General features: G+C 41.8%; 1 protein-coding gene and 1 long non-coding RNA gene across 3 annotated transcripts; both read left to right on the top strand.

The window, feature by feature from the left end:
* The first annotated feature begins 8,545 nt into the window (after positions 1-8,545).
* LOC126336318 (fibronectin type 3 and ankyrin repeat domains protein 1-like) lies at positions 8,546-87,491 on the top strand. Of its 2 annotated transcripts, XM_049999880.1 has the most exons (5): positions 8,546-8,718; positions 9,167-9,263; positions 32,005-32,054; positions 65,604-66,083; positions 83,773-87,491. In XM_049999880.1, the coding sequence occupies exons 3-5, from the start codon at positions 32,023-32,025 to the stop codon at positions 83,834-83,836; spliced, it is 576 nt and encodes a 191-aa protein (XP_049855837.1). In that variant the 5' UTR covers positions 8,546-8,718; positions 9,167-9,263; positions 32,005-32,022; the 3' UTR covers positions 83,837-87,491. The 2 variants fall into 2 exon arrangements, with proteins under 2 accessions (XP_049855837.1, XP_049855836.1); XM_049999879.1 differs by lacking the exon at positions 9,167-9,263 and having other exon boundaries at positions 8,560-8,718.
* A 7,906-nt stretch (positions 87,492-95,397) lies between these two features.
* On the top strand, positions 95,398-103,565 carry LOC126336319 (uncharacterized). Its single transcript, XR_007564946.1, has 2 exons — positions 95,398-97,236; positions 103,440-103,565. It is a non-coding gene; the product is annotated as an uncharacterized LOC126336319 (long non-coding RNA).
* The last annotated feature ends 7,488 nt before the right edge of the window (positions 103,566-111,053 follow it).

Raw genomic sequence — 111,053 nt, forward strand, 5'->3', positions numbered from 1 at the left:
TCTGCTTTTCCACTGGCTGAAGGCTGCCCCACTAGAAATCTGTCATTCTTATGCTCTACAGACATGAATTGACTCTGCTTGAGCACTTTCCTGCGCTAAACTCACATATACTGCAAAACTTTTTTAATGAGAGATATGTTATAAGCATTCGGACACCCTCAGACCATGTATAACAAATATAAGTAATAGTTGGTTCATAAATCAATAAGCCAGCATTCTCATGCAAGGGTGCTCATGGTAAACTACAAGAGATTATCAGTAAATATTTTTTAAAGAATTATGTGTGAGTCCTGGACAGTAGTATCTTTTGGTTCTCTTTCCTGTTGTGGTGTCTGCCAATACATACGACTGACCACTTTTAAATTAGCGCAGTTTTCGATAGTACTTGCAATCAATATTTAAATAATGTTGCTGACAAGTAGTAAATAACTACACAAATGTGACAAGATATTAGGTACTGATGTTGTGTAAATGTGAAGAATACGATGTCCTGACAAACAATTCGATCATGAAAAGGTATAAAAACATATGTCAAGAAATAAAATAAATGCAGATACATAGGTTTCAGCGGACACAGCTATAGTGCAACGCTATCTTCTGAGATATGGAGTTGCTTAAAGCATTTAAAAATGTTAATTCAGAGGTTCACTGTGAAAATATTTAGTCACTGTAGATTATTAACTACTGTAATATTAAACATATTGAAATATTGTTGTGTCACTGGGTGTGCCTCATCTATCTGAGATCACTGAGGTATTCAGATCTGCTTTATTACTTTTTGTGAATTATTACAGACTCTCAAACAGCTCTACGAAGCTATCTTTCAGTTTGTCTGGCACGCCGCCATATCTTGGAGCATTGTGTCCTGCACAAATGCCTTTTGAGCAACAGCCATCAGAATTCCCCATACTGGGATTTATCCCTATTTCCGGTGATACTGCTAGCCTTTGTGCCTGGACTCACTCATAATTGTCACCTAGGCCTCCTAGAGTTCAGCCATATCACAAATTCATCTTACCTTGTAGCAATTCTAGGCAGCCACTTAGCTCGCTTACCTACTCCAAATGTTGCTCCATGACTGGATACTTTCCCTGCCATAACATACCTCATCTTTCACGACTTTAGCAACCTGAAGAAAAATACTTGAATTATAACGAAGCCTATATGTGTCAATGGCAGCTATTTCATTTCTTTCACACTCGTTTTCATAAGTTGGATAAACATTGTCCGAAATATCGTTGTCTATTTCTTTCTATTGAATTTGCACAAACGACAATAAAAATGGAAACATGCAGCTTTGAGTCTTCACCTTCAGATTACCATTCCACTTTTCTATGCTTTATGCCACGAGGAACAGATGTGAGACCACTCTCTCTGAACACAAGATTTTATATGCTAATTGAAGGTAATTTTGTAGCTTCAATCTTTGTTCCAAAACACACGAAGTTATAATTTCAAATTGCAATAGACGAATATCAACGGCTTTAGAAAATAAAAAGCTTGTTAGTAATATCGGTCTTTCATTCTTAGTTAGCTTGAATTGTAGATAGTGAGCCCTTATAACAACATTCTTAGACGTGTTACAGCCACTGTGCTGCATATTGATTTGCAAACCAAGTGTTATCGCTGTGATTCGAACATTCAGTCTGAGGCATAATCTGTATCATAAAGCAAGCACTCCTTAGCACATGGAGCATAGATGAATACAAAGTAAGGGTCAGATATCTCGGATTTACTGAATAGATGACCCACTTCATCTCTCTGACAGCATGCCCTGGCCTGGTTTCTATGCTGCTACTGCCAAATGCCATTTTGTCTACAATGGCCCTCTTTTTTTCCTGTTGAATGTACAGATGAAAAAGAATTTGAAAACAATTCTATTGTTCTCATGCATTGCATCTGTCATTTACTACAGCTTACACTTTTTCAAGCTACAGAGGAAACTGTGCAGAAATACTGCAGTTCTTATTTGTGAAACCTGTACATGTTTTTTGTGTTCTGCCCTCAGGCCACTTAGAATATAAATGCATATACAACAATTAATTGTGAAGAATGTCAACATGGTATAGGAAACATTCCAGAAAGTTGTAGTAATCGCTGGATTTTCATTAAATACTGTACAGAACTAACATTACATTTTGAAATAGTCTGCCAAAAGCCACATTGCTTTACTGCAGAAATTTTGTGCAACATATAGAAGGCTCTGGCCAATAAGATGTACATACACTAATATTCAGAATATTATTAAAAAAAATTTAAAAAACTTTTTGACTGACGCTACAGATCTCACCAGGGTGTTAGAAAATTTAATGTGGTCTATAAGCTGCAAAAGAATAAATTGCAGTGCTAAAATTGATGAGGTGACATTCAAAGATATACATGCCCAGTAAATGCAGTTTTTCACAATTGACATAAAACTTATTTCAGGAATACATGTGAATTAAAATAGCATATTGCAATGTCAACTCTTTTACTTTTGTGCCAGAAGGCAGTTCATACCCGTAAGTCAAGTCTACAATGAGAATATTCCTTTAAAAAGTACATTTAAATATGGAGACATTTTCATTTGCATGAACCATTTGGACTTGTTCAGCTTTGAATGATGTTCAAAAGCAAATGCCTTGTTTTTTTACAAAATAACTTACTTCTTACTGTATAATGTTTACTACACTCTTATCACATATCTGTAACAATTTAGTTTGTGATGTCATTGAATAAATTATAAATGGCAACTGTAACTTTGTCATTCAGAGTGTTACCATAAGTTCTAATTTCATTGTTATTTCACAATTATTTGAAATATTTCATGTCACCAAAACAGAATACAGTGGTGTAACAATGGAATGAGCTATTATTAGAATGTTTCTTTGCAGTAACTGGTACACTTAAACATATAAACCAGAAACAAACAACTTTCTGGAGAGGGCAAACACAGCTGAGAGACACTGTGAATAACAAAAACAACACTCTATACAAAATAACCATTCAAATTATCATAAAAATTATAATAAAAAATCAAAAATGAGAAGGTGTTTCCAAAAACTACATAACTGTATGAACATGCTTTATTTGTAACTACCAGTTTCAAATCAGTATAGACACATCTTCAGATTTATGGATAACTACCCAAAAGATGATCCATCATAGTTTCACAAGAGACTTGCACTTTTTATATCTTGCTGGGACTTGTACAATGCAGTTGCCTCCATATCAGTGAAAGTGTTCTCCCAAAGCTTCATACTTGCACATGAAAATTCGTTTCATTTCACTTATGTGATCTAAATTTCGTAAGCCTTTGCTGTAATTGTAAATTTGGAAATATAGTCATTATAAACCTCAAGATGTGTCTATAATGAATTGAAACCAATAGTTGAGAATAAAGCAGATTCATACAGCTGTGCGGCTTTTGGAAATACCTCATCATTCTTGACTTTTTAATTGTTACAGTTTTTATGATGATTTGAATGGTTATTGAGCGCTATTGTTATTCACAATTCAGAAACATTTTCTAAATACTCACAACTAGTTCCTCCATCACTGTCTGGGACAACATGGGTATGTTGTCAATGATGAATGTATACCAGCTTAAGTCTTCTCTGAAAATAGATTACAGTAAACTGTTAACATCTTTCTTCTGGTCATCTGACATTGGATGGCTAATAAGTACTTCAGTTTGTGCTTAAGAAAAGAGTTTCGTAATGCTCCATTGTCGTTTCACAAGAAACTTCCACTCTTGTATATATTGCTAGGACTTGTACAATGCAGTTGCCTCCATATCAGTGTAAGTAATCCCACAAAACTTCATACTTGCGCATTAAAATTCGTTTCATTTCACTTCTGTGATCTAAATTTCGTAAGCCTTTTCATATCTATCACTCTCAACTCTTCACCAGGTTTCTTCCTCCACCCATTGACTGATAGATCTCATATTCGTCTTTTGTTACAATTGTTTGCCTTTGCATGTCACAACCTCAACTGAGTCCCTCAAGGGCAACATTGATAATTGTATTGATCCATCCCCATATCTCGTCTAGATACTCAAAAATGAACTAAACCTCTTCAATGTGTACCACGGTGCAAAGAAAACTTGATGAGAAATATGTGTGAATATCACAGAAAAGCTGATCTGAGAGCTTCAAAATAGGATTCCAGATAATTTTGAAGTACTTTATCAAATATAATTGCTAATTATAAAAGAAAGATTGGAAACAGTGATCCTACCTGTTACTGGTTTGATGTAGCTGTATTTGAGTAAAATGCAGACAAAGTGGCGAAACATTAGTTACGTAAAATGAATAACTCAAACATCCACTTCTGGATTCTATCAAGAAGTTAGTCAATACTGTGACTCCTGAGACGAAAATCCTTCTATGGAGTTAAGTCTCATTCGCACTTTGAGTGTTAACTCTTCCACAGTCCAATGCAGAAGTTGACAGAATCTTTAGTCAGGTTAATTCAGTGAAAAATAAACTCAGAATCAGACTTAAAACGAATACACTCTCCACTATTCTAAATGTAAGGCACGGATTGAGATGCCATTGTAAGTGCTAATTTTCATACAAAGTCCCACAATAAATATTGAAGATTATTGGTACAAATGCCACATACGTTATGGAGACCAGAGAAATCTGCAGCACCAGCAAAGGAAATTAGGCAGAGGAGGATGATATTTATTTTTGGCAGGAGAGTGCTTTTTGGTAAAATTTTACACAAGGCAGCGGTGGTTTAGTTTGCTGATATCGGCAACGACTGGCCATGAAGTGAATAATTAATGCTGTTCTTGCTCTCTGATTGAGAGGTTCTTGTATGTACTATTATGCACTCGGTAAATTAATTATCTCCATAAAGAGAACTTTTCGTAACGAAACACTTGCGTTAAGCAGGATTCACACATGCAACTAATGTGGCGCTACGGCTTGTGGCTTTCTGTAGTGAAATCGACGGGCTACATTTCACAGGATGTCTCAAATTCACACACTGAAATCGAATGGAGTACAGAAGCAATTACTCCACGATAACTACAACATAATGCTCGTGTTTCTAAATACTGCCACCAAAGAGCAGTTATGGAAGGAAAGTGGCGCAACAGAGTACAGTCAAGTTGAACCGTTTATGGCGTTACAAAGTTCCTTCTCGTACGTTGCGCCACTAAAACTATGTTGTAATTGTAGTGTGGCACTAGCTATGACGACTCCTTTTTTGTGTGTTTGAACCCAGCTTTAATATGAGTGACACATAAGTCCCAGCATTAAACTATTGTTGCCAACGTCGGTGGACAAAGATATAAATTATAACTTAACCATTTTTTTTTGCTAGAGTGTTTTGTTATTTCATTGAATGATAGTTGGCGACAGTTGGCGATAGTTGGCGACAGTTGACACATTACTGTGACCAGTGCTGCCAATTTAGCGACTTTGTCGCTAGAAATGACGACTTTTGCCTTCATCTTAGCGACAAAAAGAACTTTTTAGCGAAAAAAAATATTTAGCGACTTATCTGACGACTTTTCGAGTACTGACTACTTTTGAAGTAAAAATAAAAACTATTTTGGGCCAGTATTTTCATTAACAAAACCAAGATTTTAACTATAGAATGGGCGCTACACTGACTTTGTTCTAGATTTAGTAAGTTAAATTAATTTCATAGCAGATCATGTAGCATTGTTCACCATTTAGTAAACCTGAATGTGGGAATTGCCTACAGAGTAAGGAAACCTTGACTATAGAACGATTCATTATTCATTACCCACTTGCCTGTTATCGTCGATAGCTTGTCGATCTATAATTCTTCAACTTTTGAACTCCCTTTATTTTTCGAATTGACAAAAAACATACGTAACATTAAGTATAATAAAATACATTTCTGTCCAACAACCTCTAATTTTTCGAAATGTTAACTCGCAGTCAAATTATTACGACATACACAGTGGTTACGCAAGAACAATTCGGTGGGGGTATCACAGACATTATTACATTTTAAACAATGAACAATAGGACTGATTTCAAGTTACCGAGTGAGTAGATTGTTTCATGACCTCTAGTTTGTCTGAGTTTTAATGTATTTTCAGTGATTATAAATTGGTGAAACTTATGTTGTGGTGGCTTACATAATGGATTTACCGCAGAAGAAGAAGCAGTACACTAAAAAATATCGGGATGCGTGGGAAGCAGATCCTGAATTCAACGGGTGGCTGAAACCAGTCACTGGAGACTTGTCCAAGGCAAGATGTCAAGCATATGCAACAGAGTTTTATGCTAAATGGTGTGATATTAGAAAACATTCGAAACTATTAAGCATAAACAAAAAATTGATTTAAAAAAACACAAACAACCTTACCTGTGAAAATTGTTCCGAAAACTACAGTTAGAATAGCAAGCAGAGCGAAGGCGCCCATTCTTTATTTATTGCTGAACATTGTTCTATTTTAGCTATAGATCATTTAGGAATACTGTGCAAGAAGGTCTTTTCTGGTGATGAGGGCGCTAAAAACATGCTATTACATCGTACAAAGTGCGCTAACATTATAACTGAAGTTGTGGCTACATATTTTACACAATCATTGGTTGAAGATATAGGTAACCAAAAATACAGTCCACTAATAGATGAATCCACAGATGTATCAATATCTAAAATGCAAGGTATCGTTATACGGTACTATAGTGTAAACAACCAAACCATTAGATCAGCATTTCTCGAACTCGCTGTAGTAGAAACTGCAGATGCAAGAAATCTGGCTGCTGTTCATGTGAATTCTTTGAAAGATCTCAAACTTCCAGTCGCTAATATGGTAGGAATTGGCACAGATAATGCTTCTGCAGTGGCTGGAATAAACAATGGGCGTTTCGAGCAACTCAAGAGAGAATATGGTTTAAAGCATTTGGTATTGATCCGTTGCATTTGTCACTTTCTTCAGCTTGCAGCTTCGCACGCCTCAGTGAATACCATACCTAGTAACATAGAGTTTCCTGTACGGGAAACCTACAATTGGTTATCCATTTCACCCAAAAGACAAGAGGAACATAAAAAGGTTTATGAGACAATAAACTGTGGAAAACAGACACTAAAAAATTTGAAGGTCTATAAAACACGTTGGCTTTCAATTGAACCAGCAATACGAAGAATTCTGGAGCAATGGTAAGAACTAAAGCTACATTTTTCACTTGCCATGATTCAAGACAATTGTTACACTGCCTATCTTTTGTACAAGATGTATTGTGACGACTCAAATCATCTTTACATGTTTTACCTTAAACATGCTTTAAAAGACGTACAAAAAATAATAAAAGCTTTTGAAGGAGAAGACAATGACCCCACTAAATTACTAGATACATTTATATTAATCATGCAGTCACTCGGACAAAACATAGTTTTTCCAACTGTTGATTTGTTGACAACACCAGTTCCAAGCGAATGTATGTACGCAAATTCGAGCCTGGGCTTTATGTTTGAACATAAATTGTCTGAGTCAAGTTTGTCTGAAGAAAGTAAAGTTTGAAGGAGAGATGCATTCAGTTTAGTCTGAAACTCATAAAAGAAATTCAACAAAGACTGCCAAGTAACGCTACGATCCTGAAAAAATGTCAGTGCTGAATGTTGAAGAAACACTAAAAGTGAATAAAAGTAATGCTGTAGCGGATGTAGCCAAAGAATTGGGTTTTAGTGGCGATTTCATGGACGGTATGCTGCAAGAATGGCATAATATCAACTTCATTACGTGAAATAACACTACTAACATTGTTCGATTTTGGAGTGAGGTTTTGCAGTATAAAAATGGCGAAGGAGTGAATCTTGTTTCTTTGATTTCACAGCTAGCAATGACTGGTCTATGCCTACTGCATTCAAATGCAGAAGTGGAAAGAATAATCAGTTCTATGAACATTATAAAAACTAAACAACGTAACAGATTATCGTTAAAGACAATTAATGCTTTGTCCATATTGAGAGATCAGCTGAAGAAACAAACTAAAGATTGTGCATCTTTTGACATACCGTCAGATGTATTGGAACTTATTGGAACGAACAAAAGTTCAGCTTTTGCGACATAACCAGTAGAACTGCAACATCATCTTTTGAGCGACGTTCAACCCTCTACATCAACTACAGTTCTGTCAGAGCATGAAACAGAGGAGTTATTCGATCTTCTGAGTGACGACGATGAATAGCTCATATACCGGTATTTAAATATTTTGAAACCTAATTTGAGCTCTTACTTTCTTTTGTTACAAATATAGTTGTATATTTCTAGTATATTTGACTACTGTGATTGAAACAACAATTTATGTATTGTGTCAATCATGATAACATGTTTTATTAAACGTTTGCGTATTTTATATGTCTGTTGTTGCAAGCGATGCGTCATTTAATTAAGGCAATATAGCAATTACGTATGAGACAATTTTTATTAATATTTTATTACCTCCCCCCCCCCCACTGGCTTATTGCACCATTCACAGCACGAAATTTTCAGTACACCCCTAGTAAAATCAGTTTTAGCGACTTTTGATATTGAATCTAGAGACTCGAGTTTTTTAGAGTTGGCAACACTGACTGTGACAACTTTTGTTGTCGTAAACATTTTGACGGTTACTTGTTATTGTAATTCAGTCTTTGGCTGACGAAGTAACTATTGGAATAGTGGCGTTGTATTTGCATTTGATTGTGTATAATATTTTAGTACATGTATTGCTTCTAGTGACTTTAGCCTGGAGCACAAAAAGTGTGAGTGACAATGTTTCTTGGATGGAAATAATCCTTGTATGTAAATTTTAGGTTAATAACTTGGCAGTAGGGAATCCATACGAATTTTTATGTCGGTGCAGTCGCATAATCTAAAGATATTGAAGATACCATGCGAATTTTTCCCACTATAGCAAATAAGTTTTCCTATAAAGGTGCCAGGTTCACTAATTCGACTGTTACTCGCTATTCACATTCACATATTTATCTGTTTGTTTACGTCTTTTGGAGAAGTGAAAATTATTCAGAAGTGATCCAGTAGTAGAGTACCTTTATCTCCTTATTTTCGTTAATATTTGTCAAAGGATGGAAAGAATCTTTTTCGATGGAACCCTTTTTGTGTGGTGTAAAGACAGTGAACATCGTTTTCTCACAATTTTCTCTGATTTCAGAAGAAATATGTTACGATTATGTTTTGTCGTGATTACAGATATGGTACTATAGAAGCAGGGTGTGGTGCTTGAATTCGTGAAAATTGACACTGCTGCGATGAACAGCAAATTAAGTTCAAGGTTTCTTTAAAGTTGGTAGGTTATGTTACCTATGACTTTCTTTAACTTAACCATCCTAGATCATCAAGACTCATAGTTTCACAGTTGAATGTTTATCTAAATAAGTGGATTATATTTTGAATCCAGAGCAATAAATTTCATAATAGGATAAATCCTTTAAGGTATTCCACAATAGTCCTAGTTCAAAAAATTTGTTCACTGGTTCAAAAATTCCTACAAAGTAGTTATAAAATAGACAGGAATTATTGAGTGCACAATTTATTTTTAAAGTACGGTGCGGATATTTGGACCTGAGAGGACCATAACGGAAAATTAATTTGTATGTAGTGTATTCTTTGTATTGCACTATTTCAATGTTACACTATTTAGTCTTTGTGTTTGGCACTGCGTGGTGAAAAATAGAAGTTGTAAAAAAATAGAACACAAATAATACAGACATGGCAACTGTTTTGTCAGTATTAAATCACCAATAACACAACTACGACATTGGTGAAATAATGAGGAAAGGAGATTACAGAAGTGTCCGATCCCACCCATCTGCTTTGACCCATGATGTCACTAATATGGCGGAAACGACCATTCTCAATGTCTCCAATATGGCACCTATGACGTCATTACATAAACACGACAATACATGAAAATACATATAAAACCAACAGACCCAATTCCCTCTAAAATATAATCAATAAACGCATACAGATACATACCAAGCTCCCACACCACACAAACAAAAAATTTCCGGTGCTACACACTAGGTCAGTCACCACACACACACACACACACACACACACACACACACACACACACTCTCTCTCTCTCTCTCTCTCTCTCTCTCTCTCTCTCTCTCTCTCTCTCTCTAAGCACCAACACCCAAATGAACCCAATACACCACATAACACGTGGACCATACACACACCACCAACCGCAACAAGACATCTACAAACACAACACACTCATAAACTAAATTCCGCATGGTCATGGTGTCATACACCCCAACATTCTTACATCATTGGTCAAAGTCGACGGGTGGGATCGGATGCCTCCGTTGATTCGAGGGAAGTGTAGGCTGTTCTTCTACTGATACATAGCGTAATTTTGTTATATTGTACTTTATTTTCATGACAGTTAAGTTGTCGCAACTCCTATCCCCCACATTATTCTTAGCTGAAGAGCAGTGAGTACATAAAATAAACAAAAATTCTCACCTGAGATTTACCCATTATTTAATTCAGTTTTCTTTTTTAAAATTCATCTTGTAGTTTTAGTTTTTATAACAATACGTACCGTAAACATATCATGAATGTAAATGTTGGCCTACAGCACAGGTCTTTTTTTGTGCATTCACATTCATTGCCTTCACTGACTCACAACCAAACTGTCACATTTCATTCTCAATTGGAACTCCAGGTGCCTTATACCTCAGTCTGTCACCATAGAATAAATTTCAGATGAAAGAAGGTAGTACACAGTACTATCACACTTAAGCTCTTTATTGTGCGTCCTTAATAATATTTTTGTGCAAGATACAAAAAGATATTGGCCAAACGAGTAAGGAATAAGTTGACAATTACAAGAGTTTTGTTGCTCTTGTAAGTAAGTGTTTTGCAGCTGAATAACATGAAACAGTATGTTGGGTGATTATGATCAAAGATAAACTTTCAAACTGCTGTAGAAATTACACCACTAGTCAGAATGACGTCAAATTGCAACGGAATATTATCGGAGAAGTGAGAAAACATATGGCAGAAAAATAAATAGCTTCAAAATGTAGTAATAGATGGCCCTGTAAGTATCATAATTTAATAGTGGTTGACTACAAATGAAAAATGAATCATTCAACAATGCATAAGGTGTACGTTTGAAGCTAAACAAGCTGTATACTCATTGTGCTTGGGTGTACAGGTGTGATACTGTTAGTTACACAAGCCCATCCACCATGGCAAGGTCATATCACATTGGATGGTAAAAATCACTTTTTAATTATCCTGAAACCAAAAAGTGTCAATCAAAATCAAATTGAACTATTAATTTCTATGTGAGTGGTGCAAAACATGTTCAATATGCTGTTCACTGTTTTCTTCAACACGTTGAAATTGAGAAACAGCATGTTCTGCAACTGATCCAAGTGTTTCCGAGGTCACATTCAGAATGTGTTGCGAAATGCATGCCTTCAATGCAGCTAAGTTTGCAATTGGACCACTGAACCCAATATCTTTTAGATCGCCCTGCGGCCAGAAGTCACACGGTTTAAGATCAGGCTGTAGGGAAATGACAGCTGATAATTCTAGAATTTACGAAATGGCACATCTGCGTAACTGGATTTGCAATGTGTGGAGGTGTGCTCCCCCCCCCCCCCCCACCCCCCCCCCCCTCCCTTGCATAAAAATGATCCCATCCATGCTGTTGGAGAGTTGGACTGATGTGGTTGCGCAAAAGACACTCAAAGCGCTTAACAGTGATGGTATAGGTAACAGGACCAGAAGCACCAATCTCTTAAAAAAAAAATGTGGCCCTATGATAAATGATGGCGCAAACCCACACTTTTCAGGATGAAGTACTACTGGTTGATTTGCATGTGGAATTTCCATTACCCATATTCGACAGTTCTGTGTATTTACATATCCTGTCAGATGGAAATGGGCCTCGCCTGTCCACAAAATCATCCACGGTCAGTCATTGTCCACTTCCATGAGCATGAAATTCTAAAGCAAGGGTCTCTCTTGCTGGTAGGTCAACAAGGAAGCAACTCATGTACATGTGTAATTTTGAATGGATAGCACCGAAGGATGTTATGTCAGATTTTATGCACCGTTCTCACGGGTGTGTCCAATGTTTGCGGAATTCTCCGTGCACTACACGTTTGCACAGCACCACTCGTCTCCTCCTGCATTGCTGGGGCCACAGCTTCTGCTGACGTCGAATCAATTCATTTCCTCCCTCTACCAGGTTACACAGTGAAAGAACATGTCGTTTCAAATTTCCGAATCATTTTGTCCATACCCACGGCAGTCATCATACCAACACCTTTTTCCAAACCCTTTAGTGTCCGGAACTACTGCAGAGTGATGTGTGCACAGTCATCATTCTTGTAATACAGCTTTACAAGCAGAGCGCAATCCTGCATTGAGATAGTCATGGCGAATGCCGCAGGCGCAAAAGGAGAAAAAGTTGTGTACCTGGCATGTTTATACCAACTTCAATGTGTCGTACACATGACAGGTGTTTTCATTTACATATTATGATACATACAGTGACATCTATTGATCAATTTTCACACTATTTTTTTTCTTCTGTCATACATTTTCCACCTTCTCCGATAATATTTTGTTAGAGTTTGACGTCATTCTGACCAGTGGTGTTAGTTCTACAGTGGCTGGAAAGTTTAACTTTAATTATAATCACCCTGTATATTTAAGGTGAAAATGGTTTCCAGTGATATAGGTTTCCTTCCTATATTCAGCTGGTTCCAAAGTTCATCTGTGGTGGCTGGCATTCAGCCACAGTGCTTCACCCATCATTTCATCATATCCCTCACATTTTCAATTGGCAACATGTCTGGTGATCTGGCAGGCCAGAGCAAGAGGCTTACATTGTGTGACATCAAGAAGGCATGTTTTGTGCAACAATATGTGGTCGTGCGTTGTCTTGCTGAAAACTGGCATCTGGGGTGTTTTACAGAAACAATTTGGCTACGGGTTGCAGGATGTCATTCACGTAAGTCACACCAGTCACACCAACTGTGACTTCGGTTGTACCCGATAGTGACCCACACCATATGGACTTGACTTCGCTCCGTATATCCTGCGCAAGTGCAGGCACTGTTATGCTCTTCCCTATCTGGCGGGAACCAAAATGCGGCCATTGTTTTCAAACAAACAGAACCTGGATTCATCTGAAAACGCTATCTGCTGCTATTCCTCTCCCCAGTGATGTCATTCCATACATCATTGCCATCTAGGATGTTGCTGCACATTCGTCAAAAGTTGGCGAAGAAGTGTACGACGCCAATATAACCCATGCCTTAATCAATGGCGACAGACTGTCACCTCTGATAGTATGCGATGTGTTCCACTGTTACATCAGAGCCAAGGATGACGCGGATCTATCCTGCAGTGCTATTCGGATGAGGTTTTGATCTTCCCGGGTAGTAGTCTGGGTGATGCGACCTGACCCACCTTGTCATGTTCTACGGATTTCTTTGAATGATTCTGCACACACCTGTTCACTACCAAAACATTTCACCCCACACAAACAGCAATTTCTCAGGTGGTTGCATCACATTCTCTCATGCCAGTAATGCACCCTCTTTCAAAACCTCTTATTGAAGGTACAGTTCATGCATACATTTGCGAGGCAACCTGCACATTTGTTCAAGTCACACTGATCTATTATGTGTGGTTTATAGCAACAACAAGAGCGGCAGGCACATTTTACCTATAGGTGATATGCCACCAGTATATTGATGTTGACGTTGTACCCACAGGCGATGTGGTTCAAATGCTAACCATTTCTGCAGAATGTACTGATGTAAAAGTTCTGTGAATATGACCACCCTGTGTATATTCGTTCAGGGTGTTTTATTTTTTTCTGGACATGAATGTGCATCTGTGCGTCTATATATACACACACACACACACACACACACACACACACACACACACACACACACACACACACACACACACACACACACACCTGCGGATCCGGGAGTAGGCCTGAGGTATTCCTGCCTGTCGTAAGAGGCGACTGAAAGGAGTCTCGCACTTTTCGGCCCTGTGAGTTAAGGTCCCATTCTATGGTTTGACCTGCCAGTTTCAAAATTCTACAGTAGTTTGAGCCATATGGGGAAGGACGCCTTACATGGTGCATCAGTTATCCATAATGCCCTTAGATTCGATCTCGTGTATCTCTTGTCATGGCTTTGCATCTGCACCTGCAATTCAACTATTTGGGCGAGGACATTTTCTGGGGTATTTCATCTTCTTCCGTTGTCTCCTGTCCTCTTTCGCTCTCATGACAGTAGTGGATTTCTCTGTGCCCAATATCCAGCACAGTAGCCAATTCGCTGTGGTGGGGCCATCATGTACCCATTTGGTGGTGCCCCCTGACAACACAGGGATCTCGCACTGCTGATGCCTGAGCTGTAAACTCCCCATGTATGCCAAGGACTAGGTGTCTGTCTGCCTGGGACATCAGGACTCCCGGCAGCGGCCATCATGTCAGTTGGCCTTTGCTGTGGTTGGGTGGGAGAGCCCCTGATCAGAGTGGGTGGCATCTAGGCAGATGACCCACAATGAAGAGGACTAAGTCATCTCTTGCTGGTGACCATGCGGCACCAGCAGTCTCTAAGATGGGCAAGATCAAATACAATGCCGACATGTATGAACCTAAATCGTTTCCCTCCCTCACTACACCATGGGAGGAATGTAGGGCTACAGAATGGAGAGCCATATTCATGTTGGTTTTTAGTCTGTAGCAGCACTGATGGGGACTCCTTTCTACCTACGAAGACTCAATTTTTCGTTGAACACTTTGAGGATAAGTTTGGAGAAGTGGCAGCGCTATCCTAGATGCAAAACAGCGCAGTCTTGATTCAGACAGCACCTGGCTGAGCTACGGCAACTCCTAAGCTTTACACCTTCTTTCTGCATTGTCCTTCAGGAAACCTCGTTCTCGGAAATGCGGACCTCTGCCCTCCACAGCTAGAGGGGATATTACAAGAACCATAGTGACTATAATAGAGTGCCAGGTGGAGTTTGTGTCTGTGCCCTGAACTCAATATGCAGTGAACCTGTGCCCCTTCAAAACCCTCTTGAAGCTGTGGCTGTCAGGATAAGGACGACACAGGAAATAACTGTCCGTGATGTGTATCTTCCTCCAGATGGTGCAGTACCCCTGAATGCATTGGCTGGACTGATTGATCAACTCCCTAAACCTTTCATACTTTACACTCATAACCCCTTGTGGGGTGGCAATGTGCGTACTGGCTGAGGCAGAGATGTCGAAAATTTACTATCACGACTCGGCCTCTGCCTCTTAAATACAGGTGCCCTCACATGGTTCAGTGTGGTACATGGCACGTATTTTGCCACTGATCTCTCGGTTTGCAGTCCTGGCCTTCTCCCATTCATCCACTGGAGAGCACATGACGATCTGTATGGTAATGACCACTTCCCAATCTTCCTGTCACTGCCATGGTGTCAGGCCCTTAGACGCCTGCCCAGATGGGCTTTAAACAAGGCAGACCTCTGCTGTCACTGTTGAATTTCCCATACATGGTAACATTGATGTGGTGGTTGATCAGGTAACTGCAACAATCGTTTCTGTGGCAGAAAACATGATCCCTTGTACTTTAGGGTGCCCCTGGTGAAAGACAGTCCCTTGGTGGTCACCAGAAGTCGCTGAGGTAATTATAGAGCATCGGTGAGCTCTACAGCAGCATAAGCGGCACCCTTCCCTGGAGCACCTCATAGCCTTTAAACAGCTCCATGCCCGCATTCGCCAGCTTGTCAAATGACGGAAACAGGAGATACATTTTGACCATTGTGTGCCATACATCACCTTACCAAGTCTGGGCAAAGATCAAACGAGTTTTTGGGTACCAGACTCCAACAGGTGTTCCTGATGTTAACATAAATAGTGTGTTATCTACCGACACAAACGGATTGCTGAGCACTATGTTCATGAGTCTGCGTCAGAGAATTACCCCACAGTCTTTTCCACTCTCAAACAGTGGTTGGAAGGGAAAGTCCTCTCTTTCAGTACACACCCCAGTGAATCCTTTAACGCCCCATTTATAGAATGGGAGCTCCTCAGTGCCGTTGCACATTTCCGTCACACAGCTCCTGGGCCAGATCAGATCCAGAGCCATATGATAAAACATCTCTCATCTGACTACAAGTAACATCTCCTCATGCTCTTCAACCAGATCTTGTGTGATAGCGTCTTTCCATCCCACTGGTGGGAGAGCACCATCATACCAGTACTCAGACCTTGAAAGAACCTACTTTATGTGGATAGCTATCGGCCCATCAGATTCATCAACGTACTGCTGGAACGTATGGTGTGTCAGCAGGTGGGTTGGATCCTGGAATCACATGGCCTTGTGGCTATGTGCCAGGACAGTTTCCGCCTGTGTCGCTCTACCATTGATAATCTTGTGCCCTCGAGTCTACCATCAGAACAGTATTTTCCAAATGCCAACACCGTGTTGCCATCTTTTTTGCCTTAGGAAAAGTTTATGATACTACCTGGTGACATCAAATCCTTGCCACCATATATGAGTGAGGTGTCCAAGTCCCGCTCACAATTTTTATCCAGAATTTTCTGTTGCTTCATATTTTCGTGACCAAGTTGGTGCCTCCCATAGTTGCCCCATATCCAGGAAAATGCGGTCCCACAGGGCTCTGTATTGAGTGTATCTCTATTTTTGGTGGCCATTAATGGTCTAGCAGCAGCTGTCGGGCCCTCCGTCTCCTCTTCTTTGTATGCAGATGACTTCTGCATTTTGTACTGCTCCACCGGTACTGATATTGCTGAGCGGCGCCTACAGGGAGTCATCCAGAAGGCGCAGTCATGGGCTCTAGCCCACAGCTTCCAGTTTTCAGCCACAGAGTCGTGTGTTATGCACTTCTGTCTGCGTCATACCATTCATCCGGAACCAGAACTTTCTTACTGATGATCCCCTCATTGTAGTGGAGACATATTGATTTTTAAAACTGGTTTCAATGCCCGATTGACTTGGCTTCTTCACCTTTGTCAGCTTAAGTGGAAGTGCTGGCAGCATCTCAATGCCCTCCACTGCCTGAGCAACACCAACTGGGGTACAAATCACTCTACGCTGCTGCAGCTCTACAGAGCCCTTGTTCAATCGTACGTTGACTATGGGAGTCTGGTATATGGTTTGGTGGCACCCTCAGTGTTGCGTTTACTTGACCCTGTCCACTACTGTGGCATTCGACTAGCGATGGGAGACACCTGGCAGACACCGGATTCCCTCCATTGCAGGTCAGGTGTGCACAAGCTATCAATGAGTGCTACACTTGTCATCCTTTCGTAGCAACCATCCAAGAATCCATCTATGCCCTGGATTGGTCCAGTCGTTCAGTGGTGTTTGTGTGGATACCAGGACACTTCGGAATCCCAGGCAACAAACTTGCTGACAGGCTGGCCAAACAGGCTACACAGATACCACTTATGGAGATCGGCATTCCAATAACTGACCTGTGTTCGTTTTTACGGCGTCCGGTTTTTCAAGTTTGGGAGACTGAATGGCATAGTCTCAGTATGCGCAACAAACTCCATGCCATTAAGGAGACTATGAATGTTTGGCAGTCCTCCATGCGGGACTCTCGCAGGGACTCTGTGGTTCTCTGCCGGCTCCACATTGGCCACACTTGGCCTACCCACGGCTACCTCCTACGCTGTGAAGACACATCTCAGTGCTGATGCAGCGCCTGGCTGACACTGACCCATATTCTGGTACACTGTCCCACTTTGACTGCCCTGTGACAGAATCTTCGGTTACCAGACTCATTGCCGCTAATTTTATCTGACAGCACCTCATCGGCTGATTTAGTTCTATGTTTTATTCGTAAGGGTGCTTTATCATTTGATTTAAGTTTTAGCACATGTCCTTTGTCCCTCTGTGTCCTCCACACTAGTGCTTTCAGGGTGGAGGTTTTAATGTGTTGCAGAGTGGCGGACTTCTCCTTTTTATTCTCATGGTCAGCCAGCCGTGGTAATCTGTTTTGTCGTTTTAATCTCTTTTACCTGTCTCTTGTATTTCTGTGGTTTTCTTCTCCCCTTTTGTCCATTTAAGTGTTTGTTGCCCTTCCGTCGTTATTGTGGGGTTTCCTTTCTCTCCATTTTGTATTGTCAGTCTCGCTAGTTTTATTCTCACCATTGTGGCAATGTTTTATTCGGAACAAGGGACCAATGAACAAGCAGTGTGGTCCCTTCCCCCTCTATTTTAAACCAACCAGCCAAACACACACACACACACACACACACACACACACACACACACACACACAGGGCTCGCCACTCTTTGGGGGTTTATGCTTGCCTACCATGGGGCCTCAGCCTTTGCAGTGTTTTTTTCCCTTCCGTGCTGCATGTCTATTCTCTTGCTATTCTTTTTCCCCTCCCTTGAGGAACATGTCTGGGATGTTATTGGGAATGTTCTGCACTCTGTTGCCGACGTAAGAACAGTTTCACATTTGTTTTTCACTCCATTTTCCATTCTTTGTTTCCCTTCTCCTCTCGTTCCAGCAGTTACGCTTTTGAGGTTCCTCTCTTTCTTCTTCCTGCCTCTGCACTCCTGAAGGCCGACCCACGCATCTGACACGTAACAGGTGACTGGGAAACGCCCAATTCCCAACCCTGGGTTGGCAGGTGGGGTTCCCACATAACCTCTGGTACACGCCAGGCCCAGGGAAGTGTGATTGCCTGAGCTGTAACCTTCCCAAATTGCCAATTGGTCCCTCTATTAGGTGTCTGGAAGGAAGGTGTGACGTGGGGTGTCAACCATCACCTAAGGCAGGTGTGCCCCCTTGTGAAGGGGAGCCCCAGTTGGAAGGAGTACACCATCAAAGATGCTGGCATTCATGGGAGATTTCCTCGTGATGAGTCAATCATCTTCCCACTATGTGTCTACAAAACGTAAACGTAATGTGGATAATGATTCAAAGACCTTCTCTGCTGCACCACAGATCCTGTTGGCCTCAAGTACTGAAGACGGTCAGTCCTTCGCCATGGTACATCCGTTCATTATTCAGAAAGGTGTTGATACCATCGCTGGCCCTTTGAAATCCTGCTCTCGTTTACAGAATGGCACTTTGCTTTTGGAGATGGCTTCTGATGCTCAAGCACAACAGCTACCTGCTGCCTCACTTCTCCACAGCTACCCTGTACATGTCGAGGCATGTAGTAGAACTTGGTGGTGTAATTTACACAGGCTGCTTGACGGTCTAACCAAGGCTGAATTACAGTCTTACCTCTCTGATCAGGGTGTCATTGCTGTTCGTTGTGTCGATTCCTCCTTGGTGCCCATTCGCACTCTTTTCCTCACCTTTGACAGGGTGGTGCTGCCGTCCAAGATTAAAGCAGGCTACGAAATCATCACAGTCTGGCCGTACATTCTGAATATGATGCGCTGTTACCAGTGTCATCGGTTCAATCGCACTAGGATGTTGTGACAACACCCAGCCAAATGTGCAACCTGTGACAGGGATGCACACGAGGGTGAATGTCTGCCTCCTTCTCCCCGCTGCATCAACTACAATGGCAGCCATGCCGCCTCCTCCCGGGATTGTCCTCTGTATCTAGATGAGCGGGCTGTTCAAGAGATTCGGGTAAAGGAAAAAGTGCCTTACCCAATATCTCGCAAGTTACTGGCTAGTTGCAAACCCTGTTTTCTCCTGTCTGGCACTTATACTTCAGTTCTTGCTACCCCTCGCTCCATGAAGGACATGGACATGCAGACATGCGACCTCAAATTTGGCTCTGAGGTGAAGTCACCCAGTGTCAAGGTCGCATCACCGTCCCCCCCTCCCCCGTCACACTGTGCAACAGACTGTCAAACTCTCACCTCAAGGGGCAAAGCTACCCACTACACAACTAGCAGGCAAGAAAGACCCAAAGGAGTACTCCTGAGAAGAGTTCCACCGTCCCTCCTCTAAGCAGAAGGGATCGAAGAAGTCTGCTAAAGACAAATGGTGTTCCCTTTCACCAACTCGAAGATCCTGCTCAACAGTGTCGCCACATGGTAACTTAGCCCGGCCAGCCTCTGTCTCACCGGTGCGCACCACCAACCATTTTTCGACATTGGACTCCACCGACTTACCACACAAGCCTGCCGATGCTTGTGTGGACCCCATGGAGCAGAATCCTCTTGCTTCTGTGCCATGTAGTAGCGAGTATGCACCGACTGTCCCTCGGCAGACACTGAGTCGACACCCTTACATCTCTTCCTCCTCATGACTGTCCTCCAATGGAACGTTCATGGGCTTCGGTCCCACAAAGAGGATTTACAGTTGTTTTTAGCATCGCAGTGTGCCCTTGTACTCCGCCTTCAGGAAACGAAATTGCACCCTCACGACCGCTGTGAGCTTTCACATTTCTTACCGATTCATTTTGACCTTCCCTCTGGGGTCGGCATTTCATCTCATGGGGGCGTTATGCTGCTCATACAGGATGACATTCATAGTCAATCCATCTCCCTGACTACCAATCTTCAAGCTGTTGCCATTCAGCTCTTCCTTCCCCACCTGACTTGCTCCCTCTGTACCAATTATGTACCTCCATCCCTTGATGTCACCAGGGCCAAATTCCTTCAGCTTATTGGAGAGCTACATCCACCATTTTTGCTACTCGGTGACTTTAATGCGCATCATCCCCTTTGGGGTTCTCCCAGGACCTGCCATAGAGGTGCCCTCTGGGCCGACATTCTTAACCAACTCAACCTCTTCTGCCTAACACTGATGCACCCACTTTCCTCTCTGACTCCTCGCACACCTATTCCCATTTGGACCTATCCTTTTGCACTGCCCTGCTTGCCCATTGTCTTGAGTGGTCCTTTCTTTTTGGCGCCTACTTGAGCGACCATTTCCCGTGTGCTCTCCGTCTGCTGACTCCTACTCCATCCCCATGCATGCCCAAATGGCAGCTTACTAAGGCCTATTGGCAGCTTTACTCCTCCCTGGTGATCTTCGCAGAACAAGATTTCCTCAGTGGTGGTGACCAGGTGGACTATCTCACAAACATTATCCTTACTGCTGCAGAACATTTCATTCCTCGCACTTCCTCTTTACCACTTCATGTCCTAGTCCCTTGGTGGACTGAGGCATGCTGTGATGCACTTTGTGCATGGAGACATGCTCTCCGCGTTTTTAACTGCCACCCTACACGGGAAAACTGCATTCATTATAAACAGATGCGTGCAAAGTGTCGTCAAGTTCTTTGGTATAGCAGAAGAGCTAGTTGGATTTCGTTAACTTGTTCTTTTAACAGTTCCACACCTTCCTCTGTTGTGTGGGCCAATCTCTGACGGCTCTCTGGAACCAAGATCCATTCCCCCATTTCTGGCCTGACAGTAGGTGCCAATGTCATTGTGGATCCTGTTGCTATCTCCAACACCTTGAGCCGCGATTTTGCGAAAGTTTCGAGCTCTTCCCCCTATCACTTAGCCTTTATTCATAGGAAATGAGTGGAGGAGGCTCAGGCGATAACCCTCTCTTCTCCGAATTGTGAGTGTTGCAATGCCGTCTTCACTATGAGGGAGATAGGTCATACTCTCAGTTCGTCCCGGTCCTCCGCCCCAGAGCAGACACTATCAGCATTCAAATGTTGCAGCACCTCTCCCTTGCAGGCAAGCACTTCCTGTTTAACACATACAACTGCATCTGGGCTGAGGGCGCATTTCCTGGATGCTGGCATGAAGCCACAGTCATACCCATACCTAAGACCGGTAAGGACAAAAACCTTCCTTCTTGCTACCTCCCCATCTCTCTTACCAGCTGCAGTTGCAAGGTGATGGAGCATATAATTCATGCCCAGCTGGTGTGATGTCTCGGATCTCGCCATTTACTCATGGATGCACAGTGTGGACTTCAAGTGTGGTGTTCTGCAGTTGACCATCTCGTTACGTTGTTCACCCATGTCATGAATAGTTTTCTGTGGAAATCCCAGACTGTGGCCGTGTTTTCCGATTTGGAGCACTGGTATCCTCCATACTCTTTACACGTGCGGCTTCTGTGGGCGGCTGCCATGTTCCCTTCAGGCATTGTTAAAAGACCAAGATTTCATGGTCCGTGTGGGTTCTGCCTTGTTGAACATTTTTATCTAGGAAAACAGTGCGCCTCAAGGTTCCGTCCTGAGCGTCGTCCTCTTTGCTATCGCCATTAATCCTATAATGGCCAGTCTCCTGCCGGGCGTCTCAGGCTTCATTTTTGTTGACAATTTTGCCATCTATTGCAGTTCTCCACAGACCTGTCTCACCGAGCGGTGTCTTCAGAGATGTCTTGATCATCTTTACTTCTGGAGCGTCTATAATGGTTTGCACTTTTCCTCTAACAAAACCATCTGTATGAGTTTCTGGGGGCACAAATGGTTTCTCCCACCATTTTTACATCTTGGGCCTGTTGCCCTTCCGTTCGTTGAATCTACGAAATTCTTGGGACTCATACTTGATAGGAAACACTCTTGGTGTTCCCATGTGTCTTACCTGGCAGCCTGCTGTACTCGGTTCCTCAGTGTCCTCAGTGTCCTATGTGTCCTCAATAGTACTTCCTCAGGTTCTGATCAAACCACCCTTCTTCCGGTACTTTGTGCGTTCGAAACTTGACTATCGGTACGTTTGCACGTCCATCCCTCTTACATTGTCTCAATACTATTCACCATTTTGGCATCCATTTGGCCACGGGCACGTTTTACACTAGCCTGGTTGAGAGTTTGTAAGCTGAAGCTGCTGAACTACCACTGTCCTATTGCCATTACTTTCTCCTCAGCAGGTATGCATGCTGTTTGCCTGCCACTTGTGGCCACTCATCCTAAGCCTTCTTCTTCAATGATTCCTTTGATCGCCGGTATGGGGCGTGCCCCTCTTCTGTTACCTCCTGGAGTCTGCTTTCGGTACTTGCTATGGTGGCTTAACTTCACACTACCTGCAACTTTCCTGGTGGGTGTGAACCCTTCACTACCTTGGCTTCATGAATCAGCCTGTGTTAATTTTGGCCTTCATTCGCTTCCTAAGGACACTACTCCAGCCTTGGTCTATCACCTTCAGTTTCATGACCTTTGCATGGAACTTCGCGATAGTGCCTTTGTATATGCTGATGGCTGTTGGACTGACTGTGGGGTCGGGTGTGCCTTCATGATTGGCACCCGTGTCTTTCAATAACAGCTTCCAGCAAACGGCCCGGTATTTACAGCCGAGTTTTTTGCCCTGTATCAGACCATGGAGTACATCCAACGACACAACCTTTTCAGTTGTGTTCTCTGCTCAGACACTCTGTGCCCTTCAAAGTCTATGTGCGCTGTCCACTGTCCATCCCTCAGTGTAGTGGGTCCAGGAAAACTGTCACTTGCTCACTCTTGGTGGAGCCAGTGTGATATTTCTGTGGGTTCCTGGCCAATGTCGGTCTGCAGGAAACCAAAAAGAAACCCCTCTCCCCCCCCCCCCCCTTCCTCCCCCCCCCCCCCCACACACACAATACCTAAATGTTTGTACATACTCTGCAAGAGCTACTCTATTGTGTACATGGTGACAGTACCGTGTACCACTACTGGTCATTTCCCTTACTGTCCACTCACAAATGGAGTGAGGGTGAAGAAAGAAGACTATGTATATCCCTCCGTGTGAACCTTAATTTCTCTCTTCTTTCTTACTGGTCTTTACATGAAATGTACGTTGGCGGCAGTAGAGCTCTTCTGCAGTCACACGCATGGGTATATTCAGGAGAACAACACAGAAGTGTAAAATGATGGCTATTGTTCTCTGCATACATAAATGATCTGACAGATAGGGTGAGCATCAATCTGCAACTGTTTGTTGATGAGGCTCTGGTATAGGGGAAAATTTCATCATTGAGTGACTGTTGAAGGATTCATGATGACATAGACAGCTTTTCATTTTGATGTGATGAATGATAGTCTGTACTAATTGTAGAAAAATGTAAGTTAGTGCAGGTGAGTTGGAAAACAGTGCTGTAATTTTTAATTACGGTATTAGTGACCAAAGTGGTGCTTGACAAAGGCACATCAATTAAATATTTAGACATAACATTGCAGAGCAATGTGAAATAAAATGAAACCATCTTATGGAAGGCAAACTATCAATTTCAGTTTATTGGGAGAGTTTTCGGAGAGTGTAGCTCATGTACAATGTAGACTGCATATAGAATACTTGTGCCACCAATTCATGAGTTCTTCTTGAGTGTTTGGGATCCCTAAAGGAAGACACTGAAGAAATTCAGATGCGTGCTGCTAGGTAAGTTACCATTAAATTTGATCAATACATGAGTGATACAGAGATGCTTCGTGAACTGAAATGGGAATCCTTGGGGGGGGAGTGCAACATTCTCTTCACGAAGAGCTACTGAGAAAATTTACAGAACAGACAGTTGGTTGTCATTGGTTGTAGTCAGCTAGGTGATAGTATACTACAGCCAGTCAGAATCTCTTAATCTTATAATGTAGGTTATTACAAATATTTTACTGTCCCATCCTCCCACTCCAAATATTTTATGATTTCTGAGGAGGTGTTTAGGATGGGACATGAGAACGCAGTTTAAATTGTTACAAGTGGCACAGAATACCACCTAACTTCTTTTACGAACAAGTAACATAAGTGGCTCCCCACATCCAACTCATGAAATGTGGTATTTGTTTCCTATCTTTTATCATGCAAGCTGTTACCAACAGCGGCAAATGGCAGAAGTGCTGCAGACACTGTAAGTGCGCTTTCACCCACAAAAGCACCAGAAGAACGCCATAGCTCCTAAATCAATAATTAATGAAATTTTATTTAGTATGTTTGTGATGTTTGTGCAAAGATGTCTCTAATTTGCTGTGAGGCTTTAGACTGTTAGTAGTCAGTTGAATATGACTTCAGTTTGACTTTAGGATTTGATATAGTATCTAGTGATCAAACTGCAAGAGCCAATCTATTGAAAGTCCTTTTACCAATAAGCAATATTCCTCTTGGACTAGAAACTAAGTGTATTCACTTCTGTGGCACTGACTTGGCATTTTAATTTGTATATACCTTCATGAATATAAAGCTCTCATAAATGTGTATAATCGACGGGAAAGAATTCCTATTTTTTTGATCACTATTTTACAAAGCCTCTTTTTTCTTACTTCTTGCGTTGTTCCTAAAATTCCTTATCTTTTTCATACAGAAAAGCATCATACTATATCTCCTATTGCCCCAAAATGAAATACAAAATTATAAAGCAGTGTCAACTAAGTCTAAGTAAATATTGACTAAGTCTAAACTGAAGAATTTCCTCATGGGTCACCCATGTTCATTGTGGAGTTCCCCAAAAAGTAAATAAATAAAAATAAAATAATAATTTTAAGTCATTCACTGTGTTATATCATTTATACCAGTATATACTCAGCAACTTGTCATCTGCATAGTATTCAAGTAAATTTTATTTCATATATTTTTAACTTTTATATTTAGTTCATGTACTGACCCATTCTATGACTTTGGAGATTTGCTACTCAATTTAGTCCTACAGAACTAGATAAGTCAAAATGAAAGCAATTTAAAGAAATGTGATAGCTACATAGAGAAAGAGAGAGAGAGATCCAGGCCAGAGTAGGGGATGGTAGTGGGGTGCAAGTTAAGAGAGTAAATGAATGAGGTATTTCAATAATTTATGTTTATTATACATTGCATGTCCCTAACTGTAAGCCCTCATTTGCCCCCCGTGGTTCAATATTTTCAAGTTAATGATGCACTAAAAATCCTGGTTTTAGTGTGGGGTGTCCATATATATACTTTCATACTTAAATTTATGACTGTATGATGTCATAGTGCTGATGAATAGTTGGCTTGAACTAAAGTGTAGGTCAGGGTCAGCAGTAGGGTAACACAGATAATTCTCATAGTTTGGCAGTGCAACAATTTCAGGTAGCCAAAGGGATGATATTTTCACTTAACCAATGAGAGGCGAAACAATGAATTATTTGTGTTGAAATAGAAACCACTCTCTTTTTTTGCTGTCACAAATATTTTTCCAAATATGTCGTGCATTATGACACACAATTGCACTGAAATAATAGTTGGTGACCTAATCGCTCAAGTGTGGAAGGAACAGACCTTTAGACCAACAGTGGGACTTCACAGCAAACATTTCATAAAAAAGTGATACTGGAACAATACTTACATTATTTGCAGCATCGAGAAATATCAGTGGTGGGCTCAACACTGTTCCCACATGAAGACATTCCCAAAGGAACATGGTCTTCGCCAGGTGGAAATACAATAAATCAAACTGACTATTTGCTGATAGATGCAAGGCACAAATCAGGTCTGTTGGATATGAGGATCCATAGAAGCCCAAATGTAGATTTAGATTTTTTTCTGGTTTGGACATGTGTGAGGGCAAGATCTCCAGTGCAGTACAAGGAACATGAGCCAGTATGCTTAAATATTGTATAGCAGCTTTGTGTGGGAAGAGGAGAAAATGCCCCAGTAATGGAAAGGAGGAGTAATATGGCTCAGGTTCAATAAGGGAGATCAAATAGTGTGTGGTAACTGTAGGTGGATCACATTACTTAACCCTGAAGTGCATGAATTTCACTGCAGTGGATAACTTTTAATGGTCAATTCTCTGGTGTTTTCAATCAGTCATGAGGCTGCAAATGCATGCAGGGCACAACACCACTAGGGAGTGCCCACTGCAGTGAACCGTGTGCATTTGCAGCCTCAGGACTGATGGAAAATGCCAAAGAAGTAACCATTAACAGCTGTCCACTGTAGTGGACACTATGTGCGACAGGTTAAAGTACTCTTGAATGTGCTATTCAACTGTCTCCTCCCAATAATTCAGTGAGAGACAGTGACATATCAATATGGAGTATGACAGAGCTCATAGTCACGTCCCCTGTAAGCAGTTTCATATAGATCGGAGAAGCAATCACTGTGGTACGATTTGTTTTGGACCCATCCACTATATTGCAATTTGGCAGTCTTTAATCCATGACATACCACCTTTTAGCGGTGTTTTGTTTTGACGGACAACGAATGTTAGGAAGAAAGATTCTGAGCTTTTCCGCTAATGTTTTAATCATATGTCACCTGAAGATGTGGCTTTAATCTTGTGGAACCGGTGGTGGTACAGTAATAAAGAACCAAAATACTGCTGAAGCAGTTATTAATACCCAAGATATCGGTATGAATTTCTCCCAGTGTGAATCACCTCTTTATAGACTTTAAAGCAGCATATGATAATATAGATAGAGAGCAAGTATAATGTGCTGTGGCTGAATCGGTAATCCCCTGAAAATTGGGAAAGTTGGTAAGAATGACAATGAACAAGACATTAAGTGGCATAAGAGACCTTGCTGCAAAGTAATTCCTCAGAATTTTTCATTTGAAAAATCCTATAGCTTGGTAAATCACACAAACATTATTAACATTTTACATCTTTATTCTTAATTCATCATACACGCTGTATGCGTAACATAAGGCACTGTATGCGTAACAGGTCGAGAAAATCCCAAGCAGTTCACCAGGAAGTCACGAGAGGGTGTTAGATGCATTCAGCGGCCGCCCATTTCCTCTGCAGGTGTGGGGGAAAATGGTAATAACTCTTTGAGAGAGTTGAGCAGTTCAAATATATGGGCTCAACAGTCACCTACTCAAACACCACTTCCTACGATATCAGACAGAGACTAATAAAAGCAAATAACATCTGTTTTTCCCTAACAAGACTCTAATCATCAAGGCTCCTGGTCTGCACCACCAAGTTATTCATCAATATAAGTCCTGTAAGATCAGAGATCACATATGGACACTAACAGCAAATGACATCAAAATGCTTGGATGTATTTGAAAGAAATACTCCTTGAAAAATCATCTGCCAAATCTTTGAAAAGGGCATCTGGAGGAAAACATGTAATCATGTGTTGTACGTCATTTGTAAAATCCCAGCTGTCAGAAAGATAGTGAAATCATTCTGATTGTGGTGGGCTGGGCATGTAGCATGGTGAGTGATGTGAAAGTAGCCAAAAAGGTATTACAAGAAAATACGGAAAGAAAGGCAGGATGTGGTCAGCTGAGAATCAGATGTAAAAATTGAGTCATTGAGGATTTCCAGAAAATGAGTTGTATAAATTAGAGAGTTCTAGCAATGGAACAAGATAGAGGGCATAACGTTTTTGTAGAGGCCAAGGCTGGAATTATTATTTTCCTTAATAATTTAGGACTCTTGCTGATCCATTCATCTCTGTACTGTCACACACTATACTTCACAACAACCAGATTTTCACACTCACATTTGTTGGCATCACCAACTCATAACTAAAATTTCACTATCAAATCTAACCTAGACCTTGTGATACAGTACTTTTCAATCTGTCACTACAACATACAATTTTAAAAATAACATTGAAGCAAAATAAATGGTGTACGTGTACTGATCTGTTTATGTGTACATATGCCACACACCACATCATCATAGTGTCACAAATTAAAGTAAGTGTATAGCATGGCAGGTTCAACTTCAGATGCCTTGTGAAAGTGTATACATGATACGAGAGCTGCCTTTTTCAGTTTTTAGGTGAAAGAAAACCATTTATTTGTATAAATTGCTGTATTGTTTCTCAAAACATGCACATTTAAGATTAATTCTCTTTTGCTGTCAGTTGAATCTTCCGATCCTCTGCTTAGTACTATTCCAGAAGAGGATGACAAGTTTAGTGTTGACAGTCTCTTTAGAAGATTTCATCCTTTTTCTAAGTATCATGCTAGTAAAATACATTGCTCAGTTCATCTTCCACACATTATTTTCTACGTAGTGGTTCCAATTTAAGTTGTCTGTGGTTGTGATTCTTAGGTATTTATTTGAAGTGGTAATATTTAAATTTTTGTGATTCAGTGTGTAACAGAAACTTAAACCATCTTTCTAGTACTCGTGTTGCACCTCACTTTTTATTGGGAGTGATCTGTCACTTTTGCATCATACAGATATCTTGTATAAATCATTTTGCAATTTGTTTTGTTTTATCCTCTGATGACTTTACTGGATGGTAAACAAAAGCACCATCTCCAAAGAGGGCTGCTCAGATCGTCTGCCAAATAATTTATATAAATTAATAACAGCAGAAGGCCTGAAAAAACATCCTTGGGGAATCCCTAGATATTAATTTGGTTTCACTAGATGACTTCCCATTACATATCACATTTCTGACAATAAATCTGTATCACAGTCAGAGGTGTAGATTAGGTTGAAAATTAACAGTTTGGTTATAAACTGGGGTAACCAACAAATGTGATAAAAAATTGCAGCTGTGGTGACAATGCTAAACTGTAGTGTAGCCTGAGGTCCAGGTTAGATTAAGAGGTGACAGTTTTTTTTGTGAGTTGGTGAAGGTAGTGAATGTAATACTTGTTTCTGCCATTGGCATTGTTTTAAAAATAATAAATGATAAAATATTTTCAACATTTTGTGGCCCTGTCAGCAACTGTATAAATATTAATTTTAAAAATCAACAGCCTTAGTTGCACAGATTACCTAGATTTACCTAGGTTTCAATCGGGATAACCCAACCTTCTTCAGAATAAAAATAACTATCATTTGTCCATAGTGGACATCGTCAAGCTAGAACTACAAATCTATAAATTATTGTCAGACTGTAAAAACTTATCTGAAACTGCCTCGGCCCCACTTTTCGACTGCGATGCAGCAGCCACGTGGCAGCACAAGTGTGAGTAAACTTATTTTACCAGTGTGGTTCCATGTGGCTTGTTATCAACATTTATATTCAGGCAATTCAGTTTTTGTTTTAATTTGGCCCTATGTTTCTTACTGTATAAAAACATCTGGCAGTGTCTCAGCTAAGGATTATACTTTCATTCATTGTTTAAAATTGAGTTACCAATTTGCACTGCTTGGGATCATTAAGTGCACAAAATATTCAGCTGAGCTAACTCAAACAGTCTATGACACCAGAATATTGAAACAAGATTATTATTATTATTATTATTATTATTACTATTATTGTACAGGGTGTTCCAGGCTTTCTGTGTCAAAATTATTCAGACACTCAAGATGAAGAGCCACTGTGTGGAAACGAATGTCTGAGATAGTACATGATCTTCAGTGAATGACAGTATGGGGCACACTAATCATAGACTGCGTGCATTTTGTAATGAGTGACTACCTGCCACATCACTGTTGGCGGTGGTACCTCGGGAAACAGTTCACAGTCTGTGACGCACCATCAGTGGAATTCACAACCAGTTGTCAAATGTGGGGCATTTGAAATGTAAAATTGTACACATCACAGAAAAAAATCTGAACCTTGTAACTACTGTATCACGGAATTGCAATATGTGTCATATTAATACCTGACTGGAACAATTTGTGGGAATATGAAGTGGAGTGATGATGTAGTGGTAGATAAAGCAGGTGACTGACTTAGGTCATCTGTGGGATAGTGAAAAGATGCTGTCAGTCCAGAGAGGAAATTGCTTACAAGTCTCTCCTATCGTATTGCTCGTATGTGTGGGACACATACCAAATATAAATAGGGCGAAACATTGAAGGGCAGCAAGTACAGTTTTGTTTGGTTTACAGGAGAGCATCATGGATCTGAACTGGCAGATGCTCCCATGGAAGGTTACTTGGAAAGTTTCAAGGACAAGTATTTTATTACTGCTATCTCCTACATATCACTCCATAATAATTGTAAGACAATATAGACTAATTACAGCCCAGTCAGTGGCATTTGAGCAGTCGTCTTCCCATGATCTATATGCAGTGGAATAGGAAGAAGTCCTAATAAGCAGTATATAAGGAAGTACCATCTGCCATACACTTCATGGTTGTTTGTGTTGTGGTTGGCAGGAGAGCCAACCGTATTAGTAAAAGAGGCCGAAATGCACGCGTTTAGCTCACGCAGGCTGGCATGAGGTCTGGAACATGACAAGGGAATTAGAATTGAGAAAAACGGACGTAGCAGGTGGAATACTTAACTTTAATCCATTAATGACGAACGTCGCTCTTTATGGTACATGATTCACTATGTCAATAGTACAGATAATGGTGCCTTGCTAGGTCATAGCAAATAACGTAGCTGAAGGCTATGCTAACTATCATCTCGGCAAATGAGAGCGTAGAAGTCAGTGAACCATCGCTAGCAAAGTAGGCTGTACAACTGGGGTGAGTGCTAGGAAGTCTCTCTAGACCTGCCGTGTGGCGGCGCTCGGTCTGCAATCACTGATAGTGGCGACACGTGAGTCCGACGTATACTATTAGACCGCGGCTGATTTAAAAGCTACCACCTAGCAAGTGTGGTGTCTGGCGGTGACACCACAGTTTGCTTAGTGTAAATGCAGATCACTGAAGCTTGCAGACATATGTAATGTGTGGTCCAACAGGATGTAGTATGTGGAGAGACAAATGAATGTAAAGTGAGAACTTTCCCAACGGGTGTTGACCCAATTGGAAGAAACATACTGTTGTACATAAAAACTTATGGGTAATGGGTTGTTCAAGCCACAGAGTGGAGGTTCTTACTGAATATTTGTCTGTACAGTAGAATTTAAGGAGCTGGAGTAGGATTGGGTGGGCAAAGATTCGTCAATAACAGTTTATCACCCTGAATGCTAGCAACGAACTTGAGCTTTTGCTGTAAGGGGTAAGTTGTTTATGTCAATAAAAAAAATAATATTCATTTAGCACCATTCATTTCTAATTTCAGAATTCTCGGTTTGCGTTACGCTGCAGCATAATATGCACAGTGGAACAGTAAATATTAGTTTTAAAGCAAATACACACACACACACACACACACACACACACACACACACACACACACACACACACACAGACACCTGTATTCTTAGACCTAATCTTCCATAATTTCAGCTGTCCAAATCATTACTGTGACTTTTGCTCAATTGTTGCAGATGTGATGTTACTGTTTACTTATGCTTGATTGTTTGGACAAAAAGATTTGAGTGTGTGCTTCCAACTTTTTATTCTTGAAGGAGATGTAAATTTTGATTGCATTTCAGGAGACCGAAAATCTGCTAATGGAACTGAAGAAGAACGCAAACAGCAAAAGGTAGGTTGACAGTTATCCTGAAGTGTCAGTTGCCATGGTAAGGCCTTTTTTTATCAGTTTCTGGCTGGCCAATAGTGGAAGTGGAATTCTTAGTACATCTGCAGCTATATATCCTGCTAACCCCTGTGAAGTACATGGCCTTCAGTACTTATCATTTAATCACCTTAATAGTTTCCTCATAGTCCCTTCTCATGTACAGAACACTCAATACTTAAGTGTGTGCTGTAAGTAGTTTAATCTCATCTTCACTGTCTCTATTGGAGCAACACACACCAATAAACCAAAGTCTGCCACCTGCTTTACCTACAACAGATTATTTCATTTCATATCCATACAGATGTTTATGCCCATGTATTTGTATGAATGAACTGATTAGAGTTGTACTAATGCAACTGTTATGAAATACATTAAATATATTGGCAGTTACAAATATGGACTACCATCAGATGTGCAATGGAATGATGACAATGGAAATTTGTGCCAGACTGGGACTCGAACTCGGATTTCCCACTTATTGTGAGTGGTCAACTCACCATTAGGCTATCTAAGCATAACTCATGGCGACATGCAAACCTCCATATGTCATGAACTGTGTCTACAACCTGAACTTGCTCATCCATTATGCATATTCCTGTACAGGAGAGACATTTTACTTGAAAGTCATTTGCTTTGTGTCAGCAGATAAATATGGTATTCCCATGAGCCTTGCTCGGACAGCGTAATGGTAAAGCAACCACTCGCAATAAGCGGGAAATCCAGATTTGAACCTCAATCTGGCACAAATTTTCACTTTCATCATTCTATTATACAGCTGATGGTAGTCTACATTCACAACTGCAAATATATTTCATGTATTTCACAATGGCTGTAGTAACTGCAGTGCCTGTTCCTTTGGGCATGGAGCTTTGCATAGTAATTTAGAATAATACAGACACTGCACCATTATATTTGTTGTGTCCTGCCCATTCATCTAATATAGGGTTCCTAGGAAACTTGCTTTCTCGGGTCACTAGACAAGAATTCAAGCAAATTGTATTAATAGATATTTATTACAGCAAGATAAATGACAGTACTTATCTTTGAGAAATTTACAATGGGATGTCGCAAGCAAAGGGTAACATGAAACATAAGCAATCTATTCAGTATATACAATTCATAATACAAGCAAAACAATATAGTTCCTAAGTCACTGCTGTAGCATTCGTAGAATGGCTCATCTTCAACTGAACCGTGGCCAGGCAGCATGGCACTTACGTCCTCTTCGTGTAGATGGTGTTGCTGTCTCGTTTTTGTACTATTGGTTGACATCTCACAGCCCTCTCTACTTTAATGTTCCTGGCTGATGTGCTGGTGCTTGACGTTATGCCAGAATAATATTTATCCACCGACACGAAGCAAATGATTTTCAAGTAAAATGTCTCCCCTGTACAGGAATATACATAATGTATGTATGAGTACAGGTTGTAGAAATATGGTTCACAACATATGGAGATTTGGCTGTGGCCATGAGTCGTGCTCAGATAGCCTAATGGTGCGCTGACTGCTCGTGATAAATTGGAAATCCGGGTTCGAGACCCATCCAGCACAAATTTTCATTGTCATCATTCCCATATACAGCTGATGGTAGTCAATATTTGCAACAGTGAATGCATATCATGGGTTCCAATTTTGGCTCATGGTACAGCCAACAGGTAAGTATAAAAGTACAAAAAGCTGTCCCAGCATTCAAATCTATCAGTTTCTTCATCGGGGAGGGGAAGGTTGAAAAGGAAGGGCAGGTCACTTGGATCTCTGGATGATAGTGACCCACCTTTAGGGACAAAAGCAGCTCCATACACCTTCATACATAACTCTATGGAAACTATTAGTAGTAGTAGTAGTAGTAGTAGTAGTAGTAGTAGTAGTAGTAGTAGAGCCCTAAAATGAGGTCATATTTCACTGATTTCCTTTCACCATGGCTGCCAAATCGTATGAGATTACTAGATTGTTACCCTGCCCCTTGGATTTCTACCCTTGTAATCTTTTCCCATTTTAAAACGCCCTGCGCATCTGCCTACTATCACTTATCCAGCCCCACCACTGGTGATTCCTACAGTATCAAACACAGTGCGACTTGTGAAATTATGCATGTTGTTTTCCAACTGCAGTGTGTTCACTGCATGGTATTTTACGAAGAAATGACAACCACAAAATTGACCTAGTTCACGGATAGATGCAGAAGAACTGCCTACCTTAGGGCACCCAGTACTCACATTGCCTGTTGGCTTTTGTCTCGTGACCTTCAGCTGGCCTCCAGCAATGGATGGTGAATCTGTGGCTCTTGCTAGCAAAACATCAGAAGAAAGTTTAAATGAACACTGGGTAATGATACCAAGAGGAAAGCCAATAGGCAGTACCTCAGTATGTCTCAAAGAGAGCATCACTTTAGTACCAAGTTGCTGAACGATCTCTACTGCATGACTCGAGGGACCTGTATTACTTTTGCAGCTGCTATGCTACACAGGCTATCTGGCTCCTCCCACCCAATACTACTTATAGTTTCCCTGAATTCCTTAAATGGAAACTTGCTCTCCAACAAATCCTCACACACTGATTTTTCCTGGACTTAATCCATAGTAGCATAAATCCCACTCTCTTTTAATTGTTATTGTATTTATAACATTATTCATTCATTTACTGAATTATTTTCTTTATTGCCAATACGTCTCTCTCTTTGTTTTTCTCCATCCCTCTAATTTCCATCATTGATCTTTTATTGCACTGCGCACTTTTCGCTATTACAGAGAAGAGTAGAGGGATAGGCTTTCAGGAGGTGCTGCTGTGTTATGCTTGAGAAATTAGTACAAACACAATGAGAGTAATATATTTTGATGATTAAGATTTTCCAAGTAACTGTGGTACTCGTGTGATAGGATATCTCCTTCCTTCCAAAGCCATTTTCAGCTTGTCTTGGTTGTCGCTGCCGGTAGTTCATGGGGTCTTGTCTGCACTTTACTTGTAGTATACTCCATTCTCTCAGATCTTGTTAAGCCCCTGTTAGATTTTTTGTGGGTCACTTTGGAAAGCAGTATTTTCATTTGAGCATTCTTGAGAGAGAGAGAGATAGATAGAGAGAGAGAGTGAGTGAGTGAGTGAGTGAGTGGGGGGGGGGGGGGGGGGGGCAGGGGGGTTTACATGTACTGTTCCACTTAATTGAGGGATACTCATTTCCCACAGCTGAGTGCTAAATTTAAAGTTTACTATTGTGGTAGCTCACATTTCACTGTGTTTTTGAGTGTCAATAAATGCCTCATTCTTCTTGTAAATATAACTTTTTTGGCGTCATAATGGTGGAAAGGAGGAGCTACTGTATCCCTCGTGTCTCACACTCGGTAGGAAAGCCATTGTCAAAAATATGGGACACAAACTTCTCCTTTGAGTAGACAAAGAAGTCTAGATGGTTCATGCACGGTACAAACTACATTTATCCCTGTTGGGTGTGGGTTAATTTCATTGGTACACCACCATCTGCAGGAAGCCTGTTCTTCAACCAGCTTCTTCCACCTTTCTCCATTGTCACCCCAACTTCATTTCACTTCATCTGAATCCATCTTTACATCATGTCTGTGCTGAAGCAGGCAAAGGCCCACAGTGCATACCTGTATACTATACTATCTCTGACACCCGCTATCCCCTTTCGTCTTTGTCCAGCAACAAGTGGGTTCCCCTCATCCTGAGTTCTGAATGGCTCATCTTTCATTTTTAAGGTTCACAAACCTATCCCTTCCTCCTTCCTGTGGAAGGAACTAACAGTTCTGAAAACTAGACTATTCTCTTATGTGTCTTATTGGCAGTACCAAGAATTTCGCCTCCTACTGAAGGCAATTGCCCAGCAACTTTTCTGTCTCCTTGTAATTTAAAACTATTTGGCAATGTTGCTTTTTGTCACAAATCTGATTTTGTTCACATTATCGTGATGTTTATCAGATTCATGGGTAATAATTGCATTTACTGGAAGCTTCCGTAAAACAGTGTTAAGAGAATGCCAACAAAGCTACTCTTTTCATAGCTAAATAACTTCTAGTTCAATGTAAATATGTGGAAATAAGAATTAGATTTCCTCTCTGCAGTGGAGTATGCGCTCATATGAAACTTATTGACTGATTACAACAGTGTGCCAGACCAAGACTTGAACTCAGAACATTCGTCGTTCGTGAGCAAGTGCTCTACCATGTGAGGTACCCAAGCACAACTCATAATTCATACTCACAGCTTTACTTGCACCATTACCTCAACTCCTACCTCCCACATTTCATAGGAGCTCTCTTGCGATACTTGCGAACTCCTGGGAAAAAAAAGGATCATCACCCAGACTGTGGCCAAGCCATGTCTCCGCAGTATTCGTTCTTCCAGGAGTGCTGGTCATGCAAGTTTTTTAGGAGAACTTCTGTGAACTTTGCAGAGTACGAGATGAGATATGGGTGGAGGTAAGGCTGCGAGGACTGGTCGTGAGTCACACTTGGGTAGCTCAGCTGATAGAGCACTTGCCCACGAAAGGCAAAGGTACTGAGTTCGAGTCTGGCACACAATTTTAATCTACCAAGAAGTTTCATGGGAAAATAATATGGCACAATGACTGGTGTCTGAAGTCAGTTAGCTGAGTATTTATTACTGCATTTTTATTGTTAATGGTTTTCTCATAAACCTTTTATTCCATAAATTGCAGTTGCTTACAGAAATAAGTAATTTGTTTTCTCAGAACCAGCAGCGATATTGTAGAACTTGACTAACACTTTTCACAGCATTCACGAAATATCAGTATAAATCCTTTTATTTAACGCTTTGTGTTCCAACCCCGGAATCGGGTCCCATGTGAAAAACTGACACATATTTGTGGATCCTCAACAGAATCACAGTTCTTTACAAACCACTCCATATGTGAATGACATTAAAACTCTTGTTAGATTCTGTTTTGCAATAAAAGAGAGTGATTCAGTGGGTGGGGTAAAATGGTTTTTATATTGTCCTATTAGCACCCCTTCGTTTTCAAACCAACATGTTGCTGACTGTATTTTGCTCTCCAAGAAAGCTCCCTTGCAAATTTATTAAAATGGGTAGTTATCATGTGAAGAGCACTATGCCTGCATTTGTGTTATCTTCGTGGCGCCGTCTTATGAATACAACGTCTGTTCAAAAAATTCTGGAACATTCGTTATTTCACACCAGTGGTGTGTTGAAGCGAAATGTGGTTGGCATTCCTGCAACATGCCTGTGTTTAATGTGTAACTGCGAGAAGTTTCCTTTGTGTATGTCTGTTAGCTATTGTTCATTGCTGTATTGAGCAGAACGTTCATACAGTTTGTGAATTTCAAAATGGCAGAGCTAGAATAGCAACACATCAGAATTAAATTTTGCATGAAACTAAAGAAAATCTTCAGAGAGAGACACCAAATGATTCAGGAAGCCTGTGGTAATGAGTGCTTAAGTCGTACTTAAATAAAAGAGTGAATGGTTGACACGGATTAAAAATGGCCAGGTGGAAGTTAAATGTGACTCTCATTCAGGATGCCCTCCAACATCTACCAACTACGCTCATGTCAGGAATGTCAGTGAAACTGTGCGTACCAATGGAAAATTAGCTGTCCGAGATACTGCAGAAAAATATAACATTTCAGTTGGTTCATGTCATGAAATCCTGACACAACGTCTTGGAATGCATCGTGTTGCCACCAAGTTCGGCCCCCGGCTCATGAGTCAAGACCAGAAACACCTTTGCCTCGCAATCTGTGAAGAACTTTCGGATCGTGCAAATGAGAACGAGATGTTCCTTAAGAGAATTATAACTGGTGATGAGATGTGTGTCTGTGTTTATGATATTGAGAGCAAGGTACAGTCTTCATAGTTCATCAGGAATGGTTCTCAAAGACCAAAAGAAGCTCAGCAGTCAGCTCAGGTAAAATATTACAGTCATGCTGAGTTTCCTCTGTCTTTGAAGTATTAGTTCATCATGAGTTCATGCCACAGGGACAAACTGTTAATTGATGGTACTATCACGATGTGTTGCGACACCTGTGAGAAAATGTGAGAAGGAAACAGCCTGAAATTTTTGCAAGACAATTCGTGGCTCTTGCTTTAGGATAATGCACCTGCACATTCATCCCTGTTGGTGTGTGATTGTTGCACAAAAAACAGAATCACTGTGCTGCCTCATCCTCTCTACTCTCCAGAGCTGGCCCTGCAGACTTTTTTATTTCCAAAGTTGAAAACCCCATTGAAAAGATGAAGATTTGCAATGACAGATGAGATAAAAGAATATTTGCAGATGGCACTTTGCTCAATCCAGCAATAGGCATATCAAAACTGCTTCTGGAAGTGGAAACAGCATTGGGAGGGGTGCATCAATTGTGGAGGAGAGTTTTTTTTAAAGGGACCGTGCACAATAAGTAAGAGGTTGTTTTTGTTGTTGTTTTTGTGGTCTTCAGTCATGAGACTGGTTTGATGCAGCTCTCCATGCGACTCTATCCTGTGCAAGCTTCTTCATCTCCCAGTACTTACTGCAACCTACACCCTTCTGAATCTGCTTAGTGTATTCATGTTTTGGTCTCCCTCTATGATTTTTACCCTCCACGCTGCCCTTCAGTGCTAAATTTGTGATCCCTTGATGCCTCAGAACATGTCCTACCAACCGGTCCCTTCTTCTTGTCAAGTTGTGGCACAAACTCCTCTCCAATTCTGTTCAATACCTCCTCATTAGTTATGTGATCTACCCATCTAATCTTCACCATTCTTCTGTAGCACCACATTTCGAAATCTTCTATTTTCTTCGTGTCCAAACTATTTATCGTCCATGTTTCACTTCCATACATGGCTACACTCCATACAAATACTTTCAGAAAGATACTCGTAGAAAAATTTGTGACCACAATTCCAGAATATTTGAACAGACCTCATATTTTAGTTTTGGCTAAAATGTCTGCATTTAGTAATTGTTACAACAGACAATGTGTGTTTGAAAAGTTCCATGAGTGGTTTCAGGAAATAAAAAAGTATGGAGTCCCCAGGTGGCTTCCTCTGTTGCAACCAAGCATACAGGCATGGACTACAGGTTGCTGAAAGCCCAGATTGTTTATGACCAACCTTTCCATTACCATCACGACATCAAGTGCACCAGCCTCACTGCTAGCAGCACACTTGTCCCAGTGTCCAGCACTGTGACTGCGACCACCTTTTCCATTCTTTCCATTCTACGTGATATGCTGTGTGCACACGTGACACGTGTTCTTCTTCCAAGTGGGTATTTAGGGCACCACCTGCCCCCCCCCCCCCCCCCCCCTCAGGGCAATGTGCTCAGCATTCACCTGAACACCTGTGAGCTGGCCAAGGATTAATCATCCCCCTTTAGTCATAAGGCTATCATTGAGTGCCTCCTTCTTGCCGGGTTGTGCCTCCAGTGTATCCTCCAGCTTGCCACTGAGTGTCCAGGGGTCTCACCTCCCTGCACTTATTCTCCCACTTTCACATTTTCCATTTGTACTGTTTACACTCCATCATTGTCTGCCGTTACTAGGGCAGACATAATGCAAATTATTGCTCAGCTACCTGCACCATTTTTGTTGACTGGAGACTTCGATGCTCACCATCCCCTTTGGGGTTCTCCAGCATCCTGCCCAAGAGGCTCCCTGTTAGCAGACCTTTTCAACCACCTCAAGCTAGTCTGCCTCAATACTGGCACCCCTACTTTTTTCTCGGACACAACTCTCACCTATTCCCATTTAGACCTCTCTATATGTACTACCCCACTTGCACCTCTGTTTGAGTGGTACGCTCTTTCTGATGCGTATTCGAGTGACCACTTCCCTTGTGTTATCCATCTCCTGCATCATACCCCATCTCCATGCTCAACTAGTTGGAACATCTCCAAAGCAGACTGGGGGCTCTTCTCTTCCAGGACAACATCTCAGGATCAAAACTTCGCAAGCTGCAATAGTCAAGTCACACACCTCACGGAAGTCATTATCACTGCTGCTGAATATTCCATCCCTCATACTACTTCTTCTCCACATCGTGTACAGGTTCCTTGGTGGACCGCGGCATGTAGAGACGCTATACGTGCTCGTTGACGTGCTTTACGCACCTTCAAACGCCACCCTACGATGGCGAATTGTATTAATAATGAACGATTACGTGCACAGTGTCGTCGTGTTATTATAGAAAGCAAGAAAGCCAGCTGGGCTGCTTTCACAAGCTCCTTCAACAGTTTTACTCCTTCTTCAGTTTGGGGTAGCCTGTGCCGGCTACCTGGCACTAAGGTCCACTCACCAGTTTCTGGCTTGACGGTTGCGAATGACGTCCTTGTGGCCCCTGAGGATGTCTCTAATGCCTTCGGCCAATTTTTCGCAGAGGTTTCGAGCTCCGCTCGTTACCACCCTGCCTTCCTCTCCCGAAAACAGGCAGAAGAGACAAGGCCACCTAAGTTCCGCTCCTCGAATCAGGAAAGTTATAATGCCTCATTCACCATGTGGGAGCTCGAAAGTGCACTTGCCCGGTCATGGTCCTCTGCTCTGTGGCCTGATTATATTCATATTCAGATGCTGAAGAACCTTTCTCCTGTGGGTAAAGGTTTTCTTCTTCATACTTATAATTGCATCTGGATTGAGGGTCATGTTCCCACATGCTGGCATGAGCCTATTGTTGTCCCGATTCGTAAGCTGGGGAAGGACAAGCACACCTTCCAGTTATCAACCCATTTCCCTTACCAGCTGTGTCTGTAAGGGGATGGAACGAATGGTTAACTCTCGTTTGGTTTGGCTGCTCGAATCTTGATGCCTACTTACCAATGTACAATGTGGATTTTGTAGGCGCCTCTCTGCTGTTGACTATCTGGTTACCTTGTGGACCTTCATTATGAATAACTTCTTGCGGTAGCGCCAGACAGTGGCTGTGTTCTTCGATTTGGAGAAGGCTTATGACACCCGTTGGAGGACGGGCATTCTCCGCACCATGCATACATGGGGCCTTCGCGGTCGCCTCCCTCTTTTTATTCGTGCATTTTTAATGGATCGAAAGTTCAGGGTGCGTGTGGGTTCTGTCCTGTCCGATGCCTTTTGCCAGGAGAGTGGGGTGCCACAGGGCTCAGTTTTGAGCGTCGCTCTCTTCACCTTAGCGATCAATCCAATAATGGATTGCCTCCCAGCTGATGTATCAGGCTCCATTTTCGTGGACGATTTTACCATCTACTGCAGCGCACAGCGTACATGTTTCCTGGAATGCTATCTTCAATGTTTTCTTTACCGTCTTTAGTCCGGGAGTGACGCTAATGGCTCCCGTTTTTCTGCCGATCAGATGGTCTGTATTAACTTCTGGCACTACAAAGAGTTTCTCCCACCATCCTTACATCTTGGTCCCATTGCTCTCCCATTTGTGGAGACAACAAAATTTTTAGGTCTTACATTTGACAGGAAACTTAGCTGGTCTCCACATGTGTCATATTTGACTGCCCATTGTACCCATTCCCTAAATGTCCTCCGTGTTCTCAGCGGTACGTTGTGGGGAGCTGATCGAACCATTCTACTTCGCCTATATCGGTCGATCATCTGCTCAAAGCTGGGTTACGGGAGCTTTGTATACTCCTCTGCACGGCCGTCCATCTTATGCCGCCTCAACTCTATACAACATCGGGGGTTATGTCTTGCTATCGGAGCATTTTATACTAGTCCCTTCGAGAGTCTTCATGCTGAAACCGGTGAATTGCCACTAACCTACCAGCGCGATATACTGCTTTGTCGGTATGCCCGTCGGCTATTATCAATGCCCGAACACCCGTCTTATCGCTCCTTTTTTCCCGACTCTCTCGACCGTCAATACGGGTTGTGTGTATCTGCCCTGCTACCCCCTGGAGTTAGATTTCGTCGCCTCCCTCAGCAATTTGATTTTCCACTACCTGCAACCTTTAGAGTGGTCGAGAGCCAAACGCCACCTTGGCTCCAGGCTCAGGTTCGCGTTCACCTTGACCTCAGCTCGTTCCCAAAGGAGGTTACCCCAGCTTCGGTATACTGCTCGCAGTTTTTCGAACTTTGTTCGAAGTTCATTAATACAATCTTTATTTATACAGATGGTTCTAAGACCAATGACGGTGTCGGGTGTTCTTTTGTTGTCGGGGCACACAGTTTCAAATACTAGCTCCATGGCCATTGTTCGGTCTTCACAGCTGAGCTATTTGCCGTCTTTTACGCTGTTCTTTACATCCGCCGCCACCTTCATTCTGCTTATATCATCTGCTGTGATTCCCTGAGCGCCTCCAGAGCCTCAGTGATCCGTATCCGGTTCACCATTTCGTGCACCGGATCGAACCCTTTCTTCAGCAACTGGCAGATGACAGTTCTCCGGTTACCTTTATGTGGGTTCCTGGGCGTGTCGGTATCCCTGGAAACAAAGCTGCAGGTGCCGCGGCCAAGGCTGCGGTCCTCCAGCCTCGGACAGCCCCTTGTGTGCCTTCATCTGATATTAGCAGGGTCATTTGTCAGCACATTTTATCACTGTGGCATGCCGATTGGTCTACCCTTAATGAAAACAAGCTTCGGGCCTTGAGACCTCTCCCCACAGTTTGGACGACCTCTTCGCGCCCTTCTCGGCAGGAGGAGGTCGTTTTTGCCCGGTTATGGATTGGACACTGCCAGTTCAGCCACAGCCATCTGCTGACAGCTGCACCGGTGCCATTCTGCCCATGTGGGCAATTGCTGATGGTACACCACATTTTAACGTCCTGTCTGAATTTTAATGCACTACGCATTGATCTCGGCCTGCCGATGTACTCTAGATGAAATTTTAGAGGATGATCCAGGAGCAGATGCTCGCATTCTTCGTTTTATCCACTTGACAAACCTGTCTAAGGACATTTGATTATACTGGTTTTTTTTTAATCCATTGCCTGTTAATGTGCCTTTTATAGTGTTGTCCTTTTTAGTTGCTGTTTTAACAATGTGCCTCACAGTGTATTCATAATTTAGTCTGGGCGCTAATGACCACTGTGATTCTCACCTCAGTGGACACCCTTCATGGCTGTCCATGACTGCCTCCTTGCTAACACCACCTCAAAGAGCACTGATGACATCGTCATTTTGCACCCTAAACCACTACTCATCATCATCATCTCCAACCATCTGGGGCTACAGCTGCAATTGCTGCTTGTCCTCAAGCAGTGTAATGCTCTTGGCAGACCAAAGCCTCAGTGACGTCACTAGTGTATTGTACTTCATTTCATTAGTGTGAATAAAAGTACATCTACATCTACATCCGTACTCTGCAAGCCACCTGACGGTGTGTGGCGGAGGGTACCCTGAGTACCTCTATCGGTTCTCCCTTCTATTCCAGTCTCGTATTGTACGTGGAAAGAAGGACTGTCGGTATGCTTCTGTGTGGGCTCTAATCTCTCTGATTTTATCCTCATGGTCTCTTTGCGAGATATACGTAGGAGGGAGCAATATACTGCTTGACTCTTCGGTGAAGGTATGTTCTCGAAACTTCAACAAAAGCCCGTACCGAGCTACTGAGCGTCTCTCCTGCAGAGTCTTCCACTGGAGTTTATCTATCATCTCCGTAACGCTTTCGCAATTACTAAATGATCCTGTAACGAAGCGCGCTGCTCTCCGTTGGATCTTCTCTATCTCTTCTATCAACCCTACCAGTTGTTCTCTCCTAATTGTGCAGCTCATCTGTAGTACATCTCTCCTTCTGTTCACTAACACAAAATTGATGACATATGACATTCTTTCAAATGTGATTTCTCTTTGTTTTCATAGTGTTCCATTGTAACTGCCGTGGCCTTGCATTTTTGTCGTGCGGAAAGGAGCAGCTGTGCTTACAGCTGCAGCACCATAAGCTGGAGTAGAAGCAGATGTTAGTGCTGCTGCAACAGGGGGTGGAATTAATCCATTTTCATGCTATGCTGTTGTTCAGTCGACCATCTGTAGAGACTCCGTCTCGTACTCTATTGTAAATAGTCTCTCTCTCTCTCTCTCTCTCTCTCTCCCTCCCTCTCCCTCTCCCCCTCCCCCCTCTCCCTCTCTCCCCCTCTCCCCCTCCCCCCTCTCCCTCTCTCCCCCCTCTCCCTCTCTCCCCCCTCTCCCTCTCTCCCCCCTCTCCCTCTCTCCCCCCTCTCCCTCTCTCCCCCCTCTCCCTCTCTCCCCCCTCTCCCTCTCTCCCCCCTCTCCCTCTCTCCCCCCTCTCCCTCTCCCCCCTCTCCCTCTCTCCCTCTCTCCCCTCTCCCTCTCCCCCCCTCTCCCTCTCCCCCCCTCTCCCTCTCCCCCCCTCTCCCTCTCCCCCCCTCTCCCTCTCCCCCCTCTCCCTCTCCCCCCTCTCCCTCTCCCCCCTCTCCCTCTCCCCCCCCTCTCCCTCTCCCCCCCTCTCCCTCTCCCCCCTCTCCCTCTCCCCCCTCTCCCTCTCCCCCCCTCTCCCTCTCCCCCCCCTCTCCCTCTCCCCCCCTCTCCCTCTCCCCCCTCTCCCTCTCCCCCCTCTCCCTCTCCCCCCTCTCCCTCTCCCCCCCTCTCCCTCTCCCCCCCTCTCCCTCTCCCCCCTCTCCCTCTCCCCCCCTCTCCCTCTCCCCCCCTCTCCCTCTACCCCCTCTCCCTCTCCCCCCCTCTCCCTCTCCCCCCCTCTCCCTCTCCCCCCCTCTCCCTCTCCCCCCCTCTCCCTCTCCCCCCCCCTCCCTCTCCCCCCCTCTCCCTCTCCCCCCCTCTCCCTCTCCCCCCCTCTCCCTCTCCCCCCCTCTCCCTCTCCCCCCTCTCCCTCTCCCCCCCTCTCCCTCTCCCCCCCTCTCCCTCTCTCGTCCCTCTCCCTCTCTCGTCCCTCTCCCTCTCTCGTCCCTCTCCCTCTCTCGTCCCTCTCCCTCTCTCGTCCCTCTCCCTCTCTCCCCCCTCTCCCCCTCTTCCCCCTCTCCCTCCCCTCTCCCTCTCCCTCCCCTCTCCCTCTCTCTCTCCCTCCCCTCTCCCTCTCTCCCCCCTCTCCCTCTCTCCCCCTCTCCCTCTCTCCCCCCTCTCCCTCTCTCCCCCCTCTCCCTCTCTCCCCCCTCTCCCTCTCTCCCCCCTCTCCCCCCTCTCTCCCCCCTCTCCCCCTCTGCCCCCTCTCCCCCCTCTCCCCCCTCTCCCCCTCTGCCCCCTCTCCCCTCTCTCCCCCCTCTCTTCCCCCTCTCTAGCCCCCCCCCCGTGATATGAGAGATTTGAGTGTACTTGTATTGAATACTATTCAGAGATTTGTTTTCTGTTTGTTGCCTACATGGGACAGTGAAAGACAGTTATTTAACCTCCCAGTCCTATGTTGTAAGTTTCCAGTATAAAGATTAAATACAAACAATGTGAGTATACTTTTAAAGTTGTTTGGAGGGAAGAGCAAGAATATTTTGCTGTTTCAAAGCCATTGTTGATTACCCAATCAAGAAGTCCACCTACGTGGAATTATGTACAATTTTGATAGTGGTCCCACATTACAGGTGTGAGGATGATCAGAACAGAGGGCCTTGGTTGTGAACTCAAATCAAACCATATATCTCTGTGACGAGAATAGTTAGGAGCTATCTGGTGGTACAGTGAAAATCATTTGGATAACAGCACTAATGATGCAAATGCCTGTTTCATCATCTACAGTAAGTTAGGGAATGTGTACCTATACACCCTCTTGGATGGAACTCACTTTTCAGTACATGTGAGCAGTTTTGCTGATGTCAAATGTTTTAAATTGAATGACACAACTATGTTAACTAAACTTACCTACAACATAAATTGAATACTGATCTCATTTGATGCCTTTACCTTTCACTTCATTGTTAGTTTTTAATTTACCTCCATTTACAATCTATTTATTTTTAACTTGATTTTAACAATGTATTCTGTGTGTGTAATCATTGACATCCTTGGTACAGTGCTTTTTTGCTTATTAAATGTCTGGCTGTTCCACTTCGTCTGCAATGGCTAAATAAGCCTATTTAGTATTAAGGTTTGTGCAAATGTCTCTGTCCTACTGCTTTGTGCTCTGTTTACCAGTGCTTTTGTGTAAATTTCACATGTTTTAGACCTGAAGTGATCTTCTCTTTCTGCTTTCTATCATTGTCCTTCTGCTAGAACCTCAGTCCTTTTTGGTGAAGCTTTGTGATGTTCATCAGATATTTTACAAAGCTCTTATGGTGTCATATTCTTGTTTGTCAGTTTTTTGACAATCAAGAACAATTTATAATTTTTATTTGTTGTATGTATTATACATTCGAAGAAGAGAAAAGAATTACTCAAGTTTGCCTTGCAATATGTATTTGTTTGAAATCTGCTACACACCTACAAGCATTATGGAAGCATGACAAATTATTTCAGTAATTGTCCCACCAGAGGAATACTGTTGTTTTTCTCTGAAGATGTATCTCACACTTGTTGAGCATTTCGGTTTGTTCCTAAGTATCATTAACGCAGTCGTTTGACAACATCTCAATATTGCACTTGGGTAATTGTACCTGAAATTCGCAGTGTTTTCTGTTAATTAATGTTGCACTATTCGGTAGTTAAGTCAAGCTGTCTCCTATCAAGTCTGTCATCTGTTTTGAAAGTTCTATTTCTGTTCTTCTTCTTATTCTTCTTCTTTTTTTAAGTGTCACTCTTAAAAATTGAAAATATTACACATGTAATTTTTTATTTTTATTTATTTTTGTTATTTTTCATGTTTACTGTTACTTTCAAACAGGCAACTCTTTCACTTCTGCAGTTCTTTGTAATGTTTACATAAGTGGAAACTTTCTTTCATCAGTGTTCAATTAAATTAACGTGCACTCTGTCCCTATCTGCTTGGCTAAGTGGTATAATTTTATGTTGCAACATTCCTTAGCACACCCAAGACTTTTTTGTGTAGAAACATTTGCCATTTTGGTGCATCTTTGCAGTTTTTTAATGCAGGCAAAGAGTTCCAAAGAAGGTCGCCATCATCTTTTGACTTTGATATTCACTGTTTTTTCACACACAAACTCACTAAGTGCTTGGGAAAAACTTTAGTTGTTCATAGTGAAACTTAAGAGCTTTAGATTTCTGTACAAAATTTATATCAGAAGTTCATGACCGAAATCAGTGTTCTTTTGGACCCTTATTCTAGACGTACAAATATACAGAAAATGCTTCAATACTTTTTAATGGCATTATTAAAGTAAGCCTTCTCACCTTGTGCACCAAGTACCTCGAATAACCTCTCCCCTACTGTGGTAACCATTTGTTACTGCCACAAGGAATAATCCCCCCCACCTATCTCTCTTAGAAAGCCATTATGGTTGAGTGGTCTATCACAGCCTTCCACCTCACACATGGTCACTTCACAACTGTGGCCTTTTGTCGGCATATGATTTTAAACAACATTTGATGGCTGCCTGCTACATGAAATTTCTCTTACCATGCTGTGTTGCATTTTAAACATAGTCATTTAATATATATTAAGTCATCTGCATGTATGTCTCTTAGTGTTTTAGCTCTCATGCAGGGCAGAGGGTGTAGGCCCTCTGCTATTGAATTATTCTGTGTTTCATCTGCCCCTTCTGCCTTTCTCTCTGCAAATCAGCTTTTGCCCTTGTAATATCACTGTTGATCTATAATATGTCTTAACTTTTGGACACCCACCTGTGTTATTTATATAACTGGCATAAGGAACATCTACATCCTCCTTGGGGAATTCTATTGTAGCCTGAATCTGCAATAAATGCATAGTCTATCTATTCGTGACTTTTGAATGGGCTTAACAGCCACAGCTTGTCCATTCTAATCATATGTGACCTGCGCCATAAGTGTACATCTGCCGTCCATTTCTTCTCTGTCTCTCTACTTCTCATTTCTAACATTTCCCTCTCTTCTCCGTCATTCATCGTACCTACCTCTCTCTCTCTTCCCTCCTTCCACCTCCATATCTCTCCCCCTCCCCTCTGCGGGCTCAGGGGTAAGAATAGGCCCACCGTATTCCTGCCTGTCATAAGAGGTGACTAAAATGAGTCTCACATGTGTTGGTTTTTATGTGATGGTCCCCTGTAAGGTTTGACCTCCATTCTGCAAAAATTTTCCACAGAGCAAGCCAATTGAGGAAGGGTGCCTCACATGGTACATCGTGTCCATAGTGCGTTTAGATCTTACCACCCTTTCTCGTCGTCACATTGCAGTCCTGCTTATTCTCCATTTCTAGAGTGAGAATACATCCCTGGGTACGGTCTCCACCCTGCACTATGCTGTGTCACTTGCTGCGCCAACAGCGACCATGGACTTCTTTGCACCTGGTATCCAGCACGGTACCCAGTCAGTTGTGGTGGGGCCGCCACATACCCTGTTGATGGTAGCCCCATGACAACACAGAGATTGCTCTGCTGATGCCTACGCCGTTAACTACCCACATATGCCAAGGAGTAGATGCCTATCTCCCTGGGGCATCGGGACTCCAGGCAATGGCCATCCTGCCAGGTGGCCCTTGCTGTGGCTGGGTGGCACCCGTGTGGAGGGCCCTTGGTCGTAGTGGGTGGCATCAGGGCGGATGACAGGCAATGAAGCATGGCACATCTTCTCTTGCTGGTGGCCAGCCACCAGCAGTCTCTAAGAGTTCAAGGGCTCATTTAAACGTGCAGCAGTATGGCCTCAAATCATTCCCCTCTTTGCCCACACCATGGGAGGAGCGAAAGGCTAAGGATGGCGGTGACACTTATTCGCCCCAGTACCTCATCTGTACATGAGTTTATGGGGATCCATTCATGTCCACAAAGCCTCAGTTTTTTGTGGAGCATTTAGAGGACAAGTTCTGGTAGGTGGAGGGCTTGTCCAAAATGCGCTCTTGGTGAGTCTTGATCAAAACAGCATTCTCTACCCAGTCACGGGCGCTCCTTGTCTGTGACAAGCTGTGGGATGTTTCTGTTTCCATCACGCCCCATAAGAGCTTGAATATGATTCAGACTCTTATATTCCACAAGGATCTTCTTTTGCAGTCTGATGATGAACTGCGTGCCAACCCAGAACAATGAAGTCTTAAATATGTCCGGCACATCCATCGGGGTCTGAGGGATAATCAGGTTGCCACTGGTGCCTTCATCTTGGTCTTCAAGGGTGACACATTACCCAAGAAGGTCAAGGTGATAGGCTACCGCTGTGATGTAAAGCCATATTTCCCTCCCCCAATGCGGTACTTTAAGTGCTTGAAGTTCAGCCAAATGCCTTCCCACTGTACTTCCAGCCTCACATGTTGAGATTGTGGACGCCCATCACATCTCAATACTCCATACGCCCCGCCTCATATCTGTACCAGCTGTGGAGAGCATCGTTCACCTTGCTCACCAGACTGCAGGATTTTACAGAAAGAGAGGAAAATCGTGGAATATAAAACGCTGGACCGACTGACCTACACTGAGGCTAAGAGAAAATTTGAGCACTTACATCCTGTGGCTATGGTCTCCTCATATGCCGCTGCTACGAGAACAGTTGTCGCCCCATTCATTGCAACAATTCCAGTCAGCACTCAGAGCCGTAAGTCTACACCTGCCCCCTTGATGGTGAGGGGAGGGGTAGGGGGCACTTCCCTCCCTGTTGCTCAGCATCACCTACTTCAAGAGCAACACCTCCCGTCCCCCAAACCATCAGAGACATCAGTCCCCACTTCCCACCTCGAGAAGTGTAAGTCTTCTTCAGCTCCTCTCACCAGGAAGGGGACCCTTGGGTCCCTCCCTTTCTGGGTTCTGACTAGTGGAAAAGCAGACGCCCGCCCGTAGCTGAAGCAACCACATCTGGTCATAGGGCTTCATGGTCCTCCTTCATCCCTGAGACTGACCCAGTGAAGCCCTCCCAGCTAGAACCACCTAAGGAACAGTGAGAAAAACAGAAAAAGTAGAAGGCACCCAAGGATCCAGACCTTGCGGTGGCACCCATCCCACCACTCCCTACGAGCTCTGCGTCTGTGTCTGAGGATGAGGTGGAGATTCTGGCATCTGCCGAGGGCCTAGATCTCGCCAGACCCTCAGGCACAATGGACGTCGAACGCGCACTTACTCAGTCGGTGGCAATATGTGACCCAACAGCATAATCTGTGTCCTCGGACCCTTCACACCATTTTCGGCCATGGACAGTGTCAAACACCAGTGGAATTGCAGTGGTTTTTCCCACCACCTTGCCGAGCTCTGCCAACTTAGCAAGTTTCACCCTTTCTTCTACATTCTTCTGCATTGCTCTCCATTCTGAAGATGCGAACCACCATCCTCCATGTCTATCTGGGCTATTATAAGAACCAGGCAGCTTATGAGAGGGTATCTGGCAACACCTGCATCTACGTCCTTAACTCTCTTTACAGTGAGTTCCTCCTGCTGTTACTGTCTGCAGTCTCTATCTTCCACTGGATGATGATGTCTCGCAACATGTATTGGCTGCACTGATAGCCCAGCTGCCACCACATTTTATGTTACTGGGCGACTTTAATGCCCATAACCTTCTATGGGGTGGATCAGTGTCAACGGGCCTAGGAACTGTCGTTGAGCAAGTGCTGGCACAGCTCAACCTTTCCCTCTTAAATAAATGGTGCCTTCACACATTTCAGTGTGGCACATGGCACGTACTGAGCCATCGACCTTTCTACCTGCAGCCCTAACCTTCTACCATCCGTCCAATGGCGTGTGCATGACGACTTGTGTGGTAGTGACCATTTTCCGATCTTTCTGTCACTGCCACGGTGCCCCTCTTGTGGGGGCTCTCCAGATGGGCTATGAATAAGGCTGGTTGGGACTTGTTCACCTCCATTGCCACTATTGAGCCCCTTTCCAATGACGCCATTGATGTGGTGGTTCACACGATCACCACCGGCATTGTTTCTGCCACGGAATCCGCAATTCCCTGTTCTTCCAGGTCCCCTTGGCAGAGGACTGTGCCTTGGTGGTCACCCACGATTGCTGACGCGTTTATAGATCCTACGTCATAAGCAGCACCCATCATTGGAACACCTCATCGCTCCATGTGCGAGCCTGCTGCTTCATTCGCCAACACAAGCAGGAGTGCTGGGCAACGTTTGTCTCCATCGTTGGCCTCCGTACCTCTCCATCACAGGTTTGGGCCAAGAATAGGCGACTTTATGGCTATCAGGCCCCATCAGTGTACCAATTAGCCTCACCAACATATCTTTGCAAGTTGCTTGAATGCTTGGAGAGCTGGAGGTTGAGTAGGCTGCTTGAATCTCCGGGGCCTTCTGGCTCCGTCTCAGGTTGGGTTCCGTAAGGGCCGCTCTGCCACCAATAACCTGGTCTGCTTGGAATCTGCCATCCGTATGGCCTTTGCCTGCCGTCAGCATCTGGTTGCCATCTTTTTTGACATGCAGAAGGCGTACGATATGACATGACGACATCACAGCCTCACAACGCTTAATAGGTGGCGACTTAGGGGCCCACTTCCGATTTTTATTAAAATTTTCCTGTCGCTTCATTCCTTCCGTGTGCAAGTTGGGCTCATAGTTCCTCCTGAGTCCAGGAGAATGGGGTCCCGCAAAAATCTGTCTTGAGTGTCTTCCTCATTTTAGTTGCTATCAATGGGTTCACTGCAGCTGTGGGTATGTCTGTATCAACTTCCTTGTATGCTGATGACTTCTGCCTATACTGTAGCTCCACTGGCATTGCAATTGCCGAATGTCAGCTGCAGTGCACTATCCACAAGGCACAGTCTTGGACTGTAGCGCATGGCTTCCAGTTTTCAGCCACCAAGACCTGCGTTATGCATTTCTGCCAGCGTCACACTGTTCACCCTGAGCTACGGCTTTATCGTGACAGCGAACCTCTTGCTGTGGTGGAGATGCATCCTTTTTTGGGATTGCTTTTTGAAACACAGTTGACTTGGCTCCCTCATATTCGGCAGCTTAAAGAAACGTGCTGGCGGCATCTTAATGCTCTTTGTTGCTTGAGTCACACCAGCTGGGGTGCCCATCGGTCCACCCTTCTAAGACTGAATCAGATATTGATTCAATCCTGTCTAGACTATGGGAGCCTGGCTTATGGTTCGGCATCACCTTCTGTGTTGTGGTTGCTTGACTCCGTCCTTCACTGCGGGATCCAATTCGAAATTGGAACTTTCCACACACACACCCTGTCAACAGCATACTTGTGAAGGCTGGTGTCCCTCTGTTGCAGATCTAGAGCTGACTCCTACTGGCCGCTTATGCTACACATGTTTGTAGACTGCCCGGGCATCCCAGTTACCATCTCCTGTTCTCCAACTCGTTCGTCCATCTTCCAGAACGGTGGACCTGGTCAGGGTGCACAATTGCAGTTTGCGTCCAGGTTCTTCTCTCTGGGCTTGAGATTTTCCCTCTTCCACCTCTTTTCTGGACCCCTCTACGTATACCACCGTGGTGTGTGCCCCGCCGTGCCTTTGGCACGATTTGGCACAGGGCCCGAAGGACTCAGACCCTCCTGAGGCCCCCTGCCGATGCTTTCTTTCCATCCTTGTCACATTTCACGGGTCTGATGTGGTCTATACTGATGATTCAATGGTTGCTGGTTGAGATGGTTATGCTGTTACTCCAGGGGATCATTCTGAACAATGCTCTTTGCCAGCTGTCTCCAGTGCTTTCACTGCCATGCTGGTAGCCATCTCTCTCGCCCCAGAGTATATCTGCTCCTGCTCAGGTGCGTCCTTCGTTATCTGTAGTGACTCCCTGAGCAGTTTACGAGCTATCGACCAGTGTTTTCCTCAGTCTCATCTGGTGTTGGCTATCCAGGAGTCCCTCCATACTCTTGCCCATTGCGGCCACTCCATGGTCTTTGTGTGGACCCTGGGTAATGAACGGGTTGACACGCTGGCCAAACAGACTGACAGGGGCAGCCTTGGAGATTGGGCTTTAGGAGTGTGATGTCAGGTCAGTTTTGCATCAGAAGGTGCTTGGTGTGTGGGGTTATGAATGGCGCACCCTGCCTTTACCCAACAAACTTCGCATCGTCAAAGAGACTATCGGTGTGTGTGGTGCGCCTCCTTGTGGGACTCTCTCAAGGACTCTGTTGTACTCTGCCGGCTGCACATTGGCCGCACCTGGATGATGCACAGATATTTATTGTGCCGCAAGGACCCACCTGTATGTCACTGTGGGTCAGCATTGACAGTGGTCTGCATTTTGTTGAACTGTCCGCTTTTAACTGTGCTCAGGCAGATGTTTGCACTGCCTGATACATAAGCTCCCTGCCCTTTTAACAGATGACTCTGCCATGGCAGGCTTAGTTTTGAGTTTTATTCATGCAGGGGGCTTTTATCGCTTGATCTGAGGGCTTGTCTCTCTTTTGTGTTAGTCTGGCCTTTGGCCTACAGTTTTAGATTGGAGTTTTTAATGTCTCTTGGTGGTTGGCTTTTCCTTTTTTTGTTTCCATGGTTGGCGAACCACTGTAGCCCTCTGTGTGCTTTTAATTATTCTTTTCTGGTCTTTGTCTGTCTTTCATGTTCTGTGCCGTTCCCTGTCATCTCCGTTGTTTATTTTTATTCTTTGTGGGTGTTTCATGATCGTGGAAAAAGGGACCATAGCCCTTGTAGTCTGGTCCCTTCAATTGCACAAACCAACCTACCTCTCCGTCTCCCTCTCCCTCGAATTTCTGTCACTGGTTTACTCTAGAAGATGACATTTAAATGCACAATGCACACTTTTGTCATGACTCTGATAATACCTGTGTGTATTGTTGTCCTTCCATGGCATTTGACACTTTACTGTAAGCTGAAGAAATTGTTCTTCAAATTGAGCTATGTTCCAAATGATGAAATGAAGCTCACAATCCTCTCTGTCTCCCCCAACTGATCACACAAAAATGAGTTTATGACAGTCAAGGATTCTATTGTGATAATACATTAATGTCTCATGTGGGTTAATGTGTTTGTATTGCAGCGCAGTATAGAAACACTGCACATGAATCTCAGAAATGTAAATAGATATTTTTCACTGTACCATCACTTGGCAAAAAGAAGTGTAGAAGACAAGAACTTTGTGACCCGCTTGAAGCATGTGTTCACTGCTGAGGGACAGTGGTCAATACACGAGGCACACGTGCTGCTGTCCTGCTGTACTCACATCAAAGCATCTACCTCCACTTGGTCTCCCATACAGGGGCAAGACCAGACATTACTGGCATATCTGAGACCTGGAAGGCTGAAATTAATTATAAACATCCACATGCAATGGGAACATCTTCAAGTACAGTATGAGTGGAAAATCTTCTGTGACATGTATGTTAAACACTTGAAGGAAGAACAAGATTTTAAGCTCCTGTGCATATTTACAAAGTATCCTTTTAAGCATTCACATAAAAACCCATAAAACAGATTGCAGCAAAGTAGAAATAGTGTAGTACATGAGATCTTGCCTGATAATTACAGTAACCTTGATGGCAGAAAACAGCCTGTCCAGTCACTTTGTTCCCTTCCCTCAATATATGTTTTGCTTCCAGTGTTTACTTGTGCACAGAGTTATTGTTTTGTACATTCAATGGTCCTTATTAGCAAAAAATACATGAGAAGGTAAAATGTGCTGTGGGAAATGATCTGCATACATAAGTCTTGCAGCAAGAGTGTTGGAATTGGCAGCACCATAACAGAGATGCATGTGTGCAAGGTTGTTAAATTTAAACCATTGCTGTTAGCACTACAGTATCCCATCGGATAACGCAAGAATGAAAACAGAGTAGCCTAGCACAGTGATGTAGGGCACTGCCCCCTACTAACAAAGGTAGGACTGATAAGCCCAAATGCTGCACATGTGTGAGGTACATCATCAGATGATATCGCAAGTAGAACATTTGTCTTCCACGTTAGCAGTATTGTCCAATACTTGTAGTCCCAGGTGTCGTATATTAAATTACTAGTCTCAGCGTCATGTGGGTCACTTCAGGGGTTTTCAAATGTAAATATGAACCACCCTTTATTTCTGCTACTTTAATATACATAAGACTGAAATGTTATCAAACTCTGCTGCACCTTTACGAAAGGGGGTAGGGTTGTACAACCCCTTTATTAGTCGCAGCATAGACTGAGGAAGTTAATAACTTTTACAGACGTGCCAACTCTCCCGATTTAAGCAGGAGACTCCCAGTTTTTCCTTCTTCCTCTCGATCTCCCAACAGTGAAGACCGATCTCCCGATTTTCAGAGCAGTTTCAATACTTTCCTTACTATTTGAAAATCGTACGCCTTCGATATATCGGTGGATGACAAGATATGGCTGCTACTTGTCTATGTTAACTTGATAGATTGGTGCGGTGGCTGTTGGGAGCGGCAGTAGGCCTAGCTTGCACTTCGTATCTACAAGGAAGTAAGGAACTTGTTGTTGGTAGCATTCGGAGACAAAGGCAGTGTTGCCAAGTCAGAGGATTTCCCCCTAAATTGAGGGGGAAGTTAAAGAGATAAATGTTTCAGGGGGGAAAATATTTAGGGTTACTACCCTCCCCTCCCCACCCCTTGCTCGACAATTTCATTCTTGACTCCCTTTTACCGCAAACTACCCCGGTTGCTTACCCTACGGTGTGATAAATTATTTAGGGGAATTTGAAGCGCAATATAGGGGAAAACAGTGCGCGAGTGTTGGCATCACTGCTACAAGACCATTGTAAACACTTATATACAGAACACTTAGATACAGAAGTTGATATTCTTCACTCTCAGTTCTGTAATTTCAGCTGGAAGAAACCAACTTGGCAGCAGAGAGAATTGATGCTCAGTGTGCAAACTTGCAAGGTGATGCTGGCTATTTTGTCAATTCCACATAGTAATGCGGAATGTGAGAGAATTTGTAGCACAGTTACAAAAACCAAAACTCAGTTCAGGTCCATGCTTTCAGAAATGTCTTTGGAAAAATTTTTGATTTTAAAATCAGTTCAAAAAGGGAAGTGTTTTGAGCAGAAATTTAGTTCAGAGTTTTTTAAGAAGGCTAAGTCAACTACGGGTGTGCTGAATAAATAACTACCGTAATCAGACAAATTCAGACTGATAAACCATTCAGATTATTTGCTAAGCCTAACATGTACATCCTGTATAAAATTGATTTAAATTTGGGAAAGATGTCTTACGGATATAAGATACCATGCAAATATGGGTTACCTTATGAAATGAAAACGTGTGATTATTTAACAGCGATTTATTCATGCAAAAACTGTGCTAAAGTCAAAACAGAAATCTAATATACGTTAATTTGTTTCCTCGGATCGTAATTTCTAACTGTAGTTCTCTCGAGAGTGCTCCGTTTGAATGTGTGTGAATCCAAAGAAACCTGGAGAGCTCATCATTCATATTGTTCAGCATGTTGAATGATAAATTATACAGTCCGAAGGCTCAGGTGTGTCCATTATTTAGTATTTACATGTAAATAATAAAGCAAATGTAATTGAATTGTTACAGTCATTGAATTATTGCAACTTTAATCATCAGGGATGTGTTGTAATTCACAATATTACACCGCTAAAATTCTCCTAATTTTTCACTTTTGAAAGTTGGCATGTCTGTTTTTATTGTCTTTCTACCTCATTAAGATCTTCCATTCAGTATGTGGTGGTTGCAGCCAGTTTTACACATGCCCCTATGTGCGTGCTGAATAAATAGACCAATGTCTGTGAGCAGAACAGGGCCCACACAAAGACACAGCATAGCCAAGCCTTATTTGAATAGCCAATTAGGAGGCATGGGAGAGCGACCACGTCATTGCCTCTCACGTCTGCCTGCAGAGAGACACCTTTTCTGAATTGCACTCACTTGTGTGTTGGTCATGCACCAGAGCAGGCATCTTTAAGCCTTACACCTGTTTGTCTCTCTCATTTTAGCTCTCCTATATGGGAGATAGCCTATGCCATATGCTGCTGTTACTCTTATATTTTACCCTGCCCGTATTGTGACTTACATGTGCCCTCGTCTCTACTGTTCAGCTGTCATCCTTGTAACATTGGTGTTCCTTTCTAACATCTTTTAACTTTTGTCCACCTGTCCTTGTTGTCTGTTTGTCTGTATGACAGGCATGGATAGGCAGTAGTTCTATACATTCTCTCTTCTGACCCCAGCTGTGCCATTCACCTTATACTAAATCACAGTTTTATTAACGTTTTCTGACTACTTACATACCGTGATACGTGCTGTAAGTGTATGTTATGTTCATATTGTGCCTTTCAAAAATTGTTGCAGGAAACATCACATAAAGTATGCATGTATGCTTACACACTTATGAAAAGCCTGGCCTAAGCAAAAATATGAAATATATGTATTTTTGTTTTAAAAAGGTTTGGATGGGTGACTGTTACATCCTTTAGCCCTCTTCCGTGCTGCAGTATCACTCCACTTATCCAAATGGTTGATACCAGCTGCCACTGATTCTCTCTGCTCACTAATGTGCTTCAGCACTGCGTCATTCATCTCACACCCTTCTGAAAGTGGCATGATATTTCTTCTGTCATCTAAATTTGCCTCCACTTCTTGTGTTATTTCCATAATATCACTGTCAGTTAGTTCATAAGCTTCACCATTTGCCATCTACTCTATGACGTCCTGTGCATCGACATCCTCATAGCCCTGTACATTTTTGAGCAGTGCAATGATATCATGATTTCCACCTGTAACTTGAGTTTTACAAGTGGATTCAAAGTGAAAATGTCCACCTTCATGGTCTAAAATATTCTTCAAAGACCTTACAAGTGATAACTTCAGCATCTCTTCCCACTCTGGCCCATCACCATATAACAACTAGCAAGTCTGTCCTTTCCAGAATGGTTACACAATCTTCATTACTATCAATCACAGACGTCAGTTTACATGTCAAGGCTGCCTTGGTCCATCAGCTGACAAAAAGCAGTCACGTTTGGTGGTAAAAATAATGCACTGATACCTCCATGTGTGAGTTTGTCACTACCAGAATATGAAGACACTTTATCAAGAAGCAGCAGAACTTGCCTCAGTTAATTGTTGTCTTCCATATACATTGAAGTGCCAAAGAAACTGGGATAGGCATGCATATTCATATACAGAGATATGTAAACAGGCAGAATACGGTGCTGCGATTGGCAATCGTATATAAGACAACAAGTGTCTGGCACAGTTGTTAGATTGGTTACTGCTGCTTCAATGGCAGGTTATCAAGATTTAAGTGAGTCTGAATATGGTGTTATAGTTGGCAAATGAGCGATGGGACACAGCATCTCTGAGGTAATGATGAAGTGGAGATTTTCCCATGTGACCATTTCACAAGTGTACTGTGAATATCAGGAATCCAGTAAAACATTAAATCTCTGATATCGTTGTAGCCTGAAAAAGATCCTGCAAGAATGGGACGAATGACAATTAAACACAATCATTCAGTGTGACAGAAGTGCAACTCTTCCTCAAATTGCTGCAGATTTCAGTGCTGGGCCATCAACAAGTGTAAGCAAAACATCATCGATATTAGCTTTTGGAGCCTTGATGACTGCATGACACAAAGCTTTACGCCTCACATTGGCCCATCAACACAGACATTGGATTATTGAAGACTGGAAACACGTTGCCTGGTCACACGAGCCTTGTTTGAAATTGTATCAAGTGGATTGACGCGTATGGGTACAGAGACATCAATCCATGGTTCCTGCATGTCAGCAGGGGACTGGCGGAGGCTCCGTAATGGTGTGGGGTGTGTGCAGTTGGAGTGATATGAAACCCTTGATATGTCTAGATACGACTCTGACAGATGAAACATACATAAGTGTCCTGTCTGATCACCTGCCTTCATTCATGTCCATTGTGCATTCCGACAGACTTTGGCCATTCCAGCAGGACAATGCGACGTCCCACACATCAGAATTTCTACAGAGTGGCTCCAGGAACACTCTTCTGAGTTTCAACCCTTCCACTGAACATATTGAGCATTTCTGGGATGCCTGCAACATGCTGTTCAATGGAAGAAGATATATTCAATAGCTCAATGTTAGCCCAAGGGAAAGATACAAACTGGGTTACCACTGAAATCTTTTTGAAGTCTGAAAACTGATCACTGAAATCATCCCTCAAATTGGAGATCATTATTGCATGACATTCACTATTGTAAGGTATCTCAATTTCTTCTATTTCTGTCTTAAGAGTTGGAAAATGTTTTTAATTCATCTCTCTTAAGACAGCACTCCCACAAAAACAATTTTTCAGTAAAAGATTTTATTTCAGAGATCATATCAGCAATATCTCTGTCATTGTCTTTAAATTTCAAGTTCAGCTCATTAAGCTTTTCTTTTATGTCAATTAAGAAAGCAAAATTCATAAACCAAAGAGGATCTTCAATACAAGCTGACAGACCATTCTCATCTTGTTCTTACAGAAACAGTTTGAGTGAGGACCAGGTCCCAAAAAAAGTAGATCCTGTGTAACAAAAGGAATTAGTGTGTCTAGTGCTACTAAGAGGAAACTGCATATGGAGGCAAAAGTAAATCGAAGGCCTCAATTTCTTAAGAATGTAAGCACACACAAAAACATTCGACAAAATAGTTAACTAGCAAAACATACTGTGAATAATAACTTCAGTTCAAATGCAAAAAATCAAAAGCTGTTTGGTCTGTTATAAGAAGTGAAGCTGGCAGTGAGGCAGAGAGAAAGTGTCCTTCTATAATTGTGATAAATGGTAGAGTTGTTACAGAACGCAGTGCCATTTGTGAATCATTCAATGACTTTTTCATAAACTGTAACAAATTTGGTGACTGTTCCCGACCAAAAACAAAGCCCAATATGACAGACAGCAATTGCCCATGTTTTAAGTTTTCTCATGTTTCCATCTCACATGTCATCAAAATTATAATGTCCCTAAAAAATTCAAAATATGCAGGGTGGGATGAGGTCCCCACTTGAATAATAAAAATAGTCCGTCACAGTATTGCATATCCACTCTCTTTCATAATCAACCAGTCTTTTGATGAGGGATGTTCCCAGAGCGATTAAAATATGCAGAAGTTCAGCCCATACATAAAAAAGGCAAACAAGATGAATTGGGCAACTATAGGCCAATCTCACTGTTACCAATTTTCTCAAAAATATTTGAAAGAGCCGCATGTGATCAGATCGAAAATCACAATTAATTTAACAGCATCATCTTACGCAATCAGTATGCTTTCAGAAAAGGCCGCAGCACAATCCATGCAATAAATGAATTAATCACAAAAGTCAGCAGATGTCTTGATGATAGAATGTGTGTGTCAGGCATCTTTTGTGACCTGTCCAAAGCCTTCGACACAGTAAATCATGACCCGCTTCTCCAAAAATTGACACACTATGGTTTTCAAGGCAAATCTCTTAGCTGGATGTTATCATACTTGGCAAACAGAAAACAAAGAGTAATTATTAACATCAATGGCAAGGAATTTCTCTCTGGCTGGAAACACGCTCAATTAGGTGTTCCACAAGGTTCAATATTAGGGCCACTACTTTTTCTGTATTGTATTAATGATATGCCATGTCAGATCCAGTCTGATACTATCCTCTATGCAGATGACTCAACAGATGTAGTCTGTTGTAAAAATGAGGTAGACCTAATTCGTCATATTGAACAGTCACTTGGGGGAAGTGGAGGCGTGGGTCAAAAACAATAACTTGACATTAAATTTTACAAAAATAGAAATTGTTCATTTCACCACAAAACAATCTGCACAGTCTATAAGTGAAATAAGGTATATGGACAAAAAATTAGAAACTGCAGACTGTGTCAAATTCTTTGGCGTATTAGTCCATAAAAACCTATTACGGAGTCACCATGTGGACAACATACTGGGTCGACTGAATAGCCTTGTATATATTATGAGTATCTTGTATACTATTACTGATTTAGCTCTAAGAAAAACTGTATATAATGCATATTTTGTTTCAGTCATTAGGTATAGTATAATTTTCTGGGGGTCTGAAAAAACAAATTTACTACAAAAAGGAATCATCCGAGCAATGGTGGGAGCAAAACCAAAGCAACATTGCTAACCTTTATCTGTAAAACTAGGTCTAATGACTGTAGATGTAGAACGAGCTACATGTTACCTACCCACCATTTAAAATCATATGAAAACACCGCGTACTATATGGGCATGAAATTGAATAGCTGGTAAAAGATTGTGGAAACGTTGCAGCACTTTTCCCTTGCTGAGCCAACACACTTCAGTGTGGAGCAGTAAATTTCTATACTGTAGTTTTAGTTCATTTACCAAATCTTTAAAAAGTCAGTATTCATAGCTTCATACAAATTTAAAAACTTTCCATACAGAGACTGCTGCTGTCAAATACAGTGATAAGTTAAAAGCAGTGGAAAATTTTCATTCCTTTGACACAGAGCAATAAAACCACTTTTAGAACCTCGCAAGGCTCGGGCTCCATCTGTGGTAATGCTTATAAGCTTGTGGATATGTATTTTCTCCAATAGAATGAGTTGCTTCATGGCAAAAATTATATCTTCTCCTCTTATATGGCCTTTCAAAGAAATTACTTTCAAAAGTTCTTCCTTGACAGTAAAGTTATTAAAAACCATCCTTACAAAAACGGGCAACTGAGCAGTACCTGTTGCATCAATGGACTCATCTAATTGCATTTAAAAGTAACAGGAGTCATACAAATCTATTTTCAGTTGAGAGAAAACATCATTAGACATATTTTCAACTCGCCTTGTGACCGTTCTTGATAAAAGTTGAATCGCAGCAACTATTTGACTTGTCAGCAGTTTTTCGAAGCGCTTTTTTTACGAATTCACCATCTTCGAAGGGTTTCTTCCTTTTCGCCAGTACATTCGAAACACAATAAGAAGCAAGAGTGGCAGCAACACTTTTGTCTACTGGTTTCGTGAACGTGCTTTGTTGAACAATTAATTGATTTTTAAGTGTCTTGATTTTCTCTTTTCTCAGTTCGGAGTTTACAGGAAGCTCAGTGTTAACACGTGGGTGCACAGTTTTGAAATCTCTCTCGACGTTTGTCTTTTTCACAAATGCAGTCTTAGCGTCACACAGTAAAAAATATGCATGTGCCATTTCATTCTGTTACAAAAAATTCGTGTTTCCTTTCAGAATGAAAGTGATAAATTATAAATTTTTTCTCATACACAACTCATTATGCATCAAGGTGCTGCACTACTCGTATGTTCTCGAAAAGTGTCAAGAAGATACGCAACTGCGCATGCTCAGTGCTGAGTGCTGATGGCCCAAAAAAGTTCTACCTATGTCCTTTTCATGCTCTATTACATTGCAGAAGTTGGTAGTACACAGCACAAAACTCACCACCATCTACTTATCGAACACATTTCGCAAAGTTGTGTGAAACAGTGTATCAATGAGTGGCGCGCAGGTGGCAGTTGATTTAATTAACGCTGCAAAAAATTTTAGAGGTTCAAGGTAGACCTTGGTACAAGTTCTACCCTTTTATTAACAAACAAAAGAACTTGTGTCAAACAAGCATGCATTTTTACTGCTGCAGAAAACAATTGACGATTTTATTCAATAATTTTTCTTTAGCACTCTCATTACTCATGCGATCTACCAAGTAAGCACTCCCAATCTATCAGTAGATCGCAATCGACATGTTTCCGACCATCCTAGGGAGATGTTTTAGGAGTGCTATTGTTCTCTGTGTACATAAACAATCTGGTGAATAGGTTGAACAGCAGTCTTCAACGGTTTGCTGATGATGCTGTAGTGTATGGGAAAGTTTCATTACTGAGTGCCTGTTTTGGGAGCTAGAATTGATTTTCATAATTGATGAAGAGCGGGCAGTAGCTCAAATAGTGCAGCATTGGGGACTGTGATACAAAATATATTTAACAGTAGAAACACTAGAATTTCAGATCTGTATATCCTTTAGAGTGAAACAAAAATAACATAACTATTTAGTGCCTTGAAGATGAAGATGCCTTCAAAACAGCATTTTCGGAAGTGTTGCTCCTCCGTGTTCATTCAAGAAATCTACGGTGAAATGTCATTGTTTGCTAGTGGAAGTGTATGGAGAACATGCTTTGTTGGAAATAATGTGCAGGGAGTGGTTTTGATGATTCGAAGACAACAATTTTTAGGTGAGGGACAAAATGTGTCCTGGTGGTTAGAGTGTACCATGAGCTGCTGCATCCAGGCTAAACGATGAACATCGAATGCTGTGAAAGAACGTATTCAATTTGAATTGTGCACTTACAGACAAATACCTACAATATGCACAGAGATGTGACAGTCATTCTACTTCATGACAGTGACAAACCACAAGTTGCAAACCGAGTGAAGGAAACCAAGTAACTTAAATCGGATGTCTTAGCCTGACCAACATATCCACCATACATTGCCCCTTCCAATTGCCATTTGTTTCGGAACATACAGGATGGCCTTTCTGAACAGGAGTTTAAATTTTTCAAGAGTCTCAAAAACTGGCTCTGTGAGTGGATCACATCAAAAGAATGGTTTTTTAAATTGCAGAACACATTTGTTACCCATTAAGTGGGAAAATGTCATAACTTCTGAAAGACACCACTTTCAGTAAACTATTTTATGCCTTTCTATTAAAATAAAAATGCTTTCTGTAAACTGCATGAAGTAATTCATGTACCTAGAAGAGGGTGCAGGATGACTTAGATTTTCTGGTTGATAAGATGAATGGCAGATTACTCTAAAAGTATAAATGTGAGGTAAAGCAGGTGAGTAGGAAAAACAATCCTCTGATGTTCAGATACAGTGTTAGTGGTGTGTTGCTTGACACAGTCACATAAGTGAAGAACCTAGGTGTAATATTACAGAGCAATATGAAATGGAATGAGCACACTAGGTCTGTAGCATGGAGATGAATGGTTGACTTTGGTTTGATGGATAGGAAAGTGTACATCTGTAAAGTAGACTGTCTGTACCGCACAAGTGTGACCCAGTCTTGAGTTCTGCTCAAGTATTTGGGGTTGACACCAGGATTGAATTAAAGGAAGACGTCAAAGCCATGTGTAGGTATGTTGCTAGATTTGTTAACGGCTGGTTCGATCGACACGCAAGTGTTACGGAACTGCTATAGGAAATCAAATGGGAATCCTTAGAGGGAAGACAATGTTCCTTTTTGTGAAACACTATTGAGAAAATTTAGAGAGCCAACATTTGCGGCTGACGAGTGATTCTGCTGCTGTCAGTGTGCATCTCATGTGAGGACTGTGTGAACTAGGGCTCATATGGATACAGTTCCCTCAATCCATTTGTAAGTGGAACTGGAAAGGGAATGGCTAGTTGTTATACAAGGTACCCTCCGTCGTGCTCCATGTTGTGACTTTGAAGTACCGGTATGTGTGTAGATACAGATATTATTCACGCTCAACTGCCACTTTTCACATCAAGCAAGTTTATTGTCTAAATATTTTGCAATTTGTTTTGATTGTGTGATGACTTTACAAGACAGTTAACAATGGCATCATATGCAAGCAGTCTAGGAAGGCTGCTGAAGTTGTCTCCTAAATCATCCACTTCTTAGGGGACCTCCAAATATTGCTTCAGCTTTACTAGAGGACTTCCTGTCATTTACAACAGTGACTTTTCTGACAAGAAATCATGAGTCCAGTTGCAGAGATGATATTGCATAGACGCAGAATGTGATTAGAAGCCACTTTTGTGACTAAAGAGACAGTTATGTTTCTGAGAACAATATTTTCTGAATGTCTGCCAGTTATGTGCCAGTAAATCATTTTCCTCAAGATACTTTGTAATGCTGGAACGAAGTATACATTCCAAAATCCTACTGCCAATAGGTATTAGTGATATGGGCGTATAATTCAATGGGTTACTTCTATATCCTTTCTTGTGTATCGGTCTGAGCTGTGCAAAGTACCTTTCTTTGCATACGTACCTTTTGTTGAGTAAGCTATTGTATGCAATTGCTAACAGTGAAGCTATTTCATCATCTCACTACGAAAGAAACTAACTAGAATATAATCTGGACTGGAAGAAATAGTGTTATTAAACAACTTAAGTTACATTTCTACACTGATGGCTGACAGTATACTCAGTTCACCAGTTGTTCTTGATGTAAAGCTGGAATATTTTCTTCATGTTCTTTGGTGAAGGAATTTTGGTAAACATTGCTCAGTAACTCTGTGTATGTAATCCAATTGTTGGTAACATTAGCGTTTCTGTCATGCAGTGCAGGTGTAGATTCTGCCTCGGCTCTGGTACACTTTACATATGATCAGTATGTCTCTTGATTTTCTGCCAGATTACAAATTGGAGGTTAGATGTGGAAACCATTACAAGCATCTCATATGGAAGTCTGCACTAATTTTTGAGCATCCGTAAAACATTGCCAGTCTTGTAGATTTTTCATTCTTTTAAATCTGGAATGTGTTCTTTATTGCTCATGCACACATCATGGCCTGTTTCGTGTAAGATGAGGATATGTTCCATCTCTTATTAATTTGCTTAGTATCATTCCTTATCTAGAGAATGTACATGACATTGTTTCTTCCTAAATTGCTTGATTTCTTTGAAATGCAATTCCTAGTATGTAGTATAATTAGTGTGGTGTTTGAAGTCCAGAACTGTGTATGAGAAAAAACATTTTCTTTTTGTAGTTGCTCAGTTGTGGTGTAATGGGAAAAACTGTACTGCTTTGTGCAGGGAGGTGCCTCAAAGGAATGCAACAGGAGAACTGATCCTAGCTGTGAAGCGTGGGAGGGTGAAGTACGTGCAAGAACTGTTGGCAGCTGGAGCAAAGATCACAGTGCGGGACAGGAAGGGGAACACAGCCCTGCACTGGGCGGCACAACAGGGAAATGAGGAGAGTGCCAGGTATCTGCTGCAAGCCGGGGCCAACATGGAGGCTGTCGACAGCTGGTGGCGGCAGACGCCATTGCACAGGGCTGCAGAGTGGGGCCACGAGGCAGTGGCGAAGATGTTGCTGATTGCCGGTGCTGACCCCGACATCTGCGACGGGGATGGGAGGACGTCACTACACTTGGCGGCTTTAGGTGGCCACGTGGGGATGGTGACAGTGCTGCTGGCAGCGAGTGCGGACCGTGGCATCAAGGACTCTGGAGGGAGGATGCCTGTAGACATGGTCAGGGAGAAGGACAGGGAGCAGCTGTTGCCCCTACTCAGGTAACTCTCCGGCTGTACACACACTTTTCTTAGTATTTTATGATATCCAGTCAATCTGATAGGTACCCCTACACTGGAGTCACAGAAGCGTATTATTGGAGTACTTAAGCATAAAAACTACGTATCTAGCAGATCTTTATGTGCACTGTTGCACCATTACAAATAGTGTGATACAAATATTATTCAAATAAGATAAAAATTCTTTCATTATTTTCGCTTTTTATTAAAACCATAACGTCATTTTTACTATATCACTGGTCCTTTTCAGTAGCTGAAATTCTAGAACATGTGAAATATAAGACAAGAAGTTCAAAATATGCCATTGCAAGTAGTGAAAGCTCTCGTGCAGATAAAACTTAAACCACAAAATCATTTATTTTCTGATATATTAGTGTTACATTTTCTATACTTTGGCATGTGCGCACGCATGTGCCCCCCAAAATATAGTTTTCTGATGAATGAATAAACACTCAATTGTGATCAAATCAGGCAGGGACATAAAAAGCTGTGTTGCAATTCATTGACCATGATTACTGGTATGTTCCCAAAATCAAAAAATGCTCTCCTGAGAGAGAATACTGTTATGTTCACATAATATTGAATATTACAGAACATACTTCAATGAAATTCATAAGAAAGCCCTAGAACCTTTGTGAAAATGAATAACAAGTATTTGGCTGTAGTAGCACATGAACCAACTACACATTGGGTACTTAACTCTTACCCCTGTCTGTTACACTATGTTGAACTTCTGGAAGGTGCAGCCTATGTTGTGTATTACAATCTCCTGAAGGCTTTAATTGACATTACATTATCAACTGAAATTTCATTATAACATATAGTGTTTTCAATGTGCCATTAACATTCTTCAACTACCAATGTGACATTTCCTGTCTTTTATTACAACAAATTGCACCAGTAATGCTGCATTTTTAGAGTGTCCTGGTGCTTTGACACATCATATACAAATAGGACATCAGTTATAATATAAAACCCAACAAATATTGGCTTTTACTGAAAATGACAAAATCCAATATGGCATCAACCAAGTGAGGTAGGACATGATCTTCTGTACCATTGACCACATTCCTCTGGATGAAGCAAAAATCTGATTTGCTGTATTGTTTCCCGCCAAAGAGTGTTGAACATAAAATTCGACACTGTGACACCACAAAATTCAACCATTGCCTCAAGCACAAACATATCACAGATATATATTCATCTCCATCTTGACATCTTGCTGCAAGTCTCCAGAAGTGCACTTCAGAAAGACTGCAGCCTAGTACCCATTTGTCACAGGTGTCAGACCAGTCAGTAGGACAGCTAATAGTGCAGTTACCTCTCAAAGTGCACCAGTGAAGTAATGTGTGATCTACATGGCTGTAGTGTAAACTGGCTAACTCTTATAATTGTACATGAACTACATTCATGAGGGGGACATTACGCACAGCTCTGCCCCGTTATTTTCTTTCTGCGTTGAATGTTAGTATCCAGGCATTCATTTCCTAAAGCAGCACAACACAGTTTTCCAAGAAACATTAAAAAATGGCTTTTGAAAATTAGTGCATGAGATGTGAGTCTTCACAATAAATTAAAATTTTGTACAAAAAGTTCAAAGAATCAAATATTTTATTATTTCTAGAGATTGAATGGGATTATTTATGTAAACAACTCTTTCACATCACAATAAGGCATTTTGCATGTCTATCAAATATTTAATTACATTTTATGTGATTAGTGATTAAAAATAGAAAGATGTTATTTTATTACAATTTATGATTAAGTTTTGTTAATTATATATTTCCTGATAATTTGTTAAGATACTGCTGAGAATTTTAAAAGCTGTGGATATAAACTGAAAAGATAGATGTGATTAATACAAAGCAGAAAGTGACAACAAGAGTGGGGAATGAGGAGACAGAAGGGATGAGCATTGGAAAGGGTGTGAGGCAAGGATACACACTGTCACAGAAGCTATTCTACACTTATGGGGAAGAACTGATATGTAAGACCATAGAGGCATTTTAATTGGAGGAGAAAGGATAAAAACTAGACAACATGTAGATGATCAAGCAGGGCTGATGCAATCAGCAGTTACAGAAGATGTAGAAAGAGTATTGCAAGAAGGCGCAAGGAGTATGGAATGAAGATAAATATATGAAAGACAAAGCTGATGAGCATAAGCAAGAATGAATCTCCAAGTAACATACTCCTAAATGAACAAGTGAAATATTTTCTGTATCACAGAAGTCTAATGGTGTGGAGTGGAAGCTGTATAGAAGAAATGAGGAGGTGGAAGATACCTATTGGAAAGAGAACATTTGAAAAGGTGAAGCCATTACTGATATCTAGATGAATTCCAATGAACCTGAGGAAAAGATTTACTGATACCTTGTCCAGAGTGTAGTGTCATATAGTAGTGAATCATGGACAATTGAAAAGAAAGAAGCCGTCAGGGGCTCAGCATTTGTTTGCTGGATACGAGCTTTGGTGACCCGGGGTTCCTAGCTGGGGACAGGTGAGTGTCTCCAGTCCTCTGTCACTGTAAGCCATGGGCATGCTTCAATGGCCTCTGTGCAGTGTGGTGATGGAATGTTCCTGGCTTGACTGTCAGATCACGAGTTTGATAAAAACATAAAAAAAGCTACAACTCAGTCTATGAGATGCACGACTGTTCAGGTGGAACAGGCACTAGTGGGCAATGTTTGGAGAACATGCCGCACATCGGTTGTAGACATGTGGGGCGAGTTTGATAAAAACATAAAAAAAGCTACAACTCAGTCTATGAGATGCACGACTGTTCAGGTGGAACAGGCACTAGTGGGCAATGTTTGGAGAACATGCCGCACATCGGTTGTAGACATGTGGGGCTCTGTCTAGGAGGACTTTTAATTTTCCAGGTGCTCATGGCATAGCCCCCTCAAAATTTTCTCTTCCTCCTCCTAGCGGAATGGGTGGGCCGCTGTTAGGTACCAACACCCAATCAAAGAAGAGGAATTGTGCAGCCAGTCCTCTTAATTTAGGTATTATTCAGTCTGCTTACAAGTACAGCAACAGAACACATGCTGCTGACCAGAATGTGTTTTTAATAGCCAAACGAAAGAGGATAGTTTTGAGAAGGTTGCTCCCTTATATATTCAGAAGGATTAGAGGGAATCTGTAGCTCCGTAAACTCAATTAAGCACTTGCACAGTGGGACACTGTTGGTGGAAACTTCTAATTCTCAGAAAGCAATCAACCTTCAAAAAACTAGGTGCCTTAGGGAATATGCAATAGAAACTGATCTGCACAATGCCTTAAACAGCAGCAAAGGTGTTGTGACTTTCAGGGATCTTGACGATATTTCCATAGAAGCACTGAAAACTGAGTTGACCCAAGATGGCATTGATGTGAAAAACATGATGAAAACAGTGGATGACAATCTAATAAAATCAGACTCATTTATACTGTCTTTCAACAGCCTAGAACTACCAGAGCATGTTAAAACAGATTTCTTTCACCCCAGTCCAATGCACTGTTTTAAATTCCTGCACTTTTGGCACACAGCTCATTGTTGCAAGGGAGAAGTCACCTGTGGAAAATATGGCAAGACCACTCATGAAGGAGTTGGTTGTTCGTCTCCTCCAAAGTGTATTAACTGCTTTGGGGGTCACCCTGTCTAGAGTAGGGACTACAATGTCTTCCTTGAAAAACAGAAGATCCAGGAGATAAAAATGACAAAGCATATCCCACATGGTGAAGCCAAAATGATATGCAAGGCACGTACGGAGGAACTGAAACTCCTGACCCAGGCATGCCCCCTGTGCTACGGGGCTACATACTGCTCCAAAAGGTTGACCTGACGGGTCACAGAGCCAAGCGAGGGGTTACTGTGTTGTCAATAACACACATCACTCCACTGTTCTCTCCTTGGTTACTGACCTATGAGCAGTAGCCACTGCAGTGCATGTGGCTCAGAAGAGCACTATCTGCTCACTGTACATACCTACGCAGGATGTCATAGACTCTGAGGCTCTCAAAGGCCTTACTGGACAACTCTCCCACTCCTTTCTACTAATGGATGATTTCAGTGCCCACAATGTATTATGGGTCTTGAACTATACTTGCCCTAGGGTTGGAGTTTCGGAGAACTTCATGAAGTCTCAGGAGCTGTGTGTCCACAGTACAGACAGCCCCACTCATTCGACCTCTCTGCTCTCCTACCCTTGCAGACAGCCCAGCGGAAAGTGACTGATGATCTTCTCCAGTGACTACTTCCCACTGTGGATCCACCTACTGGGTGGAACATTGCCTGAACAGAAGCCACCAAAATGAGTGGTCAACAAGGCTAACTGAATGCTTTTCAGCCATCTGGCTGTGTTTGAACACCACAACAATGTCTAGGAATGGGTGGACTACATTACACGAGTGATCCATCATGTGGCTGACTTATCCATCCAAAAGTCCTCAAGTCATCTTAGGAGGCAGACTGTATCTGTGACTGTAGAGAAGGCCAAATTGGACTTCATACCCAGCAATCCCCCCATGAACCATGGACCTTGCCATTGGTGGGAAGGCTTGGGTGCCTCAGCGATACAGAAGGCCATACCGTAGGTGCAACCACAACGGAGGGGTATCTGTTGAGAGGCCAGACAAACGTGTGGTTCCTGAAGAGGGGCACCAGCATTTTCAGTAGTTGCAGGGGCAACAGTCTGGATGATTGACTGATCTGGCCTTGTAACAATAACCAAAATGGCCTTGCTGTGTTGGTACTGCGAACGGCTGAAAGCAAGGGGAAACTACAGTCGTAAATTTTCCCGAGGGCATGCAGCTTTACTGTATGGTTAAATGATGATGGTGTCCTCTTGTGTAAAATATTCCGGAGGTAAAATAGTCCCCCATTCGGATCTCCGGGCGGGGACTACTCAAGAGGACATTGTTATCAGAAAAAGAAAACGCATTCTACGGATCAGAGCGTGAAATGTCAGATCCCTTAATCGAGCAAGTAGGTTAGAAAATTTGAAAAGGGAAATGGATAGGTTAAAGTCAGATATAGTGGGAATTAGTGAAGTTCGGTGGCAGGAGGAACAAGACTTTTGGTCAGGTGAATACAGGGTTATAAATACAAAATCAAATAGGGGTAATGCAGGAGTAGGTTTAATAATGAATAAAAAAAATAGGAGTGCGGGTAAGCTACTACAAACAGCATAGTGAAAGCATTATTGTGCCCAAGATAGACACGAAGCCCATGCCTACTACAGTGGTACAAGTTTATATACCAACTAGCTCTGCAGATGATGACGAAATTGATGAAATGTATGATGAGATAAAAGAAATTATTCAGGTAGTGAAGGGAGACAAAAATAGTCATGGGTGATTGGAATTCGAGTGTAGGAAAAGAGAGAGAAGGAAACGTAGTAGGTCTATATGTATTGGGGGTAAGAAATGAAAGAGGAAGCCACCTGGTAGAATTTTGCACAGAGCATAACTTAATCATAGCTAACACTTGGTTCAAGAATCATAAAAGAAGGTTATATACATGGAAGAATCCCGGAGATACTAAAAGGTATCAGATAGATTATATAATAGTCAGACATAGATTTAGGAACCAGGTTTTAAATTGTAAGACATTTCCAGGGGCAGATGTGGACTCTGACCACAATCTATTGGTTATGAACTGTATCTTAAAACTGAAGAAACTACAAAAATGTGCTAATTTAAGGAGATGGGACCTGGATAAACTGAAAGAACCAGACGTTGTAGAGAGTTTCAGGGAGAGCATAAGGGAACAATTGACAGCAGTGGGGAAAAGAAGTACAGTAGAAGAAGAATGGGTAGCTCTTAGGGATGAAGTAGTGAAGGCAACAGAGGATCAAGTAGGTAAATAGACGAGGGCTAGTAGAAATCCTTGGGTAACAGAAGAAATATTGAATTTAATTGATGAAAGGAGGAAATATAAAATTGCAGTAAATGAAGCAGGCAAAAAGGAATACAAACATCTCAAAAATGAGATCAACAGGAAGTGCAAAATGGCTAAGCAGGGATGGCTAGAGGACAAATGTAAAGATGTAGATGCTTATCTCACTAGGGGTAAGATAGATACTGCCTACAGGAAAATTAGAGAGACCTTTGGAGAGAAGAGAACCACTTGTATGAATATCAAGACCTCAGATGGAAACCCAATCCTAACCAAAGAAGGGAAAGCAGAAATGTGGAAGGAGTGTATAGAGGGTCTATACAAGGGCGATGTACTTTAGGACAATATTATAGAAATGGAAGAGAATGTAGATGAAGATGAAATGGGAGATACGATACTGAGTGAAGAGTTTGACAGAGTACTGAAAGACCTGAGTCGAAACAAGGCCCCCGGAGTAGACAACATTCCATTGGAACTACTGACGGCCTTGGGAGAGCCAGTCCTGACAAAACTTTACCATCTGGTGAGCAAGATGTATGAAACAGGCGAAATACCCTCAGACTTCAAGAAGAATATAATAATTCCAATCCCAAAGAAAGCAGGTGTTGACAGATGTGAAAATTATCGAACTATCAGTTTAATAAGTCACAGCTGCAAAATACTTACGCGAATTCTTTACAGACGAATGGAAAAACTGGTAGAAGCCGACCTCGGGGAAGATCAGTTTGGAGTCCGTAGAAATATTGGAACACGTGAGGCAATACTGACCATATGACTTATCTTAGAAGAAAGATTAAGGAAAGGCAAACCTACGTTTCTGGCATTTGTAGACTTGGAGAAAGCTTTTGACAATGTTGACTGGAATACTCTCTTTCAAATTCTGAAGGTGGCAGGGATAAAATACAGGGAGTGGCAGTTATAAGAGTCGAGGGGGGATGAAAGGGAAGCAGTGGTGGGGAAGGAAGTGAGACAGGGTTGTAGCCTCTGCCCAATGTTATTCAATCTGTATATTGAGCAAGGAGTAATGGAAACAAAAGAAAAATTTGGAGTAGGTATTAAAATCCATGGAGAATAAATAAAAACTTTGAGGTTCGCCGATGACATTGTAATTCTGTCAGAGACAGCAAAGGACTTGGAAGAGCAGTTGAACGGAATGGACAGTGTCTTGAAAGGGGGATATAAGATGAACATCAACAAAAGCAAAACGAGGATAATGGAATGTATACAAATTAAATCGGGTGATGCTGAGGGAATTGGATTAGGAAATGAGACACTTAAAGTAGTAAAGGAGTTTTGCTATTTGGGGAGCAAAATAACTGATGATGGTCGAAGTAGAGAGGATATAAAATGTAGACTGGCAATGGCAAGGAAAGCGTTTCTGAAGAAGAGAAATTTGTTAACATCGAGTATAGATTTAAGTGTCAGGAAGTCGTTTCTGAGAGTATTTGTATGGAGTGTAGCCATGTATGGAAGTGAAACATGGACAGTAAATAGTTTGGACAGGAAGAGAATAGAAGCTTTTGAAATGTGGTGCTACAGAAGAATGCTGAAGATTAGATGGGTGGATCACATAACTAAAGAGGAGGTATTGAATAGAATTGGGGAGAAGAGGAGTTTGTGGCACAACTTGACGAGGAGAAGGGACCGGTTGGTAGGACATGTTCTGAGGCATCAAGGGATCACAAATTTAGCATTGGAGGGCAGCGTTGAGGGTAAAAATCGTAGAGGGCGACCAAGAGATGAATACAGTAAGCAGATTCAGAAGGATGTAGGTTGCAGTAGGTACTGGGAGATGAAGCAATTTGCACAGGATAGGGTAGCATGGAGAGCTGCATCAAACCAGTCTCAGGACTGAAGACCACAACTACAACACCCAGCAGTTCAAAGTCTTATAACTACCCTTCATCTGTGTGGGAGCTGGAATTGGCACTGTCTGGCAAGTAAACATACACAAAGGATACACTTCGATTTTGATTGGTTTTAAATATGATGTAATCTAGTGCACAATAAGACACACACATTTTTTTTTATACATGCCCATACAGACGTTAATGGGGTAAAACAACCACTTGGGAAAAAAACTGAGTGTAATATTTCTGAATGAATACCATTTAAATGGTACCAAATTAAAAAAATCTTCTAATGAACGTTTTAGAGATAAGGTATGGTACAGCGGTGCTTCCATATTTCTCGAAAACTTTTATTTATTTATTTATTTTATCAAATTCAATCATAGATGGTGAAATAGTGGTCGAAAGATACATTTGTCAGAAATTAGATAGAAATATCACAAGTCTTTCTCAGGTATATGTTCAGGATGTATCTGAAATGAATGTAGAAAATGAGAGGGCTAACAGAGAGAGTCGTAACAAGCATATTTCAAATAGCAACCCATGTTGGCATCCCTTATCGTATGGCACTAGGCGTCATTCAACAGCGTCGCATGCCACCAAGAGGGTAGGCACAAAGCAAATGTCTGAGCCATTATGGTGGCAGATCTGCAGGGCAACAATTTAAATAGATTTGTAACATCAAAGTAAAAGGTTGAAGTTTTATAATCTTTATTTGCAAACAATGTAGTCGACATAGTTGTGGATATTCCAGGTGGGACAACACTATGGGTTTACCACCTCTTACTAGGATGTGAACGCATTGCTTCTGGCTATGAAAATGCCTATTTGATTGGTGTTGCATAGAGGAGTCTGGTTCACTCTGTGTCAGTTTGTCCTTAAACATGAACACTCTAGCGTTTGTTAGTGTGTGGAGTGGACAGTAAATGGAGCACTATTCTTGGGAGGAAAGAACAGAAATGCAATGTGCTTATTGGGCAGGGGATGGAAATGCTGGTGCTGCCCATCGTTTGTCTGTTCAGTGGTTTCCGAAACATTGAGTGCCAGATCCATGCACATTTACTGCCATCCATAGGTTCCTATTAGACAGGTTCGCTTGAGGTATGTTATTCACTGACATGTTCTCGTGATGACACAAGTGCATTTAGGACCTACTTCAAAACCCAGTGTATTCGTTTTGTGTTACCGGTGGGAAGACCTGAAGTCCTCAATTCACAGTGCATACACCGGCACCTGAAATTGAGGTATTATTTCTTTCTTCTGGGGCCACCTGGAATCAGTTGTCTATGAAACACCCATTGAGATTGACGAAGAGCTGACACCATGCATTACAGCAGTCTCTGACACAGTTTCCTTATTGTCAAGTGTGTTTGAAAGGGTGCAACAATCACTCCATCACCATTGCAGGGCGTGCGTTCATGGAGTAGGGTGTAATTTCAAGTACTGTTTGTAACTGCATTGGATGACTGCAATTTCAGAAGGCACAATCAGGACATTTAGATGGTTTCCGTTCAGTGTAACCATTCTTGTATGATGCATATTTGAAAAGGTATACCAGTCTGGGAGAAGAAAATTGATTGTGTCGGAGAGAGAGTGAATTTTTAGAATAATATTTCTTAAATGCTGATTAAAATCATCATTAAAAGAATATAACATCATCTGCAGCATGTTTGAAGAAGTTTTTCCACAGTCAGAATGTACCGGGTGATCAAAAAGTCAGTATAAATTTGAAAACTGAATAAATCATCGAATAATGTAGATAGAGAGGTACAAATTGACACACATGCTCGGAATGACATGGGGTTTTATTAGAACCACAAAAATACAAACGCTCAAAAAATGTCCAACAGATGGCGCTTCATCTGATCAGAGTACCAATAATTAGCATAACAAAGTAAGACAAAGCAAAGATGATGTTCTTTACAGGAAATGTTCAATATGTCCACCATCATTCCTCAACAATAACTGTAGTCGAGGAATAATGTTGTGAACAGCACTGTAAAGCTTGTCCGGAGTTATGGTGAGGCATTGGTGTTGGATGGTGTCTTTCAGCATCTCTAGAGAAGTCGCTCGATCATGATACACTTGTGACTTCTGGTAACCCCAAAGCCAATAATCGCACGGACTGATGTCTGGGGACCTGGGAGGCCAAGCATGATGAAAGTGGGAGCTGAGCACATGATCATCACCAGACGATGCACGCAAGAGATCTTTCACGCATGTAGCAATACTTTGTTTTTGTTTTTTTTTTTTATTTTTTTTGGTTCTAATAAAACCCCATGTCATTCCAAGCATGTGTGTCAATTTTTACCACTCTATCTATATTATTCCATGGTTTATTAAGTTTTCAAATTTATACTGACTTTTTCATCACCCGGTATATGCGTCCAATGACTGAATCATATTGTTCGGTCTGGAAGGAATCATTAAAATATGTACCTCTTTTACATGTTTATCAGTGATGCTGAATATTTTTTTGTTTTGCCCAATCCATGAATCAGAACCAAGACAATTTTTCATTTGTATTAGGTACCATAAACCAGTTGAAACCATTATTTTGTAATCCAAGTTACTTATGTATCTTAAGATTCCTGCTTCATTTTACCTTGTATTATATCACTGGTGCATGTCAACAGGAATACATCTTACTTCTGTGCATATGTGGCCCAAAAACATTATACTATTGTACATGGTTACATCCTTTAGCTGATACAAACAGAAAAATACCATCTCACACTTCTGAAATTTTCCCGGCATATTTGTTCTTCTAATAATTTCCGGGTATGCAGCCGGATCCTGTCGACTTTCTGGCAGAATGTTGACGGGATCCGGCTGCATACCTGGAAATTATTAGAAGACCATCTCACACCATAACCGCAGCTGTTATGGTATAACCAGAGATGTTAAGAAGCTATCTGTGGATCATTGATAACATTAGGTAAACTACTGGTGCCATATTCACTGGCATATTGTGTTCATTATTCTCACAAGTGTTATCTTATTAAAAGCAGTGGAGCAAAACTCATACATCATATTTCGTACCACATGAAATATTCGAAATTTCAGCACCTAATTCAGACTATAAATAAAACAATACTGGCATAGCAAGAAATACGTCATATAGTACGTTAGAACTAGTAACAGATTACATTTATACTACAGGGCCTTTTATTTCTCTTTCTTTTGGTACATTGTTATAATAAAACTAGAAAAATAAAAGAAAAATATTGTGGAATGAAATATGAAAAGAAGCCATAGTAGAGAGGACTAAAAGTGGGAAAAATGAAAATTCTCAGAGAAAATTGAAGATTATGATCAATTTAAACAACAAAGAAAGGAAACAGGTGAGTTAATCAGAAACACCAAATTAACCTTTGAAAATGACAAACTTTTGGAAATAGGCAAAAATTTTGTAGAAAATAATATTTATGACTTTTATCAAACTTTTAGGAACAAATTAAAGGGTTACCAAACTCCAAATGTCTGTTTCAAAAATGAAAATGGCACAGTTGGGTTAAGCAATACTGAAAATAATGAAATACTAGCAAGATATTTTCATTAGCTTCTGAACTGTCATTAACCAAGTCATAAATTTGAATTCTAAAATATTAATGAAAATTTGGAAGACGATTTACCACCAACTATAGAATAAATTCAAGAAGTAATTAAGACCCTCGAAAATAACAAAGCTAGTGGAGAATATTCTATTACAGCTGAAATTTTGAAGTGGTTCTTGCCAAATATAGCAAAGGAGCTAAATTTACTCTATGAAGAAATATGGAAAACAAAAAAATTCGCAGAGGAATGGAAAGTTGCCTTGATACACCCACTCCACAAAAATTGTAATAAACAGGATGTAAACAACAACAGAGGAATCTCTTCACTGCCAGTAGCATATGAAGAATTTTCCAAGATTTTGTTAAGCAGAATAGAAACAACACTAGACAGTCATTTAGGTGAATATCGAGGTGGTTTTATGAAAGAAAGGTCATGCCCAGAGCAAACATTCAATCTCAAGTCAGATTACTTAATCCAAAGGACATTGTAGTTATGTCTGTGGTTATCAAAAAGGCTTTTGATTGTGTTGACAGAGAAACTATAGATAAAGTAATTAGAGAATTTGGCATATCTAATCTGTGAAATACTTACAGGTATAGTCTGTAAAGTAAAATTTATGGGAGAAATTTCACAGCCTTTCAAAATAAAAACAGGCATACGACAAGGCAATGGCCTATCCCCAATTCTTTTTACTAGTGTTTTAGAGAAAATAGTAAGAATTTGGAACGAAAAACTTATTGAACTCAAAATCTCACCTACAAGTTTAGGAAGATTAAAGCAAAGAGTTTGAAACCAAATGTCTTGAATTTGCAGATGATTTTGCTATACTTTCTGAAAATGTGGCATCTGCTATAACACAAATAAATCTCGCGGAAGAAATAGCCAGCAGACTGGTTAAAAATTTCTGCAGAAAAAAAAAATTGTAACAAAATTTCTGAAACCAGATATTGGCTAAAGAGAGAAGATAAGAAATTCAAATATCTAGGGGAGATAATTCAAGAAAGTGCAGCGGGAAAATCTGCAATAGAGGAAAGGTTGCGTAAAATGGGGAGAGCATTTGGTATCACCAAAAGACTTCTACAATAAAAAGTGCCTAATCAAAAATGCAAAAATAAGGCATTACAACGCAGTATGCGAGCAAATGTTTGGCATTAAACTATAATTTAGATAAATTACAAGTACTAGAAAGCTGAATTATAAGAAAAATTTTAAGACCACCAGAACACAGCAGAAGGTTGGATTTTACAAAGTAATGCTGAGAAATACCGAAATATAGAAAATGTTTCAAATGTAATGAGAAAAAGAAGATTCATAATTTTTGAACATCTGTTTTGAATGCAGGACAGTAGATTAATCTTATTAATTTTCAAATATTTGTGTGGCAGGAGTCCACAACAAGCTGGGTCAACAAAGTAAAAAACGTATTTAGAAAGAAACAAACAATATAAAAATAGAAAATATAAACAACAGAGAAGCCTTTTGGAAAAGAGAACTGAAAATTCCAAGGCAGGGTAGCTAAGAAGACTGGTTCAGAATGGTCTGAAGACAGAAAGAAGAAACATAGTGAACATGTGAAGGCATACTGGGAGAAAAGAGAGGAACAAAGATTGGAATGTGGTCCTCACATGGCCTAATCTCAGTAAAAATTAAAATTAAAAAAAAACTAGAAAATCATGGTTAGCTTACACCTTATCAGCACATTTATTGTTAACAATATGATGTAGTATAGCTATTGGAATGTAAAGATGCTAAGGAAGCAGAAGGGGACAGTTATACAACTTCATATGAAGTGTAAGTAGTAGCTACGCTTATGAGAAATATGGTCTCATTTAGAAGCTCATATTTTGATGTCTTATAGTTCTAGCTTATTCATAGGTCATGCATCATGTTCCATGGGCAATTTTGATCCCCCTCTTCAAATAAGTAAAGGATTGCACATGTCCCAATAGTTAGGGAGTATAGCATTAATGAGCTGTGTCGGAGACACTGTGGAGGAAATGGTTAACTGTCATCTAGTCTGGTTGTTGGAGACGAAGCAATTCCTTAGCTGTTCTCAGTGTGGATTCCAGAGATTTTGGCTCACTGCCAACAACCTGACCCTGCTGGAGGCGGCTGTTCAGCAGGTTTTCGTATGTAAGCATCACAGTCTCTGTATGTTCTTTGACATCATTAATGTGTGCGAAACTACTTGGAGACACAGTATTCTAGAGCAACTATGTCTGTGGGGCTTTCATAGCCACCTCCCCATCTTCGTACAATCTTTCCTTTTGCCATTTTTTTGGTCCCGAGTCAGTGATATGCTGTCAGATTGTTTTGAACAAGGGAATGGTGTCCTTCAGGGCAGTGTTTTTAAGTGTTACCCTTTTTGTCATAGCCATAAACAATATCACTTGTACAGTAAGGAGACCTGTACAATGCCCATTATTTGTGGATGATTTTGTGGTTTTCTATTCCTCCTCCAGTATTGCAATAGCAACTCGTCAGTGGAAACTTAGTATGCCAAGATTAGAGGAGGGGGCTGCAAAGAAGGTTTTTTTTTTCTTTTTTTGCAGATTTGTGTGTGTGTGTGTGTGTGTGTGTGTGTGTGTGTGTGTGTGTGTGTGTGTGTGTGTGTGTGTGTCCTCGCACGCGTAAACGCTTACATGTATGTACACGCGCATTCACCCCTTGGTTTTAATTCTTCTTGTCTTAGTCTTAATTTACCCCTCTTGGGTATGAGGGATACTATTCTATGTTTTGAAGACTCAGGGGGGTTTGGGGCCTCATTTTTCACTCCAAATTGTCTTGATTGCCACATCTGAGACACATGAAACCCAAAATGCACTGAGTATCATAAAGTACATTAGCCATATGTCTGGAGTGGACAGGGTGCATCTGCTCCAGTTTTATAGGGCTTTTGTGGATTCGTGACTAGGCTGTGGGCGCACAGTGTACATATCATCAAGATCACCTTATCTGAAAATCATATGACCTATTCACCATGAGGGATTCAGCTGGCTGTGCATACTTATAGGACTAGCCCCATACCCAGTCTCTGTGCTGAGGCTGGGGAACTGCCACTCTCACTCTGGTAGCAGCTTCTCATGATGCACCAGGGTTGTATAAGTTCCTCGCAGTTCCATATTCACATGCATACCAAAGGGTTGCTCATCTGCCTATGGGAACACATTTTCTCCAATTGTCCATGAGTAGCAAGGCTGTTCAGGATCCATGTGTGGTGTGTGCTGGAGTAACTTGGTGTGGAGTGAGTACAACCCCAAATCCGAGGTTTTAACAACCTGCCACCCTGGCTACAGCAGAGGCCCATAGTAATTCTAGATTTAGTGCAGTACATGAGAGATTGCACTCTGTTTTAATACATCATTTAATGGCATTTTAACCGATCACATCTCTACAGCTGTCTATACGGATGGGTCAAAACATGGGACTCCATTAGTTGCTCTGTTGTTTTCCCTGTTCTTGTGTTTGATGCGGAAATATATGCGATCTTGCGGATGATGGAGCAGATAAGATGCACTTAGAGTACTAAATTCCTTGTCTGACACGATTCTCCGAGTGCCCTTCACACTTTACAGTGCCAGTACCCAACATATGAAACATTCCAGAATATCCAGGGTGCCTTCCTCCAACTACATTGCTGAGGAAGGAGGCGTTTCTGTGCTGTATGCCAGGGCACATGGGTATTATGGGGAATGGAAGGGTAGATGTAGCAGCCAAGGAGGCATGTCATGATTCTCAGTTGGTTCAGTGTTCCATTCCTCCAGCATGCTATCACGCCACTGTTGATGTACAGAATCATATGTCAATGGGAGAATGAGTGGCTGGAAGTGACAGACAATAACCTGCATCTAGTAAAACCCACAACGTGGTCGTGGTGTACCTCCTTCCAGCCACGTAGACAGGACGAGGTCCTCCTTACTAATCTTCATATGGGCCACAGTCCTACAATGAATGGCTTCTTGCTCCAGCGAGAGGACACTCCTATGTATGGTGCTTGTAGTGTATAGATCAGTCATTTTATTAGACTCTGTTTTACAGATTGGAGGGCAGCAACAGATTTTCTTGCAGACATGCCCTCTGTTTTAAGTGACTTGCAAAAGATTGTGGTTACAGTTTTAAAGTTTTATGAATTGTCGAACATGTTTCCTACGATTTTAGGCAGATGGTCCTAATTTTTTAACAGGGTTGTTGGCTCACCCATGTTATTTGTAAGTGGTCAGCTGGCCACATTTCCCTGTGCTGTTGTTTTAGCTCCTCTGTCATTTTACTTGTGTTTAAATCCTGGTGTAGCACTGTTCAGCCATTCTTTGTTGTCTCAGTGTCTGATAGGTTGGTTGATTGTGTGGGTCAATGCAAGTGGGGTGGAAGTGAATTTACGGGTGTCATTTTGTAGATTTCATTCCCACTGTGTGCAACAATTTTAGAAATATTATACACATTCATTTCTTTTAATATGTGTCAAGGCGCTGATAATCTTATCGTTGAGCATCAGTAAACTAAAATAAATCACAAAAATGAGAAAGATATTCAGAAAGTTATGCAATGTGGCTATGGAGAAGAAGCGGGTTCATAAATGTTTATTTTTATCTGTTATTACTTTGATGTTGTAATTTGATGTACTGACACATTCCATGACCTTGGAGATTTGCTCCTCAATTTGGTCCTATGAAACTTGATGTGTAAATAAATAAATAAAAAGAATGCTTAAGATGAAGTGGACAGACAGACCTAAGAATGAAGAAGTAGTGAAGAAAATAGGGGAAGAAAGAAGATTATTGGAAGTGATCAGACATAAGAAAAAACCTTGGCTGGGACATATACTATATAGGAATTGTTTGCACATATAATTACAGAGGGAAAAGTGGAAGGAATGAGAGAAAGACGTAGGAAGAGAATTGGAATGATGGATGACATTAGAAGAGAAAGAACAAACAAATGGATGAAAGATGATGCTCAGAACAGGACACAGTGGAGGAGTTCCAGTTGAAACCTGTCATAAGATAGATACACTAAAGAAGATTAAACTTTGTTAGTTAAAATTTCCATCTGTTAGTAAATATGGAATACGAATAGAATTTTTTAAAAAGCTGCCATTGATAAGGTTTGAACTGATGACCTTACAATTACAGCGCTTTTGTGCTATCCACTCAGCTACTGGCAGTTACGTAAATAAACTCGAAACATTTTTGTACATAACTGTGGTTGTAAATCTTCTAATTACCAAAGGCAATTTTTATCTGAGTTTCATTGAGAGTTGTGCTATACTGTTTTAGCAAATAGATGTAAGGGCACTGACCTTCAGATCCTACACTTCTGAAGAAAATCAGAGGGGGCAGAGTGGTTCATGATGTCTTCTTGTAAGCAGGGTGCTCCCTGTAAGGAGAGTGTGAAGGAACACACATGAAGAGAACCATCTTACAAACTTTGACAAGATAAATTATTTTTGTTTCTCAAATTACTTGCCTTTAAAATGTATACACTTTTCAATTTGTTTGAATCAATTCTGGAAACATTTTTCCTACTTTGATATTCATACCTGAGAAATATCCATTTGGAAGGATTCAACAACTATGTGATGTGATAACAACTGCTGTCCACATGTGTTTTCTTTTTCATTAGGTGATAAATCAGATGAATATTGGCAAATAGAACGAAATAAATGTTTTTCTGCATCAAATACTTAAGTTCTTGATGTGCTGTGTGGTAGCTGGTATTGTCGCGATGAAGACCAGTGTGACGTTTTTTGTTGTTATCCAAATTTCATCAATGACTTGTCACAAACAAAGTGTTTTGTACCATTTGTATTAAATATCCTTTGAATCTGTAAAGTAATGCTCATGACGTGTCCAGTATTACTAATGAAGCAAGCCACCATCTTCTTGCAAATGCTACACGAAGAAACCACTTTTCAGGTCACGTTGGAACACGTCAACAGTTTATCACTGCTTAATGTCTAACTCTAACAAATGTATGCTATGTTTATCTCCTATTACAGGGTTGTATATGAATTTTCCATTTCTTCAGTCATATTTTTGAACATTTCTTATACCAGTTGACACAATCTCAGCTTGCCTTTGAGCTTCTGTCATGTTACGTGCTGTCCGTCAGCAGCACAGGTAAATGTTTGTACAGAATCAGTGGCAATGCAGTCTTCAACAACACCAGGAATAAATATGGTTCAGTTATTTCGCATTTGCAGTAGAGTAGGAAGCATACATGATTAAACTTGTAGGAGACTCGTGTTGTATAGGGTGCAAAATATAGTACACAGAGTTGACATCTCTGACAGTGATGTTGTCTCTAGCCTGGCAAGGGCATAGTGTCAGTTTGAATGTGGGTGATAGTTACAGCTACTTCATTCCATGCTACTGCAATTCTATTCCAGATGTTGCGGTATTGGCTTGAATGCACCCACAAGTGAACTTCTGGAGAAGAAAATCCAGTGGTAGGCGCTGGAGTACTTCTGCCTCAGCATCCTGTGTTCCTCAAGCTGCCCTATGCCAGACAAGCCGGATCCACGTGCAACACCTGCAGCAACATTTTTCAGGTGGACATGACGTCGAATGAAACTTTCCTATCACAATAAAGTTGCCCGGCCGAGTGTATCTGGGCCAGCCCAGCTGAGATTACTTGCACTGTGGATGAGCTTCTCATCAGCTGGATTGAGGCCTGTCCTGTGCTGATATCAGTACAGGCTTCTGATGTGATCACCAACAGCATCGCGCCATGCCTCCGCTTCAGTTTGGACTCCAGCCAGAGCACTGAAGGGGCCTCGGTGCCAGTTGCCTCCTCAAAGTGCACCATCTATAAGATGTACCATAGATATGCTATTTCCTGCCAGCCTCGTACTCTCAGTTGTGGAACGACATTCATTCCTGTGGAGGTGCTCCACACCAGTGGGGCCCTAACCCTCCATTGTCTCAGGTGGTCACAGGTCACACCAGGTCTGGGTCACCACTGTCAGTACAAGTACTGGCTGCTAGTCCACACCAGCTGAGGTGACACTACCCACTCAGCAAGTCTGCTCCGACCAGCTGCCACCACCACCACTACCGACATCGCATTCTGCTCCCAACGTGGCCGGCATTGCAGTCTACCACTAGTGGTTCTGGACTGCAGCCACTCTCAGGCTCCGATGTATAGAATGTGTAGTCAAGAAAGCTGTTTATGGTCTGAGAGCATTCTCTGGTCTTGCTGTCGCCATAGACCCATCTTTACTCTCTCTCCAAGATCACCTGCGTTCAACATCCTGATGGTCAGGTGGCCTTCCTGCTGTCACTGTATGACTACGTAGTGGTCAGCAACCCAGGCATTCTGGCATCAGAAATTCTGCTGGAAACCGGTGAGCAACATCGTACGGCATCAATCTATGATGACACTTCGTCCAGTGAGTAGCAGCGTGTGTGTTTTATGAATGCATGTGGTTCTTGTATCCTTTGTTCCTCAAGTTTGTCCTCATTCCTGTTTCTTATTATTTCTGGCATAGTTTCTGGTTGCATCGGCGACCCAGATGGGGGCTAACAGTTGCAGTTCTCATGCAGTCCCTTCTCTCTGAACTGGAGTCCTTCCCTTTACCACCTCTACTTGTGAACCGTTCACGTACGCCTCCATGGTGTACGCCTTGGCTGCAATTTCGTCTGGACCTTTTGCACGCCCTAAGGACTCTGTTAACCCCACTGCTCTCCGCTGTCACTTCCTCTCAATTCTTTACATGTTCCAGGGCTCTGAAGTGGTTCACACTGACGGCGCAATGGCTGATGGTCACGTAGGCTTCACATATTTTCATGGAGGACTTACTGAGCAGCACTCCTTGCCAGTTGGCTGCAGTGTTTCCACTGCAGAGCTGGCAGCCAAATCTCATGCTCTTGAGTACATCCGCGAGTCATTTCTCCTGTGTACTGACTCATTGAGCAGCCTACAAGCTATCGACCATTGCTACCCTCGCCGCCCTCTGGTAGTGTCCATTCCATGGTGTTTGTGTGGACCCCAGGACACGTTGGAATCCCTGGCAACGAACTTGCCAACAGGCTGGCCAAACAGGCGATGCAGAAACTACTTCTAGAGATAGGCATCTCCGAAGCTGATGTGCATTCTGTCTTACACCACAGGGTTTTCTGGTTTTGGGAGATGGAATGGCGTAACAGTACGCACAACAAAGTGCATGCCATTAAGGAGACTGTGAATGTGTGGGAGTCTTTCATGCAGGCCTCTTGCAGGGGATCAGTTGTCCTCTGCCAGCTCCACGTTGGCCATACGTGGCTAACCCATGGTTACCTACTCTGTCGCGAGGACCCACCTCAGTGTTGCTGTAGCTCCCAAATGACATTCGTCCACCTCTTGCTTGACTGCCCACTTTTAGCCACTCTGCGGCAGACTTTTAACTTTCCCAGCACCACGCCTTTGGTGTTGGGTAACAATGCCTCCACAGCAGCTTCAGTTTTCCGTTTTATCCATGAGAGTGGGTTTTATACCTCTATGTAGGTTTTAGTGCATGTCATTTGTCCTCTGTGTCCTCCAGCCTAGTGCTTTCAGGGTGAAAGTTTTAATGTGTTACGGAGTGGCTGGCTTTCCTTTTTTATTCTCGTGGTTGGCCAGCCATTGTAATCTGCTTTCATGTTTTACTCTCTTCTGTGTCTAGTGTCTCTGTGTTGTTTTGTTGTCCTCTTTTGTTCCTTTTAGTGTTTATTGCCTTCCCTTCATTCTTGTGGCTTTTCCTTTCTTTCTGTTTTGTGTTATATGTCTTGTCCATTTTATTTTCACACTTGTGACATTGTTTTATTAGGAACAAGGGACCGATGACCTCGTAGTTTGGTCTCTTCTCCCGCCTCTAAACCAACCAACCCAAAATTATTGTTATGGATAATGGTCCACAGTTTACTTCAACCAAGTTTAAGCAATTCGTTACTGCAAATGGGAGATTGCCCTCATCCACACCGCCCCATCTCACCCTGCGTCAGACTGCCAGGCAGAACATTTTGTTTGGACCTTCAAGATCCAGTGGGATAAGCTGCTTTGTCATCGCCCACTGGAGGAGACCGTGCTACTTTTTTTGGCCACATAGTGCTCCACCGTGCATGCCAGTAAAAGTCCACCAGAGATACTTCACGGTCGACCATTTTGCTCTCCCTTATCTGCCCTTGTCCCCTAGACTCCTCATCCTCCAACCCACACTCCAGCGCTTTCCTTCCAGGTTGGGCAGGAGGTCTGGGCACAGATCTTCTATCATCCACAGGTGCACTTGGCACCTGCCATTGTCATCAAACTCTGCAGCTGGACGATGGCATCTCTCTGGTGGGTCGATGGTCCCACCACCTGCCAGCACCTCAACCAGCTCTGCTCCCATCTGGTTGACCATGACACCCCTGGGGAGCTGTGAGATTCCAGTGCCTGTCGATGGCCGCCCTGTAACGGAACTTCCGCTTCTGCCTCAGCCTCTGCCTCCACTGCCAGCTGCCCCTGCTGCGGTGCCCTCCAGCCCCTGACAGCCACAAACCTACGGACGTCGACCACCACATCCCCACTCCTGTGGACATTTGTGGTGCTGTGCATTATTTTTCCAGAGGGAGAAATGTCGCAACGGCCCCTTATCAGTTACGAGGGTCCGCACAACAGACAAGCAAGGTAGGCTGCCGACCTTCCTTCAAGAGCTCATATCAAAACATCACCAGTGAATGTGAACATCAACAGACCTTCTGCATAAACACAGCACTACTTCATGAAAAGCCATGTGTCAGAGATCCACCTATTGGAACTAATGTGACTAAGTGTAGCACTCTGCAGAATTAGTGTTATGAGTATACCAGCAGAGTCAGATCGGCAGAGTTTACCTACAATTGGGACAGCTCCGGCCAATACCTACACCGGCTCTAGCCTGGTAGTCACTCACCGTAGTCTTCTGTAGAAATTTGTATCTTGTTAGGCATAATGCCGCTTTGGAACAGTGTAGTGTAGCATTTTGATTGTTGTTATTTCTTTTCATTGTCTTGTAACTTTTATCTGGTTTTTGCCACCACAAGAATTATTGTGTTTCATGTTGTTCTTGAGTTTGGAAATTAATGTGCATCAAGAAGGCGATTTAGTTAAATAAAGTGTGTTCAAACTTGATCTGTAGCTCTTTCGTGCTGACCACAGGACCCTACACAAGAGGTGACCCAGTGAAACTTCTTCCATGTACACAATGCAATCAATAGGATCATATGGCCCCTTGCACTAAATCTTATAGTTTGGTGTGTTGGGTATGCCTAAACAAAGGGATTTCACCAGCAACGCCGGAAGAGTGTGAGGTTGAGAATGGAAGGCTGTGGATCCCAGGGAAGTATATGTCAGTCCAGATAGTAGCTGATTGTAGGTGTAGATTGTTGTAAATGGTGTTGATATATGAATCAGGAATTTAGGAGTTCTCCAAGGGTTTACAGTTTTTAGATACGTGGTTTGATTTCTGCAGACAGCTTTGGATGTGTGTAGAGCTTTTCTATTTCTGCACTGCACATCTTCTGATTCTGTTTTCTAAGAAGGCAGATGAAAACTGTGGTAGAACAGTGATAAAGTGCAATGTATATCAGTGCCACAACAGTATTGTATGGTTTTTTGCATTTGATTCACTGTCTGAATGCAGCATAGGAAGGTGCTGGAGTTCTGCAGATGCGAGATGGTCGTTAGCATGACATCTTCATTATACTGCTCCAGGTCACTTGAATACAAGGGACGTAATAGCAGGAAATCCACCTAGGATAACTGGCGAACCAATATAAGGCATAGTGGGAGAACATTGTTGGGTATTGGGGAGTTACGGTAAATAGTAATTAAGGAGCATTATTGACACCTTCGAGAATATGAGGCTTGATAACAACTCTGTGATGATCCATTCAGTGTCTAGTTAACACATGATTTTATTCCCTGTCACATTTAGATTGAACTTAACACAGAGGTTACCTGCATACAGATTTAAAAAATACCCATTTTTATTAAAATACGTTCACACATATGGCTACCCACACATATGGATATGTGGGGTGTCGCATTGTCCTGCTGGAATTACCCAAGTGAGTCGGAATGCACAATGGGCGTGAATGGATACAGGTGATCAGACAGTATGCTGAGATATGGGTCACCTGCCAGAGTTGTAGCTAGATGTATGAGGGGTACCATATCACTCCAAGTGCACATGCCCCACACCGTTACAGAGCGTCCACCAACTTTAAGAGTTGCCTCCTGACATCTAGGATCCATGGATTCGTGAGGTTGCCTCCATACCCATACACATCCATCCGCACAATACACTTTCAAACGAGACTCGTCCGACCAAGCATCATGTTTCCAGTCATCAACAGTCCAATGTCAGCATTGACGGGCCCAGGCGAGGCGTTGAGCTTTGTGTCATGCAGTCATCAGGGGTACAGGAGTGGGCCTCCAGCTCCAAAAGCCCATATCAATGATGTTTCAGTGAATGGTTCACACGTTAACGCTTGATGATGGCCCAGCATTGAAATCTGCAGCCGTTTGCGGAAGGGTTGCAGTTGCACTTCCGTCATGTTGAACGATTCTCTTCAGTCATTGGTGGTCCCGTTCTTGCAGGATCTTTCTCCGGCCGGAGCGATGTCGGAGATTTGATATTTTACCAGATTACTGATGCACACGGTACACTTGTGAAATGGACGTATGGGAAAACACCCACTTCATCGCTACCCCAGAGATGGTGTAACCCATCACTCATGCACCGACTTTAAAACCACGTTCAGACTCACTTAAATCTTGATAACCTGCCGTTATAGCAGCAGTAACCAATTTAACAATTGCGCCAGACATTTGTTGCCTTATAAATGTGTTGCTGACTGCAGAGCCGTATTTTGCCTGTTTATATATCTCGGTATTTGATTATGCGTACCTATACCAGTTTCTTTGGCACTTCAGTTTTTACTCACACACACACACACACACACACACACACACACACACCATATGGAGTTTTTTCAAAGTTAAATCCAGGAACTGTACATAATCTTTTTCCAGGGCTTCTCTCCACTGTTCATTCACTGTATTAATTTAACTTTTATTCCTGAGGTTGTTAATGTGTTTAGGAAAAATTTTGAAATTAAATACTTGCAGTTACACATTGTCTATCATCTTACTTCAAACACATCTTCTATAGCAAAGTGAGATCTGTACTTGTCACTAACTTAAAAATATTTTGTTATTCATAATACAAAAATGCTAATTATCATCTTTTAGGATCAGAATTTTTCTGATGCTAGATTTACATTTCTACTCCCTGTAGAGAGTTGAAATTAAATAAACTGGTAGCACTGTCACATACAGTTTTATGTAGCTTATGCTTTGTAGAGTTAACATGTATTGAAACACTCTAATCTGAGAAATAAAAGGCTTTTGCACAACATGTTCAATGAAACTGCGCACTGATAATATAACCTTCATCGTTCTACAGTACGATCCAAAATAATATCCCCACTAACAAATTTTACTTAATGTATGTTAAAGCAACTACAAAGAAGCTGTATGATATTAATTTACTGATATTTTTTAAGTGAAAATAAGTTTTACAAAACATATTATGTCAAAATTAAAATGTATTTCCACTTTATTCCTTTTTATGGAATTGAGCTGGATCTCTCTTTGACTTAAATTTTTGACATGTACCACATTCAGTTTCATAGCATCAGATATGAACAGTGTTCTCAATTGTCTCAATTCTACCTCTGTGCCACTCAAGCAGCAATATTTAGTTAGTTTCTGAGACATAATTGCCCACAGATTCTTGGTAGGGTTCATGTCCGGAGAATTTGGGAGATACCATAACTTCTCAATAGACAGCTCAGTGCAGCGCACCTGAGACTGTGACTGTTAGCACTGTCATCTTGTAAAATAAATGTCCCTAGGTTTCTCCACTGAAATGATCCTTTGCAGTATATAATACCTCATTATTAAGGATACCACAATATTTTAACCTTGTAATTGAATGTACACAAATCTCAATTCTCCATCCTCCTTTAGAACTGTAGTGTCGCGGAATAGTAAAGAGTTGGAAATGTGGAGTATTGTCAAAGTTTTGTTGCCTATGCTGAGAGCCAGAGGCAGTAGGTTAGCCAAGAGATAAGAGGATTGCACATGTATCGGAATGTGTCGTCACGCAGGGGCAGTGGCCTGGTTACACACAACAGGAGAGAGAATTTCTTAGCACGTGGGTTTGTGTTAGACAGAGACTTTCGTAGAGTGTAAGCCAGAGGTATAGCGTCAGCTGTACTTCATTTCATAACTTCTTGTAAGTCTGTCGTAACAACACGTAACTCTGTCACAAGAACACTTAAGGGGCGAGTATGACAGATAAATCAGCAGTATAAGTGGAACAAATGCATTCATTACAAATGAGCATGACGTCAGGACGTTGCTCGTGCTTCCTTTAAATACGCCAGCTTTGATAGCAACAGGGCAATCGTAGTTAGACTTGCAGTTAGGTGTGTACTGGGACGCTGCGTAGCGCTCAGTGCAATGATCGACATGTTAATCTTTATTACGGAGATGTTGCAGTAAGGGCGGGCCATCCAGCAGCAACGTAAGGGGACAGTAAGCAGCTCTGCTCCTCTCCGCTGCCACTGTCAATCATCAACCCAGGATTAGCAGACATCATGGCAGACTCGCTCGCCGCCAATGCTGACCACATGAGTGAGCCGTCGTCAAGATTGTGCGGGGCCTAGGCCCTGTGCATCCGCCGTCACAACTGGGTGAGCCGACGACGCTAGGGGATTGCAGCCCATTCCGCCCGTCCACCGCAGACAAGCTACCAGGAGGAGCAGGGAAGAAGACGGGGTGGAATAGAGTACACTCTGCACTACAAAATACACCTCTCGTGTCGACAGCGCCGGGACTCCAACCCGGAGCCTCCTACACACAGCGGCCTGCTGTCTGCCGACGAGCCGGCCGAGGTTAGGGCATTCCACCGCTACATCACAGCATGTGGCGCTGCACTAGCAAGACTGTTGCAGCCCGGAGCTGGTGTCATCGCACCGAGCCAACGAGGACTCGGGGAAGGTCGTTGATATCACCAAGCTCAGCCAGCCTGTGTTACGCGGGCCACATTGTACTCAGCAGGAATAAAGGTGCCATGAATTAATAATGTTTCTTTGGTGTTTCTGATGTGTCCACAGTCATTTCCTAGCATCCTGTCAACTGGGGAGGTCACCACTCAGTATCCAGTCCGCCATAGGTTACCGGGACCACCAGGGCGCCTACAGATTTGGTGTCTGAAGTCCTTATGCCCACCGCCTACGGATTTGGTATCAGATGTGTTCGAACCGCCCACTACAGCACTGGCCTGCTGATCTGGTATCTGGAGTCGTCGACACCGCCACCACAGAGTTGCGGTCAAAACTGTCGACTCTACGCAGCCTTGTGGTAAGTGCACAAGGCTATGTTTGTTAATAACTATGGATGCACGTTCTTTGTTGGGAGTGCACTGTGCAAGTCCTGCGGAAACAGCAGATTTATCTGACTTTAAAGGAAACAGTTGGAAAACGTACTTGGTACCAGTCAGATGTACTGTGTGTAATTTAACGGGGCATGGGGAGCCATGTACGAAGTTTGTACCAGTAGACTGTTCAATTTGTAGATGGTTTGGTCATGCAGCACACAATTGTAGTGCGTGTCGCTGGGCAATAACAAGGCGGAAGGATTAATTTTGTTTATTTGTGCATTGTGAGTCTTGTTTGTCTTCTTGTGTGTAGTGCTCAACTGTCACAAAGGAGTTAAGTAGCTAGTGTCATTATTGTTCTGAGGAGTAAATTCAGTATAGAGTAAGTTGTTGGTAATTTCCACAAATCATGCCGGAAACAAGATCCGTTAGTACTGAAGTGAGTGTAGCTGCTCTCAATTTTTACTGTTGTGGGAGGAAAGGTCATGTGAAGGCTCAATGCAGATAGTCGCAGTGCTATGCTTGTGAACGCTACGGTCACAAGGCGAATGAGTCTCGTAGTAAGCAGAATGGTAACGGGAATAAACAGGAAAAAGCGTTCAATGGGAACGGGAGTGATTTGTCTGTTGGAAGACATTCCCAATAAACAGAAGTACAGAGATGGATTGTTGCTTGATGCGTGTTGTAAGGAATAACAGATGTAAGTTTTTGATTGATACAGGGGCACATGTATCTGTTGCTAGTCTAGACCTCTTGGGTAGAAGAAGATTAGGTACTCCTAGGTATAGATTACGTGGAGTAGGGAATAATGAGTTGCAATCATTGGGTACAACACAGCTCGTTTTTAAGATTGGAACTGTAGAGTTCGTAGAACAAATGGAAGTGTTGGCAACTGTGGGACAAGGGTATTCTGTGATTCTCGGACTGGACTTCCTCGATAAACACCATGCCAAAATTAGTCTTTCACAATGTGCAGTGGAACTTAGTGAAAACTTGTTTTCAAAGGGTACAACAGCTGTATATGTTTCTACATCGCGAGGTGCATCCGTTGCTAAGATGTCACCAATTGAGCCGTGTACAAGGGTATTAAAGGTGATTACGCATGTCAAAGTGCCTTCGGGTACAGGGAAGTTAGTTTGGTTGTAAGTAGGTACTGATGTACCGCAGCAGAGACTATGTGTGGTGGAGCCACTGCAGAGCAATGAAGCATTGGATGAAATGCATTGTTTTATTAGGAGGAGCGTTGCGCGTGTAACGGATATAAATGGGAAGCTGATGATCCCGGTCAGTGTGGATAATTTTGGGGCAAATGAAGTGGATCTCCCAAAGGGTTTGGAAATACTCGACGAAGAGGATATAGGTGAATCCCAAGGTGATTATAACGTCTGTACTACGTGATAAGATTCGCCATTTGGAGAATGGTGATCGGAAAGCTATGGAATCTTTGTTATTAGAGTATTTAGATTTGTTTAATTCAGAAGGTCCATTGCCAGCAACTCCTATTACACAGCACCGTATACCGACTAGCGATAGTCTGCCGGTCTATAGAAAACCATCGGGATAGCGAAACACCTACAACCACTAGTGGAAGAATTTATTAATCAACAGCTAAGGGACGGTACAGTGAAAGCCCATGGTCTACCAACATAGTGGTCGTTCCTAAGAAGTCATTGGATGGTACTAAAAAGTATAGGTTTCACTGTGACTATCGTTTTTTTAACCCACAAACTGTAACAGATGCGTATCCAATACCGAATATCATGAAAACATTGGACAACCTAGGTCGGTGTAAATATTTTTCAACACTAGATCTAAAGAGTGGGTACCATCAGATAGAAATAAGTCCCGAGGAATGACTGAAGACGGCCTTTACAACAGGCCTTGGTCACTTTCAGTATCACAGAATACCATTTGGCTTGAAAAACGGTCCTACTACTTTCCAGCGTCTGTTAGATGGTGTGCTTCAGGGACTGAAACCAAAGATTGCTATGACATACCTCGATGATATTGTTACTTTTTCGCGTAATCTAGAAGAGCATATGAAACGACTGAACGAAGTATTTAGCAGGCTAAAAGCGCCAAATGTTAGATTAATGTCGAGAAATGTCAGTTTGTTCAGACGCAAGTGACTTATCTTGGGCATATTATCAGTCAGGACGGGATAAGAATGGATCCTCGTCTAATGTCAGCTGTGCGTGGTTTTCCAGTACCACAGACCACTAAACAATTTCAGCAATATGTCGGTTTATGTAATTACTACAGACGATATGTAAAGGGGTTTGTGGAAGTTGCACATCCATTAACAAGATTGTTAAAGAAAGGTGTTAAGTTTGAATGGTAAAGCACAGTGTCAGGAGGCATTCGAGAAGCTCAAACAGATACTAACATCAGACCCAGCGTTGATACTCCCTGATTTCGAACAAGAAATCATACTATCTTGTGATGCTAGTAATATTGCTGTAGGTTGTATTCTTTCTCGGAGGGTTAATGGACAGGAACATCCAGTGGCTTATGCTTCCAGGCAACTGAATAAGGCAGAGAAGAATTATTCAACTACAGAGAAAGAAATGTTAGCAGTGATTTATGGTATCTCGTATTTTCGCTGTTATTTATATGGGCGTAAGTTCAAGGTGATTACAGATCACGCAGCATTGAAGTGGTTGTTGGGTTGAAAGCTCCTTCAAATCGTTTAACAAGATGGGCACTGGAACTAAGAATTTGACTAAGAGGTAATTCAAACCAGGGCTAAAACATACGAATGCAGATGCGCTTAGTAGAAAAATAGCAGCCATACAAGTTGTGGGCATAAGTGAGAAGGAGTGGATAAAGGTGCAAGCCACTGACAGAGAGTGTCAATTGTTCCGAACGCAACCACAGTTTGAAATGCAGGATGGGTTGCTTTGCAGGAAGACGAAGTGCGGACTACGCGTCGTAGTACCGGAGTCGCTGAGGGAAGAAGTGTTGAAACAAGCGCACGACCGTATATTGTCGGGCCTTGGTGGTAAAAGAACGACTGATAGACGGGTAGCTGAAAGGTTTTGGTGGAAGGCACCTCGCAATGATGTAGAGCAGTATGTGTAAAATTGTATACTGTGTGCACAGAGAGCAGATTTAAGTCATCAGAAAATTCAGTTACATAGACTACCTGAAGCGGATCGTCTGTTCGCATTCATCGGCTTAGACGTAATCGGAGCATTTAACAAGACCCAAGCGGGTAATCAATATGTATTAACAATATTAGATCATTTTTCCCGATACCTGGTAATGGTAGCTATTCCAGATCAGAAGACAAGCACTGTTGCCCAAGCCTTAGTAAATAACTAGTTGCTGAAGTATGGTGTGCCTGATATGTAATTACAGATCAGGGTAGTAACTTTATGTCGGAGCTGACGAAGCAGTTATGCCGTTTATTGAAAGTTAAGAAATTGCGGACAAGCCCATTTCATCCTCAGTTGAATGGACGAACAGAACGGATTCATAGGACGTTCGTTAAGATGATTAGTCATTACGTAAATTCAAAACACACGGATTGGGACATGTATTTAAATCTGTTGACAAGCGCATATAACGCAAAAGTTCATACAGGAACGGGGCTCTCTCTGTAGAGGTAATTTATGGTTTGAAAATGCCATCACCATTTGATGTGCTCAAACCTCAGGTAGGTTCACAAGATGAGTCAGTGAAGAATTTCGCCAAGAAATTGAGAGAGATTTGGCAAAGGGTACGGCATGCTAATACTAAACCTTTGGAGAAACAAGAGAGTATTGGGCAAAGAACAGGTAAACTGCCGCAATACTGAATTGATCAGTGGGTATTGTTGGCTAATCCTTATGTTCTGAAGGGTAAAACGAAGTTTTTGGCGAAATATTCTGGACCGTACCAAGTAAATGATATAGTGTCTCCAGTGAACGTAAAGTTGCAGTTACCAACCAAGTCGTCAGTAGTTCATGTGAGTAGGATTAAGCCATTTAAGGGCACAGTGGATGCGTTATCGCGGATTTCTCCAGCAGTAACAAAGGGTGTGAGGATACCGAAGCTAAAAGAACAGCAGAGGAACGTTCATTACACACTTAGGTTTAGGGATAAGTAGTTTAAGTGTCCTCGGGGAGGAACATGTCGTATTTATTGTTCTTAGGTAATAGGGTATGTGTAGTTTTTACTTGTCATTTGTGTGTTTTAGACGTGGTAAGGAAGGGAGCGATTGACATGGCTTCCTTTTCCTTCAGATGCCGTGCCAGGATGTGGCCCAGGAAACTTTTCGTCAGTCTGGCACTGCTACACTGTTGCAGAAGACAGGTGGTGCAGGTGCAACCACTAAATAAGGGAATTTTGTTTGCAAGACAATTAGATGTGGTATTGTCAAGCCGCAGGTGGACAATTGTATTACCATATAATATATGGGGAGTGAGGAATGATGTACGGACACTACAGGATAGGTTTACGGCGCTACTGGCGGCCACGGAGAAGGAGGGTTTGTTTCAAGACATACAGAACGAGTATCAGGAATTGAAGCTCTCATACGAAAAGCTGAGAAGGCAGCTGCAACAAGTAACGAAGTGGTCCTGCAAAGGCTCGTTCGCAGGAAACGAGGGTGGTTGGATGCAGGGGGAAAATTGCTGAAAACAGTGTTTGGAACTGCGGACGAGGAAGATACAAGGAGCTTAAATAGTACGGTGGGGGATGTGCAGGAGTTGGCGGAGGAGACAAAGTCGAAAGTGGATTGGCACATGACACGTCTAGATAACATGGAGCAGGGGATATTGAATGTCACTAGAACAATGTGGGAGTTGACGTCAGACCTGGAACGGTATGCAGCAAATACCAGGAAAGTGTTGAATGGGGATATAGAGACTGTACAGGCGAGATTGAGCCGAATAGACAGGAAAATACAAGTAGCAACTTTATTGAGGACATCAGCAGACAGGGTGGATGATGCACATGTCGAATCAGTGAAGGAGTGCGTCATGTCTTGCCTCCGGCGAAGCGGAATTTACCGTTATTCTATTGCATGTCTAAAGTGAGAGTAATTACAGATCAGGCGAGTATACACGTAGAAGTGCAAATACCAGTAATGGGTATCAATTCGCGGTACCAGTGTTATACAGTACACCCGTATACAATTAGATGGGGTGCACTTGGGAAGTGGGTGCAAGTGCGAACTCAGGAAGTGTTGTTAGTGTTAAGACGGAGGAGTGATCATGTGGTAATGTCTACGGAAGATTTGACAGACTGTTTCAGCCATGCACAGCCGAAGTAAAGACAATCCTCCGCTACGTCACAGCAAGCGGCCCTATGCTAGCAAGACTGGTGCGGCCTGGAGCCGGTGTCATTGCTCCGAGTCAGCGAGGGCTCAGGGAAGGTCGTTGATATCACCAAGCTCAGCCAGCCTGTGTTACGCGGGCCACATTGTACTCGGCAGGAATCAAGGTGTCATGAATTAATAATGTTTCTTTGGCATTTCTGACGTGTCCGCAGTCATTTCCCAGCATCCTGTAAACTGGAGGGGTCACCGCTCGGCGCCTAGCATTATACTTTACTGAACTTCTCCATTTCCACAACACAATCGTTCTTCAGTTCCCCTCCTAGCTCCATCCACAATTTCAGACCACCGTCATTGCAACGCACATTAAATTTCTTCTCATCCAAAAAAATCACTCTTTTTTCCAGTCCTCAGATGTCCAGTATCGATAAAGATTCAGAAACTTCATTCTTTCTTCACCATGCATTTTTGTTAGGTGGGCTTTCTTTGCAGGTTGTTTTTTTGTAAGGTTGAGATCAGAAATGCATCTTAACACTGTATGCGTTTAAGATTGAGCACGCGTTCAGGATATCAACTTCACATCAGTCTGCTTTGTACTCAGTTTCTGTTGTGCGTTGCTATCGTTTCCATTGCCCTGCACAGTCTGGGACTGCAGATTTTTGTCTGACCTCCCTTTTACCTCAGATTTCTGTATCCAGTTTCAGCTTGTTTCTTCAATACATTTCCCACGGCTTTGTGTTCAATTGATAATTTCCTAGCATCTTCCCTGTTGGAGCATCCTTCAGCTATGAGTTCCAAAATCACTCCCTGCTTCCTTGTAGAAATGTCTTTCTCTTTCTTTTTGATAATTAACTATGTAATTGTAAAGTTATTGTTGTTTCTGTTATTACAGCACAGTAGATAAATATGAAAACTGCCTGGGTATTTACTGTATTTTCCACACAATTCTTCGTAAAATGCACAGTTGTCCATAGCAAACAACAGCTAACAAAAAAGTTAAGGGAAGACAGAATAGATACATCAAGGAAGCCCTTTTTGGCTAAAAGCTTACTGGTTCGACATTTTTTATTTTTTTATTTTTTTGTGCCTATCTTCAACTCTGCTTCTCAGCTGTGTGGTGTGAGTAGCAAGCTATCCTTTGCATAATATTGTCATTAACTTATATATATTTCAGTCTTCATTGTATCAAGTTGAAAGCTAGCTTTTTTAAGGATACATACCATACAGTATTTGTTTGGTAATTACTTAAACATTAGCTGATATGAACACCCAAAGTTTATAAATATGATAATCTAAAGTAGAGTTTATGAGCTGAGGCAAGAAAGGTCAATAATTTATTAATGAATTTAAGATAAGTGAAAATAGTCAAAATGCTTACTGGGGATATTATTTTGTAGTGTACCATAATTTGTTGCTTACCACCCATATGCTCTGAAATTAACTTTGCTTTCTGTATCATCAATGTAGCTGAATAATTCGTACCACACAAAGTTCTGGTAGAATGAAGTTCACTTGTTGAATAGCATGAGTCCACTTCTTCCTCAGTTCAGAATCACTTGGAAATTTGAACACAGATATCTTTTCTCCATCCTTTTGTTCCCTGTACAGTGTGGAACACACGCACATTGATCATAGTGAAGCAAAGAGCAGAAAATGATACTTCATAGTTGTGATTAAGAGACTTCTAGTAATAACAACACTATCAGTTCAACAGCAATCCACTTGCAGTAAAATCTCTTCTCCTGAACATGTGCTTGTATATGTTATGGTTATATCTGTGTTTGAATGCATTTAGAAATTTTGGGATTCTAATTATAGATGATGTTGCATTTGTGGACGAGGCTTGCGTAGGAATATAAAGAAGACACTTGCTGTAGTTAAAGTATGTGATTAGGGAATATGTTAAAATTATTTTTGTGTTCAAGGAAAATGTAGTGTGGTAATGTTTTTAGTGTAGGTTAGTCTGAAAATATGCTGATAATTTTGCAAAGCAGAGAGTACAGCGGCCTGTTCTGCATGCAATGCTTGGGCAGCACTTTTCAGGTGGACGTGACATAAATCGTGCAAGTATATCTGAGTCTCCAGCCCAGCCCAGCCCAAGATAACTTGAAGGGGGGTGAGGGGTTGTTCTCTCAGCCAGCTGGCATCAGACCTCTCCTGTTCTGACTAGTACAGGCTTCTGGCTGGATCACTGTTGATTTCGTTCTGTGCCTCCATTCCGATCCTGAGTTCAGTTCCAGCCGCATCACTGATGCACCCTCAGTGCCAGGCGACTGCCCACTCCAACTGCATTGGGTACTAGATGCAGTCACAGGCCATAAGCCCACTAGATTCAGTTAGCCCGATGCTCTCAGGCTTTGAACAGGGTCCACTGTGATTGCCAGCCTTCAGCATTCCGTCATCTCCAGAGATTGTGGGTTCATCCCATGTCACACCAGCCCTGGTTTGCTGCCATTCGGTCTGCCAACAGTACATGTGAGTTGATGCCTTTCTGTGGCAGGCTGAGATGGCACTATTGATTCTGCAAGGCTGCTGCTAGCTGCAGTCCCATTAAGGCAACAGTGTGGCTGACGTCACATTCTGTTGCCTCGACAGTTCCTGACTGTGAACACCTGCCATCTTTGCTGTATAGAATGAGTTGTCAGTAAAGTCATTTAGCCTTTGGCACCTAGCTGTTGTTACCCGCTCGATGAGGTCACAACCGTATTTGAAATATTGACAGCCAGGTGGCCATCCTATTATCCCTGTGTGACAGTGTAGTGGTCAGCAACTCAGGCCACTACATCGACTTCATCAATTGTAGTGGTTCGCAAGTGATGCGGTGCCATTCTCTCGGTAACCCATGATGACATGTTATTGGGCAAGACATTTGGAGAACATACTGGCCAGGGCAGCAGTCAAACACCACTTCTATTGAGTTAGGTCAGGGCGTCACAGGAAACATCCAGTCTTGCATCATTATCAAGCTAAAAGATAACTTGAGAACACCTCAAATATAGGACACAACTTGTGGGGCTGGGATGTAGGGCCACTTCTTTGCGGGACTGGTTCTGGAGAGGGAGTGAGCTGTTGACAGAATAGACAAACAGCATCAAAAGTCAAAATGTTTCAGTAATACATGGGGTGTCTCAGTGGAGACAGTGGCCTCACCCCCTCACAGCATGTGAGTGAGCTGATAGCCTCCAGGCTGTGACATTGGTGCCCAGGAATGCTGACTCCAGCATCTTACACAATGGCATCCACCCCAGTTAGCATCACAAAGCCACTTGTAGACAGAGCACTTACGGCTGCTGGCTTGCAGAGGATGCCAGCCTCCAGGGATTGAATCTGTCTTGCGAGTGAGAGTGCATGGCACCTGCTGCCCTCCAAGATGGTAGTTTGGTCACTATGGGAATGGACAAGGTGGTAGCCCACCAGTGGACAAGCACAAAGTCCAAGGGCACCTGGCATAGTCTCCTCATCCTTGTAAGCACTTATGGACTGCTGATGCCTCTGCTAAAATTAATGGTTATTTATACTGATTCATGACCCACTGTTCCAGTCGCATTTGGGGTAACAAATCTGTGTCATGGTGATGTTGCAACTGCTCAGCTTGTCCTCTTAGTCCATTTTGTGTTCAATAAACTGACTTTTACTACAACCAGAATACTGACACTTTACACCTGCTGGCTGTCTTCAACTGTTGCGGGTGAACTGCTGATTGCTGCAGTAAAGCCCAAACAATTATGGTGGGGCAACATTACATCCATCATCTGGAAGACTGGTCCCAGGTCTACCGTAGACTGGTCTGGAACAAAGCTCAGTATACATGGACAACAATATACAAAATTTACAAGTTTCTATGCTTGAGAACTTGGTGGTTTGAACTGCATGGCTCAGAGGCTGAGAATTTACTCTACCTTTGGCTCCAAGTTTGTTTGCTCCATAATTATCCTAATCAGCACAACTTGCAACTGCTGTTGTTACCTAATGCTACACATTTGGATGTGTCACCTTGGAATTTTCATGTGTTGCTTAACCTTTCACACATTTCTCAGGGTCCCCACATCCTTCTCTTTAGCATTGCACATCTAACACACAACGAAATGTATCTCTTATCACAGTTCCCGTCACTGTGTACATGTCCATAAAATTTCTTTTTTTATTTTTCATTCACAAACTAAGAATGTCACTGAAAAACTTTTTCTCTCTTAATAAATTATCCTGAACAAGTCATCTGTAACAGCACATGATCTGCCCCATTAAACTCTGATGTTTGGTACCTCTTTTCTCTCTATCCAGCAGTTTTTTGAACAGTTGTTTAGAACATCATTTGGAACTTTATCCCTGTGACTGCAACATCTCCTCTTATCATTTCCTAGAAAATACATTCTCAAACCCATCCCCACACATGAACCACATACCACATTGATATGTAGTCCCATTTGTCTCTCTCACTGTAGGGTTAATCACAGAGTGAATTTGTCTCAAATTGCGTGGCTTTCTGATGCACCTGCTCCCCCGAAGCAACTTCCTAGTGCCCAGTGGCATACAAATAAAATCTTAACATGTTTTCTTGCAGTTTAATCAATTTTTCCCTTAAGACAGATAAATCTAGTAACAGTACTCCATTGGCGGCAGTTGCCTCTAGCTTGAATGTTCTCCCTTCAGGCTTCACTTTGCATCACAGAAGGTTAATGTTGGCATGATGTTCACAGAGCAAGTGTACTCTCAGGTTTGTCTTGTACCCTTTCTATATTACTCACATCATACATGTTAAACTGCGGCTGCATTGTCAGTAGCTTGCTACATGCATCAGCAGTTCACTCTTAAAGGCGGAGACTTAGCACTTCTGTTACTTTAATACTACAAACCTTTTTTACACACCTTAAAATATTCCACCGTTTCAGCTCTGTCATTAACTTTACAAACACATCTCCTCTTACCCTGCTTCTGAGGAAATGTATGTGTCTGAACCATTTCTCCCACATCATCTGCAACATAACTATCAACATCAACATCAACAGCTTCACATACAGTCCCAGAGTCTCTACAATTACGTCATCATTTGCAGTTCCCTTCTGCATGATGCCACAATCAGTAGCACATGTACTTCCCTGCATGTTTGGCTCAGGATCCGTGGCCTTGTAGGAGCATTCGTACTATGTAAACAGTGTGTACACAGATATTGTATAGCAAAAATTGCCTTTATTAGCACAACTGATACAGAAGCACATGTGAATCATCAGCAAATCCTTTCTGACAACATATTCAAAGAATTTAGTTTTATAAAGATACACTACACATGGTGCACTGTCAAGTATTGATTTTGTTGAATCCTCATTACTAGGTGATGTCGTCTCGTTATCTCTGTGGAGCTGTACTGTGGGAAGCAAGGAGAGGATGTTGGTTGGTGGCCTGTATCATCATTCTAGAACACATACTGCATGCAATTATTAACTGGGTTCTTTATTCGTAAACAAAGAGCTACTTAACTTAAGCTTGCATATGTAGTGGTACGGCCTCTCCTATATAGTCCACTTTTGCCTCACTGCTGTTGAAGTACAAAGTCGACTTTGAACACTGTTGTGTTCGCTATGTGGTGCCTGATTTTAAGCTAGAGGCTGTGACTGCAGATCCATCTTGATGACATGCTGGAACTCACATGGTGTAACAGACTTGGACTAACCTGGTGGCCAAGAGGGCATTGGCAGCGTGTTTCCAGCGAGTCTGTTTTTTTGCCTCTATTCCATGTGGTGTGCTGGGACCAGTTTACGCCAGCACAGATTGTTGCTCCCACAGCCCTTGAACAACACCCATTATCATATTAATCACCCATGTCGGGAACCACACACTTATACACTTTGGTAAAGCTCAGACTCACTTCATTTGCCTCACAGTTACTTCAGATTCTACAGTTCCACATGATATGAGAGCTAATACTTATACGTTGTTAGTACTTGGCACATTAAACCAACTCCACAATGCCATTACCCTTCTCATTAATCTTTTTTCTTCCCACTCATGAGATTGTCCCACCAGGCATAAACTTTTGGCCTAATACACACAGGACTGACAGGCAGTTGGATGGCAGTTAGATGCCTTGTGGAACAGGTAAAACAGACAGAGGACTGGAGCAAGGAAAAGCCCCCACCCCTATCCGTGTTTGAACCTGGGATCTCCAGGGCTTTAATCTTGTGCTCTGTTTGCAAGACCATCATGGCTACATATAATATAGCTCTCATCCTTAATAAAGTTGTTGTAGCAAATGTGAAAGCAGACTGTAAGGAAATATTACTAAATTTCATTTAAAAATAGCAATGAAAGTTTAGTCTCCCTTTCCTTGATAAGCTGTGACTTCTCTATCAATTTCCTATCTTTTTTTTTGCAGATGGTGACCTGCACTGAAGAATTATAAGATGGTGGCTGACAAACAGAAAGGAAGCTATAGGGAGATATGTCTTTGTCACCAACTTTTCCCCTTGCAACAATAAAGTTTTTCATCGTTGGCATAACATTGGTATGAGTTGTATAAAACACATTACCTGTAAAGACAAACTGTCCTCAAGTTGCCCCATCATCAGAGGCATAGTAAATCTGTATTACCAAATGGTGCACAGTCCCAGTTCCAGGTTACCCATCTAATGGCTTCCAGGGCCAAAACATTTGATTTTCAGTATTGTACATTAGAGGTTGAACACTCAAAGTTAAGTGTTAAAGTTAGAAACTGTATGTGCCTTGAGGCAGTGAAACTCATAGTGCACAAATTACTCAGGCTATATCATCCAGTGTTCAATAATGAGATCATTTAGTGTCTTCAAAAAAAACTGTAAACAGGCTGTTTTATACAAGGGCCATTTCAAAAGTTCCGCACACTGCGCATGCCACCATTACAGTGGTGTGATAAAGTTGCAATTCATGTCAGTTGTGAGTGAGACTTCAGGCATGATGATCATCTATGTGTTTGCTGGTTTGTGTGGCTGTGTCCTTAGTAATTCTTTTTAGAATGGAAGCTGAAACCAAGTTGAGTCAGATTACACATAGCGATCAGCATTCCTACATCAAAATCGAATCCCTATGTCGAAAGAACCCAACCAAAATTCCAGTTGACAGTGGCCCATATTCTGGTGATCTGTCCCACTTAGACTGCCCAGCAACGAAATCTCGGGTTACGGGACTTGCCATTCATTTTATCTGACAACGCCTGATTGGCTGATTTAGTTTTATGTTTTATTCGTGGGGGTGGGTTTGGTTTTATCATTTGATCTAAGTTTGAGCACATGTCCTTTGTCCCTCTGTGTCCTCCACCCTATTGCTTTTAGAATGGAGGTTTTAATGTGTTGCAGAGTGGCTGACTTTTACTTTTTATTCCCTGCTTTCTTGTTTTACACTCTTCTGTTTCTAGTGTCTCTCTGTTGTTTTCTTGTCCTCTTTTGTTCCTTGTAGTGTTTGTTGTCTTTCCTTCATTCTTGTGGTTTTTCCTTTCTTTCCATTTTGTGTTATATGTCTCGTCTGTTTTATTCTCTCACTTGTGGCATCATTTTATTAGGAACAAGGGACCAGTGACCTCGTAGTTTGGTCCCTTCTCCCCTCTTTTATACCAACCAACCAACCAACCTCTCTTCTTCCGTCTTCTTCCTTCCTTCGCTGTCAATCATTGGTAATTTTATGGCCATTATAATTCTCTCTTATAGTGTGAGGTTTTATCGGTTTTAGTTATTCCAAGGTCGGAGGGACTGATGACTGCGTAGTTTGGTCCCTTTCTCCAATCCAACCAACAAACAAACTGAAATTTACAACTCTTTGAGAGTTGTGAACAAACAGTGTAATGGATCTAGTACAGAATCATGTTGGCTTGCTAACTTCTATGAAGCTCAGGTAAGTGCTGCAGATGACCCAAGAAGTGGAAGACCATCAACTGCAACAGACTACACCTATCAGGTTATTGTTAGTGGTGTTCTGAGAGAGGGTCAATGAAAATTGTGTGAGGGAATCGCCAGAATGTCTGTCACTTCAGTTTACAGACCATAACTGAAAGATGAGAAATTTTGCTGCAAGATGGGTTCTGCAAGGTCTGAGTGAAGAGCAGGATGCACGTCACAAGAATCGCGAAAGAATTACTTCAGTGTTATCGAACAGGAGGAGACCAGTTTCTGGAAACAATTGTTGCACTTGATGAAGTCTGGATATGAGATTTTGAGCCAGAACTGAAGTGTCAGTCATCACAGTGGAAAAATTCCAACTCTCCACACCTGAAAAATTCCACTGCCAACAACTGAAGGTGAAACTGATGATGATGTGTGTGTATGACATGAATGGAGTCATAACTACAAACAAGAGTGCCCCAGGGAACACACGTAACAGCCACATACTACAAACTGTTCCTGCAAAATGTTTTGCTTTTGAAAATTCATCAAAGAAGGCATGATATGCTTGCAGTTGGTGTTCTCCTTTTGTAAAATAATGCAAGACTGCATATTATCGTACCATTGAGAGAAATGCTAAACAGGTATGAGTGGAAAATACTTCCCAACCCACCATACAGTCAGGATATGACCCCACAGGATTTTGATTTGTTTCCCAAATTGAAGGAACAACTCCATGGAAAACATTTTGATACAATTAATGAGGTGACCCGAATAATCAGAGTGCCCAACAATGAAGGTGCCCCAAACAAACTCCAGAAGTTGCCAAAGTCATTGGGAAGCTGTTATAAGCATAAATGAAGATTATATTGAAAGCCTGTACGCAGATACCCTGTAAAATAATTTTTTTTTTTTTCAGTTCTATCTTATAGTGTGAAGAACTTTCAAATTGATGTTCTGGAACATGTCATAGAATTGCAATTTTTCTCTAGACATTGACTGCCATTAAATGTTGCACCAGACAATTCAAAGTTTTTGAATTGCCGTCTGGCTCAATTGACTTGCTTCATTTTGGCAGGTCAGAATGTGCATTAACAAGTTGTAGCAGTACGTAGAGTTGCGCATCGTTACTGTTTGTCAGGTGACTAAATCTGCTAGCAATTGACTAACACATTTCTTAATTAACGTCACAGTACCTCCAGTTAGAAAGCAAAAGTATTGTCTTTGTGTACAATGTGTCTCAACCTTTCTGGGTTCCTCCCCATAAGTGAAAATAAAAATGTTGCTGTCTGCAAATATTGATTTGGTATACTGGCAAAGGAAGGTGTACCATTAAAATAATTGTTTCTGGGGCCAGATGCCCAAAAATAACACTATAGAATTGTGCTGCAGTTTGTGGCACAGCCATGTAAAGTAATTATTGTACATGAAACGAAAGCTTTGTTGACCAATGCAGTGTGTCATCATTAGACCTAGCATTTTAGGTGGAAAAATGTGACAGAAAAGATGAAAAATAAGGGGTCACAGTTTAGGCAAGACAGGCACTAATGAAAATGGCTATTCCAAATGCGAAACTTTATCATAGAAAACATATGAGCCCTTCACGGCACAAGTCACTGTATTCTTGTTTTGAGATAGTTGTTTTCTGCGATTGTTGCAGAAAATTCTGCAGTGCTTTTGTATTAGCTTTTTATTGTGTTAACAGAATAGTTTTTTCTAACTCAGATTAACAATTTCAATAAATCTTATCCAGCTATATATGTGGTATAAGGGCGTAAAGGAAGTTGCACCCATTGTGATGTAAACATGTGAAGAATGTTATTTACTGTAAAAATATACATGACAGGCAACAACACTGTGTTTATGTGATCTTTGATACTCATAGCGACTACTGTCATTTCCATTCAGTGCCCCAGTGTGCTTAGTATTGCCAGAAAAAAGATACCTGGGAAAGCAGTGTTGGTGAACATGTGGAATGAATAGAAAAAGTTTATTCCATGTCACTTTTTTTTCTTTTATAACAGCCTGTAGTCCTCTATACAGTTTTTCTTGAGGTGTGTTCATGAGAGAAACAGTTTGTCCTTTTTTTAGATCTCAGCATGAAGTCCAGTTTGAGATTCCATGTCCGATGAGAGTTTCCTTGAAAAATGGAGTGACTCAATCACTTTTTTGTATTGAATCCACTGTATCTTTTATCATGACAGAGGATGTTTTTCACTGTAATCTTTCCTTTTGGTGACTCTACTCAACAAGTTTCCCACAGACAAGAAGTCATTGTTTTTCATTACTGTGACTTAAAAGGGACATTTTATCACCTGACTAAGCAATGGTAATACACCAATCATTGGGAGAAAATATGTTGCATCTTGCTGTAGTTTCCTATTGGGGAGGTAGGTACAGCAATGTGTCGTGAACTTTTGGTCTATGATTTTAATGTGCACTCCCCCAGCCCCCCCCCCCCCCCTTCGTCCCACCCCCAAATCAAAAACCATGTTCAGTAACATCATCGCTGTTTGCCAATTCCTGTTCTGTCCTGCACAAGTATCACTGTATGTGACAACATGTTCATCGGATGGCACTTTTGTTTCCATGTGTTTGACCAAACTGATACCAATTGCTTGTGTACCTAGAGATCCTGTCACTTCATCCCAACAGTGCAGATGATGGCATGTGGCAACCCAAATTGTAAACACATAATTTAGTTTTGAAAAATTAGTTTCTGATAGTTCCTACTATGCCTTTTAATTTAGAATAATCTCTGTCCTTCCCTACACTGATGTGTCAACTAGCTTATTAGTGCCCAATTTCATGGATTTCTCAGCTTTTTCAGCCTTAGGTGGATGCAATTTATGGTCTTCTTGAAGGTGCATCTTTTCATGTTCATCTCTTGTAAGCTAACGTTTATCAGCAAATGTATCACATTGTACACAAGTGTTCCTTGTAAAGAGTGTGGAGATACACGTTGAATTTGTAAAAAGTTCTGCAGTCACTGTTTTCTGGAACTGGACCTTTGCCTTTACTTTAAATATGTCATTAGTACAAATTATAGAACAGTGAATATTCAGATTTTCAGGTAAATCTGTTTGGATTGTGGAATATTATGGTTTGATTGGTAAAGGGGATTAATGCTATGTGACTATGTAGTTTTACCGTTTTTCCTACTGGAGTTTTGTTACAGTAGGGTCTTGATGTTTCAAGTCACAGTATTTCGAACTTCCCATAAATCTGAGACACATAAAAAAATTAATTATTTAGTTAGCACATCACCTGTCAAACCACTGACTCCCCTTGGTTGTGCCTGTGTCAGTGACACCACACATATGCTTCTCCCAGTTTTAATTGTTTACATACACAATCCTTCTATTGAAAGTAGTCTTTTAAGTTTTCCATTTTCATTACAGTACAGTGTTATGTTTTGTTTTCTTTGACTGTTTCTGTTTGTACACCTTCTAAAAATGAGTACTGCTGCAAAGAAACGGAAATTTGTCTCTGTCAAGTCTTTTCAACGCTTCTATCATTCATAGGAGAAACAATAAAAAAACTTGCTCTCAAGTGAGGTGTCGGCAAAGTTACTATTGGTGAATGGTAGAGAAACCAACTTAAATTGGAACAGTTTCCTTCAAAGAAATGCTCTGAAGCATCTCCTAACTGAAAAATTATGGACGAGTCAGAATTTGAAAAAACAAGTGAGGGAGTGTTGATATGGTTTATACGACAAAGACAGAAGGGGTTATAATATCTGGCCAAATCTTGGCAGAGAGAGCCTTGTTTTTTAGAAACCAGTTGCAGGAGGGAGATGACAGTTTCACTGCTAGTGCGGGCTGGCTCGATAAGTGGAAGAAGAGGTATGGAGTGTGTCAACTATATGTATGCTGAGAAAAACTCCTTGGTGATGAGCCATTTCAGAATTTATTGTAAAGTTGAAAAAATCATAATTCAAGAAAATTTGTCTAATGAATAAATTTGCAACACTGACAAAACTGGTTTAAGTTTTGAAATGTGAAGAAAAGGGTGCTACTGGGCACAAAGAAAAACTGAAGAGCAGCTAACAGTAATGGCAACTTCAAATGCAAGCGGAAACCATGAACTAAAACTGGTTGTGATTGGGAAATCTGCCAAGCCAAGAGCATTGAAGAATGTAACCATGTTAGCTCTTCCAGTTATCCACACACATCAAAACAATGCCTGGATGAATTAGGAAATCCTTAAGAACTGGTTTTTGAACTCATTTGTACCAGACTACAAAAAGTTCTTAAAAGAAAAGGGATTGCCATGCAAAGCTATTTTAACAATGGATAATTCATAGTGTGGAACAACTAAAGTGTGACAGCATCCACCCCTTGTTTATCCCACCAAACATTACCAGTCTTAGCAAATGGACTGGGGTGTTCTAGAATGCTTGAAGGAAAAGTATCATCAGCCATAGCTACAGCCAGTCTTGCAATCAGAAGACAATGAAAGCATTGTAGGAGCTTTAAGGAAAGTGACTGTGGAGGACATTGCATACTGGGTCAGTGAGTCTCGGAACGAGGTAAAGTGAGATAAAATTTGTAAGTCACAGAGAAAAATTATACAGAAAAGTAGGCCCAACACAGAAACTGAAGATTTTTATGAAGAGGATGCTCACCTGTTGTGTGATTTAATCAGAAGGTTGCCAGGCTGTGAAGAGGTAGAAAACATGGAAATAACAGAAGGATGAAATTCAGGCAAATAGTTGGAAGTTAACACTCTTCTGCAACTGACACAGTTAACACACCAATGCAGTGTCAGAGTGATGAGGATGTGGAGGCCGCAACTGTACCAATGGTGAGTCACACTGACAGATACGCTGCACTTGAGGCCAACACGCACTATGTGGAACAAAAGCCTGAGGTGACACTGACACCATGTCTTCACATGGTCGCATGATAATGCTGTGCAGAAACATTGCAGCTCCACCAAACAAAAGACACTCTACCATATTTCATGAAGTAACCTAAGTTACAGCCTTTATTCTGCCAATAAGAATGTCTATGTAAACACTTTGTTTTAATAAAGTTCATATTTTGAAACCTGTATTCTTTTCAAAATAATTTTATTTCTTTTTTCCACATAAATTTTGATAGTCGAAGTTTCGAGTAGTTTAAGGTGGTTCCAGTTCCATTCACCTCTAGCTATCTAGATTCAACTGTACCGAGAACTTCCTTATTGTGTTGCACCTGGAGGGTGTGTAAGTTTTATCTTTTTTATGGCCTGGGTCATTCTACCATCAGAGATTTTGAATATTCCCTAGAAGTATTTTTCGTATAGTGTTTCATTTCTCCTATCAGTGGTCACAAGAAAATGGATAGGTGCAGTTCTTTTTGTTGTCTCTACCATTGTTGGATGACATTTCGGTGTCTCCTGTTTCATCAGACTATATATTTATATACAGGTGTTATGTCTAAGATATACTTCATACGTAAAAGCATCCAAACACAAGAAACTATTAATTGTGATATAAAGTAATATGATAATGAGAAAAAGAAAAATACTGACCAGAACTGGATGGCTATGAATGTGATGGAAATATTCATCACTCGATCAATTGTAATCCCAGATAATTGGTTCCACGATACTGTCTATATGAGAATAAACTCGTGGTGAACCACACTGGACACAGTTCAAACAATTAAACAAGTAAAATCGTATTACTGGATCAGTCAGAAGACTGAACATCCATGTTGAATTGAGAAAACAAAACAATAGCAGGCGCAGGGGGGACCATCTTCGTGGTTGGTATTAGAGTTATAATTTACACCTTATGCTCTGTTAATAGAAGGCCATATGATGAACAAGATCCCAATCCTAAGTAGAATGTAAGGTTACACAACTTGTACATTTAAGTGACTCATATATATCATTAAATCACGAGCCTACCAAAAGAATTCACTCAAGCCTTGAAACATCTAGTGAAACACTCAATATGATCCATTAACGAATCCATAACACTTGAAAAATGGTAGGGAGTTAGGAACCCCATGTGCTATCACTAAGCATGTATTTGTAAATAGATAAGGGATGTTGCACATAAACAGACATAAGAGGTACATATATTTCTGTTAAACAGTGACCAATATTCTTTTCATTGCCGTGACAACCTTCAAGTTTTTTGTTGACCT

The sequence above is a fragment of the Schistocerca gregaria genome, chromosome 2 (genome assembly GCF_023897955.1).
Source record: "Schistocerca gregaria isolate iqSchGreg1 chromosome 2, iqSchGreg1.2, whole genome shotgun sequence".
In the NCBI taxonomy this organism is placed as follows: Eukaryota; Metazoa; Arthropoda; class Insecta; order Orthoptera; family Acrididae; genus Schistocerca; species Schistocerca gregaria.

What these genes read in the sequence shown, in the direction of transcription:
- LOC126336318 (XM_049999880.1), top strand. Translation starts at nt 32,023, where the DNA reads ATGGAACTGAAGAAGAACGCAAACAGCAAAAG. An exon ending in AAGAACGCAAACAGCAAAAG is followed by an intron (nt 32,055 to 65,603) that starts GTAGGTTGACAG and finishes TGCTTTGTGCAG; the next exon opens with GGAGGTGCCTCAAAGGAATG. An exon ending in CAGCTGTTGCCCCTACTCAG is followed by an intron (nt 66,084 to 83,772) that starts GTAACTCTCCGG and finishes ATTCTATTCCAG; the next exon opens with ATGTTGCGGTATTGGCTTGA.